Below are 144179 nucleotides of genomic sequence, written 5' to 3'. Positions count from 1 at the left end.
ACAGCGCTGAACTGACTCTGCGGCTGTGATCTACAACCATCGCACAGCGCTGAAATGACTTCCGCGGCTGTGGCCAGCGACCATCGTGCATTGCTGAACTGACTGCAGCTGTGATCTACAACCATCGCACAGTGTTGAACTGACTCTGCGGCTGTGGCCTGCGACCATCGCGCATCGCTGAACTGAATGCGGCTGTGATATACAACCATCGCACAGTGCTGTACTGACTCTGCGGCTGTGACCTACAACCATCGCATAGCGCTGAACTGACTCCGCACTGTGATCCACATCCATCGCACAGCACTGAACTGACTCCGACTGTGATCTACAACCATCGCACAGCGCTGAACTGACTCTGCAACTGTGATCTAAAGCCATCGCACAGCGCTGAACTGACTCCGCACTGTGATCTACAACCATCACACAGCGCTGAACTGACTCTGCGTGTGTGATCTACAACCATCGCACAGCGCTGAACTGACTCCATGGTCGTGGCCTGCGACTATCGCGCATCGGTAAACTGACTGCGGCTGTGATCTACAACGATCGCACAGCACTGAACTGACTCTGCAATGTGATCTACAACCATCGCACAGCGCTGAACTGACTCCACACTGTGATCTACAACCATCGCGCATCGCTGAACTGACTGCGGCTGTGATGTACAACCATCGCACAGTGCTGAACTAACTCCGCACTGTGATCTACAACCATCGTACAGCGCTGAACTGACTCCACACTGTGATCTACAACCATCGCACAGCGCTGATCTGACACTTCGACTGTGATCTACAACCATCGCACAGCGCTGAGCTGACTCTGCGGCTGTAATCTACAACCATCGCACAGCCTTGAACTGACTCTGCGGCTGTGGCCTGCGACCATCGCGCATCACTGAACTGAATGCGGCTGTGATCTACAACCATCGCACAGTGCTGTACTGACTCTGCGGCTGTGATCTACAACCATCGCACAGCGCTGAACTGGCTCCGACTGTGATCTACAACCATCGCACATCACTGAACTGACTGCAGCTGTGATGTACAACCATCGCAGAGCGCTGAACTGACTCCGCGGCTGTGGCCTGCGACCATCGCGCATCACTGAACTGTCTGCGGCTGTGATGTACAACCATCGCACAGTGCTGTACTGACTCTGCGGCTGTGATCTACAACCATCGCACAGCACTGAGCTGACTCTGCGGCTGTGATCTACAACCATCGCACAGCGCTGAACTGACTCCACACTATGATCTACAACCATCGCACAGCGCTGAACTGACTCTGCGACTGTGATCTACAACCATCGCACAGCACTGAGCTGACTCTGCGGCTGTGATCTACAACCATCGTACAGAGCTGAACTGACTTCGCACTGAGATCTACGACCATCGCAGAGCGCTGAATTGACTCTGCGGCTGTGATCTACAACCATCACAGAGCGCTGAACTGACTCCGCGGCTGTGGCCTGCGACCATCGCGCATCGCTGAACTGACTGCGGCTGTGATGTACAACCATCGCACAGTGCTGTACTGACTCTGCGGCTGTGATCTACAACCATCGCACAGCGCTGAACTGACTTCGCAGTGTCATCTACAACCATCGCACAGCGCTGAACTGACTCCACACTGTGAACTACTACCATCGCACAGAGCTGAACTGACTCTGCACTGTGATCTGTGACCATCGCACAGCGCTGAACTGACTCCACACTGTGATCTACGACCATCGCGCGTTGCTGAACTGACTGCAGCTGTGATCTACGACCATTGCTGAGCGCTAAATAGACTCTGCGACTTTGATCTACGACCATCGCACAGTGCTGAACTGACTCCACACTGTGATCTGCGACCATCAAACAGTGCTGAACTGACTCCGCACTGTGATCTACAACCATCGCACAGCGCTGAACTGACTCCGCACTGTAATCTACAAACATCGCACAGTGCTGATCTGACTCCGCACTGTGATCTACAACCATCGCACAACGCTGAAGTGATTCTCACTGTGATGTACGACAATCGCACAGCGCTGAACTGACTCCGCAGTGTGATCTACGACCTTTGCTCAGTGCTGAACAGACACCGCGGCTGTGATCTATGACCATCGCATAGTGCTGAACTGACTCCGCACTGTGATCTACGAGCATCGCACAGCGCTGAACTGACTACAAACTGTGACCCACATACATCGCACAGCGCTGAACTGACTCCGCACTGTGATCTATAACCATCGCACAGCGCTGGACTGACTCTGCGGCTGTGATCTACAAACATCGCAGAGCGCTGAACTGACTCCGCGGCTGTGGCCTGAGACGATCGCACATCGCTGAACTGACTGCGGCTGTGATCTACAAACATCGCACAGCGCTGAACTGACTCTGCGGCTGTGATCTACAACCATCGCACTGCGCTGAACAGAGTCCACTCTGTGATCTACAACCATCGCACAGCGCTGAACTGACTCCGCACTGTCATCTACAAACATCGCACAGCGCTGAACTGACTCCGCACTGTGATCTAAAAACAGCGCACAGCGCTGAACTGACCCTGCACTGTGATCTACAACCATCGCACAGCGCTGAACTGACTCTGCGGCTGTGATCTACAACCATCGCACAGCGCTGAAATGACTTCCGCGGCTGTGGCCAGCGACCATCGCGCATTGCTGAACTGACTGCAGCTGTGATCTACAACCATCGCACAGCGTTGAACTGACTCTGCGGCTGTGGGCTGCGACCATCGCGCATCGCTTAACTGAATGCGGCTGTGATCTACAACCATCGCACAGCGCTGAACTGACTCTGCGGCTGTGGCCTGTGAGCATTGCACAGCGCTGAACTGACTCTGCGGACGTGATCTACAACCATCGCACAGCGCTAAACTGACTCTGCGGCTGTGGCCTGCGAGCATCGCACAGCGCTGAACTGACTGCGGCTGTGATCTACAACTATCGCACAGCGCTGAACTGACCTCGCGGCTGTGATCTACAACCATCACACCGCGCTGAACTGACTCCACACTGTGAACTACTACCATCGCACAGAGCTGAACTGATCTCGCGGCAGTGATCTACAACCATCACACCGCGCTGAACTGACTCTGCGGCTGTTATCTACAACCATCGCACAGCGCTGAACTGACTCTGCGGCTGTGTACTACAACCATCGCACAGCGCTGAACTGAATCCGCACTGTGATCTACAACCATCGCACAGCGCTGAACTGACTCTGCGGCTGTTATCTACAACCATCGCACAGCGCTGAACTGACTCTGCGACAGTGATCTACAACCATCATACAACGCTGAACTGACTCCGCACTGTGATCTACAACCATTGCACAGCACTGAACTGATTCCACACTGTAATCTACAACCATTGAACAGCGCTGAACTGACTCCACATTGTGATCTACGACCAACACACAGCGCTGAACTGATTCAGTACTGTGATCTATGACTATCGCAGAGTGCTGAACTGACTCCGCACTGTGATCTGCGACCATCGCACACGGCTGAACTGACTCCGACTGTGATCTACAACCATCGCACAGCGCTGGACTGACTCTGCCGCTGTGATCTACAACCATCACAGAGCGCTGAAATGACTCTGCGGCTGTTACCTACAACCATCGCACAGCGCTGAACTGACTCCGCACTGAGATCTACAACCATCACGCAGCGCTGAACTGATTCTGCGACTGTGATCTACAACCATCGCACAGCGCTGAACTGACTCCACACTGTGATATACGACCATCAAACAGCGCTGAACTGACTCCGCACTGTGATCTACAACCATCGCACGGCGCTGAACTGACTCTGCAGTGTGATCTACAACCATCGCACAGCGCTGAACTGGCTCCACACTGTGAACTACAACCATCGCACAGTGCTGAACTGACTCCACACTGTGATCTATGACCATCGCACAGTGCTGAACTGACTCCACACCGTGATCTGCGACCATCGCACACGGCTGAACTGACTCCGCACTGTGATCTACAACCATCACACAGCGCTGAACTGACTGCACAATGTGATCTACGACCATCGCACAGCGCTGAACTGACTACACACAGTGATCTACATACTTTGCACAGCGCTGAACTGACTCCGCACTGTGATCTACGACCTTTGCTCAGTGCTGAACAGACACCGCGGCTGTGATCTATGACCATCGCACAGCGCTGAACTGACTCCGCACTGTGATCTACGAGCATCACACAGCGCTGAACTGACTACAAACTGTGACCCACATACATCGCACAGCGCTGAACTGACTCCGCACTGTGATCTACAACCATCGCACAGCGCTGGACTGACTCTGCGGCTGTGATCTACAAACATCGCAGAGCGCTGAACTGACTCCGCGGCTGTGGCCTGCGACGATCGCACTTCGCTGAACTGACTGCGGCTGTGATCTACAAACATCGCACAGCGCTGAACTGACTCTGCGGCTGTGATCTACAACCATCGCTCTGCGCTGAACAGAGTCCACTCTGTGATCTACAACCATCGCACAGCGCTAAACTGACTCCGCACTGTCATCTACAAACATCGCACAGCGCTGAACTGACTCCGCACTGTGATCTAAAACCAGCGCACAGCGCTGAACTGACCCTGCACTGTGATCTACAACCATCGCACAGCGCTGAACTGACTCTGCGGCTGTGATCTACAACCATCGCACAGCGCTGAAATGACTTCCGCGGCTGTGGCCAGCGACCATCGCGCATTGCTGAACTGACTGCAGCTGTGATCTACAACCATCGCACAGCGTTGAACTGACTCTGCGGCTGTGGCCTGCGACCATTGCGCATCGCTGAACAGAATGCGGCTGTGATCTACAACCATCGCACAGTGCTGTACTGACTCTGCGGCTGTGATCTACAACCATCGCACAGCGCTGAACTGACTCCGCACTGTGATCCACATCCATCGCACAGCGCTGAACTGACTCCGACTGTGATCTACAACCATCGCACAGCGCTGAACTGACTCTGCAACTGTGATCTACAACCATCACAGAGCGCTGAAATGACTCTGCGGCTGTTACCTACAACCATCGCACAGCGCTGAACTGACTCCGCACTGAGATCTACAACCATCACGCAGCGCTGAACTGATTCTGCGACTGTGATCTACAACCATCGCACAGCGCTGAACTGACTCCACACTGTGATATACGACCATCAAACAGCGCTGAACTGACTCCGCACTGTGATCTACAACCATCGCACGGCGCTGAACTGACTCTGCAGTGTGATCTACAACCATCGCACAGCGCTGAACTGGCTCCACACTGTGAACTACAACCATCGCACAGTGCTGAACTGACTCCACACTGTGATCTATGACCATCGCACAGTGCTGAACTGACTCCACACCGTGATCTGCGACCATCGCACACGGCTGAACTGACTCCGCACTGTGATCTACAACCATCACACAGCGCTGAACTGACTGCACAATGTGATCTACGACCATCGCACAGCGCTGAACTGACTACACACAGTGATCTACATACTTTGCACAGCGCTGAACTGACTCCGCACTGTGATCTACGACCTTTGCTCAGTGCTGAACAGACACCGCGGCTGTGATCTACGACCATCGCACAGCGCTGAACTGACTCCGCACTGTGATCTACGAGCATCACACTGCGCTGAACTGACTACAAACTGTGACCCACATACATCGCACAGCGCTGAACTGACTCCGCACTGTGATCTACAACCATCGCACAGCGCTGGACTGACTCTGCGGCTGTGATCTACAAACATCGCAGAGCGCTGAACTGACTCCGCGGCTGTGGCCTGCGACGATCGCACTTCGCTGAACTGACTGCGGCTGTGATCTACAAACATCGCACAGCGCTGAACTGACTCTGCGGCTGTGATCTACAACTATCGCTCTGCGCTGAACAAAGTCCACTCTGTGATCTACAACCATCGCACAGCGCTGAACTGACTCCGCACTGTGATCTAAAACCAGCGCACAGCGCTGAACTGACCCTGCACTGTGATCTACAACCATCGCACAGCGCTGAACTGACTCTGCGGCTGTGATCTACAACCATCGCACAGCGCTGAAATGACTTCCGCGGCTGTGGCCAGCGACCATCGCGCATTGCTGAACTGACTGCAGCTGTGATCTACAACCATCGCACAGCGTTGAACTGACTCTGCGGCTGTGGCCTGCGACCATCGCGCATCGCTGAACTGAATGCGGCTGTGATCTACAACCATCGCACAGTGCTGTACTGACTCTGCGGCTGTGATCTACAACCATTGCACAGCGCTGAACTGACTCCGCACTGTGATCCACATCCATCGCACAGCGCTGAACTGACTCCGACTGTGATCTACAACCATCGCACAGCGCTGAACTGACTCTGCAACTGTGATCTAAAGCCATCGCGCATCGCTGAACTGAATGCGGCTGTGATCTACAACCATCGCACAGTGCCGTACTGACTCTGCGGCTGTGACCTACAACCATCGCACAGCGCTGAACTGACTCCGCACTGTGATCCACATCCATCGCACAGCGCTGAACTGACTCCGACTGTGATCTACAACCATCGCACAGCGCTGAACTGACTCTGCAACTGTGATCTAAAGCCATCGCACAGCGCTGAACTGACTCTGCACTGTGATCTACAACCATCGCACAGTGCTGAACTGACTCTGCGTGTGTGATCTACAACCATCACACAGCGCTGAACTGACTCCATGGTCGTGGCCTGCAACTATCGCTCATCGCTAAACTGACTGCGGCTGTGATCTACAGCCATCGCACAGCACTGAACTGACTCTGCAATGTGATCTACAACCATCGCACAGCGCTGAACTGACTCCACACTGTGATCTACAACCATCGCGCATCGCTGAACTGACTGCGGCTGTGATGTACAACCATCGCACAGTGCTGAACTAACTCCGCACTGTGATCTACAACCATCGTACAGCGCTGAACTGACTCCACACTGTGATCTACAACCATCGCACAGCGCTGAACTGACTCCGACTGTGATCTACAACCATCGCACATCGCTGAACTGACTGCAGCTGTGATGTACAACCATCGCAGAGCGCTGAACTGACTCCGCGGCTGTGGCCTGCGACCATCGCGCATCACTGAACTGTCTGCGGCTGTGATGTACAACCATCGCACAGTGCTGTACTGACTCTGCGGCTGTGATCTACAACCATCGCACAGCGCTGAACTGACTCCGCACTGTGATCTACGAGCATCGCACAGCGCTGAACTGACTACAAACTGTGACCCACATACATCGCACAGCGCTGAACTGACTCCGCACTGTGATCTACAACCATTGCACAGCGCTGGACTGACTCTGCGGCTGTGATCTACAAACATCGCAGAGCGCTGAACTGACTCCGCGGCTGTGGCCTGCGACGATCGCACATCGCTGAACTGACTGCGGCTGTGATCTACAAACATCGCACAGCGCTGAACTGACCCTGCGGCTGTGATCTACAACCATCGCACTGCGCTGAACAGAGTCCACTTTGTGATCTACAACCATCGCACAGCGCTGAACGTACTCCGCACTGTCATCTACAAACATCCCACAGCGCTGAACTGACTCCGCACTGTGATCTAAAACCAGCGCACAGTGCTGAACTGACCCTGATCTGTGATCTACAACCATCGCACAGCGCTGAACTGACTCTGCGGCTGTGATCTACAACCATCGCACAGCGCTGAAATGACTTCCGCGGCTGTGGCCAGCGACCATCGTGCATTGCTGAACTGACTGCAGCTGTGATCTACAACCATCGCACAGTGTTGAACTGACTCTGCGGCTGTGGCCTGCGACCATCGCGCATCGCTGAACTGAATGCGGCTGTGATATACAACCATCGCACAGTGCTGTACTGACTCTGCGGCTGTGACCTACAACCATCGCATAGCGCTGAACTGACTCCGCACTGTGATCCACATCCATCGCACAGCACTGAACTGACTCCGACTGTGATCTACAACCATCGCACAGCGCTGAACTGACTCTGCAACTGTGATCTAAAGCCATCGCACAGCGCTGAACTGACTCCGCACTGTGATCTACAACCATCACACAGCGCTGAACTGACTCTGCGTGTGTGATCTACAACCATCGCACAGCGCTGAACTGACTCCATGGTCGTGGCCTGCGACTATCGCGCATCGCTAAACTGACTGCGGCTGTGATCTACAACCATCGCACAGCACTGAACTGACTCTGCAATGTGATCTACAACCATCGCACAGCGCTGAACTGACTCCACACTGTGATCTACAACCATCGCGCATCGCTGAACTGACTGCGGCTGTGATGTACAACCATCGCACAGTGCTGAACTAACTCCGCACTGTGATCTACAACCATCGTACAGCGCTGAACTGACTCCACACTGTGATCTACAACCATCGCACAGCGCTGATCTGACTCTTCGACTGTGATCTACAACCATCGCACAGCGCTGAGCTGACTCTGCGGCTGTAATCTACAACCATCGCACAACCTTGAACTGACTCTGCGGCTGTGGCCTGCGACCATCGCGCATCACTGAACTGAATGCGGCTGTGATCTACAACCATCGCACAGTGCTGTACTGACTCTGCGGCTGTGATCTACAACCATCGCACAGCGCTGAACTGGCTCCGACTGTGATCTACAACCATCGCACATCACTGAACTGACTGCAGCTGTGATGTACAACCATCGCAGAGCGCTGAACTGACTCCGCGGCTGTGGCCTGCGACCATCGCGCATCACTGAACTGTCTGCGGCTGTGATGTACAACCATCGCACAGTGCTGTACTGTCTCTGCGGCTGTGATCTACAACCATCGCACAGCACTGAGCTGACTCTGCGGCTGTGATCTACAACCATCGCACAGCGCTGAACTGACTCCACACTATGATCTACAACCATCGCACAGCGCTGAACTGACTCTGCGACTGTGATCTACAACCATCGCACAGCACTGAGCTGACTCTGCGGCTGTGATCTACAACCATCGTACAGAGCTGAACTGACTTCGCACTGAGATCTACGACCATCGCAGAGCGCTGAATTGACTCTGCGGCTGTGATCTACAACCATCACAGAGCGCTGAACTGACTCCGCGGCTGTGGCCTGCGACCATCGCGCATCGCTGAACTGACTGCGGCTGTGATGTACAACCATCGCACAGTGCTGTACTGACTCTGCGGCTGTGATCTACAACCATCGCACAGCGCTGAACTGACTTCGCAGTGTCATCTACAACCATCGCACAGCGCTGAACTGACTCCACACTGTGAACTACTACCATCGCACAGAGCTGAACTGACTCTGCACTGTGATCTGTGACCATCGCACAGCGCTGAACTGACTCCACACTGTGATCTACGACCATCGCGCGTTGCTGAACTGACTGCAGCTGTGATCTACGACCATTGCTGAGCGCTAAATAGACTCTGCGACTTTGATCTACGACCATCGCACAGTGCTGAACTGACTCCACACTGTGATCTGCGACCATCAAACAGTGCTGAACTGACTCCGCACTGTGATCTACAACCATCGCACAGCGCTGAACTGACTCCGCACTGTAATCTACAAACATCGCACAGTGCTGATCTGACTCCGCACTGTGATCTACAACCATCGCACAACGCTGAAGTGATTCTCACTGTGATGTACGACAATCGCACAGCGCTGAACTGACTCCGCAGTGTGATCTACGACCTTTGCTCAGTGCTGAACAGACACCGCGGCTGTGATCTATGACCATCGCATAGTGCTGAACTGACTCCGCACTGTGATCTACGAGCATCGCACAGCGCTGAACTGACTACAAACTGTGACCCACATACATCGCACAGCGCTGAACTGACTCCGCACTGTGATCTACAACCATCGCACAGCGCTGGACTGACTCTGCGGCTGTGATCTACAAACATCGCAGAGCGCTGAACTGACTCCGCGGCTGTGGCCTGAGACGATCGCACATCGCTGAACTGACTGCGGCTGTGATCTACAAACATCGCACAGCGCTGAACTGACTCTGCGGCTGTGATCTACAACCATCGCACTGCGCTGAACAGAGTCCACTCTGTGATCTACAACCATCGCACAGCGCTGAACTGACTCCGCACTGTCATCTACAAACATCGCACAGCGCTGAACTGACTCCGCACTGTGATCTAAAAACAGCGCACAGCGCTGAACTGACCCTGCACTGTGATCTACAACCATCGCACAGCGCTGAACTGACTCTGCGGCTGTGATCTACAACCATCGCACAGCGCTGAAATGACTTCCGCGGCTGTGGCCAGCGACCATCGCGCATTGCTGAACTGACTGCAGCTGTGATCTACAACCATCGCACAGCGTTGAACTGACTCTGCGGCTGTGGGCTGCGACCATCGCGCATCGCTTAACTGAATGCGGCTGTGATCTACAACCATCGCACAGCGCTGAACTGACTCTGCGGCTGTGGCCTGTGAGCATTGCACAGCGCTGAACTGACTCTGCGGACGTGATCTACAACCATCGCACAGCGCTAAACTGACTCTGCGGCTGTGGCCTGCGAGCATCGCACAGCGCTGAACTGACTGCGGCTGTGATCTACAACTATCGCACAGCGCTGAACTGACCTCGCGGCTGTGATCTACAACCATCACACCGCGCTGAACTGACTCCGCACTGTGAACTACTACCATCGCACAGAGCTGAACTGATCTCGCGGCAGTGATCTACAACCATCACACCGCGCTGAACTGACTCTGCGGCTGTTATCTACAACCATCGCACAGCGCTGAACTGACTCTGCGGCTGTGTACTACAACCATCGCACAGCGCTGAACTGAATCCGCACTGTGATCTACAACCATCGCACAGCGCTGAACTGATTCCGCACTGAGATCTACAACCATCGAACAGCGCTGAACTGACTCTGCGACTGTGATGTACGACGATCGCACAGCGCTGAACTGACTGCGGCTGTGATCTACAACCATCGCACAGCGCTGAACTGACTCTGCGGCTGTGTACTACAATCATCGCACAGCGCTGAACTGACTCCGCACTGTGATCTACAACCATCACACAGCGCTGAATTGACTCTGCGACTGTGATGTACGACGATCGCACAGCGCTGAACTGACTGCGGCTGTGATCTACAACCATCGCACAGCGCTGAACTGACTCTGCGGCTGTTATCTACAACCATCGCACAGCGCTGAACTGACTCTGCGACAGTGATCTACAACCATCATACAACGCTGAACTGACTCCGCACTGTGATCTACAACCATTGCACAGCACTGAACTGATTCCACACTGTAATCTACAACCATTGAACAGCGCTGAACTGACTCCACATTGTGATCTACGACCAACACACAGCGCTGAACTGATTCAGTACTGTGATCTATGACTATCGCAGAGTGCTGAACTGACTCCGCACTGTGATCTGCGACCATCGCACACGGCTGAACTGACTTCGCACTGTGATCTACAACCATCGCACAGCGCTGAACTGACTTCGCACTGTGATCTACAACCATCACACAGCGCTGAACTGACTCCACACTGTGATCTACAACTATCACACAGTGCTGAACTGACTCCGCACTGTGATCTACAACCAGCGCACGGCGCTGAACTGACTCCACACTGTGATCTACAACTATCACACAGTGCTGAACTGACTCCGCACTGTGATCTGCAACCATCGCATGGCGCTGAACTGACTCTGCACTGTCATCTACAACCATCGCACAGCGCTGAACTGACTCCGCACTGTGATCTAAAACCATCGCACAGCGCTGAACTGACTCCGCACTGTGATCTACAACCATCGCACAGCGCTGAAATGACTCTGCGACTGTGATCTACAACCATCGCACAGCGCTGAACTGACTTCTCGGCTGTGGCCTGCGAGCATCGCACAGCGCTGAACTGACTGCGGCTGTGATGTACAACTATAGCACAGCGCTGAACTGACTCTGCGGCTGTGATCTACAACCATTGCACAGCGCTGAACTGACTCCGCACTGTGATCTACAAACATCGCACAGCTCTGAACTGACTCCGCACTGTGATCTACAACCATCACACAGCGCTGAACTGACTCCGCACTGTGATCTACAACCATCCGACGGCGCTGAACTGACTCTGCGCTGTGATCTACAACCATCGCACAGCGCTGAACTGACTCCACACTGTGAACTACAACCATCGCACAGTGCTGAACTAACTCCACACTGTGATCTACGACCATCGCAGAGTGCTGAACTGACTCCGCACTGTGATCTACAACCATCGCACAGCGCTGAACTGACTCCGCACTGTGATCTACAACCATCACACAGCGCTGAACTGACTGCACAATGTGATCTACGGCCATCGCATAGCGCTGAACTGACTACACACTGTGACCCACATACATCGCACAGTGCTGAACTGACTCCGCACTGTGATCTACAACCATCGCAGAGCGCTGAACTGACTCTGCGGCTGTGATCTACAACGATTTCACAGTGCTGAACTGCCACCGCGGCTGTGGCCTGCGACCATCGCGCATCACTGAACTGACTGCGGCTCTGATCTACAACCATCGCACAGCGCTGAACTGACTCCGCACAGTGATCTACAACCATCGCACAGTGCTGATCTGACTCCGCACTGTGATTTATGACCATCGCACAGCGCTGAACTGACTCTGCGGCTGTGATCTACAACCATCGCAGAGCACTGAACTGACTCCGCGGCTGTGGCCTGCAACCATCGCGCATTGCTGAACTGACTGCGGCTGTGATGTACAACCATCGCACAGCGTTGAACTGACTCTGCGGATGTGATCTACAACCATCGCACGGCGCTGAACTGACTCCACACTGTGACCTACAACCATCACACAGTGCTGAACTGACTCCGCACTGTCATCTACAACCATCGCACAGCGCTGAACTGACTCCGCACTGTGATCTAAAACCATCGCACAGCGCTGAACTGACTCCGCACTGTGATCTACAGCCATCTCACAGCGCTGAACTGACTCTGCGACTGTGATCTACAAGCATTGCACAGCGCTGAACTGACTTCTCGGCTGTGGCCTGCGAGCATCGCACAGCGCTGAACTGACTGCGGCTGTGATCTACAACCATCGCACAGCGCTGAACTGACTCCACTCTGTGATCTGCGACCATCGCACAGCGCTGAACTGACTCCACACTGTGATCTACAACCATCGCACAGCGCTGAACTGATTCCACACCATGATCTACAACCACCGCAGAGTGCTGAACTAACTCCGCACTGTGATCTGCGACCACCGCACAGCGCTAAACTGACTCCGTACAGTGATCTACAAGCACCGCACAGCGCTGAACCGTCTTTGCGGCTGTGATCTACAACCATCACACAGCGCTGAAATGACTCTGCGGCTGTGATCTACAACCATCGCACAGCGGTGAACTGACTCCGCGGCTGTGGCCTGCGACCATCGCACATCACTGAACTGACTGCAGCTGTGATGTACAACCATCGCAGAGCGCTGAACTGACTCCGCGGCTGTGGCCTGCGACCATCGCGCATCACTGAACTGTCTGCGGCTGTGATGTACAACCATCGCACAGTGCTGTACTGTCTCTGCGGCTGTGATCTACAACCATCGCACAGCACTGAGCTGACTCTGCGGCTGTGATCTACAACCATCGCACAGCGCTGAACTGACTCCACACTATGATCTACAACCATCGCACAGCGCTGAACTGACTCTGCGACTGTGATCTACAACCATCGCACAGCACTGAGCTGACTCTGCGGCTGTGATCTACAACCATCGTACAGAGCTGAACTGACTTCGCACTGAGATCTACGACCATCGCAGAGCGCTGAATTGACTCTGCGGCTGTGATCTACAACCATCACAGAGCGCTGAACTGACTCCGCGGCTGTGGCCTGCGACCATCGCGCATCGCTGAACTGACTGCGGCTGTGATGTACAACCATCGCACAGTGCTGTACTGACTCTGCGGCTGTGATCTACAACCATCGCACAGCGCTGAACTGACTTCGCAGTGTCATCTACAACCATCGCACAGCGCTGAACTGACTCCACACTGTGAACTACTACCATCGCACAGAGCTGAACTGACTCTGCACTGTGATCTGTGACCATCGCACAGCGCTGAACTGACTCCACACTGTGATCTACGACCATCGCGCGTTGCTGAACTGACTGCAGCTGTGATCTACGACCATTGCTGAGCGCTAAATAGACTCTGCGACTTTGATCTACGACCATCGCACAGTGCTGAACTGACTCCACACTGTGATCTGCGACCATCAAACAGTGCTGAACTGACTCCGCACTGTGATCTACAACCATCGCACAGCGCTGAACTGACTCCGCACTGTAATCTACAAACATCGCACAGTGCTGATCTGACTCCGCACTGTGATCTACAACCATCGCACAACGCTGAAGTGATTCTCACTGTGATGTACGACAATCGCACAGCGCTGAACTGACTCCGCAGTGTGATCTACGACCTTTGCTCAGTGCTGAACAGACACCGCGGCTGTGATCTATGACCATCGCATAGTGCTGAACTGACTCCGCACTGTGATCTACGAGCATCGCACAGCGCTGAACTGACTACAAACTGTGACCCACATACATCGCACAGCGCTGAACTGACTCCGCACTGTGATCTACAACCATCGCACAGCGCTGGACTGACTCTGCGGCTGTGATCTACAAACATCGCAGAGCGCTGAACTGACTCCGCGGCTGTGGCCTGAGACGATCGCACATCGCTGAACTGACTGCGGCTGTGATCTACAAACATCGCACAGCGCTGAACTGACTCTGCGGCTGTGATCTACAACCATCGCACTGCGCTGAACAGAGTCCACTCTGTGATCTACAACCATCGCACAGCGCTGAACTGACTCCGCACTGTCATCTACAAACATCGCACAGCGCTGAACTGACTCCGCACTGTGATCTAAAAACAGCGCACAGCGCTGAACTGACCCTGCACTGTGATCTACAACCATCGCACAGCGCTGAACTGACTCTGCGGCTGTGATCTACAACCATCGCACAGCGCTGAAATGACTTCCGCGGCTGTGGCCAGCGACCATCGCGCATTGCTGAACTGACTGCAGCTGTGATCTACAACCATCGCACAGCGTTGAACTGACTCTGCGGCTGTGGGCTGCGACCATCGCGCATCGCTTAACTGAATGCGGCTGTGATCTACAACCATCGCACAGCGCTGAACTGACTCTGCGGCTGTGGCCTGTGAGCATTGCACAGCGCTGAACTGACTCTGCGGACGTGATCTACAACCATCGCACAGCGCTAAACTGACTCTGCGGCTGTGGCCTGCGAGCATCGCACAGCGCTGAACTGACTGCGGCTGTGATCTACAACTATCGCACAGCGCTGAACTGACCTCGCGGCTGTGATCTACAACCATCACACCGCGCTGAACTGACTCCGCACTGTGAACTACTACCATCGCACAGAGCTGAACTGATCTCGCGGCAGTGATCTACAACCATCACACCGCGCTGAACTGACTCTGCGGCTGTTATCTACAACCATCGCACAGCGCTGAACTGACTCTGCGGCTGTGTACTACAACCATCGCACAGCGCTGAACTGAATCCGCACTGTGATCTACAACCATCGCACAGCGCTGAACTGATTCCGCACTGAGATCTACAACCATCGAACAGCGCTGAACTGACTCTGCGACTGTGATGTACGACGATCGCACAGCGCTGAACTGACTGCGGCTGTGATCTACAACCATCGCACAGCGCTGAACTGACTCTGCGGCTGTGTACTACAATCATCGCACAGCGCTGAACTGACTCCGCACTGTGATCTACAACCATCACACAGCGCTGAATTGACTCTGCGACTGTGATGTACGACGATCGCACAGCGCTGAACTGACTGCGGCTGTGATCTACAACCATCGCACAGCGCTGAACTGACTCTGCGGCTGTTATCTACAACCATCGCACAGCGCTGAACTGACTCTGCGACAGTGATCTACAACCATCATACAACGCTGAACTGACTCCGCACTGTGATCTACAACCATTGCACAGCACTGAACGGATTCCACACTGTAATCTACAACCATTGAACAGCGCTGAACTGACTCCACATTGTGATCTACGACCAACACACAGCGCTGAACTGATTCAGTACTGTGATCTATGACTATCGCAGAGTGCTGAACTGACTCCGCACTGTGATCTGCGACCATCGCACACGGCTGAACTGACTTCGCACTGTGATCTACAACCATCGCACAGCGCTGAACTGACTTCGCACTGTGATCTACAACCATCACACAGCGCTGAACTGACTCCACACTGTGATCTACAACTATCACACAGTGCTGAACTGACTCCGCACTGTGATCTACAACCAGCGCACGGCGCTGAACTGACTCCACACTGTGATCTACAACTATCACACAGTGCTGAACTGACTCCGCACTGTGATCTGCAACCATCGCATGGCGCTGAACTGACTCTGCACTGTCATCTACAACCATCGCACAGCGCTGAACTGACTCCGCACTGTGATCTAAAACCATCGCACAGCGCTGAACTGACTCCGCACTGTGATCTACAACCATCGCACAGCGCTGAAATGACTCTGCGACTGTGATCTACAACCATCGCACAGCGCTGAACTGACTTCTCGGCTGTGGCCTGCGAGCATCGCACAGCGCTGAACTGACTGCGGCTGTGATGTACAACTATAGCACAGCGCTGAACTGACTCTGCGGCTGTGATCTACAACCATTGCACAGCGCTGAACTGACTCCGCACTGTGATCTACAAACATCGCACAGCTCTGAACTGACTCCGCACTGTGATCTACAACCATCACACAGCGCTGAACTGACTCCGCACTGTGATCTACAACCATCCGACGGCGCTGAACTGACTCTGCGCTGTGATCTACAACCATCGCACAGCGCTGAACTGACTCCACACTGTGAACTACAACCATCGCACAGTGCTGAACTAACTCCACACTGTGATCTACGACCATCGCAGAGTGCTGAACTGACTCCGCACTGTGATCTACAACCATCGCACAGCGCTGAACTGACTCCGCACTGTGATCTACAACCATCACACAGCGCTGAACTGACTGCACAATGTGATCTACGGCCATCGCATAGCGCTGAACTGACTACACACTGTGACCCACATACATCGCACAGTGCTGAACTGACTCCGCACTGTGATCTACAACCATCGCAGAGCGCTGAACTGACTCTGCGGCTGTGATCTACAACGATTTCACAGTGCTGAACTGCCACCGCGGCTGTGGCCTGCGACCATCGCGCATCACTGAACTGACTGCGGCTCTGATCTACAACCATCGCACAGCGCTGAACTGACTCCGCACAGTGATCTACAACCATCGCACAGTGCTGATCTGACTCCGCACTGTGATTTATGACCATCGCACAGCGCTGAACTGACTCTGCGGCTGTGATCTACAACCATCGCAGAGCACTGAACTGACTCCGCGGCTGTGGCCTGCAACCATCGCGCATTGCTGAACTGACTGCGGCTGTGATGTACAACCATCGCACAGCGTTGAACTGACTCTGCAGATGTGATCTACAACCATCGCACGGCGCTGAACTGACTCCACACTGTGACCTACAACCATCACACAGTGCTGAACTGACTCCGCACTGTGATCTGCGACCACCGCACAGCGCTAAACTGACTCCGTACAGTGATCTACAAGCACCGCACAGCGCTGAACCGTCTTTGCGGCTGTGATCTACAACCATCACACAGCGCTGAAATGACTCTGCGGCTGTGATCTACAACCATCGCACAGCGGTGAACTGACTCCGCGGCTGTGGCCTGCGACCATCGCACATCACTGAACTGACTGCAGCTGTGATGTACAACCATCGCAGAGCGCTGAACTGACTCCGCGGCTGTGGCCTGCGACCATCGCGCATCACTGAACTGTCTGCGGCTGTGATGTACAACCATCGCACAGTGCTGTACTGTCTCTGCGGCTGTGATCTACAACCATCGCACAGCACTGAGCTGACTCTGCGGCTGTGATCTACAACCATCGCACAGCGCTGAACTGACTCCACACTATGATCTACAACCATCGCACAGCGCTGAACTGACTCTGCGACTGTGATCTACAACCATCGCACAGCACTGAGCTGACTCTGCGGCTGTGATCTACAACCATCGTACAGAGCTGAACTGACTTCGCACTGAGATCTACGACCATCGCAGAGCGCTGAATTGACTCTGCGGCTGTGATCTACAACCATCACAGAGCGCTGAACTGACTCCGCGGCTGTGGCCTGCGACCATCGCGCATCGCTGAACTGACTGCGGCTGTGATGTACAACCATCGCACAGTGCTGTACTGACTCTGCGGCTGTGATCTACAACCATCGCACAGCGCTGAACTGACTTCGCAGTGTCATCTACAACCATCGCACAGCGCTGAACTGACTCCACACTGTGAACTACTACCATCGCACAGAGCTGAACTGACTCTGCACTGTGATCTGTGACCATCGCACAGCGCTGAACTGACTCCACACTGTGATCTACGACCATCGCGCGTTGCTGAACTGACTGCAGCTGTGATCTACGACCATTGCTGAGCGCTAAATAGACTCTGCGACTTTGATCTACGACCATCGCACAGTGCTGAACTGACTCCACACTGTGATCTGCGACCATCAAACAGTGCTGAACTGACTCCGCACTGTGATCTACAACCATCGCACAGCGCTGAACTGACTCCGCACTGTAATCTACAAACATCGCACAGTGCTGATCTGACTCCGCACTGTGATCTACAACCATCGCACAACGCTGAAGTGATTCTCACTGTGATGTACGACAATCGCACAGCGCTGAACTGACTCCGCAGTGTGATCTACGACCTTTGCTCAGTGCTGAACAGACACCGCGGCTGTGATCTATGACCATCGCATAGTGCTGAACTGACTCCGCACTGTGATCTACGAGCATCGCACAGCGCTGAACTGACTACAAACTGTGACCCACATACATCGCACAGCGCTGAACTGACTCCGCACTGTGATCTACAACCATCGCACAGCGCTGGACTGACTCTGCGGCTGTGATCTACAAACATCGCAGAGCGCTGAACTGACTCCGCGGCTGTGGCCTGAGACGATCGCACAACGCTGAACTGACTGCGGCTGTGATCTACAAACATCGCACAGCGCTGAACTGACTCTGCGGCTGTGATCTACAACCATCGCACTGCGCTGAACAGAGTCCACTCTGTGATCTACAACCATCGCACAGCGCTGAACTGACTCCGCACTGTCATCTACAAACATCGCACAGCGCTGAACTGACTCCGCACTGTGATCTAAAAACAGCGCACAGCGCTGAACTGACCCTGCACTGTGATCTACAACCATCGCACAGCGCTGAACTGACTCTGCGGCTGTGATCTACAACCATCGCACAGCGCTGAAATGACTTCCGCGGCTGTGGCCAGCGACCATCGCGCATTGCTGAACTGACTGCAGCTGTGATCTACAACCATCGCACAGCGTTGAACTGACTCTGCGGCTGTGGGCTGCGACCATCGCGCATCGCTTAACTGAATGCGGCTGTGATCTACAACCATCGCACAGCGCTGAACTGACTCTGCGGCTGTGGCCTGTGAGCATTGCACAGCGCTGAACTGACTCTGCGGACGTGATCTACAACCATCGCACAGCGCTAAACTGACTCTGCGGCTGTGGCCTGCGAGCATCGCACAGCGCTGAACTGACTGCGGCTGTGATCTACAACTATCGCACAGCGCTGAACTGACCTCGCGGCTGTGATCTACAACCATCACACCGCGCTGAACTGACTCCGCACTGTGAACTACTACCATCGCACAGAGCTGAACTGATCTCGCGGCAGTGATCTACAACCATCACACCGCGCTGAACTGACTCTGCGGCTGTTATCTACAACCATCGCACAGCGCTGAACTGACTCTGCGGCTGTGTACTACAACCATCGCACAGCGCTGAACTGAATCCGCACTGTGATCTACAACCATCGCACAGCGCTGAACTGATTCCGCACTGAGATCTACAACCATCGAACAGCGCTGAACTGACTCTGCGACTGTGATGTACGACGATCGCACAGCGCTGAACTGACTGCGGCTGTGATCTACAACCATCGCACAGCGCTGAACTGACTCTGCGGCTGTGTACTACAATCATCGCACAGCGCTGAACTGACTCCGCACTGTGATCTACAACCATCACACAGCGCTGAATTGACTCTGCGACTGTGATGTACGACGATCGCACAGCGCTGAACTGACTGCGGCTGTGATCTACAACCATCGCACAGCGCTGAACTGACTCTGCGGCTGTTATCTACAACCATCGCACAGCGCTGAACTGACTCTGCGACAGTGATCTACAACCATCATACAACGCTGAACTGACTCCGCACTGTGATCTACAACCATTGCACAGCACTGAACTGATTCCACACTGTAATCTACAACCATTGAACAGCGCTGAACTGACTCCACATTGTGATCTACGACCAACACACAGCGCTGAACTGATTCAGTACTGTGATCTATGACTATCGCAGAGTGCTGAACTGACTCCGCACTGTGATCTGCGACCATCGCACACGGCTGAACTGACTTCGCACTGTGATCTACAACCATCGCACAGCGCTGAACTGACTTCGCACTGTGATCTACAACCATCACACAGCGCTGAACAGACTCCACACTGTGATCTACAACTATCACACAGTGCTGAACTGACTCCGCACTGTGATCTACAACCAGCGCACGGCGCTGAACTGACTCCACACTGTGATCTACAACTATCACACAGTGCTGAACTGACTCCGCACTGTGATCTGCAACCATCGCATGGCGCTGAACTGACTCTGCACTGTCATCTACAACCATCGCACAGCGCTGAACTGACTCCGCACTGTGATCTAAAACCATCGCACAGCGCTGAACTGACTCCGCACTGTGATCTACAACCATCGCACAGCGCTGAAATGACTCTGCGACTGTGATCTACAACCATCGCACAGCGCTGAACTGACTTCTCGGCTGTGGCCTGCGAGCATCGCACAGCGCTGAACTGACTGCGGCTGTGATGTACAACTATAGCACAGCGCTGAACTGACTCTGCGGCTGTGATCTACAACCATTGCACAGCGCTGAACTGACTCCGCACTGTGATCTACAAACATCGCACAGCTCTGAACTGACTCCGCACTGTGATCTACAACCATCACACAGCGCTGAACTGACTCCGCACTGTGATCTACAACCATCCGACGGTGCTGAACTGACTCTGCGCTGTGATCTACAACCATCGCACAGCGCTGAACTGACTCCACACTGTGAACTACAACCATCGCACAGTGCTGAACTAACTCCACACTGTGATCTACGACCATCGCAGAGTGCTGAACTGACTCCGCACTGTGATCTACAACCATCGCACAGCGCTGAACTGACTCCGCACTGTGATCTACAACCATCACACAGCGCTGAACTGACTGCACAATGTGATCTACGGCCATCGCATAGCGCTGAACTGACTACACACTGTGACCCACATACATCGCACAGTGCTGAACTGACTCCGCACTGTGATCTACAACCATCGCAGAGCGCTGAACTGACTCTGCGGCTGTGATCTACAACGATTTCACAGTGCTGAACTGCCACCGCGGCTGTGGCCTGCGACCATCGCGCATCACTGAACTGACTGCGGCTCTGATCTACAACCATCGCACAGCGCTGAACTGACTCCGCACAGTGATCTACAACCATCGCACAGTGCTGATCTGACTCCGCACTGTGATTTATGACCATCGCACAGCGCTGAACTGACTCTGCGGCTGTGATCTACAACCATCGCAGAGCACTGAACTGACTCCGCGGCTGTGGCCTGCAACCATCGCGCATTGCTGAACTGACTGCGGCTGTGATGTACAACCATCGCACAGCGTTGAACTGACTCTGCGGATGTGATCTACAACCATCGCACGGCGCTGAACTGACTCCACACTGTGACCTACAACCATCACACAGTGCTGAACTGACTCCGCACTGTCATCTACAACCATCGCACAGCGCTGAACTGACTCCGCACTGTGATCTAAAACCATCGCACAGCGCTGAACTGACTCCGCACTGTGATCTACAGCCATCTCACAGCGCTGAACTGACTCTGCGACTGTGATCTACAAGCATTGCACAGCGCTGAACTGACTTCTCGGCTGTGGCCTGCGAGCATCGCACAGCGCTGAACTGACTGCGGCTGTGATCTACAACCATCGCACAGCGCTGAACTGACTCCACTCTGTGATCTGCGACCATCGCACAGCGCTGAACTGACTCCACACTGTGATCTACAACCATCGCACAGCGCTGAACTGATTCCACACCATGATCTACAACCACCGCAGAGTGCTGAACTAACTCCGCACTGTGATCTGCGACCACCGCACAGCGCTAAACTGACTCCGTACAGTGATCTACAAGCACCGCACAGCGCTGAACCGTCTTTGCGGCTGTGATCTACAACCATCACACAGCGCTGAAATGACTCTGCGGCTGTGATCTACAACCATCGCACAGCGGTGAACTGACTCCGCGGCTGTGGCCTGCGACCATCGCACATCACTGAACTGACTGCGGCTGTGATCTACAACCATCGCACAGCGCTGAACTGACTGTGCGGCTGTGATCTACAACCATCGCAGAGCGCTGAACTGAATACACACTGTGATCTACGACCATCGCTCAGCACTGAACTGACTTCGCACTGTGATTTACAACCATCACACAGCACTGTACTGACTCCGCACTGTGATCTACAACCATCACACAGCGCTGAACTGACTGCACAATGTGATCTACGACCATCGCAGAGCGCTGAACTGAATACACACTGTGATCTACAACCATCGCACAGCACGGAACTGACTCTGCGACTATGATCTACAACCATCGCACAGCGCTGAACTGACTACGCACTGTGATGTATGACCATTGTACACCGCTGAACTGACTCCGCACTGTGATTTACAACCATCGCACAGCGCTGAACTGACTACACACTGTGATCTACAACCATCGCACAGCGCTGAACTGACTCCACACTGTGAACTACGACCATCGCGCATTGCTGAATTGACTGCAGCTGTGATCTACGACCATTGCTGAGCGCTAAATAGACTCTGCGACTTTGATCTACGACCATCGCACAGTGCTGAACTGACTCCACACTGTGATCTGCGACCATCAAACAGTGCTGAACTGACTCCGCACTGTGATCTACAACCATCGCACAGCGCTGAACTGACTCCGCACTGTAATCTACAAACATCGCACAGTGCTGATCTGACTCCGCACTGTGATCTACAACCATCGCACAACGCTGAAGTGATTCTCACTGTGATGTACGACAATCGCACAGCGCTGAACTGACTCCGCACTGTGATCTACGACCTTTGCTCAGTGCTGAACAGACACCGCGGCTGTGATCTACGACCATCGCACAGCGCTGAGCTGACTCCGCACTGTGATCTACGAGCATCGCACAGCGCTGAACTGACTACAAACTGTGACCCACATACATCGCACAGCGCTGAACTGACTCCGCACTGTGATCTACAACCATCGCACAGCGCTGGACTGACTCCGCGGCTGTGGCCTGCGACGATCGCACATCGCTGAACTGACTGCGGCTGTGATCTACAAACATCGCACAGCGCTGAACTGACTCTGCGGCTGTGATCTACAACCATCGCACTGCGCTGAACAGAGTCCACTCTGTGATCTACAACCATCGCACAGCGCTGAACTGACTCCGCACTGTCATCTACAAACATCGCACAGCGCTGAACTGACTCCGCACTGTGATCTACAACCATCGCACAGCGCTGGACTGACTCTGCGGCTGTGATCTACAACCATCGCACAGCGCTGAAATGACTTCCGCGGCTGTGGCCAGCGACCATCGCGCATTGCTGAACTGACTGCAGCTGTGATCTACAAGCATCGCACAGCGTTGAACTGACTCTGCGGCTGTGGCCTGCGACCATCGCGCATCGCTGAACTGAATGCGGCTGTGATCTACAACCATCGCACAGTGCTGTACTGACTCTGCGGCTGTGATCTACAACCATCGCACAGCGCTGAACTGACTCCGCACTGTGATCCACATCCATCGCACAGCGCTGAACTGACTCCGACTGTGATCTACAACCATCGCACAGCGCTGAACTGACTCTGCAACTGTGATCTAAAGCCATCGCGCATCGCTGAACTGAATGTGGCTGTGATCTACAACCATCGCACAGTGCTGTACTGACTCTGCGGCTGTGACCTACAACCATCTCACAGCGATGAACTGACTCCGCACTGTGATCCACATCCATCGCACAGCGCTGAACTGACTCCGACTGTGATCTACAACCATCGCACAGCGCTGAACTGACTCTGCAACTGTGATCTAAAGCCATCGCACAGCGCTGAACTGACTCTGCACTGTGATCTACAACCATCGCACAGCGCTGAACTGACTCTGCGTGTGTGATCTACAACCATCGCACAGCGCTGAACTGACTCCATGGTCGTGGCCTGCGACTATCGCGCATCGCTAAACTGACTGCGGCTGTGATCTACAGCCATCGCACAGCACTGAACTGACTCTGCAATGTGATCTACAACCATCGCACAGCGCTGAACTGACTCCACACTGTGATCTACAACCATCGTACAGCGCTGAACTGACTCCACACTGTGATCTACAACCATCGCACAGCGCTGAACTGACTCTTCGACTGTGATCTACAACCATTGCACAGCGCTGAGCTGACTCTGCGGCTGTAATCTACAACCATCGCACAGCGTTGAACTGACTCTGCGGCTGTGGCCTGCGACCATCGCGCATCGCTGAACTGAATGCGGCTGTCATCTACAACCATCGCACAGTGCTGTACTGACTCTGCGGCTGTGATCTACAACCATCGCACAGCGCTGAACTGACTCCGACTGTGATCTACAACCATCGCGCATCGCTGAACTGACTGCAGCTGTGATGTACAACCATCGCAGAGCGCTGAACTGACTCCGCGGCTGTGGCCTGCGACCATCGCGCATCACTGAACTGTCTGCGGCTGTGATGTACAACCATCGCACAGTGCTGTACTGACTCTGCGGCTGTGATCTACAACCATCACACAGCGCTGAACTGACTCCACACTGTGATCTAGAACCATCGCACAGCGCTGAACTGACTCCACACTATGATCTACGACCATCGCAGAGCGCTGAACTGACTCTGCGGCTGTGATCTACAACCATCACAGAGCGCTGAACTGACTCCGCGGCTGTGGCCTGCGACCATCGCGCATCGCTGAACTGTCTGCGGCTGTGATGTACAACCATCGCACAGTGCTGTACTGACTCTGCGGCTGTGATCTACAACCATCGCACAGCGCTGAACTGGCTTCGCAGTGTCATCTACAACCATCGCACAGCGCTGAACTGACTCCGCACTGTGATCTACAACCATCGCGCAGAACTGAAATGACTCCGCACTGTGATCTACAACCATCGCACAGCGCTGAACTGACTCTGCGGCTGTGGCCTGCGACCATCGCACATCGCTAAACTGACTGTGGATGTGATCTACAACCATCGCACAGCGCTGAACTGACTCCACGACTGTGGCCTGCGACCATCGCGCATCGCTAAACTGACTGTGGCTGTGATCTACAACCATCGCACAGCACTGAACTGACTCTGCGGCTGTGATCTACAACCATCACAGAGCGCTGAACTGACTCCGCAATGTGATCTATGACCATCGCACAGCGCTGAACTGACTCCGCACTGTGATCTACGACCATCGCACAGCGCTGTACTGACTACACACTGTGATCTACATACATCGCACAGCACTGAACTGACTCCGCACTGTGATCTACAACCATCACACAGCGCTGAACTGACTCCACACTGTGATCTAGAACCATCGCACAGCGCTGAACTGACTCCACACTATGATCTACAACCATCGCACAGCGCTGAACTGACTCTGCGACTGTGATCTACAACCATCGTACAGAGCTGAACTGACATCGCACTGAGATCTTCGACCATCACAGAGCGCTGAACTGACTCTGCGGCTGCGATCTACAACCATCACAGAGCGCTGAACTGACTCCGCGGCTGTGGCCTGCGACCATCGCGCATCGCTGAACTGACTGCGACTGTGATCTGCAACCATCGCACAGCGCTGAACTGACTCTGCGTCTGTGATCTACAACCATCGCACAGCGCTGAACTGACTCCAGGGTCGTGGCCTGCGACTATCGCGCATCGCTAAACTGACTGCGGCTGTGATGTACAACCATTGCACAGCGCTGAACTGACTCCACACTGTGATCTACAACCATCGCGCATCGCTGAACTAACTGCGGCTGTGATGTACAACCATCGCACAGTGCTGTACTGACTCTGCGGCTGTGACCTACAACCATCGCACAGCGCTGAACTGACTCCACACTGTGATCCACATCCATCGCACAGTGCTGAACTGACTCCGACTGTGATCTACAACCATCGCACAGTGCTGAACTGACTCTGCAACTGTGATCTAAAGCCATCGCACAGCGCTGAACTGACTCCGCACTGTGATCTACAACCATCGCACAGCGCTGAACTGACTCTGCGTCTGTGATCTACAACCATCGCACAGCGCTGAACTGACTCCATGGTCGTGGCCTGCGACTATCGCGCATCGCTAAACTGACTGCGGCTGTGATCTACAACCATCGCACAGCACTGAACTGACTCTGCAATGTGATCTACAACCATCGCGCATCGCTGAACTGACTGTGGCTGTGATGTACAACCATCGCACAGTGCCGAACTAACTCCGCACTATGATCTGCGACCATCAAACAGTGCTGAACTGACTCCGCACTGTGATCTACAACCATCGCACAGCGCTGAACTGACTCCGCACTGTAATCTACAAACATCGCACAGTGCTGATCTGACTCTGCACTGTGATCTACAACCATCGCACAACGCTGAAGTGGTTCTCACTGTGATGTACGACAATCGCACAGCGCTGAACTGACTCCGCACTGTGATCTACGACCTTTGCTCAGTGCTGAACAGACACCGCGGCTGTGATCTACGACCATCGCACAGCGCTGAACTGACTCCGCACTGTGATCTACGAGCATCGCACAGCGCTGAACTGACTACAAACTGTGACCCACATACATCGCACAGCACTGAACTGACTCCGCACTGTGATCTACAACCATTGCACAGCGCTGGACTGACTCTGCGGCTGTGATCTACAAACATCGCAGAGCGCTGAACTGACTCCGCGGCTGTGGCCTGCGACGATCGCACATCGCTGAACTGACTGCGGCTGTGATCTACAAACATCGCACAGCGCTGAACTGACTCTGCGGCTGTGATCTACAACCATTGCACTGCGCTGAACAGAGTCCACACTGTGATCTACAACCATCGCACAGCGCTGAACTGACGCCGTGGCTGTCATCTATAAACATCGCACAGCGCTGAACTGACTCCGCACTGTGATCTAAAACCAGCGCACAGCGCTGAACTGACTCCGCACTGTGATCTACGACCACCGCACAGTGATGAAGTGACCCTGCACTGTGATCTACATACATCGCACAGCACTGAAATGACTACACACTGTGATCTACGACCATTGTACACCACTGTACTGACTCCGCACTGTGATCTACAACCATCGCACAGCGCTGAACTGACTCTGCGGCTGTGATCTACAACCATCGCACAGCGCTGAAATGACTTCCGCGGCTGTGGCCAGCGACCATCGCGCATTGCTGAACTGACTGCAGCTGTGATCTACAACCATCGCACAGCGTTGAACTGACTCTGCGGCTGTGGCCTGCGACCATCGCGCATCGCTGAACTGAATGCGGCTGTGATCTACAACCATCGCACAGTGCTGTACTGACTCTGCGGCTGTGACCTACAACCATCGCACAGCACTGAACTGACTCTGCACTGTGATCTACAACCATCACACAGCGCTGAACTGACTCCACACTGTGATCTAGAACCATCGCACAGCGCTGCACTGACTCCACACTATGATCTACAACCATCGCACAGCACTGAACTGACTCCGCACTGTGATCTACAACCATCACACAGCGCTGAACTGACTCCGCACTGTGATCTACAACCATCGCACAGCGCTGAACTGACTCCGCTCTGTGACCATCACACAGCGCTGAACTGACTCCGCACTGTGATCTACAACCATCGCACAGCGCTGAACTGACTCCGCACTGTGATCTATGACCATCGCACAGCGCTGAACTGACTCCATGGTCGTGGCCTGCGACTATCGCGCATCGCTAAACTGACTGCGGCTGTGATCTACAACCATTGCACAGCGCTGAACTGACTCTGCAGCTGTGATCTACAACCATCGCAGAGCGCTGAACTGACTCCGCAATGTGATCTACAACCATCGCACAGCGCTGAACTGACTCCAAACTGTGATCTACAACCATCTTACAGCGCTGAACTGACTCCACATTGTGATCTACAACCATCGCACAGCGCTGAACTGACTCTTTGACTGTGATCTACAACCATCACACAGCGCTGAGCTGACTCTGCGGCTGTAATCTACAACCATCGCACAGCGTTGAAATGACTCTGCGGCTGTGGCCTGCGACCATCGCGCATCGCTGAACTGAATGCGGCTGTGATCTACAACCATCACACAGTGCTGTACTGACTCTGCGGCTGTGATCTACAACCATCGCACAGCGCTGAACTGACTCCGCACTGTGATCCACATCCATCGCACAGCGCTGAACTGACTCCGACTGTGATCTACAACCATCGCACAGCGCTGAACTGACTCTGCAACTGTGATCTAAAGCCATCGCACAGCGCTGAACTGACTCCGCACTGTGATCTACAACCATCGCACAGCGCTGAACTGACTCTGCGTCTGTGATCTACAACCATCGCACAGCGCTGAACTGACTCCATGGTCGTGGCCTGCGACTATCGCGCATCGCTAAACTGACTGCGGCTGTGATCTACAACCATCGCACAGCACTGAAGTGACTCTGCAATGTGATCTACAACCATCGCACAGCGCTGAACTGACTCCACACTGTGATCTACAACCATCGCGCATCGCTGAACTGACTGCGGCTGTGATGTACAACCATCGCACAGTGCTGAACTGACTCCGCACTGTGATCTACAACCATCGTACAGCGCTGAACTGACTCCACACTGTGATCTACAACAATCGCACAGCGCTGAACTGACTCTTCGACTGTAATCTACAACCATCGCACAGCGTTGAACTGACTCTGCGGCTGTGGCCTGCGACGATCGTGCATCGCTGAACTGAATGCGGCTGTGATCTACAACCATCGCACAGTGCTTTACTGACTCTGCGGCTGTGATCTACAACCATCACCCAGCGCTGAACTGACTCCGCACTGTGATCCACATCCATCGCACGGCTCTGAACTGACTCCGACTTTGATCTACAACCATCGCACAGCGCTGAACTGACTCTGCAACTGTGATCTAAAGCCATCGCACAGCGCTGAACTGACTCCACACTGTGATCTACAACCATCGCACAGCGCTGAGCTGACTCTGCGGCTGTGATCTACAACCATCGCACAGCGCTGAACTGACTCCGCAGTGTCATCTACAACCATCGCACAGCGCTGAACTGACTGCACACTGTGATCTGCGACCATCGCACAGCGCTGTACTGACTACACACTATGATCTACGACCATCGCACAGCACTGAACTGACTCCGCACTGTGATCTACAACCATCACACAGCGCTGAACTGACTCCACACTGTGATCTACGACCACCGCACAGTGATGAAGTGACCCTGCACTGTGATCTACATACATCGCACAGCACTGAAATGACTACACACTGTGATCTACGACCATTGTACACCACTGTACTGACTCCGCACTGTGATCTACAACCATCGCACAGCGCTGAACTGACTCTGCGGCTCTGATCTACAACCATCGCACAGTGCTGAACTGACTCTGCGGCTGTGATCTACAACCATCGCACAGCGCTGAAATGACTTCCGCGGCTGTGGCCAGCGACCATCGCGCATTGCTGAACTGACTGCAGCTGTGATCTACAACCATCGCACAGCGTTGAACTGACTCTGCGGCTGTGGCCTGCGAACATCGCGCATCGCTGAACTGAATGCGGCTGTGATCTACAACCATCGCACAGTGCTGTACTGACTCTGCGGCTGTGACCTACAACCATCGCACAGCACTGAACTGACTCTGCACTGTGATCCACAACCATCACACAGCGCTGAACTGACTCCACACTGTGATCTAGAACCATCGCACAGCGCTGCACTGACTCCACACTATGATCTACAACCATCGCACAGCACTGAACTGACTCCGCACTGTGATCTACAACCATCACACAGCGCTGAACTGACTCCGCACTGTGATCTACAACCATCGCACAGCGCTGAACTGACTCCGCACTGTGATCTATGACCATCGCACAGCGCTGAACTGACTCCATGGTCGTGGCCTGCGACTATCGCGCATCGCTAAACTGACTGCGGCTGTGATCTACAACCATTGCACAGCGCTGAACTGACTCTGCAGCTGTGATCTACAACCATCGCAGAGCGCTGAACTGACTCCGCAATGTGATCTACAACCATCGCACAGCGCTGAACTGACTCCAAACTGTGATCTACAACCATCGCGCATCGCTGAACTGACTGCGGCTGTGATGTACAACCATCGCACAGTGCTGAACTGACGCCGCTCTGTGATCTACAACCATCTTACAGCGCTGAACTGACTCCACATTGTGATCTACAACCATCGCACAGCGCTGAACTGACTCTTTGACTGTGATCTACAACCATCACACAGCGCTGAGCTGACTCTGCGGCTGTAATCTACAACCATCGCACAGCGTTGAAATGACTCTGCGGCTGTGGCCTGCGACCATCGCGCATCGCTGAACTGAATGCGGCTGTGATCTACAACCATCACACAGTGCTGTACTGACTCTGCGGCTGTGATCTACAACCATCGCACAGCGCTGAACTGACTCCGCACTGTGATCCACATCCATCGCACAGCGCTGAACTGACTCCGACTGTGATCTACAACTATCGCACAGCGCTGAACTGACTCTGCAACTGTGATCTAAAGCCATCGCACAGCGCTGAACTGACTCCGCACTGTGATCTACAACCATCGCACAGCGCTGAACTGACTCCATGGTCGTGGCCTGCGACTATCGCGCATCGCTAAACTGACTGCGGCTGTGATCTACAACCATCGCACAGCACTGAAGTGACTCTGCAATGTGATCTACAACCATCGCACAGCGCTGAACTGACTCCACACTGTGATCTACAACCATCGCGCATCGCTGAACTGACTGCGGCTGTGATGTACAACCATCGCACAGTGCTGAACTGACTCCGCACTGTGATCTACAACCATCGTACAGCGCTGAACTGACTCCACACTGTGATCTACAACCATCGCACAGCGCTGAACTGACTCTTCGACTGTGATCTACAACCATCGCACAGCGCTGAGCTGACTCTGCGGCTGTAATCTACAACCATCGCACAGCGTTGAACTGACTCTGCTGCTGTGGCCTGCGACGATCGTGCATCGCTGAACTGAATGCGGCTGTGATCTACAACCATCGCACAGTGCTTTACTGACTCTGCGGCTGTGATCTACAACCAACACCCAGCGCTGAACTGACTCCGCACTGTGATCCACATCCATCGCACGGCGCTGAACTGACTCCGACTTTGATCTACAACCATAGCACAGCGCTGAACTGACTCTGCAACTGTGATCTAAAGCCATCGCACAGCGCTGAACTGACTCCACACTGTGATCTACAACCATTGCACAGCGCTGAGCTGACTCTGCGGCTGTGATCTACAACCATCGCACAGCGCTGAACTGACTCCGCAGTGTCATCTACAACCATCGCACAGCGCTGAACTGACTGCACACTGTGATCTGCGACCATCGCACAGCGCTGTACTGACTACACACTATGATCTACGACCATCGCACAGCACTGAACTGACTCCGCACTGTGATCTACAACCATCACACAGCGCTGAACTGACTCCACACTGTGATCTAGAACCATCGCACAGCGCTGAACTGACTCCGCTCTGTGACCATCACACAATGCTGAACTGACTCCGCACTGTGATCTACAACCATCGCACAGTGCTGAACTGACTCCGCACTGTGATCTATGACCATCGCACAGCGCTGAACTGACTCCATGGTCGTGGCCTGCGACTATCGCGCATCGCTAAACTGACTGCGGCTGTGATCTACAACCATTGCACAGCGCTGAACTGACTCTGCAGCTGTGATCTACAACCATCGCAGAGCGCTGAACTGACTCCGCAATGTGATCTACAACCATCGCACAGCGCTGAACTGACTCCAAACTGTGATCTACAACCATCGCGCATCGCTGAACTGACTGCGGCTGTGATGTACAACCATCGCACAGTGCTGAACTGACGCCGCTCTGTGATCTACAACCATCTTACAGCGCTGAACTGACTCCACACTGTGATCTACAACCATCGCACAGCGCTGAACTGACTCTTTGACTGTGATCTACAACCATCGCACAGCGCTGAGCTGACTCTGCGGCTGTAATCTACAACCATCGCACAGCGTTGAAATGACTCTGCGGCTGTGGCCTGCGACCATCGCGCATCGCTGAACTGACTCCGCACTGTGATCTACAACCATTGCACAGCGCTGAACTGACTCTGCACCTGTGATCTACAACCATCGCAGAGCGCTGAACTGACTCCGCAATGTGATCTACAACCATCGCACAGCGCTGAACTGACTCCACACTGTGATCTACAACCATCGCGCATCGCTGAACTGACTGCGGCTCTGATGTACAACCATCGCACAGTGCTGAACTGACGCCGCACTGTGATCTACAACCATCTTACAGCGCTGAACTGACTCCACACTGTGATCTACAACCATCGCACAGCGCTGAACTGACTATTTGACTGTGATCTACAACCATCGCACAGCGCTGAGCTGACTCTGCGGCTGTAATCTACAACCATCGCACAGCGTTGAAATGACTCTGCGGCTGTGGCCTGCGACCATCGCGCATCGCTGAACTGAATGCGGCTGTGATCTACAACCATCACACAGTGCTGTACTGACTCTGCGGCTGTGATCTACAACCATCGCACAGCGCTGAACTGACTCCGCACTGTGATCCACATCCATCGCACAGCGCTGAACTGACTCCGACTGTGATCTACAACCATCGCACAGCGCTGAACTGACTCTGGAACTGTGATCTAAAGCCATCGCACAGCGCTGAACTGACTCCGACTGTGATCTATAACCATCGCACAGCGCTGAACTGACTCTGCAACTGTGATCTAAAGCCATCGCACAGCGCTGAACTGACTCCGCACTGTGATCTACAACCATCGCACAGCGCTGAACTGACTCTGCGTCTGTGATCTACAACCATCGCACAGCGCTGAACTGACTCCATGGTCGTGGCCTGCGACTATCGCGCATCGCTAAACTGACTGCGGCTGTGATCTACAACCATCGCACAGCACTGAACTGACTCTGCAATGTGATCTACAACCATCGCACAGCGCTGAACTGACTCCACACTGTGATCTACAACCATCGCGCATCACTGAACTGACTGCGGCTGTGATGTACAACCATCGCACAGTGCTGAACTGACTCCGCACTGTGATCTACAACCATCGTACAGCGCTGAACTGACTCCACACTGTGATCTACAACCATCGCACAGCGCTGAACTGACTCTTCGACTGTGGTCTACAACCATCGCACAGCGCTGAGCTGACTCTGCGGCTGTAATCTACAACCATCGCACAGCGTTGAACTGAATCTGCAGCTGTGGCCTGCCACCATCGCGCATCGCTGAACTGAATGCGGCTGTGATCTACAACCATCGCACAGTGCTGTACTGACTCTGCGGCTGTGATCTACAGCCATCGCACAGCGCTGAACTGACTCCGCACTGTGATCCACATCCATCGCACAGCGCTGAACTGACTCCGACTTTGATCTACAACCATCGCACAGCGCTGAACTGACTCTGCAACTGTGATCTAAAGCCATCGCACAGCGCTGAACTGACTCCGCACTGTGATCTACAACCATTGCACGGCGCTGAATTGACTCTGCACTGTGATCTCCGACCATCGCAGAGTGCTGAACTGACTCTGCGGCTGCGATCTGCGACCATCGCAGAGCGCTGAACTGAGTCTGCGGCAGCGATCTAAAAGTATCGCACAGTGCTGAACTGACTGCACACTGTGATCTGTGACGATGGTACGGCGCTGAACTGACTCCGCACTGTGATCTAAAACTATCGCAAAGCCCTGAAATGACTCCGCACTGTGATCTACGACCATCGCACAGTGCTGAACTGACTACACAATGTGATCTACATACATCGCACAGCGCTGAACTGATTCCGCACTGTGATCTACAAACATTGCACAGCGCTGAACTGACTACACACTGTGATCTACGAACATCGCACAGCGCTGAACTGACTCCGCACTGTGATCTACAACCATCGCACAGCGCTTAACTGACTCCGCACTCTGATCTACGACCATCGCACGGCGCTGAACTGACTCCGGACTGTGATCTACAACGATCGCACAGCGCTGAACTGACCCTGCGTCTGTGATCTACAACCATCGCACAGCGCTGAACTGACTCCATGGTTTTGGCCTGCGAACATCGCGCATCGCGAAACTGACTGCGGCTGTGATTTACAACCATCGCACAGCGCTGAACTGACTCCGCACTGTGATCTACAACCATCGCAGAGCGCTGAACTGACTCCGCGACTGTGGCCTGCGTCCATCGCGCATCGCTGAACTGACTGCGGCTGTGATCTGCAACCATCACACAGCGCTGAACTGACTCCACACAGTGATCTCGAACCATCGCACAGCGCTGAACTGACTCCACACTATGATCTACAACCATCGCACAGCGCTGAACTGACTGTGCGACTGTGATCTACAACCATTGCACAGCGCTGAGCTGACTCTGCGGCTGTGATCTACAACCATCGTACAGAGCTGAACTGACATCGCACTGTGATCTACGACCATCGCAGAGCGCTGAACTGACTCTGCGGCTGCGATCTACATCCATCACAGAGCGCTGAACTGACTCCGCGGCTGTGATCTACAACCATCGCACAGCGCTGAACTGACTCCGCAGTGTCATCTACAACCATCGCACAGTGCTGAACTGACTCAGCACTGTGATCTACAACCATCGCACAGCACTGAAATGACTCCGAACTGGGATCTACAACCATCGCACAGCGCTGAACTGACTCTGCGGCTGTGGACTGCGACCATCGCGCATCGCTAAACTGACTGTGGCTGTGATCTACAACCATCGCACAGCGCTGAACTGACTCCACGGCTGTGGCCTGCGACCATCGTGCATCGCTAAACTGACTGTGGATGTGATCTACGACCATCGCACAGCGCTGAACTGACTCCGCACTGTGATCTACGACCATCACACAGCGCTGAACTGACTCCACACTGTGATCTAGAACCATCACACAGCGCTGAACTGACTCCACACTATGATCTACAACCATCGCACAGCGCTGAACTGACTCTGCGACTGTGATCTACAACCATCACACAGCGCTGAACTGACTCCACACTGTGATCTAGAACCATCACACAGCGCTGAACTGACTCCACACTATGATCTACAACCATCGCACAGCGCTGAACTGACTCTGCGACTGTGATCTACAACCATCGCACAGTACTGAGCTGACTCTGCGGCTGTGATCTACAACCATCGTACAGAGCTGAACTGACATCGCACTGTGATCTACGACCATCGCAGAGCGCTGAACTGACTCTGCGGCTGCGATCTACAACCATCACAGAACGCTGAACTGACTCGGCGGCTGTGGCCTGCGACCATCGCGCATCGCTGAACTGACTGCGTCTGTGATGTACAACCATCGCACAGTGCTGTACTGACTCTGCGGCTGTGATCTACAACCATCGCACAGCGCTGAACTGACTCCGCAGTGTCATCTACAACCATCGCACAGCGCTGAACTGACTGCACACTGTGATCTGCGACCATCGCACAGCGCTGTACTGACTACACACTATGATCTACAACCATCGCACAGCACTGAACTGACTCCGCACTGTGATCTACAACCATCACACAGCGCTGAACTGACTCCACACTGTGATCTACAACCATCACACAGCGCTGAACTGACTCCGCACTGTGATCTACAACCATTGCACACCGCTGAACTGACTCTGCAGTGTGATCTACAACCATCGCACAGCGCTGAACTGACTCCACACTGTGATCTACAACCATCGCACAGCGCTGAACTGACTCCGCTCTGTGACCATCGCACAGCACTGAACTGACTCCGCACTGTGATCTACAACCATCGCACAGCGCTGAACTGACTCCGCACTGTGATCTATGACCATCGCACAGCGCTGAGCTGACTCTGCGGCTGTGATCTACAACCATCACAGAGCGCTGAACTGACTCCGCAATGTGATCTACGACCATCGCACAGCGCTGAACTGACTCCGCACTGTGATCTACGACCATCACACAGCGCTGTACTGACTACACACTGTGATCTACATACATCGCACAGCACTGAACTGACTCCGCACTGTGATCTACAACCATCGCACAGCGCTGAACTGACTCTGCGACTGTGATCTACAACCATCGCACAGCGCTGAGCTGACTCTGCGGCTGTGATCTACAACCATCGTACAGAGCTGAACTGACATCGCACTGTGATCTACGACCATCGAGAGCGCTGAATTGACTCTGCGGCTGCGATCTAGAACCATCACAGAGCGCTGAACTGACTCCGCGGCTGTGGCCTGCGACCATCGCGCATCGCTGAACTGACTGCGGCTGTGATGCACAACCATCGCACAGTGCTGTACTGACTCTGCGGCTGTGATCTACAACCATCGCACAGCGCTGAACTGACTCCGCAGTGTCATCTACAACCATCGCACAGCGCTGAACTGACTACACACTGTGATCTACGAACATCGCACAGCGCTGAACTGACTCCGCACTGTGATCTACAACCATCGCACAGTGCTGAACTGACTACACAATGTGATCTACATACATCGCACAGCGCTGAACTGATTCCGCACTGTGATCTACAAACATTGCACAGCGCTGAACTGACTACACACTGTGATCTACGAACATCGCACAGCGCTGAACTGACTCCGCAGTGTCATCTACAACCATCGCACAGCGCTGAACTGACTGCACACTGTGATCTGCGACCATCGCACAGCGCTGTACTGACTACACACTATGATCTACAACTATCGCACAGCACTGAACTGACTCCGCACTGTGATCTACAACCATCACACAGCGCTGAACTGACTCCACACTGTGATCTACAACCATCACACAGCGCTGAACTGACTCCGCACTGTGATCTACAACCATTGCACACCGCTGAACTGACTCTGCAGTGTGATCTACAACCATCGCACAGCGCTGAACTGACTCCACACTGTGATCTACAACCATCGCACAGCGCTGAACTGACTCCGCTCTGTGACCATCACACAGCGCTGAACTGACTCCGCACTGTGATCTACAACCATCGCACAGCGCTGAACTGACTCCGCACTGTGATCTATGACCATCGCACAGCGCTGAGCTGACTCTGCGGCTGTGATCTACAACCATCACAGAGCGCTGAACTGACTCCGCAATGTGATCTACGACCATCGCACAGCGCTGAACTGACTGCACACTGTGATCTGCGACCATCGCACAGCGCTGTACTGACTACACACTATGATCTACAACCATCGCACAGCACTGAACTGACTCCGCACTGTGATCTACAACCATCACACAGCGCTGAACTGACTCCACACTGTGATCTACAACCATCACACAGCGCTGAACTGACTCCGCACTGTGATCTACAACCATTGCACACCGCTGAACTGACTCTGCAGTGTGATCTACAACCATCGCACAGCGCTGAACTGACTCCACACTGTGATCTACAACCATCGCACAGCGCTGAACTGACTCCGCTCTGTGACCATCACACAGCGCTGAACTGACTCCGCACTGTGATCTACAACCATCGCACAGCGCTGAACTGACTCCGCACTGTGATCTATGACCATCGCACAGCGCTGAGCTGACTCTGCGGCTGTGATCTACAACCATCACAGAGCGCTGAACTGACTCCGCAATGTGATCTACGACCATCGCACAGCGCTGAACTGACTCCGCACTGTGATCTACGACCATCACACAGCGCTGTACTGACTACACACTGTGATCTACATACATCGCACAGCACTGAACTGACTCTGCACTGTGATCTACAACCATCGCACAGCGCTGAACTGACTCTGCGACTGTGATCTACAACCATCGCACAGCGCTGAGCTGACTCTGCGGCTGTGATCTACAACCATCGTACAGAGCTGAACTGACATCGCACTGTGATCTACGACCATCGAGAGCGCTGAATTGACTCTGCGGCTGCGATCTAGAACCATCACAGAGCGCTGAACTGACTCCGCGGCTGTGGCCTGCGACCATCGCGCATCGCTGAACTGACTGCGGCTGTGATGCACAACCATCGCACAGTGCTGTACTGACTCTGCGGCTGTGATCTACAACCATCGCACAGCGCTGAACTGACTCCGCAGTGTCATCTACAACCATCGCACAGCGCTGAACTAACTACACACTGTGATCTACGAACATCGCACAGCGCTGAACTGACTCCGCACTGTGATCTACAACCATCGCACAGTGCTGAACTGACTACACAATGTGATCTACATACATCGCACAGCGCTGAACTGATTCCGCACTGTGATCTACAAACATTGCACAGCGCTGAACTGACTACACACTGTGATCTACGAACATCGCACAGCGCTGAACTGACTCCGCACTGTGATCTACAACCATCGCACAGCGCTGAACTGACTCCGCACTGTGATCTACAACCATCGCACAGCGCTGAACTGACTCCACACTGTGATCTACAACCATCGCACAGCGCTGAACTGACTCCGCTCTGTGACCATCACACAGCGCTGAACTGACTCCGCTCTGTGACCATCACACAGCACTGAACTAACTCCGCACTGTGATCTACAACCATCGCACAGCGCTGAACTGACTCCGCACTGTGATCTATGACCATCGCACAGCGCTGAGCTGACTCTGCGGCTGTGATCTACAACCATCACAGAGCGCTGAACTGACTCCGCAATGTGATCTACGACCATCGCACAGCGCTGAACTGACTCCGCACTGTGATCTACGACCATCACACAGCGCTGTACTGACTACACACTGTGATCTACATACATCGCACAGCACTGAACTGACTCCGCACTGTGATCTACAACCATCGCACAGCGCTGAACTGACTCTGCGACTGTGATCTACAACCATCGCACAGCGCTGAGCTGACTCTGCGGCTGTGATCTACAACCATCGTACAGAGCTGAACTGACATCGCACTGTGATCTACGACCATCGAGAGCGCTGAATTGACTCTGCGGCTGCGATCTAGAACCATCACAGAGCGCTGAACTGACTCCGCGGCTGTGGCCTGCGACCATCGCGCATCGCTGAACTGACTGCGGCTGTGATGCACAACCATCGCACAGTGCTGTACTGACTCTGCGGCTGTGATCTACAACCATCGCACAGCGCTGAACTGACTCCGCAGTGTCATCTACAACCATCGCACAGCGCTGAACTGACTACACACTGTGATCTACGAACATCGCACAGCGCTGAACTGACTCCGCACTGTGATCTACAACCATCGCACAGTGCTGAACTGACTACACAATGTGATCTACATACATCGCACAGCGCTGAACTGATTCCGCACTGTGATCTACAAACATTGCACAGCGCTGAACTGACTACACACTGTGATCTACGAACATCGCACAGCGCTGAACTGACTCCGCACTGTGATCTACAACCATCGCACAGCGCTGAACTGACTCCGCACTGTGATCTACAACCATCGCACAGCGCTGAACTGACTCCACACTGTGATCTACAACCATCGCACAGCGCTGAACTGACTCCGCTCTGTGACCATCACACAGCGCTGAACTGACTCCGCTCTGTGACCATCACACAGCACTGAACTAACTCCGCACTGTGATCTACAACCATCGCACAGCGCTGAACTGACTCCGCACTGTGATCTATGACCATCGCACAGCGCTGAGCTGACTCTGCGGCTGTGATCTACAACCATCACAGAGCGCTGAACTGACTCCGCAATGTGATCTACGACCATCGCACAGCGCTGAACTGACTCCGCACTGTGATCTACGACCATCACACAGCGCTGTACTGACTACACACTGTGATCTACATACATCGCACAGCACTGAACTGACTCCGCACTGTGATCTACAACCATCGCACAGCGCTGAACTGACTCTGCGACTGTGATCTACAACCATCGCACAGTGCTGTACTGACTCTGCGGCTGTGATCTACAACCATCGCACAGCGCTGAACTGACTCCGCAGTGTCATCTACAACCATCGCACAGCGCTGAACTGACTACACACTGTGATCTACGAACATCGCACAGCGCTGAACTGACTCCGCACTGTGATCTACAACCATCGCACAGTGCTGAACTGACTACACAATGTGATCTACATACATCGCACAGCGCTGAACTGATTCCGCACTGTGATCTACAAACATTGCACAGCGCTGAACTGACTACACACTGTGATCTACGAACATCGCACAGCGCTGAACTGACTCCGCACTGTGATCTACAACCATCGCACAGCGCTGAACTGACTCCGCACTGTGATCTACAACCATCGCACAGCGCTGAACTGACTCCGCACTCTGATCTACGACCATCGCACGGCGCTGAACTGACTCCGGACTGTGATCTACAACCATCGCACAGCGCTGAACTGACCCTGCGTCTGTGATCTACAACCATCGCACAGCGCTGAACTGACTCCATGGTTTTGGCCTGCGTCCATCGCGCATCGCTGAACTGACTGCAGCTGTGATCTGCAACCATCACACAGCGCTGAACTGACTCCACACAGTGATCTCGAACCATCGCACAGCGCTGAACTGACTCCACACTATGATCTACAACCATCGCACAGCGCTGAACTGACTGTGCGACTGTGATCTACAACCATCGCACAGCGCTGAGCTGACTCTGCGGCTGTGATCTACAACCATCGTACAGAGCTGAACTGACATCGCACTGTGATCTACGACCATCGCAGAGCGCTGAACTGACTCTGCGGCTGCGATCTACATCCATCACAGAGCGCTGAACTGACTCCGCGGCTGTGATCTACAACCATCGCACAGCGCTGAACTGACTCCGCAGTGTCATCTACAACCATCGCACAGTGCTGAACTGACTCAGCACTGTGATCTACAACCATCGCGCAGCACTGAAATGACTCCGAACTGGGATCTACAACCATCGCACAGCGCTGAACTGACTCTGCGGCTGTGGACTGCGACCATCGCGCATCGCTAAACTGACTGTGGCTGTGATCTACAACCATCGCACAGCGCTGAACTGACTCCACGGCTGTGGCCTGCGACCATCGCGCATCGCTAAACTGACTGTGGATGTGATCTACAACCATCACACAGCACTGAACAGACTCTGCGGCTGTGATCTACAACCATCACAGAGCGCTGAACTGACTCCGCAATGTGATCTACGACCATCGCACAGCGCTGAACTGACTCCGCACTGTGATCTACGACCATCACACAGCGCTGTACTGACTACACACTGTGATCTACATACATCGCACAGCACTGAACTGACTCCGCACTGTGATCTACAACCATCGCACAGCGCTGAACTGACTCTGCGACTGTGATCTACAACCATCGCACAGCGCTGAGCTGACTCTGCGGCTGTGATCTACAACCATCGTACAGAGCTGAACTGACATCGCACTGTGATCTACGACCATCGAGAGCGCTGAACTGACTCTGCGGCTGCGATCTAGAACCATCACAGAGCGCTGAACTGACTCCGCGGCTGTGGCCTGCGACCATCGCGCACCGCTGAACTGACTGCGGCTGTGATGCACAACCATCGCACAGTGCTGTACTGACTCTGCGGCTGTGATCTACAACCATCGCACAGCGCTGAACTGACTCCGCAGTGTCATCTACAACCATCGCACAGCGCTGAACTGACTACACACTGTGATCTACGAACATCGCACAGCGCTGAACTGACTCCGCACTGTGATCTACAACCATCGCACAGTGCTGAACTGACTACACAATGTGATCTACAACCATCGCACAGCGCTGAACTGACTCAGCAGTGTCATCTACAACCATCGCACAGCGCTGAACTGACTCCGCACTGTGAACTAAAACCATCGCACGGCGCTGAACTGACTCCACACTGTGATCTAGAACCATTGCACAGCGCTGAACTGACTCCGCGACTGTGGCCTGCGTCCATCGCGCATCGCTGAACTGACTGCGGCTGTGATCTACAACCATCGCACAGTGCTGAACTGACTCTGCGGCTGTGATCTACAACCATCGCACAGTGCTGAACTGACTCCGCACTGTGATCTACAGCCATTGCACGGCGCTGAATTGACTGTGCACTGTGATCTCCGACCATCGCACTGCGCTGAACTGACTCCGCACTGTGATCTACGACCATGACACAGCGTTGAACTGACTCTGCAGTGTGATCTACAACCAGTGCACGGCGCTGAACTGACTGCGGCTGTGTTCTACAACTATCGCACAGCGCTGAACTCACTCCGGACTGTGATCTATGACCATCGCACAGAGCTGAACTGACTCCGCACTGTGATCTACGACCATCGCACAGCGCTGAATTGACTCCGCACTGTGATCTACAACCATTGCACGGCGCCGAATTGACTCTGCACTGTGATCTCCGACCATCGCACAGCGCTGAACTGACTCCGCACTGTGATCTACGACCATCGTACAGAACTGAACTGAAATCACACTGTGATCTATGACCATCGCAGAACGCTGAACTGACTCTGCTGCTGCGATCTACGACCATCGCAGAGCGCTGAACTGACTCTGCGGCTGCGATCTAGAACTACCGCACGGCGCTGAACTGACTCCGCACTATGATCTACGACCATCGCATGGCGCTGAACTGACTTCGCACTGTGATCTGCGACCATCGCACAGCGCTGAACTGACTCCGCACTGTGATCTGCGACCATCGCACAGCGCTGAACTGACTCGGCAATGTGATCGATGACCATCGCACAGGGCTGAACTGACTCCCCACTGTGATCTACAACCATCGCACAGCGCTGAACTTACTCCGCACTGTGATCTACAACCATCGCAGAACGCTAAATGACTCGCACTGTGATGTACGACCATCGCACAGCGCTGAACTGACTCCGCGGCTGTGATCTACAACCATCGCACAGCGCTGAACTGAGTCCGCACTATGATCTACGACCATCGCACAGCGCTGAACTGACTCCGCACTGTGATCTACAACCATCGCACAGCGCTGAACTGAGTCCGCACTATGATCTACTACCATCGCACAGCGCTGAACTGACTCCGCACTGTGATCTATGAGCATCGCACAGCGCTGGACTGATTCCGCACTGTGATCTAGAACCATCGCACAGCGCTGAACTGACTCCGCACTGTGATCTGCGACCATCGCACAGCGCTGAACTGAATCCGCACTGTGTTCTGCGACCATCGCACAGCGCTGAACTGAATCCGCCATGTGATCGATGACCATCGCACAGCGCTGAACTGACTCCCCACTGTGATCTATGACCATCGCACAGCGCTGAACTGAATCCGCACTGTGATCTACAGCCATCGCACAGCGCTGAACTGACTCCGCACTGTGATCTACAACCATCGCACAGTGCTGATCTGACTCCGCACTGTGATCTACAACCTTCGCTCAACGCTGAACTGATTCCCACTGTGATGCACGACCATCGCACAGCGCTGAACTGACTCTGCGGCTGTGATCTACAACCATCGTACGGCGCTGAACTGACTCCGCACTATCATCTACGACCATCGCACAGCGCTGAACTGACTACACACTGTGATCTACGACCATCGCACAGCGCTGAACTTTCTACATACTGTGATCTACATACATCGCACAGTGCTGAACTGCCTACACACTGTGATCTACGGCCATCGCACAGCGCTGAACTGACTCTGCACTGTGATCTGCGACCATCGTATAGCGCTGAACTGACTCCGCTCTGTGACCATCACACAGCGCTGAACTGACTCCGCACTGTGATCTACAACCATCGCACAGCGCTGAACTGACTCCGCACTGTGATCTATGACCATCGCACAGCGCTGAACTGACTCTGAGGCTGTGATCTACAACCATCGCACAGCGCTGAACTGACTCCACACTGTGATCTGCAAGCATCGCACAGCGCTGAACTGACTCTGCGACTGTGATCTACAACCATCGCACAGCGCTGAACTGACTCTGCGGCTGTGATCTACAACCATCGCACAGCGCTGAACTGACTCCACACTGTGATCTACAACCATCGCACAGCGCTGAACTGACTCCGCACTGTGATCTACAACCATCGCACAGCGTCCAACTGACTCCGCGGCTGTGGCCTGCGACCATCGCGCATCGCTGAATTGACTGCGGCTTTGATCTACAACCATTGCACAGTGCTGAACTGACTCTGCAACTGTGATCTAAAGCCATCCACAGCGCTGAACTGACTCCACACTGTGATCTACGACCATCACACAGCACTGAACTGATTCCGCACTGTGATCTACAGCCATTGCATGGCGCTGAATTGACTGTGCACTGTGATCTACGACCATCGTACAGAGCTGAACTGACATCGCACTGTGATCTACGACCATCGAGAGCGCTGAACTGACTCTGCGGCTGCGATCTACAACCATCACAGAGTGCTGAACTGACTCCGCGGCTGTGGCCTGCGACCATCGCGCATCGCTGAACTGACTGCGGCTGTGATGCACAACCATCGCACAGTGCTGTACTGACTCTGCGGCTGTGATCTACAACCATCGCACAGCGCTGAACTGACTCCGCAGTGTCATCTACAACCATCGCACAGCGCTGAACTGACTCCGCATTGTGAACTAAAACCATCGCACGGCGCTGAACTGACTCCACACTGTGATCTAGAACCATTGCACAGCGCTGAACTGAGTCCGCGACTGTGGCCTGCGTCCATCGCGCATCGCTGAACTGACTGCGGCTGTGATCTACAACCATCGCACAGTGCTGAACTGACTCTGCGGCTGTGATCTACGACCATCACACAGCGCTGAACTGACTCCGCACTGTGATCTACAGCCATTGCACGGCGCTGAATTGACTGTGCACTGTGATCTCCGACCATCGCACTGCGCTGAACTGACTCCGCACTGTGATCTACGACCATCACACAGCGTTGAACTGACTCTGCAGTGTGATCTACAACCAGTGCACGGCGCTGAACTGACTGCGGCTGTGTTCTACAACTATCGCACAGCGCTGAACTCACTCCGGACTGTGATCTATGACCATCGCACAGAGCTGAACTGACTCCGCACTGTGATCTACGACCATCGCACAGCGCTGAACTGACTCCGCACTGTGATCTACAACCATTGCACGGCGCCGAATTGACTCTGCACTGTGATCTCCGACCATCGCACAGCGCTGAACTGACTCCGCACTGTGATCTACGACCATCGTACAGAGCTGAACTGAAATCGCACTGTGATCTACGACCATCGCAGAACGCTGAACTGACTCTGCGGCTGCGATCTACGACCATCGCAGAGCGCTGAACTGACTCTGCGGCTGCAATCTAGAACTACCGCACGGCGCTGAACTGACTCCGCACTATGATCTACGACCATCGCATGGCGCTGAACTGACTTCGCACTGTGATCTGCGACCATCGCACAGCGCTGAACTGACTCCGCACTGTGATCTGCGACCATCGCACAGCGCTGAACTGACTCGGCAATGTGATCGATGACCATCGCACAGGGCTGAACTGACTCCCCACTGTGATCTACAACCATCGCACAGCGCTGAACTTACTCTGCACTGTGATCTACAACCATCGCAGAGCGCTAAATGACTCGCACTGTGATGTACGACCATCGCACAGCGCTGAACTGAATCCGCACTGTGTTCTGCGACCATCGCAAAGCGCTGAACTGAATCCGCCATGTGATCGATGACCATCGCACAGCGCTGAACTGACTCCCCACTGTGATCTATGACCATCGCACAGCGCTGAACTGAATCCGCACTGTGATCTGCGTCCATCGCACAGCGCTGAACTGACTCCGCAATGTGATCGATGACCATCGCACAGGGCTGAACTGACTCCCGACTGTGATCTACAACCATCGCACAGCGCTGAACTTACTCCGCACTGTGATCTACAACCATCGCACAGCGCTGATCTGACTCCGCACTGTGATCTACAACCTTCGCTCAACGCTGAACTGATTCCCACTGTGATGCACGACCATCGCACAGCGCTGAACTGACTCTGCGGCTGTGATCTACAACCATCGTACGGCGCTGAACTGACTCCGCACTATCATCTACGACCATCGCACAGCGCTGAACTGACTACACACTGTGATCTACGACCATCGCACAGCGCTGAACTTTCTACATACTGTGATCTACATACATCGCACAGCGCTGAACTGCCTACACACTGTGATCTACGGCCATCGCACAGCGCTGAACTGACTCTGCACTGTGATCTGCGACCATCGTATAGCGCTGAACTGACTCCGCTCTGTGACCATCACACAGCGCTGAACTGACTCCGCACTGTGATCTACAACCATCGCACAGCGCTGAACTGACTCCGCACTGTGATCTATGACCATCGCACAGCGCTGAACTGACTCTGAGGCTGTGATCTACAATCATCGCACAGCGCTGAACTGACTCCACACTGTGATCTGCAAGCATCGCACAGCGCTGAACTGACTCTGCGACTGTGATCTACAACCATCGCACAGCGCTGAACTGACTCTGCAGCTGTGATCTACAACCATCGCACAGCGTTGAACTGACTCCACACTGTGATCTACAACCATCGCACAGCGCTGAACTGACTCCGCACTGTGATCTACAACCATCGCACAGCGTCCAACTGACTCCGCGGCTGTGGCCTGCGACCATCGCGCATCGCTGAATTGACTGCGGCTTTGATCTACAACCATTGCACAGTGCTGAACTGACTCTGCAACTGTGATCTAAAGCCATCCACAGCGCTGAACTGACTCCACACTGTGATCTATGACCATCACACAGCACTGAACTGACTCCGCACTGTGATCTACAACCATCGCACAGCGCTGAACTGACTCCGCACTGTGATCTATGACCATCGCACAGCGCTGAACTGACTCTGAGGCTGTGATCTACAATCATCGCACAGCGCTGAACTGACTCCACACTGTGATCTGCAAGCATCGCACAGCGCTGAACTGACTCTGCGACTGTGATCTACAACCATCGCACAGCGCTGAACTGACTCTGCAGCTGTGATCTACAACCATCGCACAGCGTTGAACTGACTCCACACTGTGATCTACAACCATCGCACAGCGCTGAACTGACTCCGCACTGTGATCTACAACCATCGCACAGCGTCCAACTGACTCCGCGGCTGTGGCCTGCGACCATCGCGCATCGCTGAATTGACTGCGGCTTTGATCTACAACCATTGCACAGTGCTGAACTGACTCTGCAACTGTGATCTAAAGCCATCCACAGCGCTGAACTGACTCCACACTGTGATCTACGACCATCACACAGCACTGAACTGACTCCGCACTGTGATCTACAGCCATTGCACGGCGCTGAATTGACTGTGCACTGTGATCTCCGACCATCGCACTGCGCTGAACTGACTCCGCACTGTGATCTACGACCATCACACAGCGTTGAACTGACTCTGCACTGTGATCTACAACCAGTGCACGGCGCTGAACTGACTGCGGCTGTTTTCTACAACTATCGCACAGCGCTGAACTCACTCCGGACTGTGATCTACGACCATCGCACAGCGCTGAACTGACTCCGCACTGTGATCTACGACCATCGCACAGCGCTGAACTGACTCCGCACTGTGATCTACAACCATTGCACGGCGCTGAATTGACTCTGCACTGTGATCTACGACCATCGCACAGCGCTGAACTGGCTCCGCACTGTGATCTACAACCATTGCACGGCGCTGAACTGACTCCGCACTGTGAACTACGACCATCGTACAGAGCTGAACTGACATCGCACTGTGATCTACGACCATCGCAGAGCGCTGAACTGACTCTGCGGCTGCGATCTACGACCATCGCAGAGCGCTGAACTGACTCTGCGGCTGCGATCTAAAACCATCGCACGGCACTGAACTGACTCCGCACTATGATCTACGACCATCGCACGGCACTGAACTGACTCCGCACTATGATCTACGACCATCGCACGGCGCTGAACTGACTTCGCACTGTGATCTGTGACCATCGCACAGCTCTGAACTGACTCCGCACTGTGATCTGCGACCATCGCACAGCGCTGAACTGACTCGGCAATGTGATCGATGACCATCGCACAGGGCTGAACTGACTCCCCACTGTGATCTACAACCATCGCACAGCGCTGAACTTACTCCGCACTGTGATCTACAACCATCGCAGAGCGCTAAATGACTCGCACTGTGATGTACGACCATCGCACAGCGCTGAACTGACTCCGCGGCTGTGATCTACAACCATCGCACAGGGCTGAACTGACTCCCCACTGTGATCTACAACCATCGCACAGCACTGAACTTACTCCGCACTGTGATCTACAATCATCGCAGAGCGCTAAATGACTCGCACTGTGATGTACGACCATCGCACAGCGCTGAACTGACTCCGCGGCTGTGATCTACAACCATCGCACAGCGCTGAACTGACTCCGCGCTGTGATCTACAACCATCGCACAGCGTTGAACTGACTCCACACTGTGATCTACAACCATCGCACAGCGCTGAACTGACTCCGCACTGTGATCTACAACCATCGCACAGCGTCCAACTGACTCCGCGGCTGTGGCCTGCGACCATCGCGCATCGCTGAATTGACTGCGGCTTTGATCTACAACCATTGCACAGTGCTGAACTGACTCTGCAACTGTGATCTAAAGCCATCCACAGCGCTGAACTGACTCCACACTGTGATCTACGACCATCACACAGCACTGAACTGACTCCGCACTGTGATCTACAACCATCGCACAGCGCTGAACTGACTCCGCACTGTGATCTATGACCATCGCACAGCGCTGAACTGACTCTGAGGCTGTGATCTACAATCATCGCACAGCGCTGAACTGACTCCACACTGTGATCTACAACCATCGCACAGTGCTGAACTGACTCTGCGGCTGTGATCTACGACCATCACACAGCGCTGAACTGACTCCGCACTGTGATCTACAGCCATTGCACGGCGCTGAATTGACTGTGCACTGTGATCTCCGACCATCGCACTGCGCTGAACTGACTCCGCACTGTGATCTACGACCATCACACAGCGTTGAACTGACTCTGCAGTGTGATCTACAACCAGTGCACGGCGCTGAACTGACTGCGGCTGTGTTCTACAACTATCGCACAGCGCTGAACTCACTCCGGACTGTGATCTATGACCATCGCACAGAGCTGAACTGACTCCGCACTGTGATCTACGACCATCGCACAGCGCTGAACTGACTCCGCACTGTGATCTACAACCATTGCACGGCGCCGAATTGACTCTGCACTGTGATCTCCGACCATCGCACAGCGCTGAACTGACTCCGCACTGTGATCTACGACCATCGTACAGAGCTGAACTGAAATCGCACTGTGATCTACGACCATCGCAGAACGCTGAACTGACTCTGCGGCTGCGATCTACGACCATCGCAGAGCGCTGAACTGACTCTGCGGCTGCAATCTAGAACTACCGCACGGCGCTGAACTGACTCCGCACTATGATCTACGACCATCGCATGGCGCTGAACTGACTTCGCACTGTGATCTGCGACCATCGCACAGCGCTGAACTGACTCCGCACTGTGATCTGCGACCATCGCACAGCGCTGAACTGACTCGGCAATGTGATCGATGACCATCGCACAGGGCTGAACTGACTCCCCACTGTGATCTACAACCATCGCACAGCGCTGAACTTACTCTGCACTGTGATCTACAACCATCGCAGAGCGCTAAATGACTCGCACTGTGATGTACGACCATCGCACAGCGCTGAACTGAATCCGCACTGTGTTCTGCGACCATCGCAAAGCGCTGAACTGAATCCGCCATGTGATCGATGACCATCGCACAGCGCTGAACTGACTCCCCACTGTGATCTATGACCATCGCACAGCGCTGAACTGAATCCGCACTGTGATCTGCGTCCATCGCACAGCGCTGAACTGACTCCGCAATGTGATCGATGACCATCGCACAGGGCTGAACTGACTCCCGACTGTGATCTACAACCATCGCACAGCGCTGAACTTACTCCGCACTGTGATCTACAACCATCGCACAGCGCTGATCTGACTCCGCACTGTGATCTACAACCTTCGCTCAACGCTGAACTGATTCCCACTGTGATGCACGACCATCGCACAGCGCTGAACTGACTCTGCGGCTGTGATCTACAACCATCGTACGGCGCTGAACTGACTCCGCACTATCATCTACGACCATCGCACAGCGCTGAACTGACTACACACTGTGATCTACGACCATCGCACAGCGCTGAACTTTCTACATACTGTGATCTACATACATCGCACAGCGCTGAACTGCCTACACACTGTGATCTACGGCCATCGCACAGCGCTGAACTGACTCTGCACTGTGATCTGCGACCATCGTATAGCGCTGAACTGACTCCGCTCTGTGACCATCACACAGCGCTGAACTGACTCCGCACTGTGATCTACAACCATCGCACAGCGCTGAACTGACTCCGCACTGTGATCTATGACCATCGCACAGCGCTGAACTGACTCTGAGGCTGTGATCTACAATCATCGCACAGCGCTGAACTGACTCCACACTGTGATCTGCAAGCATCGCACAGCGCTGAACTGACTCTGCGACTGTGATCTACAACCATCGCACAGCGCTGAACTGACTCTGCAGCTGTGATCTACAACCATCGCACAGCGTTGAACTGACTCCACACTGTGATCTACAACCATCGCACAGCGCTGAACTGACTCCGCACTGTGATCTACAACCATCGCACAGCGTCCAACTGACTCCGCGGCTGTGGCCTGCGACCATCGCGCATCGCTGAATTGACTGCGGCTTTGATCTACAACCATTGCACAGTGCTGAACTGACTCTGCAACTGTGATCTAAAGCCATCCACAGCGCTGAACTGACTCCACACTGTGATCTATGACCATCACACAGCACTGAACTGACTCCGCACTGTGATCTACAACCATCGCACAGCGCTGAACTGACTCCGCACTGTGATCTATGACCATCGCACAGCGCTGAACTGACTCTGAGGCTGTGATCTACAATCATCGCACAGCGCTGAACTGACTCCACACTGTGATCTGCAAGCATCGCACAGCGCTGAACTGACTCTGCGACTGTGATCTACAACCATCGCACAGCGCTGAACTGACTCTGCAGCTGTGATCTACAACCATCGCACAGCGTTGAACTGACTCCACACTGTGATCTACAACCATCGCACAGCGCTGAACTGACTCCGCACTGTGATCTACAACCATCGCACAGCGTCCAACTGACTCCGCGGCTGTGGCCTGCGACCATCGCGCATCGCTGAATTGACTGCGGCTTTGATCTACAACCATTGCACAGTGCTGAACTGACTCTGCAACTGTGATCTAAAGCCATCCACAGCGCTGAACTGACTCCACACTGTGATCTACGACCATCACACAGCACTGAACTGACTCCGCACTGTGATCTACAGCCATTGCACGGCGCTGAATTGACTGTGCACTGTGATCTCCGACCATCGCACTGCGCTGAACTGACTCCGCACTGTGATCTACGACCATCACACAGCGTTGAACTGACTCTGCACTGTGATCTACAACCAGTGCACGGCGCTGAACTGACTGCGGCTGTTTTCTACAACTATCGCACAGCGCTGAACTCACTCCGGACTGTGATCTACGACCATCGCACAGCGCTGAACTGACTCCGCACTGTGATCTACGACCATCGCACAGCGCTGAACTGACTCCGCACTGTGATCTACAACCATTGCACGGCGCTGAATTGACTCTGCACTGTGATCTACGACCATCGCACAGCGCTGAACTGGCTCCGCACTGTGATCTACAACCATTGCACGGCGCTGAACTGACTCCGCACTGTGAACTACGACCATCGTACAGAGCTGAACTGACATCGCACTGTGATCTACGACCATCGCAGAGCGCTGAACTGACTCTGCGGCTGCGATCTACGACCATCGCAGAGCGCTGAACTGACTCTGCGGCTGCGATCTAAAACCATCGCACGGCACTGAACTGACTCCGCACTATGATCTACGACCATCGCACGGCACTGAACTGACTCCGCACTATGATCTACGACCATCGCACGGCGCTGAACTGACTTCGCACTGTGATCTGTGACCATCGCACAGCTCTGAACTGACTCCGCACTGTGATCTGCGACCATCGCACAGCGCTGAACTGACTCGGCAATGTGATCGATGACCATCGCACAGGGCTGAACTGACTCCCCACTGTGATCTACAACCATCGCACAGCGCTGAACTTACTCCGCACTGTGATCTACAACCATCGCAGAGCGCTAAATGACTCGCACTGTGATGTACGACCATCGCACAGCGCTGAACTGACTCCGCGGCTGTGATCTACAACCATCGCACAGGGCTGAACTGACTCCCCACTGTGATCTACAACCATCGCACAGCACTGAACTTACTCCGCACTGTGATCTACAATCATCGCAGAGCGCTAAATGACTCGCACTGTGATGTACGACCATCGCACAGCGCTGAACTGACTCCGCGGCTGTGATCTACAACCATCGCACAGCGCTGAACTGACTCCGCGCTGTGATCTACAACCATCGCACAGCGTTGAACTGACTCCACACTGTGATCTACAACCATCGCACAGCGCTGAACTGACTCCGCACTGTGATCTACAACCATCGCACAGCGTCCAACTGACTCCGCGGCTGTGGCCTGCGACCATCGCGCATCGCTGAATTGACTGCGGCTTTGATCTACAACCATTGCACAGTGCTGAACTGACTCTGCAACTGTGATCTAAAGCCATCCACAGCGCTGAACTGACTCCACACTGTGATCTACGACCATCACACAGCACTGAACTGACTCCGCACTGTGATCTACAACCATCGCACAGCGCTGAACTGACTCCGCACTGTGATCTATGACCATCGCACAGCGCTGAACTGACTCTGAGGCTGTGATCTACAATCATCGCACAGCGCTGAACTGACTCCACACTGTGATCTGCAAGCATCGCACAGCGCTGAACTGACTCTGCGACTGTGATCTACAACCATCGCACAGCGCTGAACTGACTCTGCAGCTGTGATCTACAACCATCGCACAGCGTTGAACTGACTCCACACTGTGATCTACAACCATCGCACAGCGCTGAACTGACTCCGCACTGTGATCTACAACCATCGCACAGCGTCCAACTGACTCCGCGGCTGTGGCCTGCGACCATCGCGCATCGCTGAATTGACTGCGGCTTTGATCTACAACCATTGCACAGTGCTGAACTGACTCTGCAACTGTGATCTAAAGCCATCCACAGCGCTGAACTGACTCCACACTGTGATCTACGACCATCACACAGCACTGAACTGATTCCGCACTGTGATCTACAGCCATTGCACGGCGCTGAATTGACTGTGCACTGTGATCTCCGACCATCGCACTGCGCTGAACTGACTCCGCACTGTGATCTACGACCATCACACAGCGTTGAACTGACTCTGCACTGTGATCTACAACCAGTGCACGGCGCTGAACTGACTGCGGCTGTGTTCTACAACTATCGCACTGCGCTGAACTGACTCCGCACTGTGATCTACGACCATCACACAGCGTTGAACTGACTCTGCACTGTGATCTACAACCAGTGCACGGCGCTGAACTGACTGCGGCTGTTTTCTACAACTATCGCACAGCGCTGAACTCACTCCGGACTGTGATCTACGACCATCGCACAGCGCTGAACTGACTCCGCACTGTGATCTACAACCATTGCACGGCGCTGAATTGACTCTGCACTGTGATCTATGACCATCGCACAGAGCTGAACTGACTCCGCACTGTGAACTACGACCATCGTACAGAGCTGAACTGACATCGCACTGTGATCTACGACCATCGCACAGCGCTGAACTGACTCCGCACTGTGAACTACGACCATCGTACAGAGCTGAACTGACATCGCACTGTGATCTACGACCATCGCAGAGCGCTGAACTGACTCTGCGGCTGCGATCTACGACCATCGCAGAGCGCTGAACTGACTCTGCGGCTGCGATCTAAAACCATCGCACGGCACTGAACTGACTCCGCACTATGATCTACGACCATCGCACGGCGCTGAACTGACTTCGCACTGTGATCTGTGACCATCGCACAGCTCTGAACTGACTCCGCACTGTGATCTGCGACCATCGCACAGCGCTGAACTGACTCGGCAATGTGATCGATGACCATCGCACAGGGCTGAACTGACTCCCCACTGTGATCTACAACCATCGCACAGCGCTGAACTTACTCTGCACTGTGATCTACAACCATCGCAGAGCGCTAAATGACTCGCACTGTGATGTACGACCATCGCACAGCGCTGAACTGACTCCGCGGCTGTGATCTACAACCATCGCACAGGGCTGAACTGACTCCCCACTGTGATCTACAACCATCGCACAGCACTGAACTTACTCCGCACTGTGATCTACAATCATCGCAGAGCGCTAAATGACTCGCACTGTGATGTACGACCATCGCACAGCGCTGAACTGACTCCGCGGCTGTGATCTACAACCATCGCACAGCGCTGAACTGACTCCGCGCTGTGGCCTGCGACCATCGCGCATTGCTGAACTGACTGCGGCTGTGATCTACAACCATCGCACAGCGCTGAACTGACACCGCACTGTGATCTACTACCATCGCACAGCGCTGAACTGACTCCGCACTGTGATCTACGAGCATCGCACAGCGCTGAACTGACTCCGCACTGTGATCTGCGACCATCGCACAGCGCTGAACTGAATCCGCACTGTGTTCTGCGACCATCGCACAGCGCTGAACTGACTCCGCACTGTGATCGATGACCATCGCACAGCGCTGAACTGACTCCCCACTGTGATCTATGACCATCGCACAGCACTGAACTGACTCCCCACTGTGATCTATGACCATCGCACAGCGCTGAACTGAATCCGCACTGTGATCTGCGTCCATCGCACAGCGCTGAACTGACTCCGCAATGTGATCGATGACCATCGCACAGGGCTGAACTGACTCCCCACTGTGATCTACAACCATCACACAGCGCTGAACTTACTCCGCACTGTGATCTACAACCATCGCACAGCGCTGATCTGACTCCGCACTGTGATCTACAACCATCACACAGCGCTGAACTGACTCCGCACTGTGATCTACAACCATCGCACAGCGCTGATCTGACTCCGCACTGTGATCTACAACCATCACACAATGCTGAACTTTCTACATACTGTGATCTACATACATCACACAGCGCTGAACTGACTCCGCACTGTGATCTACAACCTTCGCTCAACGCTGAACTGATTCCCAGTGTGATGTACGACCATCGCATAGCGCTGAACTGACTCTGCGGCTGTGATCTACAACCATCGTACAGCGCTGAACTGACTCTGCACTATGATCTACGACCATCGCACAGCGCTGAACTGACTACACACTGTGATCTACGACCATCGCACAGCGCTGAACTTTCTACATACTGTGATCTACATACATCACACAGCGCTGAACTGACTCCGCACTGTGATCTAGAACCATTGCACAGCGCTGAACTGACTACACACTGTGATCTACGGCCATCGCACAGCGCTGAACTGACTCTGCACTGTGATCTGCGACCATTGTATAGCGCTGAACTGACTCCGCTCTGTGACCATCACACAGTGCTGAACTGACTCTGCACTGTGATCTACAACCATCGCACAGCGCTGAACTGACTACACACTGTGATCTACATACATCGCACAGCGCTGAACTGACTCCGCACTGTGATCGATGACCATCGCACAGCGCTGAACTGAATCCGCACTGTGATCTGCGACCATCGCACAGCGCTGAACTGACTACACACTGTGATCTACAACCATCGCACAGCGCTGAACTGACTCCCCACTGTGATCTACGACCATCGCACAACGCTGAACTGACTCCGCACTGTGATCTATGACCATCGCACAGCGCTGAACTGACTCTGAGGCTGTGGTCTACAACCATCGCACAGCGCTGAACTGACTCTGAGGCTGTGGTCTACAACCATCGCACAGCGCTGAACTGACTCCACACTGTGATCTGCAAGCATCGCACAGCACTGAACTGACTCTGCGGCTGTGATCTACGACCATCGCACAGCGCTGAACTGACTCCGCAATGTGATCGATGACCATCGCACAGGGCTGAACTGACTCCCCACTGTGATCTACAGCCATCGTACAGCACTGAACTTACTCCGCACTGTGATCTACAACCATCGCACAGCGCTGAACTGACTACACACTGTGATCTACATACATCGCACAGCGCTGAACTGACTCCGTACTGTGATCTACAACCATTGCACAGCGCTGAACTGACTCCGCACTGTGATCGATGACCATCGCACAGCACTGAACTGACTCCCCACTGTGATCTATGACCATCGCACAGCGCTGAACTGAATCCGCACTGTGATCTGCGACCATCGCACAGCGCTGAACTGACTCCGTGGCTGTGATCTGCGAACATCCTGCTCCTGGACCCACTTCACTTGTCTCAGTGGCTCTGAGGCTGTGGACTCAATTTCTGGGATCTGCGGTTAATGTTATTTGTTTATTTTTTTATTGTTGTACAAGGTATTCTTTTTTTCAAACACATGGGGCGTTTGATGGTCTTGTTTCTCAGGTTTTTATCTTTAAAGGGGTCCTATTGTGTTTCGTTGGTTTGTGGCTGCCTGCAAGGAGACAAATCTTACGGTTGTTTTGAGTATACTTGCTTAGATAATAAATGTACTTTGAACTTTGACATATAGTAGGGTACAGGTATAATGACGTTTGCTTGTAGCAGCATCTCAGGCACGTAGGTTCAGCCAAGCATCTTCTATGTTATAAGACTATAGAATAGATCTCTTTACAACAAGATAGACTTGACCTTTCCATCTTATGTCTGCGCTTTCTCAGTAACTGTATTTATTTTGCATTCAGTTGTTTATTGATGAAATTTTATACGTATAGCTAGAGTGCCTAAGACTTTTGCACAGTACTGTATTTGTCAATGTGCAGCGGAGAGTGAGTTTGTAAATCTGGTGGGTGCGAAGGACGTTGGGAATGGTGGAGGGCCGTGGGTAGGGCGTGGGACAGGTGGCAGAGAGGGAGTGCCAGGGCAAGAGGAAAGGGTGGTGTGGGTGTAGACACAGCTGGCCCTGAGACACCAGGCAGGGTCATTTAATTCCAAACAATCGATCATTACAAAATGTCTCTCTGGTGCTTCCTGCTCCCTCCCCTCTCCCTTCCCCTTTTCCCAACCATAATTCAGCAACTACTGCATAATTAGAGACAGGAAAAAGGCAAATCGAGATATGCGTGCTCAGAAAGGAAAACCGAGGTGAATCAATGTCAGGGCAAGAAGTGGTCCATGGCGTTTTGTACTGAAGTAGCCTTAAGGTCATGCCGGTTGGAGAAGAACCTGGCGGTTCAAGGGAAGCAGCTGTTCCTGAACTTGGTGGTGGGGGGCTTCAGGCTTCGGTACCTCCTGCAGACACCGGTCCTCCAGGTTCGGGAGTTCAGCTCAGGGCTGACGACCCTGACTGGTAAAACAAAACTGTTTCGGAAACAGCAATGAAGCATTCTTCTATAACTGAGTGTGACGGTATTCCTGAGTCTCCGCCCGGGACTTGTGTGACTGACAGAGGCGAAAACCCAGATGAAGCCCTGAACACCTCCAGAGGTGGAAGATCTTCGTTGCTGCCCTAAACTCCAGCATGCAAAACAGGCAAAAGAAAGAGAGAGAGAGATCCAGATTTCCAACATCTGTAGAATCTCTTGTGTAGTAATTTCAAAACCAGCTGTAAAGTAGCCCGTTGCCTGCAGGGACAACAATGTTATCTAGAAATCCATCTCCCATGTATTACCAGAGGAATCCAGCCAGTCAGGCGGCATCTATACAGGGGACTGGACAGTCGGCGTATTGGCCGAAGCTCTTCTTCAGGACCGATCAAAATTTCTTGAGCTCCTGTCCATTGCCTTTGCACTGTCAGTAATAAATTGGTTGTATTTAGTTTATTGCCCCTGGCATCAGATTTATGAATGGACAATGAACGACGAGATCAGTGAGAAATAGGCTCACGCCCTGACTCCAGCTTGTTGGCCTCCAGACAAAACACTCTGTCTCAAAATTCACCAAGCTCCCTCACAGACAGCAAGGTGCCAGATTCCTCAATCCTCCCAAGAAATCACCATTCCAATGTAAATTGCATGTTCCAATAACAGCAGAATAATTTTTGAAAGAAGAAGCAAAAGCAGTAGTTTGGTGGACTGCCTTTGGTTGTGTTGTTTGCTGGCCACCTTCTTCATGTGCAACTGTAGGAATTTGACAGAGTTGCATGCTGGATTTCCTCAAGCGTCTAAGAAGGCAAAGGCTTTGGCAAAGATGTTGCCTCATCTGCTGGGTGATTCCAGCATTTTCTCACTGATGCTGCTCGACCTGCTGAGTTCCTCCAACGATCATTTCTAACCCCATATTCCAGCTTCCACAGTCTTCCCTGTGGACCTGGGTGACTTCTTACTGTTCGTCCACAGAACAGTTTAATGTCATATCTGGTTTTCTTTCTTTTCAAGGTGGCCGGGGTTCTGTCGCGGTCTGTGACGTCCAGTTGCAGCTCGGACTGCTGTTCCTCGCGGACAGCGGGTTTGCACTCTCAGAACATGCGGAGCGGCCTGGCGTTTTGACGTCTCCAGCTGCACCCCTGAAGAGCGGCCCTGTGGACAAACCGATTCCTCGCCGATGTCGCCAACTGAAACATCGCGGGACAGTGAAACGTCAAGACAGCAGGTATCTGTCAGAGGCTGAGTCTCTCTCTCTCTCTCCCTCCCCTCTGGTCTGCTTGCATGGTGGGTGGGGGAGGAATGATGCTTTCTGCTCGAACGGGGGGAGGAGGGGTAGGATTGATGCTTTGCTGTTGCTTATGGGTGAGAAGGGGTGGGGGACTTTGGGGTTCTGACGTTTTCGGTAATTCATTCTTCGGATTTTGTCTGGTGGATGTCTGTGAAGAGTAGGAATTGCAGGGTGTATACTGTAAACATTCTCCGATATTAAATGCAACCACTGAAGCATTTTGATTTAATTTCAGGTTTGGTATCAACGCACATTGTGCTGGAGAAGTTCGGCGAGTTAAGGGAAGAAAGGAACCGCCGACGTTGCACCGGGATCACGAATGTTTGATTTTATTTTCTGTTTAGAATCCAGTTTGGGTTTTGGTTTAATCTGGTCCGTTTCGAGTTGGGGAGGCAGAGAGTCTTGTCCGGGATTTCTGCCGGCCGCGCTGGCAACTGCGTCACCCCGGACTGTGTCACGTGCTCGGCGCAGGGGATTCCCCCGCCTGGCGGCCAATCAGCGCGCGCGCCTCGGCTGGGAATTTCCAGCAAAGTATCAAAAAAAAGGAACTGAGCACGGTGGGGGAGACGCAGTGGCGAGCTGGGGAGACAGCGGCGGTATGAAGAGCAGAGAGCAGGAGCAGCTCCCGGGGCCCCCCTGCCCCTCAGGTGGGTGGCAGCCGAAATCCCGAGCCCCACACCCCGTCTGAGTGTCCCCGCTACATGTGCGTCCTTCACTCCCTGTGTGTGTGTCGCCCAGGGCTGCCCGTTTCCCTCCTTGTCATACGGTCACGCACCGACCTACCCCCCTCCCCAGCCTCCCGGCCCTCTCGCTCGATGTCGTGGTCACCCAACCACCTTCCGACGCGTCACTCGCCTGCCCAGCCCTTTACCCCTGACGACTGTAAGTGTGTCCAGTTATCGGTCACACCCCCCCCCCCCCACCGGGCCGCCTCCCAGTGTCAGTTCACCACCACCCACCTCCCGCCCGGGCCGCCTCCTAGTGTCAGATCATCTCCCCCCACCCTCCCCTCCAGCCTCCCAGTGTCAGATCATCTCCCCACCTCCTGGGCCGACTCCCGGTGTCAGTTCACCACCACCCACCTCCCACCCGGGCCGCCTCCCAGTGTCAGATCATCTCCCCCTCCCCTCCCGCCTCCCAGTGTCAGATCATCTCTTCTCCCCCTCCCGGGCCGCCTCCCAGTGTCAGATCATCTTCCCCCTCCCCTCCCCTCCCCTCCCCTCCCCTCCCCTCCCTGTATAGCTCATCTCCTTCTGCTCCTGGCCGTCTGCCCGTATCACCCGCGCCTCCTTTCCCAGTTTTCCGCCTTTATTCGTGCCCATCCCGCCTTCGCCCCTTGTTACAGTCTAGCCCCGTGACACCTCTCCCCTGCTGGTTTAAGCTCATCCCCGTCTGTCTGAATACATCCTACCAGCCTTCCTCGCGTCCTACCCTCTTTCCTCCTTGACTGTCTGCCTTTCTCTCTGTTCCTCCTGCGCCTGTGACTAACTGACAGTCTTCCCCCAAACTCTGTACCCGTATGGGGGTGAGAGAGGGAGCGGATGGGGGTCTGCCGCTTTCAAACCCCTGAAACAGGCCTTGTAACCTCAATGAGAAACGCAGAGTGCTTCATAACAGTGAGGCGTGGGACGGCATGGAAGGTGTTGCTGGGGATCTGCAGTGCTGGAGGCTTCCCTAACTCTAACAAAAACCAAAGTGGATGCTTGTATTTATAGATCTGAGAGCAGATAAATTTAAAGATGTGTGAGGCAAATTGTTTTGGGAGGGGTGTGGGCCTGAAATAGCTTGGAGTATTTTGTAGTATACATTCCAGTAAACAAATCCCCCCACCCCACCCCGTCCTCTATTCCCCACTCTGAGCTTTCATTTTTTTCTCAACTGCCTATTACTTCCCCCTGGGACCCCTCCTCCTTCCCCCTCTCCTATGGTCCACTCTCCTCTCCTATCAGACTCCTTCCTCTCCAGCCCTTTATTCTTCATGCCCACCTGGCTTCACCTTTCACCTTCAAGATAGCCTCCTTCCCCTCCACATCCCACTTTTTTTATTCTGGCATCTTCCCACTTCCTTTCCAGTCCTGAAGAAGGGTCTCTGTCCAAATCATCGACTGTTTATTCTTTTCTATAGTCGCTGCCTGACGTGCTGAGTTCCTCCGGCATTTTGTGTGTGTTACTCTGACTATCGACACTGTCTGACCTGCTGAGTTCCTCCAGCATTTTGTGTGTGTTACTCTGACCATCGACACTGTCTGACCCGCTGAGTTCCTCCAGCATTTTGTGTGTGTTGTTCTGACCTCAGACAATGTCTGACCTGCTGAGTTCCTCCAGCATTTTGTGTGTGTTACTCTGGCCATCGACACTGTCTGACCCGCTGAGTTCCTCCAGCATTTTGTGTGTGTTACTCTGACCATCGACACTGTCTGACCTGCTGAGTTCCTCCAGCATTTTGTGTGTGTTACTCTGACCATCGACACTGTCTGACCCGCTGAGTTCCTCCAGCATTTTGTGTGTGTTACTCTGACCATCGACACTGTCTGACCCGCTGAGTTCCTCCAGCATTTTGTGTGTGTTACTCTGACCATCGACACTGTCTGACCCGCTGAGTTCCTCCAGCATTTTGTGTGTGTTACTCTGACCATCGACACTGTCTGACCCGCTGAGTTCCTCCAGCATTTTGTGTGTGTTACTCTGACCATCGACACTGTCTGACCCGCTGAGTTCCTCCAGCATTTTGTGTGTGTTACTCTGACCATCGACACTGTCTGACCTGCTGAGTTCCTCCAGCATTTTGTGTGTGTTACTCTGACCATCGACACTGTCTGACCTGCTGAGTTCCTCCAGCATTTTGTGTGTGTTACTCTGACCATCGACACTGTCTGACCTGCTGAGTTCCTCCAGCATTTTGTGTGTGTTACTCTGACCATCGACACTGTCTGACCCGCTGAGTTCCTCCAGCAGTTTGTGTGTGTTGCTTGGGAGTATTCAATTCAGCATTCAGTTCTGTGTTCGGTTCTGGTTGTTTCATTATAGGAAGGATGTAGAAGCATTTAGAGAAGGTGCAGAGGAGACTTACCAGGATGCTGCTGGGATTGGAGGTCGTATCTTATGAGGATAGGTTGAATGAGCTGGGGCTTTTCTCTTTGGAGTGAATGAGGATGAGAAGTGACTTGATAAAGGTGCACCAGATGATAAGAAACACCGATCGAGTGGACAGCCAGAGACTTTTCCCCAGGGTGCAAATGGCTGATAGGAGGGGCATAATTTTAAGGTGACTGGAGAGAAGTATTGGGGGGGAAGGGGATGTCTACACGGAAAGGGGTGGGTGCATGGAATGCACTGCTGGGGTGCTGGTATTGCCAGATACATTAGGGATATTTAAGATAGGCACATGGATGACAGAAAAATGGAGGGGAGGGTTAGATTGATCTTGGAATAGGTTAAAAGGTTGGCACAACATTGTGGGCCGAAGGGCCTGTCCTGTGTTATGATGCCGACTGCATGCTGCCTGACCCGTTGAGTTCCTTCAGCTGCTCAAGCATCCCACATGTGGTATCGTGGCCATCCCAGATGTGATGGGCGAATGGCCTGCGCTCTGCTCTTGTAAATTCTACCTGAGGATTTTTGAGCGATGGCCACGCGCAGGCTCCCTCAGGGGAGGGGAGGAAGCTACCCGAGCCTGCCGTTGCCTTGGCAACCAATGTCTTCACAGTTTGAGTCATTTGATTTTGTCCAGGACAGCTGCTGCTCCTGAGCTGGGAGACCGGGAAAAGGCAGGAGGCAAAGGTTCCCCAGGATCTTACTGACGTTCTTCCGTCCTTTCCTGTCAGATTCTGTCTTTAGCCCCTTCCCCCTTCTACCTGTCAACTCCCAGCTTCTTACTTCACTCAGCCCCAGCCCACCCACCTTCCCTCTCTCTCCTGATGTCACCTGTCGCATGGCAGTTTGTACTCCGTCGCCACCCCAGCTTTTTATCCTGGCTTCCGCTCCCTTCCTTTCCAGTCCCGGTCCAAGTCCTCAGTATCTGCAGAAGCTCCCTCCTATCCTTCTGCATTAAGACTACAGCCATCGTCTGCTGTGAGCAAGTTGAACGTGAGGTGTGGTGTGATTACTGGATTGGGTCAGGCATTTCCTGTTCATGTTTAAACGGACCCAGGCATCACTCCTAGTCTCTGCTTCAGCTATGACTTGCCACTGTTGTTGATTGTAAGCCTTGCTGTCATGCAGGGCTTCATGTCCTGGGTTCTGTGGTAGGTGTCCATGGCATTAAAAAGGGTTGGGAGACCTGCCCTGACGGAGGGGCGTCACGGTGGCGTAGCGGTTAGGGAGCCCAGTGATCACCGATCGGGATTCTGATCCAGCCTTTGAGGAGTTTGGATGTTCTCCCGTGACCCCGTGGTGTGTGGGTTTCTTCCTGGTGTTGTGGGTTAGGGTTAGTAAGTCGTGGGCATGCTGTGTTGGTGCTGAAACTGTGGCGATACTTGTGGGCTGCCCTCAGGACAATCTTCGGACTGTGTTGGTTCTTGACACGAGCACTGTTTGGATGTATGTGCGGTGGGGCGGCACCGTATTATGGTGGCCAACACAACGCAGTACAGTGCTGGCATTGCCTGGAAAGAGTTTGTAAGTTCTCCCCATCACCACGTGGGTTTCTTCCCAATGTCCAAAGACCTACCAGTGGGTCGTTGTAAATTGTCCCACGATTAAGCTAGCGTTAAATCGGGGGGTTGCTGGGCAGCGTGGCTCGAAGGCCAAGAGTGTCTCACTGTCCTCACTGTGTCTCAGTAAATCAATTCAGCTGATCCGGAATCACTGTACCTGTTGATGAGTAGGTGGGTCAGTTGGATAGATCTAACCACATCAAGGCCTGTTTTTAAAAGTTGGTTTCTGTAATAAAATACTACAAGAGTGTAATTTGAATGCAATGCATGTGCAAGCCAATGCTGTCTTCTCACTGCTGCCATCAGGAAGAAGGTACAGGAACCTCAGGACCCACACCACAAGGTTCAGGAACAGTTATTACCCCTCGACTATCAGGCTCCTGAACCAGAGGGGATAACTTCACTCACCCTAAACAGTGTGCAAAAGGCAACAAGCTGTGCAAATATAAAAAGACAGAAATAATAATAATACGTAAATCCTGAGATTGATTTTCTTGCAGGCATACTCAATAAATCTACAATAGAATCAATGAACGACTGCTCCAACTCAGACGCTCAGCCAGTGTGCAGAAGACAAACTTCAGATACAAAAGGAAAGAAATAAAAATAAATAAGCAATGAATATCAAGAACATGAGCTGAACTGTCCTTGAAAGTGAGCCTTCAGGTTGTGGGTACGTTTCAATGGTGGGGTGAGTGAAGTTACCCACACTGGTTCAGGAGCCTGATGGTTGTGGGGTAATAACTGTTCCTGAACCTGGTGGTGTGGGACCTGAGGCTCATTGTGGTGAGTGAAGTTATCCACACTGGTTCAGGAGCCTGACGGTTGTGGGTAATAACTGTTCCTGAACCTGGTGGTGTGGGACCTGAGGCTCCTGTACCTTCTTCCTAGTGGCAGCAGCGAGACAGAGTATGGCCTGGGTGGTTGGGATCCTTGATGACAACACTCCATGTAGATGTGCTCAATGGAAGGGAGAGCTTTACCTGTGATGGACTGGGCCGTATCAACTATTTTGTAGCATTTTCTATTCAAGGGCATCGGTGTTTCCATACCAGGCTGTGATGCAGCCTGTCAATATACTCTCCACCACTCATCTATAGAAGTTTGTCAAACTTTTAGATGTGTAAATTCTCTGCATGCTCCTAAGGAAGTAGAGTCACTCCTGTGCATTCTGTGTAATTGCACTTAAGTGTTGGGTCAAGGTCAGGTCCTCTGAAATAATAACACAGAGGAATTTAAAGTTGCTGATTCTCTCTACCTCTGATCCTCTGAGGACTGACTCATGGACCTCTGGAATGATGTACAGGAATCTCAGGATTCACACCATCAGGTTCAGGAACAGTTATTATCTCTCAGCCACCAGGAGCCCAAGCCAGTGTAGATAACTTCACTCACCACAAAACTGAACTGTTCCCACAACCTACAGACTCACTTCAATGGACTCTTCATCTCGTGTTCTCCACATTTAATGCTTTTTTCATATTTTGCACAATTTGTTGTCTTTTGTACTTTGGATATTTGTCCATCTTGTGTGCAGTTTTTCTTTGATACTATCGTGTTCCTTTGTATTTACTGTGAATGCCTCAGGAAAATGAATCTCAGGTTTGTGTATAGTGACATATATGTGTACTCTGATAAATTTACTTTGAACTTCTGAGTTTTGAGCTGAGCAATGTCACTGGTACGTAATACAATCCGAAATAAAAACAAAGCACAGGAAGTAATCAGCAAGATTGAGAGGGAAACAGTGTTGATATTACAAACTTGATACACCAACACTGTTCTGTTCTTTCTGTCACTCCTTGAGCTACTCCTGTTAGTTCTGCTATGATTAGGATTTCCTATTGCTGTAAGAAAGAGGCATCAATCAGGTGGGCGGCGAGAGGCTTTTCCCCAGGGCAGAAATGGCTCATATGAGGGGGCACAAGGTGTTTAGAGGAAAGAATGGGGGGGGGGGATGTCAGAGTAGACTTTTTGTACTGAGCGTTTGGTGTGGAACACACTGCCGTAAATGTTGGTTGGAGGCAGATACATTCATAATCATAAGCATTATGTTCTGTGTTGTATGATGTGTGTGATTCTGGTCTATATGACCATGATTGTTCTGGGCAAATTTTTCGACAGAAATGGTTTGGTCTGCCATTGCCTTCGGGGCAATATCTTTACAAGATGGGTGACCCCGGCCATTATCAATACTCTTCAGAGATTGTCTGCCTAAGTGTCAGTGGTCACATAACCAGGACTTGTGATCTGCACCGGCGGCTGCTCATACGACCATCCACCACCTGCACCCTTGGCTTCACGTGACCCTGATCGGGGGGGGGGGGGGGGGGGGTGATAAGCAGGTGTTACACCTTGCCCGAATGTGACCTGCAGACTAGCGGAGGGAAGGAGCGCCTTACACCTCCTTTGGTAAAGATGCATCTTCACCCCGCCACCCAGCAGATACATTAGGGACATTTATGAGACTCTCAGCTCTTTGATCTCTATCTTCTTATCATCTTGTACACCACTATCAAGTCACTTCTCATCCTCCTTCACTCTAAAAGAAAGCCTCAGCTTGCTCTACCTGTCTTCACAAGACATGCTCTCTAATCCAAGCAACATCCTGGTAAGTCTCCTCTGCACCTTATCGAAAGCTTCCATATCCTTCTTATAATGAGGCGACCAGAACTGAACGCAGTACTCCAAGTGTGGGTTATGCAAAGTTTTATGCTCTATGACACTACCCCATGGCTCTTGAACTCAGTTCTCTGACTAATGAAGGCCAACACATCATGCACCTTCCTAACCACCCTGTCAACTTATACTGCAACTTTGTGGAGATCATAGATCCCTCTGATCCTCATCACTGCCAAGAATCCTCCCGTTGACCTCAGTACTTCAGCATCTTCTCTGTGTTGCTCTTGATTTCCAGCATCTGCCAAATCTCTTGCATCAAACCCTTATCCCGCTGGTTTTAAAAGTTAGCCTCTGTTATAAAGGCTAGAATTATTTGGTAAGCTTCACAAAGTGAGTGTATCACCAACACATTGAGAAAGACAAGGATAGAAGGAAACAAGGCCAAGGCCAATGTCTTCCTCTCCCTCTTGCGTATCGGCATTGGAGGGAAGCCAGGCGTGACAAGGCCCATCTCTCTGGCTGAACCTGTGGGGCAGTTTTGTGCAGGGTTTGCACATCTTGCCTGGGGGCTCTGGGCTTGTGTTGACCCTACTGCTGCTGGGTTTCCATGGGGATCTACCCAACATCTCACCACGTAGCACGCCTCACCTTGCAGTTAAAACTAATCAATAACTATTCCAAAGCACCGTGTGTCACATAATAAATAACCACCAGAGACACTTGTGTTCTGTCATAAGACCATAAGAAGGATGTCCCTTTAGAACGGAGATGAGGAGGAATTTCTTTAGCCAGGTGGTGGTGAATTCATTGCCACAGATGGTTGGCGAGGCTAAGCCATTGGGTATATTTAAGGCAGAGGTTGACAGGTTCTTGATTAGTCAGATGTTAAAGGTTGCGGAGAGAAGGCAGGAGAATGGGTTTCAGAGGGAAGATAAATCAGCCGTGATGGAATGGAGTGCAGACTCAAAAGGCTTGATAGTGCTCGTCTGTCTTGTTGACCAAAAGGTATTTCTGTGCATTCTGAGCATAACAGTGCAGATCAGGGACAGTCTTTCCACCCACGATGTTGTACCACACCAATAAGGTTTGGTACCACCTCACGTTTGAAAGGTTCTTAACTATTCGGGGTGTCAAAGGTTACAGGGGAAGGCAGGAGAATAGGTTTTGAGAAACATGATAAATCATCCAAGATGGAATGGTGGAACATCAATGGACTTAATGATTTAATTCTGCTAATATCACTAATGGCCTTATGGTCTAAGATGTAGAAACGGAATTGGGCCTTTTGGCACGTGGATGAAAGAAAAATGGGGGGGAGGTGGTGCAACATGTGAGTAACTGACATGAATTGCTGGAGGAACTCAGCAGGGCAGTCAGCATCTGTGGAGTGGAATAAGCAGTCAACAGGTCCAGAAGAAGAGCCTCAGCTCAAAACATCGACTGTCTATTCCTCTCCGTAGACGCTGCCTGACCTGCTGAGTTCCTCCAGCACTTTGTGTGTGATGCTCTGGATTGCCAGCACCTGCACAATCTCTGGGTTATGTGGGAGGGAAGAGCTGAATCGGGGGTTCCCAACCTTATACCGTGGACCCCATGTTGGGAACACCTGGGCGACTTAGATGTTGGAGTGGGTTAAAGGGTTGACACAACCTCACTAGCCGAAGGGCTTGTACGGTGCTGTACCCCGCTGTGTCCTGAGTTGGCTCTGCCATTCCACCTTGGCTGGGTTATTTTTCCCCTCACACCATTCTCCTATGTTCCCCTGTAATCCGTGACGTCCTTGCTTGCTAAACCTCTGCTTTAAACTTGCCCAGTCATCATCCCGTTCTGAGCTCAAGGGCTTTGAGGGGAGATCCTCCCTTCGGTAGGCGCATCAAAAGTTCAGGCGTGGACTTAACACTTTTGCCTGGGAGGCACCATATAGTTAAGCGACCACTGAGTTGGGTGTTGGGTGGAGATGCACCTCCATCAAAGGAGGAGTGAGGTGCTCCTTCCCTGCACTAGTCTGCAGGGCACCCCTAGGCAAGGCAAGGTGAAACACCTACCCAGCCCCTCCCGTCCCATCAGGCTCACATGAAGCCACGGGAGCAGGTGGTGGATGGTCGTTTGAGCAGCCTGAAAATATCGCAAGCCCTGGTTATGTGACCATTGACACCAGGCAGACAATCTCTGGAGGGTATTGATAATGGCTAGGGCCACCTGTCTTGTAAAGACACTGCCCAGAAGAAGGTAATGGCAAACCAGTTCTTCAGATAAATTTGCCAAGAACAATCATGGTCATGAGAAAACCAGGACGTAACACAGCACATAATGAATGAACCAAACTGGAGGCCAGGAGTTTATTTTCCCTGATGCCAATAATGGTGGTGCAGAGTGTAGTGGTTAGTGTAATGTCTTAGTGCCAGCGACCCCAGTTCAATTCCTGACGTTGTCTGTAAGGAGCTTGTATGCTCTCCCAGTGACCACGTGCACTCCCCCCAGGTGCTCCAGTCTCCCCATAATCCAAAGATACACTGGTTAGGGTGAGTGAGTTGTGGGCATGCTGTGTCGGTTCTGGAAGCATGCCAACACTTGCAGGCTGCCCCAAGGACGTCCTTGGACTGTGTTAGTCATTGACACAGACGGCACATTTCATTGGGTGTTTTGATTTTCCAATGTAAATGTAACAATGAAAGCAAACCTTTAGCATCTGGAATCCGCTGCCTCGTGTGTGGTGGCAGCTTTTAGTCAAGGCCTTCGAGAGGGACTAGGAAGATGGGAGAGTTGATCTGGAGTGCGTACAGCAGGATTGCCAGCTCAGGCTCAGTGTGACTATTGCAGTGTCATTCTGTGATTATTGTGAGCCCACATGAAAGGTGGGGAGAGTTGTGATTGTGGATGGTGTTGTGTCTAGAACAAGCTTGTTATCCTTGCCCCCTGTCTCTCAGTTTTTCGTTGTGGTCAGCCTCGGGCAGTCCCTCTCAACTCGGGTTAATTCCCGAGGGATAACATAACCCCTGTTATTTTTAGACTCTTGGGACCCTTTTAGAGCAAAGCATCATTGCTGCTGAAATGTGAGAGGGTGTTGCTAGCCACACCTCGTTCTTCTCCACTCCCTCTTCCTCACTGGTCACCAATCATACAGCATAGCACAGTGCAGCATTTTACAGGCCCTTTGACCCATTGAGTTGTATTGACCTTCTAAGCCATATCAATCAAATCCTTCCCTCACACATCACCTTCCATTTTTATATCATCCATGTGCTATGAGAATCTCCTGAATGTCCCTAATGTATCTACCTCCACCATCATCCTGAGCAGTGCGTTTCCTGCCTCTACCACTCTGTGTGTGTTGGGGGGTGGAGAGGGAGGGACGTATCTCTGACACTCCTTTATACTTCCTTCTAATCAGATTAAAATGACACCCCCACTTATTAGCTATTTCTGCCCTAGGGGAAAAATCTCTGGCGGTCCACTCTCTTTGTGCCTCTTGTATGATGCAGGTCTATCATCGCCTCTCATTCTCCTTCACTCCGAAGAAAACTCCTATCTCGCTCAACGCATCCTCATAAAGCATGCTCCCTAATCCAGACTACACCCTGTTAAAGCTTTCCAAGATATTGCTGACATATCATTCCCCTCTCGGCCTCTGGCGTGAAAGGAGTCCTGGTGAATATTGGGAACATTAAAGTCGTCCCCGACTCTGTTGCTTTTACGACTTTCCATAATCTGCCTACACCTGTTCCTCCGTCTCCTGTTGGCGTCTGGGAGATGTCCATCAGAGTGATTGCACCTTCCCTGCTGCCCAGCTCCACCTGCAGTGCCTCACTGGGCAAGCCTCCGGCGCGCCCTCCTTCAGTGCCATGCAGAAGGTCAAGAACCGATCCATGTGGCACTCCACAAGTTAAATACCTGTTTCCAGGTATCTGTTTTCATTTACTTTTCCCAAATTGAAGTGCACAATATCTGCATCTTAACCACTCTCCATTAATCCTGAAAGCATTGTCCCAGTATGTTGCACTGACCCTTTGTACCTTCTCCAAGACTGCTTTCACCCTTCCTCCCCACATAACCCTCCAGTTTTCTGTCATCTATCAGTCTATCGAATGTATCTGCCTGTCTGGGTTTTGAATGGATTCTAGATCAAGGTCACTTTGGGGACTTTACTATTGGCCGCATGATGGCGGGGGGAGGGGTGGAGATGAAGGAGCTTCTGCTGGTACAAGTAGGGGGAGAGTTGATGCTTTGCTGCTTGTGCATGGGAGGGGGAGAGGGTCTCTGGGGGCCTGATGTTCCTGTCATCCATTCTTTGGGGTTTCTTGTTTCGTGGATAGCTCTGAAGAGTAAGGATTTCAGTTTGTATACTGTCTAATTGGGACTATTTCCTCTCTATCTCCAGTCCTGGCAGCACGTTCCACCACTGCATGTGTGTGTGTGTGTGTGTGTGTGTGTATAATAAATGTTACTCTTCCACACAGTGTGCCTTATTTTGCACATCGGTTGTCTCTTGGTCTTTGTGTGTAGCTTTTCACAAATTGTATTGTATTTCTCTGTTCTACTGTGAATGAATCTCAAGGTAGTATATGGTGACATACACTTAGTGGCCACTTTATTAGGTACACCTATACACTTGCTTGTAAATGCAATATCTAATAAGCCAATAATGTGGCAGCAACTCAGTGCATAAAAGCATGCAGACATGGTCAAGAGGTTCAGTTGTTGTTCAAACCAAACATCAGAAAGGGGAAGAAATGTGATCTAAGTGATTTTGACCATGGAATAATTGTTGGTGCCAGACGGGGTGGTTTGAGTATCTCAGAAACTGCTGAACCCCTTGGAATTTTCATGCACAACCAGTCTCTAGAGTTTACAGAGAATGTTGTGATAAACAACAAAAAATCCAATGAGCAGCAGTTCTATGGGCAAACACTCTTTGTCAATGAAAGGTCAGTGGAGAATGTCCAAACTGGTGACAGTAACTCAAATAATCATGAGTTCCAACAGTGGTGTGCAGAAGAACATCTAATGATGTGCCCACTGAGTATATAGGAACTGATAATAAGTTTACTTGGAACTTTGAATGGACCTGTGTTATTTGTTGACATTGTGTGATTTCCCCCTAGCCACGGCGCTCTGACCTCCATATTACCAGGCCGATTTCCAAAATGAACTTTATGATCAGAGTCACCATATACAACCCTGAGATTCATTTTCCTGTGGGCACACTCAGCAAATTTATAGATTGGTAACTATAACCGGATCAATGAAAGATCAGCCAGTTTGCAGAAGACAACAAACTCTGCAAATGCAAATGTAACAATAAATAACAAGATAAAGAGTCCTTAAAGTAAGATCATTAGTTTCTGAGATACTCAAACCACCCCATCTGGCACCAACAATCATTTCATGGTCAAAGTCACTTGGATCATATTTCTTCCCCATTCTGATGTGTGAACAACAACTGAACCTCTTGACCATGTGTGCTAGCTTTTACACATTGGGTTGCTGCCACATGATTGGCTTATTAGATATTTGCATTTATTCAGGCCCTACTTCTATATACTACTAAAACTCTCATGCTCTGTCTGTTTGTCTGATTGTGACCTCCAATTAGTGCAAACGGTGCATTACAGCAGCACTTTTTTGGCTAAATTGAATTAAAATGCGCTAACTTACAGAATGCCGGCAAAGTTCAGGGTTATATATTCGTATAAAATTGCTCATTCGCCAAAATCAACTGGCTCCCTTTTAACCTGAGAGCCAATCCAACATCATAGAAATCGAGATGCGACAGCCTGACGCATGCGCACGGCCAGCCTCAGCAGCGACACCTACCGGAGCAAAAGGGATAATAAGAGATAATTAAATCTTATTGTAATGACGTACTTCAAGACAACTATAAAACCCTTTGCTGCAGTCAAAGGGCAGCGGTGACTATATTACGTCCATTTAGGAGAGCACCAACCACATCATCAAGAATAATCAGCATCCTTTGGTGTTACTGCTTCGTATCTTCTATCCAGCATTAGGGTTAAAAAAAAAATGGTCGGCCTAATAATGCCACGTGGAAAGGGAAGGGGGACATTATGGTCAAGCGATGACGCCAAACGTCGTCGGGAAGCGGCAAGGAGAGGGAGAGAACAAGAATCAGATTAGGCCAGGGCCGCACGACTCCAGGGTCAAAGAGTCAGGACAAAAAAAGATGAGAGAAGAAGAGACAGAGGAGGAGAGGCATGCGCATCTCCAGGATTAGAGACAAACAACAAACAGCAGAAGAGATGAAGAGATGGCGGATGAAAGGACTGCACGTCTCCAGAATGACAACAAGAGGCACAAGGGTGGCAGATAAACCAGAAATGATGCCATCAAAAGTGTCCTTCGTTAAATGAGGAGCAACTATATTTGCTTTGCTAAGCGTCGTTCTTCTTTAATAAACTGAGGTTTTCTACTTCAGTTTCCAAAGCAAAGCAATACCAGTAGCATTCAGGAAAATTTAATGTTCATTCTGGTCACATTGGATTGCATTACTCTTCTCTCAAAGGGTGCCCCAATGGGTCACCCCGTTGTCTAGTCAAGAATATAATTGACTGCTCAAACCTCAGGGCCACAATCACTCACAAACCCACCGCGACTTTAAGGAAGCTTGTCTCAAGGACCAAGATACTAGTGAAGACAGCCGACAAAAGTAATGTGGTGTACAGGTTCACCTGTGGAGACTGCAAGAAAAACTACATCGACTAGACAGGATGTAAACTCTGAACTTGTTTTCAGGAACACAAATTGGAGGTATGGAGACATGATCCACTGTCGCTGATCTCAGTACATGAAGACCGAGAAGGACACGACTTTAATGGGACACAGCAGAGGTTCTGACACAGGCAAACACGAAGCAGGCACAAGAATTTTTAGAAGCGTGTTCTCTACTGATAACTCCGTAAGCAAACATATCGAAATAGATGCCATCTATGAACCCCTTAGAACCAAAGAAATGTGAGCCAGTAAAATTCAAAGGTCAGCTGAAGGGGTAGCCAGTCAGGACCAAGGCAAGTGAACGGGGTCCTATATAAACATGAGCACTGCCAGAGGGAAACACCAACAATTGCACCCTAAGGATGTCACCTCAACTGGTGATGAAACGTCTGCAAGCTAATTGCCAAGCTCGGCAAACACTGTAAGGGTGAATTTCCAATGAGAAAGTAGCAGGCAGTGGTTCCATTCACTGTTTGTGTTCTAGTCTTCTTCCTGTGATTCCAGTTCGAAGGGTGAGTTAATGGGAAGGGTAAAGTGGGACATCTCGTTCCTCCGAGATGCAGTACAGAGCATCATAAGAAGTCATTCCTGCCTGTGGCCATCAAACTTTACAACTCTTCCCTTGGAGGGTCAGACACCCTGAGCCAATAGGCTGGTCCTGGACTTATTTCATAATTTACTGGCAGAATTTACATATTACTATTTAACTATTTATGGTTCTATTACTATTCTATTACTATTTATTATTTCCATGACTATTACTATTTACTAATAGTAATACTACTATTTCTATTTCTATTACTATTTATTATTTATGGTGCAACTGTAACGAAAACCAATTTCCCCCGGGATCAATAAAGTATGACTATGACTGTGACTAGTACTGAGAACATTGCAAAAAAAAATGGATGCTTGAGTTGCCATCAACTACTTGGGTCTATCACAGGGGTCCGCAGTCATCTCTATGCCATGGATCAATACCATTAACCCCTGCTCTAGAGATTTTCTCCCATCTCAGACTCCGATTCAGATTTGTTTCTCATATATACGTTGAAGCATTATGCCCCCCAACCCCCTCCCTCTCCATTTCCCAGCCCCTGTTCCCTCTCTCACCTTATGTCACCAATCAACTTCCCAGCTCTTTGCTTCATCCCCCACCCCGACATTCCAGGTTTCACCTATCACTAAGTGGATCTCTTTCCCCTCCCCCATCTTTTAAGTCTACTCCTCTTCTTTTTTTTTCTCCAGTCCTGCTGAATGGTTTTGGCCCGAAATGTCGACTGTATTCTTTTTCCATAGATGTTGCCTGACCTGCTGAGTTCCCCAGCATCTTGTGTGTGTTGCTTGGGATTTCCAGCATCTTCAGGATCTCTCGTGTTCTTGTCGAGCCATCTGCTCCCTTCCTTTCCAGTCCTGATGAAGGGACTTAGCTCAAAATGTCGACAGTTTATTCCTTTCGATAGCTGCTACCTGATCTGCTGAGTTCCTCCAGCATTTTGCGTGCGTTTCTCTGGATCTCCAGCATCTGCGGAACCTGTTGTGTTTATGTACAGCAAAATGAGTTGTTTTCACGCTTGCCCACCCATATTTTGTGCTCTTGCATCACCAAACCCAGAAGAGGCCACCGCTGGCCCTGGAGCCTCAGGCACGCAGACGTTCCGTCTCTAACTTTGGACTTTTCCTACATCTGTGTGATTCCACTGCTCCACATAATTGCTGAACATTGCATGAGCCTTTGCCTCCAACACTGCTTCAGGGAACGTGTTCCACAAACACCCTTTTTCTGCTCTCCTCTAAACCCCTTTCCCCTCTCTTTTAGCTGGGGAAAGCTTTGCATTCCTCCCAGTGTACAACCCTCATAATTACTTCCACCTCTATCCAGTATCCTTGGAAACCTGGCTGTGATTCTCCCACGATGCATTGCACTGACTTGCTCATCCCCTTACCATAACATGCCTTCCAGCCTTCACCATCCCCCCATTAAGTAATGAGAGAAAGAGAAAGATTAGCTTTATTTGTCAGATGCCTGAGGACTCCATTAGTCAGGGTCAATCAAGGATGTTGCGCCTAGTTGTCTAGATACACAGGTCAGGGCAGTACAATATGGAGAGCAAACTGTGGTCAATGTAGCAAGCTCCCTCCCTCCACTCATCTGCTGAATGCAAAGGAATGGCAGATACCGATGCAGTTTGGCACCAGTGCTGTCTCTGGAATTGTCAGTCGGTGTTGATTCAATGTAGGACTTGGGGACTCCAGCTCTGGATTTTTTCCTTGGGGCTTATTCCTGAAGCCTTCCCCATGTAGCTGCAAGGCAGCGGAAGTTTGAGATTAGAGTTTTCCTTCTCCTAGGTGAGCTGCCAACTACAGCTGATGAGCCCCATCTGCCTGAAGTGACTGGTTCTAAGGCACCAGTAACCCGCCTTTGCTCCTTCTCCTGTCACTAGAAACGGTTCTACTGGGCTTAGTAGCTAAGCTACACACGAAGGCCAGGAGCTGGACTTGGTTAGAAACACAGAAAACCTACAGCACAATACAGGCCCTTCGGCCCACAAAGCTGTGCCGAACATGTCCTTACCTGAGAAATTACCTAGGCTTACCCATTGCCCTCTATCTTTCTAAACTCCATGTACCTATCCAGGTGTCTCTTAAAAGACCCTATTGTATCTGCCTCCACCACCGTCGCCGGCAGCCCATTCCACGCACTCACCACTCTCTGCGTAAAAAACTTACCCCTGACGTCTCCTCTGTACCTGCTTCCAAGCACCTTAAAACTGTGCCCTCTTGTACTAGCCATTTCAGCCCTGGGGAAAAAGCCTCTGATTATTCACACGATCAATGTCTCTCATCATCTTATACACCTCTATCAGGTTAACTCTCATCCTCAATCACTCGAAGGAGAAAAGGCCGAGTTCACTCAACTTATTCTCATAAGACATGCTTTCCAATCCAGGCAACATCCTTGTAAATCTCCTCTGCACCTTTTCTATGGTTTCCACATCCTTCCTGTAGTGAGGTGACCAGAACTGAGCACAGTACTCCAAGTGGGGTCTGACCAGGGTCCTACTGTATACAGCTGCAACATTACTTCTTGGCTCCTAAACTCAATCCCACGATTGATGAAGGCCAATGCACGGTATGCCATCTTAACCACAGAGTCAATCTGCTCAGCAGCTTTGAGTGTCCTATGGCCTCGGACCCCAAGGTCCCTCCGATCCTCCACACTGCCAAGAGTCTTACCATTAATACTATATTCTGCCATCATATTTGACCTACCAAAATGAACCACCTCCCACTTCTCTGGGTTGAACTCCATCTGCCACTTCTCAGCCCAGTTTTGCATCCTATCAATGTCCCGCTGTAACCTCTGACAGCCCTCCACACTATCCACAACACCTCCAACCTTTGTGTCATCAGCAAATTTACTAACCCATCCCTCCACTTCCTCATCCAGGTCATTTATAAAAATCACAAAGAGTAGGGGTCCCAGAACAGATCCCTGAGGCACACCACTGGTCACCGACCTCCATGCAGAATATGACCCATCTACAACCACTCTTTGTCTTCTGTGGGTAAGCCAGTTCTGGATCCACAAAGCAAAGTGCCCTTGGATCCCATGCCTCCTTACTTTCTCAATAAGCCCTGCATGGGGTACCTTATCAAATGCTTGCTGAAATCCATATACACTACATCTACTGCTCTACCTTCATCAATGTGTTTAGTCACATCCTCAAAAAATTCAATCAAGCTCATAAGGCAAAGCCATGCTAACTGCTCCTAATCATACTATGTTTCTCCAAATGTTCATAAATCCTGCCTCTCAGAATCTTCTCCATCAACTTACCAACCACTGAAGTAAGACTCACTAGTCTATAATTTCCTGGACTATCTCTACTCCCTTTCTATAATAATGGAACAACATCTGCAACCCTCCAATCCTCTGGAACCTCTCCCGTCCCTATTGATGATACAAAGATCATCGACAGAGGCTCAGCAATCTCCTCCCTCACCTCCCACAGTATCCTGGGGTACATCTCGTCCAGTCCCAGTGACTTATCCAACTTGATGCTTTCCAAAAGCTCCAGCACATCCTCTTTCTTAATATCTTCATTCTCAAGAATTTCAGTCTGCTGTAAGTCATCCCTATAATCGCCAAGATCCTTTTCCAAAGTGAATACTGAAGCAAAGTACTCATTAAGTACCTCTCCTATCTCCTCCGGTTCCATACACACTTTTCCACTGTCACACTTGGTCCTGTTCTCTCACATCTTAACCTCTTGCTCTTCACATAACTGTAGAATGTCTTGGGGTTTTCCTTAATCCTGTCCGCCAAGGCCTTCTCATGGCCCCTTCTGGCTCTCCTAATTTCTTTTTTAAGCTCCTTCCTGCTAGCTTTATAATCTTCCAGATCTCTATCATTACCAAGTTTTTTGAACCTTTCATAAGCTCTTCTTTTCTCCTTGACCAGATTTACAGCAGCCTTTGTACACCACAGTTCCTGTACACTACCATCCTTTCCCTGTCTCATTGGAACAAACTTATGCAGAACTCCACACAAATATCCCCTGAACATTTGCCACATTTCTTCTGTACATTTCCCTGAGAACATCTGTTCCCAATTTATGGTTCCAAGTTCCTGCCTGATATCTTCATATTTCCCCTTACTCCAATTAAACACTTTCCTAACTTGTCTGTTCCTATCCCTCTCCAATGCTATGGTAAGGGAGACAGAATTATGATCACTATCTTCAAAATGCTCTCCCACCGAGAGATCTAACACCTGACCAGGTTCACTTCCCAATACCAAATCCTGTCCTCTTGTAGGCTTATCTACATATTGTGTCTGAAAACCTTCCTGAAGAAACCTAACAAACTCCACTCCATCAAAACCCCTTTCTCTAGGAAGATGTCAATCAATATTTGGGAAATTAATATCTCCCACCACAATGACCCTGTTACTTTTAAACCTTTCCAGAATCTGTCTCTCTATCTGCTCCTCGATGTCCCTGTTACCATTGGGAGGTCTATAAAAAACACCCAGTAGAGTTATTGACCCTTCCTGTTTGTTCCTAACTTCCATCCACAGAGACTCTGTAGACAATCCCTCCATGACTTCCTCCTTTTCTGCAGCCGTGACACTGTCTCTGATCAACAGTGCCATGCCCCCACCTCTTTTGCCTCCCTCCCTGTCCTTTCTGACACATCTGGAACCTACTTGTTAGGGGCTATTTGAGTCACACATTATTGGGAACATTTACTAGGTAGTGGGAGCTCGTCCCCGTTACCACTCCCGTCTATAACAACCTTAAAGAATCATGTACTTCAGAACACACAGTGAAATGTGTCATTTGTGTCAAGGACCAATACTGTCTGAGGGTGCGCTGGAGACAACCTGCAAGTGTTGCCATGTTTCCGGCACCAACAAAGTATGCCCACAGCTTACTAAACGTAATCTGTATGTCTTTGGAATGTGGGAGGAAACTGTAGCACTCGGAGGAAACCCACGTGGTCACAGTGAGAATGTACAAAACTAAATACAGACCAAGGTGGGTATTGAACCCACGTTGCTGGCGCTGTAAGGTGCTATGCTATGTGCCACCCCAAGTTTGTGCTGTTCGTCCCTGTCTACAGATCCTTGCCTGCTTTCATCCCCCTCTGGACCGCTGACCCTCTGGTAACACTGGGACCCAGATAGCTGAAGGGGTGCCAGTTCTGGACTCCCTTCGTGTTGAACGGCAATGCAGGCTGTACTTGATTAGGAGTTTGAGGAGATTTGGTATGTCACCAAAGACGCTTGCAAATTTTGACAGATATGCCGTGGAGAGCGTTCTAGCTGGCTGATTCACCGTCTGGTGAGGGAAGGGGGAGCGGGGGAGGCATTGCTCAGGATCACAAAAAGCTGCGGAAAGTTGTAAACTCTGTCAGCTCCATCATGGGTACTAGCCTCCCCGGTATCCAGGAGAAGCGATGCCTCAAAATGGCAGCATCCATCATTGAGGACCCCCGTCACCCAGGACGCCCTCTTCTCATTGCTACCATCAGGGAGGAGGTACAGCAGCCTGAAGCCACATACTGAACGATTCAGGAACAGCTTCTCTCCCTCTGCCATCTGATTCCTGAATGGATATTGAACACATGAATGATTATTATTTTTGCACTACTTACTTAATTTAAATTTTTTATATATTTACTGTAATTTATAGTTTCATTATTATATATTGCATTGTACTGCTGCTGCAAAGAACAAGTTTCACGACACGTGCCTGACTCTGACTGTGACAATGGGAGAGTAAATGTTTGAAAGTTCAGGGGACTGGGGGTGCAGAGGAAACTTCGTGGAGTACCGTGAACAGTTCTGGGCACACTTGCAGGAAGGATGCCACTGCATCCTTCAAACACCCAACATACGAATAAAACCTTGAAAAGAAAGGAAGGATGGGAGAAAAGAAAACTCTGGCACTGTCTTTCTTCCTATATCCCCAAAGGCGTGCAGGTTGGCGGCTTAACCGACTGCTGCAGGTTACCCCGGTGTGTGCATGAGGGGTAGAATCTGGCGGGAGCTGATGACGGTGGGGTGTGGGGGGTTGTAGCATTGTGGCGTGGCATAACACTACTAGAGCACCGGTGACCTGGGTTCAATTCCCACCGTGACCTCCTGTATTCGAAAGCGGTACAGATTAGGGTTAGTAAGTAAGTCATATGGAGTAATTCTGTTTGTTGCCATGCTGTATCTCTCTCTGACTGAGATTTATTGTAATATTTGAACATTTGTGTACAACTTTCAAAAGAGAAGTTTCTGGCTGTATCTTCATATTTCTCTTGATGTGGGATGGGAAGATTGGCGGGAGTGTTGGGTTAGTTGCATAAAGAGTAGGCATAGATCTGTTGGGGCAAATGGTCTCTGGCCTTGAAAACTTCCAGCAAAAACCCCGAGCACGAAGAGCGACTCGGGGTCGGGAATGCTGTTTGACGAGTCCAGCCACTGAAACAGGGAGGTGGGAAGGCATGTGACCGAGCCACCGAGAAGAGTGCCAAGCTCTCCAGGCAACCCCAGGAGCATTCAGCATGTCGATCATTTCCGGAATCCGGCTGAGGCTCTTGTGCCTGATTTGTTCTTCCTCCGGGAAGGTGGGGCTGGTTACACCCGTGCCAGGCACAGGAGTCAAAGTTCAAAGGTCCAATTTAATGTCAGAGAAATGTATACAATATACATCCTGAAATACTTTTTCTTTGATATATGTGCTTTGATAAATTTATTATCACCATATAAAACCCTGAGATTCATTTTCCTGCAGGCATTCTCAATAAATCCATAGCAGAATGATAACCCTAACAGAATCAATGGTTAATAACATGGAGAAATTTAAAGTTGCTGACCCTCTCCATCTCTGAGATGTGGCTCACAGACCTCTGGTCTGCTCCTCCTGAAGTCAATAATCAGCTCCTTGGTCTCGCTGACACTGAGTGAGAGTTTGTTGTCATGGACACCACTCAGCCAGATTTTCAATCTCCCTCCTGTGTGCTGATTCATCGCCAGCTTCGATCTGGCCCACGGCAGTGGTTTCATCAGCAGGCTTGAATGTGGCTTTGGATCTGTGCTTGGCCTGACAGTCAGAAGTGTGAAGTGAGCAGAGCAGGAGGCTGAGCACACAGCCTTGCAGTACACCCGTGCTGATGGAGATTGTAGATCCAGCCACGTGTTTCTGCAGATCCAAACCGACTGTGGTCTGCAAGTGAGGAAATCAAGGATTCCAATGCACGAGGAAGTATTGTTGACTAGTTTTGGAAGGACGATGGTACTGAATGCTGAACTGTGGTTGATAAAGAGCATCCTGGTGTTTGCATCTTTGCTCTCTAGATGTTCCAGGGTTGTGTGAAGAGCCAATGAGATAGCATCTGCTGTGGTAGGCAAATTGGAGCAGATCTGAGTCACTACTCAAACAGGAGTTGGTGTGTTTCATCACCAAGCTCTCAAAACACTTTGTCACTGTGGATGTGAATGTTACGGGTTGATGGTCAGTGAGGCAGGCCACCATGCTCTCCTTGGGTGCTCTTGTAGTTGAAGCCTGTGTAAAGCAGCTGGGCGCCTCAGTCTGTGGAAGCAAAGAGTTAAAAAATTGCAGTGAGCACCCCAGCGACTTGATCAGCACACAGGTCTTCAGTATTTGGCCAGGTATCCGTCTGGGCCGGATGCTTTTCGTGGGTTCACCCTCTGGAAGGTTGCTCGACGTCAGCCTCAGACTGAAATCACAGGATCATCCGTGGCTGTGGGAGTTCATGATGGTTTAACAGTCAAAGCGAGCATAGAAGGCATTGAGTTCATCGGGAATTGAAGACTTGTTACTGCCTGTGTCGCTTGATTTAACTTTATAAGAAATGATAGTATTCAAGCCCTGCCAGAACTATCGAGCATCCTTCATTGATTCAAGTTTAGTCCAAATAAAAGATCCTTGTCTGGTTGGCTGCCAGTGACTGGTGGTGTTCTGCAGGGGAGCTGTGTTGGGACCACTTCTTTCAATGCTGTATATCAGTGATTTAAATGATGGAATAGAGGCTTTGTTGCCATGTTTGCAGGTGATATGAAGATTGATGGAGGGGCAGGTAGTACTGAGGGAAACCATTAGGATGCAGAAGGACTTCAACAGATTAGGAGAATGGGCAAGAAAGTGGCAAATGAAATAAAATGTTGGAAAATGTATGGTCATGCACTTTAGTAGTAGAAATAAATATGCAGACTATTTTCTAAGCAGAGAGAAAATCCAAAAATCTGAGCTGCAAAGGGACTTGGGAGTCTTTATGTAGAACTCCCTAAAAGTTAACTTGCAGGCTGAGTCGGTGGTGAGGAAGGCAAATGCAATGTTAGTATTCATTTCAAGAGGTCTAGAATACAAGAGCAAGGATGTGATGCCGAGGTTTTATAAGACATTGGTGAGGCCTCATCTTGAGTATTGTGAACAGTTTTGTGCTCCTCATCTGAGAAAAGATGTGCTGGCATTGGAGAAGTTCCTGAGACGGTTCATGAGGATGATTCTGGGAGTGAAAGGGTTATCATACGAGGAACTTTTGATGGCTCTGAGTCTGTACTTGCTGGAATTCAGAAGGGTGGGGGGGGGATCTCACCGAAACTTTTTGAATGTTGAAAGGCCTAGGCAGAGTAGATGTGGAAAGAATGTTTCCCATGGTGGGAGAGTCTAGGACAAGAGGGCGCAGCCTCAGGATAGAGGGGCATCCATTTGAAACAGGGATGCGGAGAAATTTCTTTAGCCAGAGGGTGGTGAATTTGTGGAATTTGTTACCTCGGGCAGCTGTGGAGGCCAGGTCACTGGGTGTATTTAAGACAGAGATTGATAGGTTCTTGATTGGACATGGTTATGTGGAGAAGGCCGGGGAGTGGGGCTGAGGACAAAAAAATGGATCAGCCATATTGAATGGCAGAACAGACTCGATGGGCCAAATGGCCTAATTCTGCTCCTTTGTCTTATGGCTAGAATTGCCACTTTGCCTGTGAGATGGCTTTCTGGAAATTGGACCTGGACCCCTTGTAACTTTCTTGGTCACAGATGTGAGATCCAAGAGCACAATTAGAGCATACCTACACTTTATTGTCACCAAACAATTGATACTAGAACGTACAATCATCACAGCGATATTTGATTCTGTGCTTCCCACTCCCTGGACCACTGAGCCCATCGAGTCTGCTGCACCGTTGCATCATGTCTGATTTATTTTCCTTCTCAAGCCCCACTGTAACCTGTGATGCACTTACTAATCAAGAACCTATCAACCTCTGTTTTAAATATACCCAATCACTTGGCCTCCACAGCCATTTGTGGCCATAAATTTCATCCCTGGCTAAAGAAATTACTCCTCCTCATCTTCTACTCCCTCAAGTACTAGATTCCACCTCCCCCCCCAGCCCCGCCGGCCCCCACTGGTGGAAACATCTTCTCCGCATCAATTCCATTTAGCCATTTCAATATCTGATAGGGTTCAATGAGATCCCCCTCATTCCTCCAGTGAGTGCAATTGTTCCTGATACGCTGACCACTTCGTTCCTGAGATCACTCTCATGAACCACGTCAGTACCCTCTCCAATGCTAAATGTTCAAAACCAAGAGGCCGAAGTTTAAACCATTCTTCACAGTACCGAGTCGTGTTGTCTGGACAGGATGGTTGTGTTTTGCGGGATGCTGCTGTGCACTTCCTGACGACTCTTAGCTGAAAGGCATTTTTGGGCAGCCAACATGAGGTTTCCATTCATCGCCCACTCAGTCATATGGTGTGAGGGAAGGTCTTTCAGCCCACAGGACCAGTGCTAGCCTATTTCGCCAATCTTATTCTAATCTCCCCATGCCCTGGGGTGAGTAACACCCCGACCCCTGGGGAATCGGCAACACCCGTGGTGCCATGTGGGGAGCGTGCAGACTCCACGCAGAGAGTGCCATGCCAGTGGGGAAGCGGTCCTAACCACTCTGCCACTTGGGAGGGCAATCCTTGCTCGAAAATCATCCTGAACCAGGCTGTTCTGTCTCCTGATAAACTCAACAACACTAAACAGTCCCGACCCGGACTGACTTGCGTGTTCTTTAGAATTATGTAATGGGGAGAGGCCTGCTGCTCCCACTGAACGTACTTCCCACTGCTTCCCTTTTCTGTGAATTCTGCCTTTGCCACCTGGCCTAGCTCAACCACCAGGAAGGAAATGTCACTTGAAGGGAGGGTGGGGAGGAAACCGGGGAATTATCGGTAGTAATTTCGGGCAGCAGTTGTGTTGGAGGAATGAGAGGGGGCGGGCCAGTGCGGTGGAAACTGACCCCTTGCTGACGTTGTCCGCGGACTGCAATTCCTTCCCTGGTTTCACTTCCTGTCGTAGACAAAGTTTAAAATGCGGACGGCATCCTGGTCGGATCAGTGTACACTGACCTGCCACGTGGGATGGTCTAGTATGACTGGCAGGCTTCTCCAGTGAAGAGCCAAGTTGTCACTTGTACCTGCTTGAGGCCCGAGTACAGCGACAGGTCTGTTTTGGGTGAGTTTCTCTTTTGGTTGGCTTGAGTGGTTCTCTGATCTTGGCAATCCATCGCTGCACACGTCAGTGAGCTGATCACTTGTAGAGTGCTCGCTGAATGCTGGACCTTTATATACTTATCAATCAGCCGATTGGTTGTGATTACAGAAACTCAGCTGTGACATAGGGTCGGGGTCTCGTTGCTGATTGGTTGCGTGGTGAACTCCGTGCGTTGGCTGGAATTTTGCCCGCATTGGCTTATAAATGGGATCGAAGTCTACGTGCCTGTTTGTAGAATTGTTTGCAGAAAGCCATGCTTCTTGCATGCCATGTGTTTCCTATTTAAAACTCTGGATGCTGACATCTCAGTTGGTGGAAGGGTTCATTGTTTCAGGTGCGATGGTGGAATAGAAGACAGGTTGTAAACACGAGATTCTGCAGATGCTGGAAACCCAGAGTAACGCACTCAAAATACGGAAGGAAACCTGCAGGTCAGGCCGCATCCATAAAGGGGAATAACCGGTCAACAGTTTTAGCTGGATGTTTTTGGTGATGTACTGGCATCTGCACCAACTTCGGGTTCGAACCTGGCTGGCGCCTTTGTGCTCTCCATCTGTGCTGCGTTGAGTGGCGAGCTAGACACTCTACCTCATGTATCAGACAAATTCTCAAGAGATGGTAAGCTTGCTGCCCGATGTGCCAAGTGCAGGGAGGAACTTTGGGCCAAGACCTTTCATCAGAACGTGACCTATAATTTTCACTCCGTTCTGCTTTCTCTCCTCCAGCCACTGCCTGACCCATTGAGTGTTAGCAGCATTTTCTGCTTTGGTTTAGTCAAGTCTGGTATGGTTTGTCCATCAACAGTTCATCTGCTGGAGCTTTTGATGGCTCTGGGCCTGTACTCTGCGGAGCTCAGAAAGATGAGTGGAGGATCTGATTGGATTCAGAAAGGGCTGGATAGAGTGGATGAGGAGGGGACGTCTTCATTAATAGAAGAGTCCAGAATCTGAGGGCACAACCTCAGAAAAGAAGTGAATCTGTGGAACGTGTTGCCACTGAGGCAGAGTCAATGGGGATGGACGTAACACACCCAAAATGCTGGGGGAGCTCAGCAGGTCAGTCGACATCAGTGGAAATGCATAGACACTTGCCGTTTTGTGACGAGACCCTTCATCAGGACTGGAAAGGAAGGGGGAAGACGCCAAAATAGAACACAGAAATCTACAGCACATTACAGGCCCTTCGACCCACGATGTTGTGCTGACCATGTAACCTCCTCTGGAAAATGCCTAGAATTTCCCTAGTGCATAGCCCTCTATTTTATTAAGCTCCATGTTCCTATGTAAGTGTCTTTATTGTATCTGCTTCTACCACCCTCGCTGTCAGTGCGTTCCACGCATCCACCACTCTGTGAAAACCTTATCTCTGACATTCCCCTGTATCTACTTCCAAGTATCTTAAACCTGTGTCCTTTTGTGGCAGCCGTTTCTTCCCGGGGGAAAAGCCTCTGGCTATCTAAACGATCAATGCCTCTCATCAGCTTATACACCTCTATCAGGTCACCTCTCATCTTCCGTCACTCCAAGGAGAAAAGGCCAAGTTCACTCAACCTATTCTCATAAGGCACAGGATGTAGGAGAGGGAAGGAGGCTGGCTGGAAGGTGAGGGGTGAAGCCAAGTGGGTGGGAAAGGTAAAGGGCCGGAGAGGAAAGAGTCTGATAGGAGCGGAGAGTGAACCAGAGGAGAAAGGGAAGGGGGGACCTGGGGGAGGTGATAGGCAGGTAAAAGGCCAGAGTGGGGAATAGAGGAAGAGGGGAGAGGAAGGGATTTTCTTTTTATTGGAAGGAGAAATCGATATTCATGCCATCAGTTCAGAAGCTACCCAGATGGAATATAAGGTGTTGCTCCTCCGCCCTGAGGGTGGCCTCACCTTGGCCAAAGAGGAGGCCATGGAGCCACATGTCTGAACAGAAATGGGAATTAAAATGCTTGACTACTGGGAAGTCCCACTTGTGGCAGATGGAAGGAAGTGTTCGGCGAAGCGGTCCCCCAGTTTACAACGGGTCTCACCAATGTAGAGGAGGCCACCTTGGGAGCACCGGGCACTCTAGACGACCCCAGGGGAGTGAGGGTTTGACTTGTTAGAGGTGCGTAGGACAATGAGAGAGATTGATCGAGTGGGCAGCCAATGTTTTTCCCAGGGCAGAAATGGTTAATATGAGAGGGGCATAATTTCAAGTTGATTGAGAATAGAGGGGGGATGTCAGAGGTAGTTCTTTTTGCACAACGAGGTGAGTGTGCAGCACGCTGCTAGGGGTGGTAGTAGGGATGGATACATTAGGGACACTTAAGAGACTTAAGTGATAGAAAATGGAGGGGTTGTGAGGGAGGGAAGAGTTGGATTGCTCTTAGAATTGGTTAAAAGGTCGGCACAACATGGTGGACTGAAGGGCCGGGCCTGTCCCGTTCTACGTTCTGTCACATGGGGTTGAAGCCTGTAAATGCCTGCAAGAAAATGAATCTCGATGTAGTGTATAGTAATATATACTTCTACATGTGCGATTTGTTTTTTTCGTTGTCTGATGGTCTCAATATCTAGGGGCTTTTCTTTAAACGAGCTCTGTGATGTTTCTTTGTTTTGCAGCTGTCTGCAAGAAGAGAAATCTTAAAGTTGCGCATTGTACTTTGAACTTGAAAAATGTCAGTCGTGAGTGAATTGAGCCCAATGGCCGGATTCTTCTCCTGTATCTTGTGGTCTGATGGGGTCTCAGCAGGTCGGGCAGCCCCTGTGGAGGCAAACAGGCGTTCGGTATTTCAGCTCAAGAGCCTACATCACGATTCCAGCAGATGACCAGAAACTTTGGCCATCTCTCTGCCTCCATAGATGCTGCTCAACCCCCTGAATTCCCCTCTACGTTACCACACTGACCATGTCCTGTGACTGCTACTTTCAGGGGCCAGAGTCCATGCGCAGGAATCTCTGCAGGTTAACTTGCAGGTTGAACCTGCGGTGAGGAAGTTAAATGCGATGTTCACATTCATTTCAAGAGGTCTAGAATATAAAAGGACGGATGTAATGTTGAGACTTTATAAAGCACTGGTGAGGCCTCACTTGGAGTATTGTCAGCAGGTTTGGGCACCTTATCTTAGAAAGGATGTGCTGACGCTGGAGAGGGTTCAAAGGAGGTTTACAAAAATGATTCCAGGATTGAACGGCTTGTCATATGAAGAGCGTTTGATGGCTCTGGGCCAATGCTCATTAGAATTCAGAAGAATGAGAGGTGACTTAATTGAAACCTATTGAACGTTGAAAGGCCTTGATAGAGTGGACGTGGAGAGGATGTTGCCAATGGTGAGAAAGTCTAAGACACAGCCTCCGAATAGAAGGCAACAGGCAGCATTTTGTCTGTTGCTTGGGTTTCCAGCATCTGCAAATTTCCTCTTTTTTTTATGCTCAGAATAGAAGGGTGTCCTTTTAGAATGGAGATGAGGAGGAATTTCTTTGGCCAGAGAGATGAATCTGGGATTTGTTGCCACAGGCGGCACTGGAGGCCAAAACATATGGTATATTTAAGGCAGAGGTTGTTAGATTCTTGATTTTAGTCGGGGCTTGAAGAGATTATGGGGAGAAGGCAGCAGACATTGACTGAGAGGAAAATGGATCAGCCATGATGAAATGGCAGAGCAGACTTGATGGGCCAAATTGTCTAATTCTGCTCCTATGTCTTATGGTCTGGTTACTGAGATACAGCGTGGAAAAGGCCCTGCGCTGCCCAGCAAACACCTGATTTAACCCTAACCTAATCACGGGACAATTTACAATACCTGCCACTCAGTAAATCTTTGGACTGTAGAAGGAAACCGGAGCACTTAGTCACGGGGAGAACGTAAAACTCCTTACAGGCAGCAGTGGGAATTGAACCCAGGTCCCCCGTACTGTAAACCATTGTGCTAACCACTACACTACAGTGCCGCCCTTGATGAGGACGGCATCTGGAAAATTGAAGGGAGACATTTGTGAAACTTTGCATTTCTCTCTTGACTGGGTAATCCAGTATAGGTTGGATCAGTCGCTCTGGGCACAGAGGGTAGAGCCGCCAGCTTGCAGTTCCAGGGACCCGTGTTCGATCCTGACCACCGGCGCTGTCTGTGTGGAGTTCAAAGGTGCAATTTAATGTCAGGGAAATATATACCATGTACATCCTGAAATGCTTTTTCTTCACAACCATCCATGAAAACAGAGGAGTGCCCCAAAGAATGAACGACAGATAAATGTTAGAACCCCAAAGTCCCACTCCCCAGCTCCCCTCCCTCCCACGTGTAAGCAGCAGCGAGCAACAATCCCCCCTCCCCCCACTGGCAAAAAAAAGCATTGGCACTCACCACTGAGTACTCAAGCATGAGCAAAGCAACAGCAAAGACACAGACTTGCAGTTACCCCAAAGACTTCGTATTTCACCTGCTATACGACATATCACAGGCTCTCTCTCTCCCCCTAATAAGGGAGAAGGAAGTGTCACTGTTTTCCTGGCAAGCAGGGAGACATAACAAACAACTCGCTCGTTTACGATGTTAAAAGTCCATTACGTTGCTTTTTTCAAGCTCTGTGCCTGAAGATCTCGGAGATCCCGGGTCTCCAGGCACACAGCTATAGATACTTTGACTCCCCCGACAACACACGGGTCTCCTGCCGTGACACCAACCCTCGATCCGCCCGTCTCCAGAGCCCCGAGATCCTAGGCTTCCAAATACGAGCAGGACCCTTGGGCCAAGCCCCTGGGGTGCCGAACAACAACGGCCGGTTGTGAAACCCCGAGAGTGGGTCCCATTCCCACAAAGAACCAAAGTCAACATGTATCTCCAGGTCAGGGTCTTCAAAACAACCCTGAAAGGGGAAAATAAAGATACTAAAGATGCAAATCGAGCTGTTTCTGACGAAGCAAGCAAAGGAGTCGCCGTTTAGCACCGTCATTACTCTGCTCCACATCCAGAAAGTTTGCATGTTCTCCCCATGAACGTGTGCATTTTCTTCAATAACCCAGAGGCTTGTGGATTGGTAGGTTGCTGTTGTGAATTACCACAAGTGTGTCGATGAGGGGTAGAATGTGGAGGTGGAGGGAAGAGACTCGACTGGAATATGGTGGAATAAAATGGATTTAGTGTTAAATAGATGCTCGATAAGTAGGCCAAAGGGCACGTTTCTAGCTGCACTATTGAATTGGCTCTCGATGTTAGTGAGACGCAAGGCTGTTTAGGCCTGAGAGTCGAAGTCTCTAGTTTGGCTTATCCAGAGGCTGGAGGTCCAATCCGAGTGTCTGGGGCCAAGGGATGGAGGTTGGAAGGCTGGAAGCAGCTTGCTCTGGGTTTGGAGGCCTGCCTGCCTGCCTGGGTGGGTGGATGGGTTTATTCCAGGTGCTCCAGTGTCCTCTCACACTATAAGGACATACTGGTCAGTAGGTGCTCATTGCTCCCATCGGGAGAAGATACAGGAACCTGAAGAGAGATGCTCAGTGATTCAGGAACAGCTTCTTCCCCTCTGCCATCCGATTTCTGAATGGACATTGAACCCATGAACTCTACCTCACTACTTTTTATTTCTATTTTTGCACTACTTATTTAATTTAACTTTTTTAATATGTTATGTTTTGTAACTTCAAAACGTTAAACAAATTGAAACAAAGACATGGGAGTCTGAAATGCGGGCCTGACTTTGATTTTACTTTAAGCAAGGCGTGCACATATCACGTGAAGTGTACAATTCATGTATTCATTGCTGTTCCTCTCTGCGCCTTATAGCACATTGGGTGACAACCTTGCCGTTATTTTAGCATTTTGTCTGTTTTTTGTCTTATGAGATCGAGTTGCTAGTTTAATACTCAATCCAGCTAGGATTGAAAGTGTCCAGGTAACTGGCCGGATTAGAACCCAGGATCACTTGCCTCGAAGTCTGGTGCTGATGCCACTGCACAATCGGCCGGATATATATACGTACTTGCACAAACAAGGAAGCTCAGTTAACCAGTATATATAAAAAATGACTCAAATATTATTGAAATATTAAATACACAACTATATATTCCTGTAATTTACAATTTTTATTATGCCTCATAATAACAAATTTGGCGACATATGCCGGTGATACTAAACCTTGTTCTGATTCTGTCATTGGCTGTAATTGGGAGGTGTACTATGTTGGGCTGGAAGAGCCTGTTACCCTGCTACATCTCTAAGTAAAATAAAAATTGGGCTTAATTGTTACTTCTGGCACATTTTAGTTATGAGGAGACTGATGGGACGAAACTCTAAATTAACTTATTTTGGTTTTATTTTATTCCCCTCAGGTCCCGGTCCGTATCTCCAAGCAGATCAGAATTTCGGTGAGTAGGTTCTCATCTGAAAGAATTCCTCATCCGATTGGGAAGAGACCCATGGAAGGTACAGATAATTAAACCAGTGCTGAGGCTCAGACTGGGAAAACCTTGTATTCTGTCCTCTTTGACTAGCTCCTTCAGCACACGGCTGAAGCTGTCTTCCCGACTCGAGTCTAAGGGTCACCACTCAGGTTTATTCATTATTCACATGTATGTCAATGGTTACAGTGAATCTCATCATTTGCATTAATAAACCATACTGCCCGTTACACCGCTGGCGTTTAGGGCAGGAATGAAGGTCCCCCATCTCTGGCGGTGTTCGTGGCTTCTTTCATCGTGTCAGCAGCTTCCCCTCGGTTTTCACGACTGTCAGTCATGCAAGTCCCAGATAGAGACTCAGGAATACTGTCCCACTGAGATTTAGAAGGATTCTTCATTGCTGTTTCCATAACAGTCTTGTTTTACGAGCCGGGGTTGTTGGCCCTGGGCTGAACCCCCAAACCTGGAGGGCTGGTGAGCCACTCTTAGTCTGGCCTCTACCCTTTGACCAGTTTGGCATGGGTGACCCGACCAAGAGTCAAAACACAAGGCCCTGACTCCAGCCAACATTGCTCTCCAGATCACTGAGGCACTGAAGCCTCCAAACCCAACGACAAGGTTGTGATCCTCTTGGAGGACTAACAAACCAAACCTTAATGTGTCGCTGCACATTCCGGTGCCAATACACCATGCAGGACAACAAAATAACAACAGCAACAACAAGAGCAGCAGTGGCCAAACAGGTCCCTCCCCCCAACCCCACCCATGCACACACAAGTTCAGGCCTTTTAACCCCAGTACTGGCTGCCACTGGACCTCTGACCACCAGTCCCCAGACATCTGACCTCCAACCCCCCAATCCCTCGCCCGGAGACTCACAGGGTTTGACTTTATAAATACAGGTCAATTTTCTTTCATTCAAGCTGTTTGGGCCAGGTATTCAGACTCATTTAATTAGCACGTGCACATGGGGAGGCGCGGTGTCATAGCACAACACTTTGCAGTACCAGGGACCCAGGTTCAATTCCTGCCGCTGTCTGTCAGGAGCTTGTACATTCTCCCCGTGACCGCGTGGGTTTCCTCCGGGTGCTCTGGTTTCCTCCCACAGTCCGAAGTCGTTCTACTTGGTCATTGTAAATGATCCCATGATTGGGCTAGGATTAAATCTGGGGATTGCTGGTGGGCAATTCTCATGGGGCCAGAAGGGCCTGTTCCACAGCGTATCTCAAAAAATAAATAAAATACTAACATTTTAGAAATGCGCCATTTCCATTTGTGACCGACGCACTCAAGAATGTGTTGGGGGCAGCCCACATTCTGACACCAACCAGCATAGCATGCCCACAACGTTCACAATCAACTAGAAAACCGAACAAACACTTGGTCTGCCTGAGCTAAATGCAGCTGTTTCTTTTCCCTTCGCAGATCTGAATATTTTAAATGAATATATCCTGAAGGACCTGGAGGAGGGGAGGGAGTTTCCAACCTCGCTGCCGTGCGACTATAGCAACGCACAGATCGGAGAGATCCGGAACCAGCTGATGGACACCGTGCCCGGGTGGGGTTGTTCGTCCGCCAATCTCCTGGCCATGGGTATGGACGGCCCTCAGCTGGTCGCCCGGGGCACAGGCTCGCCCCGGCTGGCTCCTAGGGCCGCCCGGACCGCCCAGCTGGGCAGCAGGGGTGCGGGCAACCCGGCCTCGGCAGCCAGGAGTGGGGCCGGCTCATCCGAGGCCAAGCACAGAGCAGCAGGGAGGGCGACCAGGAGCTCCGCGTCCTCGCGGCCCGCTCCCAGGTGCCTGCCTCTGCAGGGCCCGGGGGGCCTGCCCGACGGGGAGGAGCCCAAGCTGGTCATCATAGAGCAGCCGAAGCAGCGGGGAATGAGGTTCCGCTACGAGTGTGAGGGTCGGTCGGCAGGGAGCATCCCCGGGGAGAGTACGACAGAACTCAACAAGACCCTCCCCACCATCCAGGTGAGTGCAGTACCCACTCTGTTAGGTGTGGAGGGGAGGGAGACAGGGCAGAGGGTGTCGCTGTAGAACTGTAGAACGGAGATGAGGAGGAATTTCTTTATCCAGAGGGTGCTGAATCTGTGGAATTCATTGCCACAGAGATGCTGTGGAGGCCAAGTCATTGGGTCTATTTAAAGTGGAAGTTGATGAGTCAGGAAGTCAAAGCTTATGAGAAGACAGCAGGAGAGTCGGACATGATTGAATCCCGGAGCAGACTCACTTTACTGAATGGCCTAATTCTGCTCCTGTGTCATAGTCTACGGTCTAACATAACTCTGGAATAGGCCCTTCAGCCTGTAATGTGACTCCTGTGTGCAATGCCCAGTTAAACCTAACTTATTGTATCTGTACATGGTGCAAATCCCTCTATTCCATACACGTTCTGATCATCTTTTAAAAACCACTGTTGTATCTACTTCGAACACCAACCTGGTACAAACACTGACCGCTTTTTTAAAATCCTGAACATCAATGTAAAGCTCTCCCTCTTACAAATAAACTCTTCTCAGGCTTTCAGATGGGCACAGGTATCAATTACAACTAATTGTTTTTGATGACAGGCTCTGCCATCTTCTTCAGGGATGTTGCCTGGGCATGTCTAGTCCGGTGGTATTTGCACCCCTGTCATCCATCCCTTCTGATTGGTTAGACCTCATCCAATCAGGTTTCCAGTCTCCCACCTTGCTTACAATCGAATTCCAGGTCTTAGTTAGAGTGAGACCTTCATCTTTGTTGAATTTCTTTTCCGTTAGCCTGGCTTCTCTATTTTTCCACGGTTTCTGGAAGAATTATTAGGATCCTAAAGAAATACCATATTTATACCATCCACAAACCCATAAGAAAGCTCAAATCACAGCTTATGCAGGTCAAAGTTGACCTGGGACTCGGGTTGGCAGACACTTACAGGATTCCCTGTGAATGCACAGCAAGGCATATTGGCCAGGTGGGACACACAGTGGAAAGGTGCATCGAGGAGCACAGGACGTGTACCTGTTTGGTTTACCCAGAGAGATCGGGTGGTAACAGAGCACTGCATTCACAATGGCCATAGGATTGACTTCACCAGCAGAAAGCTACTGTGCTGTGCCAATGGCTTTTGGGACCACCTGGAACAGAAAGCCATTGAAATAAAACTCGAGGAAAAGGATTTTAACAAAGGCTAAGGTCTCAGAGGGGAAGACGCTGTTCCAAAAAGGTTAGGAGTGTGTCTTCGGGCTCCCTGATGGTAGGAATGAGAAGAGGGCCTGTCCTGGCTGGTGGGGGTTCTGAATGATGGATGCCGTGTTTCTTTTTTGAGCCGTTACTCTTTGAAGATGTCATGGATGGTGGCCAGGCTACTTCCAGTGATGGAGCTAGCTGAGTTTACAACTCTGAGGCTTTTTACAGACAGCAGTGGGATTCAAAAGAAGCTCGCTCGTGCTGTAAAAGAATCGGGGCCGCAACCGGGGGCCATATTAGTAACTAGCACAAAACACACGAGGAACTCAGCAGGTCGAGCAGCGGCAATGGAAATGAACAAACTACTGACGTTTTGAGCTGAGACCATGATAGTGTAGCAGTCAGCATGACACTTTCCAGCACCAGCGATCAGCAACTGGAGTTCAGTTTTCTGTAAGAAGTTCATTCAATTCATTATGTCATTAGTAAATATAGAACCATACAGCCAGAAACAGGCCATTCGGCCCACAATGTTATGCTAGATCAACTAAAAAGCAAATCAAAAACACCAAATACTAATCCCTCCTCCCTACACCGTCCATATCCCTCCATCTTCCTTGCATCCATGTTCCTATTCAAATGTCTCTTAAAAACCTCTAATGTATTTGCCTCTACCACCAGACCAGGCAACGCATCCACCACTCTCTGAGTAAAAAAACTTACCCCTCACATCCCCCTTGAACCTACCCCCCCCCCCCACCTTCAACGCATGCTCTCTGGTATTAGATGTTTCTAACCTGGGAAACAGATACTCTCTGTCCACTTGATCTCTGCCTCTCATAATCTTGTAAATCTCTATCAGATCTCCCCTCAGCCTCCAACACTCCAGAGAAAACAACCCAAGTTTGTCCAGCCTCTTGTGACAGCACATGCCCTCTAAACCAGGCAGCATCCTGGTAAACCTCTTCTGCACCCTCTCCAAAGCCTCAACACCCTTCCTACAGCAGAGCAACCAGAACAGTATACAAAACTCTAGATTTGGCCCGACCAGAGTTCTATAAAGTTGCAACCTAACCTTTTGACTTTTGAACTTAATGCCTCGACTAATACAAGCAAGCATTCCAGGAGCTGCCTTAACATCCTTTAAGGAGTTGTATTCTTCCTGTGACCAGAGTCACAGAGGCATACACGAGAGAAACATACTGAGTCTATGTCACCCATTTACGGTCTCTCTGAGGTCCTCTGTTGGTTAGGGTCAAAGTTCAAAACGAATTTATTATCTGAGAACCTGTTCCTGAATTGGTGAGTGTGTGCCTTCAGGCTCCTGTACCTCCTTCCTGATGGTAACGATGAGAGCAAAGTATCACCTGGGTGATGGGAGAGGGGGTCCTTAATGACGGACATGGCCTTTTGAAGATGTCCTCGCTGCTGGGGAGGCTCGTGCCCGTGATAGAGCTGACCGAGTTGACAGTGTTTTTCCGATCTCCAGCAGCAGGAATTGAACCCTCATCCCTGGCATGGTACAATGGTCATGTTAAAAGGGCCACAACGTCTGTGGGAAAACTTCAATTGAAGTGACGTGGGATTGGCTCTCACAGGGGGACCGGTTGAAGCGAACAGTGGGGTTGCTTGTTGGGTTCTGTGCTGGTCTGCTGAGTGCTATGTTGGTGCCGGAGCGCACGGTGCCAGTCGTGGATGCCCCCAGCACACCCTTGTGCAACTGGAGTATTTCACTGTGTTTCGGTGTACTCGTCATAAACTGGAAAAGAGCGTGGGGAAGAAGGAATTGAGTGTTATTCTGATGCATTTGGATGGGAAAAGATCCAGACGTTGGTGAGTTGGGCTGAATGGACTCTTGTATAGCCACTATACAGAGGTGGCATTGTAACATAGTAGTTAGCACAATGGTTTACAGTACTGTACCAGCAAACCGGGTTCAATTCCCGTCACTGCCTGTACATTTTCCCTGTGACCACGTGGGTTTCCTCTGGGTGCTCTGGTTTCCTCCCATAGTCCAAAGACATAGCGGTTGGTAGATTAATTGGTCATTGTAAATTGTCCCGTGATTAAGCTAGGACTAAATTGGGAATTGCTGGTTGCTGCAACTCAAACTGGGGGCTGAAAAGGCCCCCTCTGCGTTGTATCTCAATAGATAAACGATGGGTGTCGGGGTGGATATGTGTCTCTACCAAGGGAGGTGTAAAGCACTCCTTCCCTCTGCTGGCCTGCAGATCACCCTTGGACAAGGTGTAGCACCTGCTTAGCCCCTAATCAGGGTCACGTGAAGCCATGGGACCAGGTGGTGGATGGTCGTATGAGCAGCTGATGCAGATCACAAGCCCTGGTTATGCGACCACTGACGCCAGGCAGAGTATTGATAATGGCTGAGGTCACCCATTTTGTAAGGACTCTGCCCAGAATAAGGAAATAGCAAACCACTTCTGTAGAAAAATTTGCCAAGAACAATCATGGTCGTGAGACCATGTTTGTCCACCATATAGGACACTGCACATCATGATGTCATACGGCATGGCACAGAATGATGATGTCATATGACATGGCACATCATGATGTCATACAGCATGGCACATCATGATGATGACGGCTCCTAACCACTGCCTCTACTTGCTCTTGCCCATCCTTTTTCAGAATATCTCCGACTGGTGTCTACAGACATCTGAGGATTCGCATACAGAATATACTACTCGATTTGAATCACAGAAAAGTACAGCACGGAAACAGGCATTTTGGCCCTTCTAGTCCATTTAAACTGCCTACTCCTATTGACCTGTACCAGGATAGTAGCCTTCCAATATCCTGACCATCCATGTACCTATCCAAAGTTCTCTTAATTGTTGAAATCAAGCTTGAATGCACCACTTGTGCTGACAGTCAATTCCACACTATTTCCACCCTGTAAGTGAAGGTTTCCCTCGTTTCCTTAAACCTTTCACCTTTAACCAATAACCTCTAGTTGTCATCCCACCCAACATCAGTGGAAAAAACCTGCTTGCTTTTACCCTATCTACACCCCACAATTTTGTATACCTCTGTCAAAACTTCTCTCAGTCTTCTATGCTCCAAGGAATAAAGTCCTAACCTACTCAATCTTTCCTTAAAACTCAGGTCCTCTAGTCCCGGAAACGTTCTTAGAAATTTTCTCTGTACTCTTTCAAACTTATTTACATTTTTTCTGTAGGTAGGTGACTAAAACTGCACACAGTCCTCCAAATCTGGCCTCACCAGCGTCTTGTACAACTTCAACATGACATTCCGTCTCCTGTAGTCAATATTTTGATTTACAAAGACCAAAGTGCTTGGTGATTGTATGATCGTATTAGTTCGCTACCGGCAATGAAAATATGGGAGGAACACAAGGAGTTTGTACGTTCTCCCCATGGCCGTGTGGATTTCCTCTGGGTGCTCTGGTTTCCTCCCACAGTCTAGAGACTGTGGTTCAAGGGTTAATTTGTCAGTGTAACTTGTCCTGTCATTTGGCTAGGAACAAATCTGGATATTGCTGGATGGTGCAGCTTGTTGGGCCAAAAGGGCCTATTCTGCACTGTATCTCAATAAATAAAAATAAATTAAAATGACAGAAGTAGATCTGTAGGGATTCTCAGAAAAAAAACTGAGTGTAGGATTTCTGCGAGATTTGTAGAATCGTCAGCACAGAAGCAGGCCATCTCATCCATGCCGATGGTGATATCTGTCTGTGAGAATCTGTGTGTCTCCACCTCTCGGAGCGAGAGGGCATAGTTCACTGTGTAAAGGAGCAGGTTTCTCCACACCAGAATGTGGAAGTGGTGTGTATGTAGATCGAGCTGTTAGCAGAAGTGGTAGAGGGAGGATACAATTTTTTAAAAAGGGTTATTTGTAGAAGTACATGCATGAGGAAGGTTTTAGACCAACATCAGAAAAATGGGCCTAGCAAATTAGACATCTTGTTTGCTGTGGATGATTTGGGCATAAGGGGCATGTTTGTCTGCCGTGTTTATCATCTCCTCCTCCTTCTTGGGCCTATGGAGCACAGACCATTGATGACCTCCCACCTCCTTCATCCAAAGACGATGGTATGTTTGCAGTTGATCAATGTTTCTGTAATCCATTGTATGCAGTATCAGCCTACACAGCTTCACCGGAGCCCTATCGGCCTGCCTTGCCCGTTCCCAACCATGGGAACGTAAGGTTACACTTTGAGTCACTCCATCCCAGTTCAAAGTCAATTTTATTGGAGTACATAGATGCCACCACATACAACCCTGAGATCATTTTTGTCCAACAGCATTTAATGTCGTGTTTGTATCTGCCTCTGCCTTTTGCAGCTCGTTGCATATACCCAACGATCTCGTGCGTGCGTGTGTGTGTGTGTTTCTGTGTATGTCTGTGTGTGTGTAAGTAAAACATATCCCACAGATCTCGGTTGAATTTCTGTCCCCTCATCTTCACTCTGAATCCTCTTGTTTTTATTGTCCCACACCTTTGGGGGAAAAGGACTAACTTTACACCCTTTCTGTACTCCTCATAGTTTTCTCAGTCTCTATCAGGTCACCCCTACGTTCAGGTGGAAGAAACCATCTTTCCTCAGAAGCAGAGCCCCTGTTCCAGCTGTGTAGCAGCTCGTTCAACAGGTGTCAAGAGTTCCAAGTTCAATTCCACCTTTGAGGAGTTTGTACGTTCACTTTGTGACCATATGGCTTTCCTTTCAGTCCAAAGATATACGGGTTAGTAGTTCAATTGGCCATTATAAACTGTCCCGTGATTGGGCTAGGGGTAAATTGGTGGGTTGTTGGCGGCCTGGCTTGAAAGGCTGGATGGGCCAATTCCACACTACCTCTAAATAAATAAAAACCTTTGTCTATCCGCAATGCCCCAAAGTTGACAGGGCTGAACGATGAGCTTGGAGTTTCGTGCACACTGGACTAAGGACAGTGGATGGGTTTTATTCTGTGATAATCTGGCAGGATGTGCTTTGGGTTGTAGGTAGAATGGTAGCACAGGGATTAACGTCCTGCTCTCGAGAGCGGGCTGTAAGATCAGGGTACCGCAGCCGTGCGGCCGCGCGGTAAGTGAAATACTCCCACGCTCATAGCCTTTGTTGCTGCACAGCTGGAATTTTCTCTTGTATAGATATCTGTTTATTTATTGTGATACAGCACAAATAGGCTCTTCCGGCCCTTTGAGCCACACGACAGGGCAACCCCCAATTTAACCCTGCCCTAATCACGGGACAATTTACAATGATCAATGAATCTACCGACTGGTAAGCCTTTGAACTGTGGGAGGAAACCAGCGCACCCAGAGGGAGCCCACACGGGGGGAGTGTACAAACTCCTTGCAAGCAGCAATGGGAATTGAACCTGGGTCGTCTGCACAGTGAAGCAATGTGCTAAGCACTATGCTACTGTGCCAGCCGTCATATGTTAACATAAAGGGCTGTGCAGCTTTCAGGCCAAGGGAACATTGCCCACCGCTGTCTGTAAGGAGCTTGTATGTTCTCCCTGTAACCGTGCGTGTTTCTCCGGGTGCTCCAGTTTCCTCCCATGTTCCAAAGGTGTACATGTTAGGGTTTAGTAAGTCATGGACACACTACGTTGTGATTGGAAATGTGGCGACACTGGCAGACTGCCCCCAGCACATCTTCAGACTGCGTTGTTGTTGATGCAACATGATACATTTCCCTGTGTGTTTCGATGTTTCAATATCCATGTAACAAATAAAGTAGATCTTTAAATATCTCACAGCTATGGACGTGTAAGTTGCTCGGACTTCAGGTGGTCATCTGCTCTCCACTGCAGCGATAAACCGACACGCCCAGTACTCGCTGGAGAAGCACTCTTGTCAAAGCCGACTTCGGCGCTGAAATAATTCTTGTGGGAAGAGTTTTGTGCTGGCTTTATTTGGAGAGGAATGCTTGGAGGGGATTTTATTCGGGAGTTTGAGGCATTGCCTTGGGTGGATTCCCATAGTTTTCTTGCAATTTCTGCAGATTCTTGCAGTTCCCACAACAAGGGAGTTTTTGAGGGGTTTTTCCACCGCACCTGTCAGTATTTACATATCATTGGAATGTGATACCTGACTTTCTGCAGCATCTCTCCTGGAGTTGCTGAAGAATCTTTCACAAGCACAGTTACTGTTGTGTTGTGGCAACTGTAGTATCCGGGTTGTGCGGAGTAAACTCCCACCAAGTATCAACAAAAGAATTGATCAGATTGAGTTTTAGTCGTGCTGGTTGTGACGTCAATATTGGACCCTGGGAACCAAGGAGAAGCTGCTTTTCTTTGGAAAAGGATTCCAACCCAATGGCATGAACTTTGATTTCTCAAACTTAATGGTCATTATAACCCCAACCACCCACCCCAGTTCTCTCTTCCTCCATTCCCCATTCTGTCTGTGGTAACAAGTTCCACAGATTCATCACCCTGTGGCTGAATTCCTCCTCAATATTTCAATTTAATATCAGATAATGTATAACGTATACAACCTGGAATTCATACTCTCCACAGACATCCTCAAAACGGCAAAAAAAACCCAAAGAATAAATGACAGAAAAAATGTAAGGAGCCCAAAGATCCCACACCCCACCCCATGCACATGCAGTATCAACCCTCCCTCTCCCCCACTTGTTCTAGTATGAAGCATCAGCATTCCCACCACCCACCACGCCACCACAGCAAAGCCCCAAAGGGAGACCATGGCGTACAGCTCATCAAAAACTAACTGTTCACTTTAACATTTCAACATCCCACAGGCACTTTTTCTCACTAACAAAGGAGAGACAGACATCGCTGCATCTACAGTGAAAGGAGAGTAAACAGCTTCGTCCTCAATTCTAAAAAGATGTCCTTTTATTCTGAGGTTTAGACTCCCCAATGAGTGGAAGCATCCTCTCCATGTCCACATTTTTCTAGACTTTCAGTATTTGGTGTGTTTCAATGAGATCTTGCCCCTCCCCACCCCCATCTTTCTGAAGACTACATCATACGCCCCTGTGTTAAGACTGTCTGTCTTGTGATCGTTGTGAACCTTTGCTGGACCCTCTCTGGAGTCTTTAAGGAGAGGAGGTGTACAGAAGTTGGTCAGTCACAGAAATGTCACTGCCTGAGGACGCGATCTTAACAGTTTTGTGTGTAAACTCTTACTGCTGACTTTTGAACCTGCGATCACTTCTGAGTTGGATGCCACTGAGAACAGCCACACCAAACCCCTTGGGGGAGTGGACAGGTCTCGCTCTTTCCAAGTTGGCAAGGTTTTGTGGGTTTGGTTCCCACTCCGGCAATACGGGCTCAGCGGTCCCGGCTGTTACAGACAGTGGAGCCCTGAGGGAGCGCTGCCGCACCAGGGATGCATTCTTTCGATTGAGCCCCTGTGTGTTTCCTCAAGTGGATGTTAAGGAACAAATTTCATCTCCATTGTCCTTCCAATATTTATCCATTGACCAATGTCAGAAAATGGGACAAGTGTGGGTTTCAGGTTCCTGAACCTGGTGATGTGAGTCCTGAGACTCCTTTGCCTCCTTCCTGATGGCAGCAGCGAGAAGAGAGCGTGTCCTGGGTGGTAGAGATCCCTGATGGTGGATGCTGCTTTCCTGCGACAGCATTTTAAGCAGATGTGCTCAGTGGTGGGGAGGTATTTACCTGTGATGGACTGGGCCCCATTCACTATTTTTTCTTGTAGGATCTTCCACTTCTGTAGAGGCTTGTCAAAGTTTTAGATGTCACACCGAATCTTTGCGAACTCCTAAGGAAGTAGAAGTGCTACTGTGCTTTCTTTGTAATTACACTTGCGTGCAGGTCTTCTCAAGTAATAACTCTGAGGAATTTGAAGTTGCTAACCGTCTCCCTCTGGTTCTCTTCTCCTGAAGTCAATAATCAGCTCCTTGGTCTTGTTGTCACGCATTCCGACGCCAACATGGCATACTCACGATGTTCAGCAGAGCAGCACACTCAGCAAAAACAAAACAGCGGCAGTGCAGGCTCTTCCCCGTCCCCCCCATTCTTCCCACAACCAGACAGGCTGCCTCTGGGCCTCCAGTCCTTGTCCCTGGGGTGTCAGACATGTAGACTTCAGCTCAGGACACCGATCGTGGGTTTGACCTACGGGCCTTGACTTATAGGCATGCATGGACCCCGAATCCTGGGCCTCCAGTCCTTGTCCCTGGATTCTTGGACTCGCAGACTTTGTCCCAGGATGCCAGTTGTGGAATTGACCTACGGGCTCACACGGGACCCCTAATCACTGTAAATTGTACTGTAATTGGGTTAGGGGCTGCTGTGGTAATGTGGCTCGTAGGGCTGGCAGTGTCTACTCTCTTGTACCAATAAATGTATAGAATAATAACCGTAACACAGTTAATGAACAACCGCTCAACTAGGATTTTGGCCAGCATGCAGAAGACAACAAGCTGTGCCAATACAAAAAGTTGAAACAACAATAATTATAAATAAGCAATGGATATTGAGAACATGAGATGGACAGTCTTTAAATGTGAGTCCATTAATTATGGGAACATTTCGATGAGGGGGCAAGTAAAGTTATCCCCTTTGGTTCAAGAGCCTGATAGCTTATGAGCCAAAATTCCAGCCCACAATGCAGGAAGTTTGCCAGGCGAAACGGCTATGTCACTCCAGCTACACATTTTCCAAGTTTTTTTTCCAACACTATGATATATTTATTGGTTTTTATGTCCGCACTGTACCGTTACCACAAAACAACAAATTTCATGACAGTGCATCTGCTTGAGTTGGATCTTGAGGTCAGCTCTAAAAAAAATGGCCGTTGGTGATCGGTGTCTTCTTCTCCCCCTCCTCCCCCCCCCCCCATCCAGATCCAGAACTGGCAAGGTGAAGTCAAGGTGATCATCTCGCTGGTAACCAAGGATGAGCCCTACAAGCCCCACCCACACAGCCTGGTGGGGAAGGACTGTCAGAACGGCATCTGTGAAGTGACCGTCAGCCCCAAGTGCAATATGAAAGCCAGGTGAGAAAGGGACCTGGGTTCTGCAGGGCGGAGGCTGATATCTGTTCTTCCTGACTCCGACCGCCCCATGACTGGTGGCCTGCTTGTATAGTGGGTTGTTCACCATGGCAACGCACTGTACACTCAGTGGCCACTTTACTAGTATCTTTGTACACCAGCTCGTTAATGCAAATGTCCAATCAGCCAATCATGTGGCAGCAACTCAGTGCATAAAAGCACGCGGACATGGTCAAGAGGTTCGGTTGTTGTTCAGGCCAAATATCAGAAAATGGGAAAAAAATATCTAACCTTGAAATGATTGTTGGTGTCTGATGGGGTGGTTGAGTGTCTCAGAAACTGCTGATTTCTGGGGATTTTCATGCATAGCAGCCTCTAGAGTTTACAGAGGATGGTGCAAGAAATAAAAATCAGTGGGTGAAAACACCTTGTTAATGAGAGTGGTCAGCGGAGAATGGCCAGACAGGAACTCAAACACCACGTGTTAAAACAGCGGTGTGCAGAAGAGCTTCTCTGAACACACAAATTGTTGAAACTTGAAGCGGATGGGCTAAGCAGCAGAAGACCACGAACATACACTCCGTGGCTACTTTGTTAGGTACAGGAGGTAGCTAATAAAATGGCTACAGAGTGTATAGTATACGTTTCATTTAGTTTCTGGGAACAAGTGCCAGGGTTTTATTGAGGTAAATGACGAAGGGTCTCGGCCTGAAACGTCGACTGCACCTCTTCCTACAGATGCTGCCTGGCCTGCTGCGTTCACCAGCAACTTTGATGTGTGTTGCTTGAACATAATAGGCTGTTCATGGAAAGACTTAGAAAAGTATATCACTGAACCAGGTCCTTCGGCCCATCTAGTCTGTGCTGAACTATTTAAACAACCTACTCCCATTGACCTGCACCCGGACAATAGCCCTCCATACCCCTACCATCCGTATACCTATCCAAACTTCTCTTAAATGTTGAAATGGAGCTCACATGCACCACTTGTGATGGCAGCTTATTCCACACTCTCACCACCCTCTGAGTGAAGAAGTTTCCCCTCATATTCCCCATAAACTCTTCACCTTTCGTCCTTAACCCATGACCTCTGGTTGTAATCCCGTGCAACCTTACTGGAAAAAGCCTGACTTCCTTTGGCAAACACCAGAGATTCTGCAGGTGCTTGAAGTCTTGAGCAACACACCCAAACTTGGGCATCTATGGAGGGGAATAAACAGTTGAATTGTCAGGCAAAGACACTTCATCAGGACAGGGAGGGAACAAAATGAAGCCACGTTAAGAATGTGGGAGGAGGGAAGGACTACGTTGGCAGGTGAGAGCACGTGAGAAGGAAGGTGGGTGGGTGAGGCGGGGGATGAAGTGAGCAGCTGGGAGGGGATTGCTGGAAGAGGGCAAGGAGGAGGGATTTGATGGAGGAGAGTGGCCAGTGGGAGAAAGGGAAGGAGGAGGGAAACCAGAGGGAGGTGATAGGCAGCTGAACAGAAGAGAAGGGGTGAGAGAGGATCCAGAATGGAGACTGGAGAAGATTAGATTAGCTTTCTTTGTCATTTGCACCTCAGAACATTGAAGCATACAGTGAAATGAATCATTTCCATCAATGACCAACAGTCTGAGGATGAGCTGGGGGCAGCCCACAAGTGTCGCCACTCTTCAGGCGCCAACATAGCATTCCCAGAACTTACTAACCGGACCCATGAGTGTGGGAGGAAATGGAGCACCTGGAGGAGATCTGTGTGATCAATGGGAGGACCTGCAAACTCCTTCCAGTCAGTGGCCGCATTGAATCGTGATTGTTGGTGCTGTAAAGCCTTCTGAGAGAGAGTAGGGGAGACTGATTACACTGGACAACAAATTTTTTTGGAAGTGTTGCTTCCTCTGAATTTTTTTTTATGTTTATGAAAAACTGCTTGAAGCTGAACACAAAAATAATTTCAGACTACTTGTATCACATAGGAATTCGGAAAAACAAGAAACTAAATATAATGCGTTTAATTACATAACAGTGCTGATGCTTGTCAAAAGTTCAACTCAGCTAAAGATGTTTTGTTGATGATTTTCATTTGTACTCAGTGTCTGAGGCTTCTCGCTCAAGTGTCCAACAATAATCAGCCAGCTTTGATGGATTCCAGTTGCCCTGATACAGTTTCTCCATGACCGCAATGTCCTGGTGAAACCTCTCACCATGCTCGTCACTGACAGTGCCAAGATTTGCAGGGAAGAAGTCTAAATGGGAATGCAGAAAATGAATCTTTAGTGACATGTTGTATTTAATGGTTTCAGCTTGCAATGTGGGCAACATTTTAATAGACTTGAATTATGAATTGAAATAACAAATGTATGTGATTTTTTTTTTTAATGGTGCATGATGGGGAAATTTCATGGTGATTTTCATGATCAGCAGCCCAAGATCCATATGATACAACCAAAAGTATTTAAGAAGCAAAATCTTTGTTGTCCATTGTTACCAGAGGTCAGAGGAATTGATGTTCGTGCCATCCAGCTGCAGGCTTCTCTGGTGTTGCTCCTCTTACTGATTGGTCATTTGTTTATTTGTGTCGCGTGTAATGAGGAACAGAGGAAAAAAACGTTTCATAAACACGAGAAATCTTGTAGATGCTGGAAATCCAGAGCAGCACACACAAAATGTTGGACGAACTCAGCAGGTCAGGCAGCACCTATGGAAATGAATAGGTGGTCGCTGTTTTGGGCCAAGACCCTTCATCGGGACTGGAAAGGGAGGAGGGAGGCCCCAGAATAAAAAGATGGGGGGAAGGAGATGGAGGCTGGCTGGAAGGTGATAGGTGAAGCTAGGTGGGTGGGAAAGGTCGAGGGCTGGAGAAGAAGGAATTTGATAGTAGAATCACTGCTCCCCATCTATAATTTCTTCGGCTCTTCAAGTTTTCGAGCACATTTTGACTCAGACTTGCCCTTTTGCCAATCACCTGTCCAGCTCTTGGCTCCATCCCTCCCCCTCCTGTCTTCTCCCATCATTTTGGATCTCCCCCTCTCCTTCCCACTTTCAAATCTCTTACTAGCTCTTCCTTCAGTTAGTCCTGATGAAGAGTCTTGACCCGAAACGTCGACTGTACCTCTTCCTATAGATGCTGCCTGGCCTGCTGTGTTCACCAGCAACTTTGATGTATGTTGCTTGATAGGGGAGTGGACAATAGGAGAAAAGGAGGGGGGGAGGGGACCTCTGGGGGAAGTAATCGGGAGGCGAGAAGAAGTAAAAGGTCAGAGTAGGGAATAGAGGAAAAGAGGAGGGGGAGTTTTTTTTACTGGAAGGAGAAATCGATATTCATGCCATCATGTTGGAGGCTGCCCAGGCGGAATACAAAGTGTTGCTAATTGGCATAGTGTCAAGAAGTTTAGAGAGCTAAGTGTGTATCTCAAGGATTGACGTGGGAGAAGTGGGTTTGAATTTGTGGTAAACTGGCACCAGTATTGGGGAAGGACGGAGCTGTACCAATGGGACAGGCTCCACCGTAACCGTGATGGGACCTGGATCCTGGCGAACCGCATAACTCGGGCTATGGATAGAGTTTTAAACTAAATAGCAGGGGAGTGGGTTCAGCAGATCGGAGAAGTATGGATAAAGTAAAAGAGAAAAGTGTGGATAAAGATAAACGCAAAAGTTAAAGAAGAGAAAAGCAAGGGTGGAGTGGAGAAAAGTCAAGTGCAAATAGACAAAGGCTACTAGATTCTAAAAGCACAATGAGTGTAAGAGCACTTTATCTGAACGCCCATAGTATTCAAAACAAGGTCAGTGAACTCATGGTACAAATCAGTACAAGGGCTATGATTTAGTGGCCATTACAGAAACGTGTTTGCAGGGTGGAGAGGATTGGGAATTAAATATCCAAGGATATCAGGTGATACAGAAGGATAGGCAGGAAAGTAAGGGAGGTGGGGTGGCACTCTTAGTTAAGGATGAGGTCAGGGCGATAGTGAGAGATGATATAAGATCTAAGGAGCAGAACGTTGAATCCATCTGGTAATGCAGCCAGTTAGAATAATAGCCAATAATATTAAAGAGGATACCAAAAGTTAGATATCAGCCCACTGGAAAATGATGCCAGAGAGGTAGTAATGAGGGACAAGGAAATGGCGGATGAACTGCATAAGTATTTTGCACCAGTCTTCACAATGCAAGCCACTAACAGTATGCTGGAAGTTCAAGGGTGTTAGGGGGGCATAAGTGTGGGAACTTGCCATTACTACGAAATTACTCGGTTCTAGGGAAACTGAAAGATTTGAAGGTAGGATGCTGTCCATGGTACATCTGTAGAAATTTGCAAGAGATTTTGGTGACATACCAAATCTCCTCAAACTCCTAATGAAATATAGCTGCTGTCATGCACTCTTTTGTAATTACGCCAGGCCTAGGTTAGATTTAAACTTGAAACTGCTCACCCTTTCCACTTCTGATCCTTCCATGAGGACTGCTGTGTGTTCCCTTGACATCCCTTTCCTGAAGTCCAGAATCAATTCCTTGGTCTTACTGACATTGAGTGCAAGGTTGTTTTGCAACACCACTCAACCAGCTGATCAGTCTCATTCCTGTACACCTCAGTAAGTCTGATATGTACAGAATCAGGGAAAAAAACTGCAGAAGGTTTTAAACTCAGCCAGGCCCATCATAGTCACTAGTCTCCACAACATCCAGGACATCGAGGGCATCTTCAAAAGGTGATGCCTGAAAAAGATGGCATCCATCATTAAGGACCCCCATCATGTCTTGTTCTTATTGTTACCGTCAGGGAGGAGGTCCAGAAGCCTGAAGACACACACTCAATGATTCAGGAACAGCCTCTTCCCCTTTGCCGTCAGATCTGTGAACAGTCCGTGAACTCTATCTTGCTGTTTTGCTTTCCTTTTACACATTTTTTATATATATTTGACTGTAATTTTTATGTATTGCACTGTACTGCTGCCACAAAACCTCAAATTTCGCAACCTCTGTCAGTGATTATGAATCTGCTTCTGATTATAAACCCTCAACAGTAGATCAGGTGCTTCCAATGCAGCCGGTGAGACCCATCATAAATGGGGGGATTGCTTTGTCAAGCTCCTCCACTACATCCAACAGAGGTGGGATTTCCCGATGGTCAAACACTTTAATACCAATTCCCTTTCCCGTTCCAATGTGTCTGTCCAAGGCTGCCTCCCGTGCCAAGGTGAGGCTACCCTCAGAGTGGACCAGCAACGCCTTGTATTCCGTCTGGGTAGCCTCCGACCTGATGACATGAATAACCATTTCTCCTTACGGTAAGAAAATTCCCCCGCCCTTCCTTCCACTCGTCCTCTGGCTCTTATCTCTCCCCACCTGCCTATCAGCTCCCCCTGCGTCTCCTCCTTCCCTTTCTCCAATGGTCCACTCTCCGCTCCTGTCAGATTGCTTCCTCTCCAGCCCTTTACCTTTCCCACCCACCTGGCTTCACCTATCACCTTCCAGCTTGTTATTCTGTAGTCTTCCCCTACCTTTTCAGTCCCAAAGAAGGTGCTAGGCCCGAAATGTTGACTCGTTATTCATTTCTATAGATGCTGCCTGACCTGCTGAGTTCCTCCAGCATTGTGCTTGTGTTGCAGTGCATCATTTTTTGTATACTAGTCCTGCTTCCTTATTCTCCGCTCAAGAAGCAGATCCCAGTCTGTCGTATATTGTGAAGCCATGCCCTGAGAGGATAAAGATAATTAATAAATGCTGGCACTGTGGAGAGTTTCAGAGATGGATGTTTGTTTATTGAGTTACAGTGTGGAGTAGGCCCTTCACACTCTGTCAACCAGCAACCCCTCGATTTAACCCTGGCCTAATCATGGGACAATTTACAATGACCAGTCAGCCTCATTACTGGTAGGTCATCGGACTGTGGGAAGAAACTGGAGCACCGGGAGGAATCCCACACAGTCACGGGGAGACTGTACTAACCCCTTACAGGCAGCGACGGGAATTGAGCCTGGGTCACTTGTACTGTACAGTGTTGTGCCACTCTGCCCCCTTTTCTTCTACACACAGAGAGTGGGTGCATGAATGCTCTGCCAGGACCGGTGGTCGAGGCAGGTACATTAGGGACGTTCGAGGGACTCTTAGAAAGGCAGAGGGATGATAGAAAAGTGGAGGGTTATGAAGGAGGGAAGGGTTAGTTGATCTTGCAGTAGGTTAAAAGGTCAGTACAACATCATGGACCAAAGGGTCTGTATTGTGCTGTACTGTTCTATGTTTGAACAGCAGTTCCCACACGATGTAAATGAATCCTTTCTTTCCTCAATTCCAGCTTCGCTAACCTTGGCATTCAGTGCGTGAAGAAAAAAGAAGTCACAAAGGCCATCGAGCATCGGCTGAAACTTGGGATCGACCCTTTCAATGGTAAGGTGGTGTTTGGAGCAGTAAGGCTGTGCTGCGCGTTCCCGGGCCGAGTTAAAAGGTTGAGAAGCTGTTTCTTAGCAAAGGTAGCAGCCGGATCTTTTTCTTAAGAATGTGAAAGTGAGGGCAATCTGCTCATTCAAAGTGAAATACTTCAGAATTTCTGAATGAAGAGAATGCAATCAATTCAATAAGAGACGTGGTTCATATTTCAGGTTGGTAAACCCACAGATTGTCTCCTTTGAGGAGGGTCTTTCTCTCTCTCTCCACCATCACTCTCTCTCCCCACTACTCTCTCCCCCTCCCTATCTCTGCCACCACTCTATACCCCTCCTCCCTCTCTCTGCCACTGCTCTCTCTCCACCCCACCCCGCTGCCACACTCTCTGTCACAGCAGGGACTGGAAATGCGATCCTGTGCTAGGTTTAAACACGAGATTCTGCAGCTGCTGAAAATCCGAGGAATACACACAGCGTACTGTAGAAACTCAGCAGGTCAGGCAGCGTCTATGAAGGGGAATAACAGCTGCAGTTCCGATCCGAGATCCTTCATCAGGACTTGGTAGGTTTGTGAAAGGTGTGGTTAAGCCAGTAAATTGAACCACTCTTGTCCTTCCAAGACACTGAATCAGCCTTGATGGACCAAAAGATAGAGGAGCAGAATTAGGCCATTTGGCCCATCAAGTCTGCTCCACCATTCCACCATGGCTGATTTATTTTCCTACTCAACCCCATTCTCCTGCCTTTTCCCTATAACCTTTCATGCCCTATCAACCTCCACTTTAAATAGACCCAATGACCTGGCCTCCACAGCATCCGTAGTAATGAATTCCACAGATTCATCACCCTCTGGCTAAAGAAACTCCTCATCTCCATTCTAAATGGACATCTCTCTATTTTGAGGTTGTGTCCTCTGGTCGTAGACTCCTCCACTATCTTCCTCACATCCACTCTGTTGAGGCCTTTCAATATCCATTCGGTGTCAATGAGATTCCCCCTCTGAACAGGGCCAGAGTCATCAAACATTCCTCATTCATTCCCAGAATCATCCTCGTGAACAATCTCTGCACCCCCTCCAATGCCAGAACATATTTTCTTAGATAAGGAGCCCAAAGCTTCTCACACTACTCCATGCAGTCTGACCAATGCTTCAGTATTACATCCTTGCTTTTGTATTCTAGTCCTCTCAAAACAAATGTTGACATCGCATTTGTCTTCCTCAACGCGGACTCAACCTGCGAGTTAACCTTCTGGGAATCTTGCATGAGAGCTCCCAAGTTCCTTTGTACCAATATTTCAGAATTTTCTCCCCACTTAGAAGAGTCAACATCTTTATTCCTTCTACCAAAGGACCAGGGTATGTATCCCAGCAGGGGTGGCGTGTGAATGAAACCTATCGAATGGTGGATGGCCTTCATAGAGTGGATGTGGAGAGGACGTTATCCATTGTAGGAAAGTCTAAGCCTAGAGGACGCAGCCTCAGAATAGAGGGGTGTCCTTTTAGAACGGAGATGAAGAATTTCTTTAGCCAGAGAGTGGTTTATCTGTGGAATACTTTGCTACAGGCAGCTGTGGAGGCCAAGTCATTATGTATATTTAAGGCTGAGGTTGATAAGATTCTTGATTGGTCTGGGCATGAAGGAATACAGGGAGAAAGCAGGAGATTAGGACTAAGGGGAAAATTGGATTAGCCATGATGAAATGGCAGAGCAGACTCAATGGGCCAAATGGCTTAATTTTGCTGCTATATCCTATGGCGTATCTAGTGAAATTGGTTGTCTGCGGTAGCAGTACAATACAACGCATATTTTTTTTAAAAAACCATAAATTGTAAGAAAGTGTACAGCAGACGAGTGCATTCTGCAGATATGAAACCCTGAGCCACAGTATACCACCATCAGAGAGACTGGACACCTTAAGCAACAGATGAAATGGCAATAGTAAGAATTCTGCATTTCTGACAAGTGTTTCACAGGAATCAGATTCCTGGGGATTTTCCAATTTTTTTTTTGTCATCTCCCTCTATGCATCTGAAGCTTGATTTTATATAAAACAAAGCATGCAAATACTCTTGTGCTTTGGAACCAGGTGGCTGCACTTGTTTTCGGTTTCTAACGGTTTCTGTTGCCATGTGACAAAGATAGAGAGTTAAATTTAACGGCTCCGAGACCACAAAGCCTCTCCAATAGGCCGTGGCTCCGAGCCAAAGCCCCCAGGAACACCATGGCGAGAGCAGGGCGCACACAAACAGGAAATTCCTCTGCAACAAGTTGCAGACGATTTGCTGCCTGTCCTCACCGGATAGTCAAGTCTCACCTCTGCTGGGAGAAAAATCCCCACAAGAAATGACTGGTCAAACCACTGCAGAGCCTCAACTCCCCACCCCCCCACCCCCCCCCCAGTCTGTCTCCAGACCTCACCCCCCAGTCTCCCCCCAGGCCTCATTCCCTCACCTCACCCCCCAGTCTGTCTCCAGACCTCACCCCCCACCCCCCAGTCTCCCTCCAGACCTCACTCCCCACCCCCCCAGTCTCCCTCCAGACCTCACTCCCTCACCTCACCCCCCAGTCTGTCTCCAGACCTCACCCCCCACCCCCCAGTCTCCCCCCAGGCCTCACTCCCTCACCTCACCCCCCAGTCTCCCTCCAGACCTCACCCCCCACCCCCCCAATCTCCCTCCAGACCCCCTCCAGACCTCACTCCCCACCCCCCCAGTCTCCCTCCAGACCTCACTCCCCACCCCTCCGGTCTCTCTCCAGACCTCACCCCCCACCCCCCCAGTCTCCCTCCAGACCTCACCCCCCACCCCCCCAGTCTCCCTCCAGACCTCACTCCCCACCCCTCCAGTCTCTCTCCAGACCTCACTCCCCACCCCCCCAGTCTCCCTCCAGACCTCACTCCCTCACCTCACCCCCCAGTCTCCCTCCAGACCACACTCCCCACCCCCCAGTCTCCCTCCAGACCTCACACCCCACTCCCCCAGTCTCCCTCCAGACCTCACCCCCCACCCACCAGTCTCCCTCCAGACCTCACTCCCCAGCCCCCAGTCTCTCTCCAGACCTCACCCCCCACCCCCCCAGTCTCTCTCCAAGCCTCACTCCCCACCCCCCCAGTCTCCCTCCAGACCTCACTCCCTCACCTCACCCCCCCAGTCTCCCTCCAGACCTCACTCCCTCACCTCACCCCCCCAGTCTCCCTCCAGACCACACCCCCCACCCCCCCAGTCTCAACCAGACCTCACACCCCACACCCCCAGTCTCCCTCCAGACCTCACTCCCCACCCCCCAGTCTCTCTCCAGACCTCACCCCCCACCCCCCCAGTCTCTCTCCAAGCCTCACCCCCACCTCCCCAGTCTTCCTCCAGACCTCACTCCCTCACCTCACCCCCCAGTCTCCCTCCAGACCTCACTCCCCACCCCCCAGTCTCTCTCCAGACCTCACCCCCCACCCCCCCAGTCTCTCTCCAAGCCTCACCCCCACCTTCCCAGTCTTCCTCCAGACCTCACTCCCCAGTCTGTCTCCAGACCTCACCCCCCACCCCCCAGTCTCCCTCCAGACCTCACTCCCCACCCCCCCAGTCTCCCTCCAGACCTCACTCCCCACCCCCCCAGTCTCCCTCCAGACCTCACTCCCCACCCCCCAGTCTCTCTCCAGACCTCACTCCCCACCCCCCAGTCTCTCTCCAGACCTCACTCCCCACCCCCCAGTCTCTCTCCAGACCTCACCCCCACCCCCCCAGTCTCTCTCCAAGCCTCACCCCCCACCTCCCCAGTCTTCCTCCAGACCTCACTCCCCAGTCTGTCTCCAGACCTCACCCCCCACCCCCCCAGTCTCCCTCCAGACCTCACTCCCCACCCCCCCAGTGTCTCTCCAGACCTCACTCCCCAGTCTCCCTCCAGACCTCACTCCCTTACCTCACCCCCCAGTCTCCCTCCAGACCTCACTCCCCACCCCGCCAGTCTCCCTCCAGACCTCACTCCCTCACCTCAACCCCCAGTCTCGCTCCAGACCTCACTCCCCACCCACCCAGTCTCCCTCCAGACCTCACCCCCCCACCCCCCCAGTCTCTCTCCAGACCACTCCCCACCCCCCCAGTCTCCCTCCAGACCTCACTCCCTCACCTCACCCCTAATCTCTCTCCAGACCTCACTCCCCATCCCCCCAGTCTCCCTCCAGACCTCACTCCCTCACCTCACCCCCCAGTCTCGCTCCAGACCTCACTCCCTCACCTCCCCCCGTCTCCCTCCAAACCTCACACCCCACCCCCCCAGTCTCTCTCCAGACCTCACTCCCCACTCCCACGGTCTCTCTCCACACCTCACTTCCCACCCCTCAGTCTCTCTCCAGACCTCACTCCCCACCCCCCCAGTCTCCCTCCAGACCTCACTCCCTCACCTCACCCCCCGTCTCCCTCCAGACCTCACTCCCCACCCCCCAGTCTCCCTCCAGACCTCACCCCCCACCCCCCAGTCTCCCTCCAGACGTCACTCCCCACCACCCAGTCTCCCTCCAGACCTCACCCCCCACCCCCCAGTCTCCCTCCAGACCTCACTCCCTCACCCCACCCCCCCAGTCTCTCTCCAGACCTCACCCCCCACCCCCCCAGTCTCTCTCCAGACCTCACTCCCCACCCCCCAGTCTCCCTCCAGACCTCACCCCCTCACCTCACCACCCAGTCTCCCTCCAGACCTCACTCCCAACCCCCCAGTCTCTCTCCAGACCTCACTCCCCACCCCCCCGTCTCCCTCCAGACCTCACCCCCTCACCTCACCCCCAAGTCTCTCTCCAGACCTCACCCCATCCCCCAGTCTCCCTCCAGACCTCACTGCCTCACCTCACCCCCCTAGTCTCCCTCCAGACCTCACTCCCCACCCCCCCAGTCTCCCTCCAGACCTCACCCTCCACCCCTCCAGTCTCCCTCCAGACCTCACCCTCCACCCCTACAGTCTCTCTCCAGACCTCACTCCCCACCACCCCAGTCTCCCTCCAGACCACCCCCCCACCCCCCCAGTCTCCCTCCAGACCTCACTCCCTCACCTCACCCCCAGTCTCCCTCCAGACCACACCCCCACCCCCCCAGTCTCAACCAGACCTCACCCCCCACCCCCCCAGTCTCCCTCCAGACCTCACTCCCTCACCTCACCCCCCCAGTCTCCCTCCAGACCACCCCCCACCCCCCCAGTCTGTCTCCAGACCTCACCCCCCCAGTCTCTCCAAGCCTCGCCCCCCACCTCCCCAGTCTTCCTCCAGACCTCACTCCCCAGTCTGTCTCCAGACCTCACCCCCCACCCCCCAGTCTCCCTCCAGACCTCACTCCCCACCCCCCAGTCTCCCTCCAGACCTCACTCCCCACCCCCCAGTCTCCCTCCAGACCTCACTCCCCACCCCCCAGTCTCTCTCCAGACCTCACTCCCCACTCCCCAGTCTCTCTCCAGATGTCACTCCCCACCCCCCCAGTCTCCCTCCAGACCTCACTCCCTTACCTCACCCCCCAGTCTCTCTCCAGAACTCACTCCACACCCCCCCAGTCTCCCTCCAGACCTCACTCCCTCACCTCACCCCCCAGTCTCGCTCCAGACCTCACTCCCCACCCACCCAGTCTCGCTCCAGACCTCACTCCCTCACCTCCCCGTCTCCCTCCAAATCTCACACCCCACCCCCCGTCTCTCTCCAGACTTCACTCCCCACTCCCCCAATCTCTCTCCAGACCTCAACCCCCACCCCCACAGTCTCTCTCCAGACCTCACCCCCCACCCCCACAGTCTCTCTCCAGACCTCACTCCCCACCCCCCCAGTCTCCCTCCAGACATCACTCCCCACCCCCAAGTCTCCCTCCAGACGTCACTCCCCACCCCCCAGTCTCCCTCCAGACCTCACCCCCACCCCCCCAGTCTCCCTCCAGACCTCACTCCCTCACCTCACCCCCCCAGTCTGTCTCCAGACACCCCCCACCCCCCAGTCTCTCTCCAGACCTCACTCCCCACCCCCGTCTCTCTCCATCCCTCACTCCCTCACCTCACCCCCCAGTCTCCCTCCAGACCTCACTCCCAACCCCCCAGTCTCCCTCCAGACCTCACTCCCTCACCTCACCCCCCAGTCTCCCTCCAGACCTCACCCCCCACCCCCCAGTCTCCCTCCAGACCTCACTCCCCACCCCCCAGTCTCTCTCCAGACCTCACTCCCCACCCCCCCAGTATCTCTCCAGACCTCACTCCCCATCCCCCCAGTCTCCCTCCAGACCTCACTCCCTCACCTCACCCCCCAGTCTCTCTCCAGACCTCATCCCCCACCGACAGTCTCTCTCCAGACCTCACTTCCCACCCCCCCAGTCTCCCTCCAGACCTCACTCCCCATCCCCCAGTCTCTCTCCAGACCTCACTCCCCACTCCCCCAGTCTCCCTCCAGACCTCACCCCTCACCCCCCCAGTCTCTCTCCAGACCTCACTCCCTCACCTCACCCCCCAGTTTCCCTCCAGACCTCACCCCCCACCCCACAGTCTCTTTCCAGACCTCACTCCCCACCCCCCTAGTCTGTCTCCAGACCTCACTCCCTCACCTCACACCCCAGTCTGTCTCCAGACCTCACCACCCACCCCCCCCAGTCTCCCTCCAGACCTCACTCCCCACTCCCCCAGTCTCCCTCCAGACCTCACTCCCCACTCCCCCAGTCTCCCTCCAGACCTCACTCCCCACTCCCCCAGTCTCCCTCCAGACCTCACCCCTCACCCCCCCAGTCTCTCTCCAGACCTCACTCCCTCACCTCACCCCCCAGTTTCCCTCCAGACCTCACCCCCCACCCCACAGTCTCTTTCCAGACCTCACTCCCCACCCCCCTAGTCTGTCTCCAGACCTCACTCCCTCACCTCACACCCCAGTCTGTCTCCAGACCTCACCCTCCACCCTCCCAGTCTCCCTCCAGACCTCACTCCCTCACCTCCCCCCAGTCTCTCTCCAGACCTCACCCCCCCAGTCTCCCTCCAGACCTCACTCCCTCACCTCACCTCACCTCCAGTCTCCCTCCAGACCTCACCCCCACCCCCCCAGTCTCCCTCCAGACCTCACCCCCCACCCCCCAGTCTCCCTCCAGACCTCAGCCCCAACCCCCCCAGTCTCTCTCCAGACCTCACCCCTCAGTCTCTCTTCAGACCTCACTCCCCACCCCCCCAGTCTCTCTCCAGACCTCACTCCCCACCCCCCCAGTCTCCATCCAGACCTCACTACCTCACTTCCCCCCCAGTCTGTCTCCAGACCTCACCGCCCACCCCCCAGTCTCCCTCCAGACCTCACTACCTCACCTCACCTCCCAGTCTCTCACCAGACCTCACTCCACTTTCCCCATCCCCCAAGTCTCCCTCCAGACCTCACTCCCTCACCTCCCCCCCACCTCCCCCCAGTCTCCCTCCAGACCTCACTCCCTCACCTCCCCCCCACCTCCCCCCAGTCTCCCTCCAGACCTTACTCCCTCACCTTCCCCACCCCCCCAGTCTCCCTCCAGATCTCACTCCCTCACCTTCCCCACCCCCCAGTCTCAACCAGACCTCACTCCCTCACCTTCCCCACCCCCCAGTCTCAACCAGACCTCACTCCCTCACCTTCCCCACCCCCCCAGTCTCCCTCCAGACCTCACTCCCCACCCCAAAGTCTCTCTCCAGACCTCACTCCCTCACCTCCCCCCCACCTCCCCCCAGTCTCCCTCCAGATCTCACTCCCTCACCTTCCCCACCCCCCAGTCTCAACCAGACCTCACTCCCTCACCTTCCCCACCCCCCAGTCTCAACCAGACCTCACTCCCTCACCTTCCCCACCCCCCCAGTCTCCCTCCAGACCTCACTCCCCACCCCAAAGTCTCTCTCCAGACCTCACTCCCTCACCTCCCCCCCACCTCCCCCCAGTCTCCCTCCAGATCTCACTCCCTCACCTTCCCCACCCCCCAGTCTCAACCAGACCTCACTCCCTCACCTTCCCCACCCCCCAGTCTCAACCAGACCTCACTCCCTCACCTTCCCCACCCCCCAGTCTCAACCAGACCTCACTCCCTCACCTTCCCCACCCCCCAGTCTCAACCAGACCTCACTCCCTCACCTTCCCCACCCCCCCAGTCTCCCTCCAGACCTCACTCCCGACCCCAAAGTCTCTCTCCAGACCTCACTCCCCACCCCCCGTCTCTCTCCAGACCTCACTCCCTACCCCCCCAGTCTCCCTCCAGATCTCACTCCCTCACCTTCCCCACCCCCAGTCTCCCTCCAGACCTCACTCCCTCACGTCACCCCCCCGTCTCTCTCCAGACCTCACTCCCCACCCCCCCGTCTCTCTCCAGACCTCACTCCCCACCCCCCCAGTCTCTCTCCAGACCTCAATCCCTCACCTTCGCCATCCCCCAAGTCTCCCTCCAGACCTCACTGCCTCACCTCCCCCCCCCGTGTCTCCATCTTGCCCTCGCTCCCTCTCCCCCCACCCCCCCCAGAGTCTCTCCCCCCACCTCCCCCCAGAGCCTCTCTCTGGATCTTGCTCCCTCGCCACCCCCCAGCCTCCCTCCATCGTGCTCCCTCCCCCACCAGTCTCTCTCCGAACCTCGCTCCCTCTCCCCCTCCCCCAGTCTCTCTCTGGATCTCCCCCAAGCCCTATCTCTCACCAGATCTCCCCCCTCCCCAACTGTGTGTCTCTCTCAGAAATTCCAGGAGGTCAACAGTTTCTGAGATACTCAAACCACCCCATCTGGTACCAGCAATCATTCCATGGTGAAACTTAGATCACATTTCTTCCCCATTCTGATGTTTGGGCTGAAGCCGTTGGCCATGTTGACATGCTCTCATGTATTGAGTTGCTACCATGTGACTGGCTGATTAGATATTTGCATTATCAAGCAGGTAGAGCTATTAACATGTCTAATCTGGGAACAGCTATGGAGCAGAGCTTGAGGCTGAAGAGGGAGGCAAGAGGCTGCAGGTAACTGCAGTGTCAGGCAGGACGTTGGAGACATTAAAGGTCTCCACCCAAAGCTTGACTGTGCACTTCCCTGATGAGTTCCTGCAATGCTTTTGTGTGTTGCCAGAGTGCTGGAGAACATGTTTCTGAGCTACAAAGTGGTATAACAACCTTTCTGTGATTTGTTGCTCAGACTTCCTGCACTCTGTCTGTGCTAAAGTGAAACTAGAAAGATAGCCAACTGTACTCAAAGCAAGAAAGTTCCCCTCAGCGGAAGTGCTAATGTCTGTTTAGAAACCAGTGACTTAAAATGAGTCACAGCACAATGCAAGCCCTGGTACCAGAGATAGCATCTCAGGAACATCTCAGTTTGTGGGGCAAGGTGGGGATATGGGGAAGTCCCACACACTCCATCACTTCAGCCCACTTGTTTTGCCCCTGATGTCTTGGGTGGGTACTGTTCTACACCACTCCATCATGGCTGATGTATGCTTCCCCTCAACCCCATTCTCCTGCCTTCTCCCCATAACCTTTGATGCCCTGACTAATCAAGAGCCCATCAATCTCCACTTAAAATAAACCCAAAGACTTGGCCTCCACAGCCATCTGTGGCAACAAATTCTACAGATTTACCACCCTCCGGCTAAAGAAATTCCTCCTCATCCCTGTTCTAAAGGAATGTCCTTGTATTCTCTAGTGCTAGATTCCCACTCTACAGGAAACGTCCTCTCCATGTCCACTCTATCTACCTGTACATCTGTCTCATTCAGTATTTGAGAGATTTCAATAAGATCCCCCGCCCCCATTTTTTTTTCTCACCTCCAGTGACTACAGGCCCAGAGCCATCAAATGCTCCTCATTCACTAACCCTGTCATTCCTGAGACCGCTCTCAGGAATGTCCATTATCTACAATATGCTTGCCTTGGTCATTTGGGAGTCAGGAAGTTATGCTGTAACCTTATAGAACACTATAAAAAGCGGCAGGTGGTTGAGTAATTAGCAGAATGCTTTACAGTACCAGTGACCCGGGTTCAATTCCCAAAGGTGCCTGTAAGGAGTTTGTACGTTCTCTCCATTACTGCGTGGGTTTCCTCCACAGTCCAAAGACATACCAGTTGGTAGGTTAACTGGTCATATAAATTGTCCTGTGATTAAACTCGGATTAAACTGCGGGATTGTTGAGGGCACCGATCAACTTCCCAGCTCTTTTCTACACCCCTCCCCCCTCACTGTTTCACCCCCTCCCCCTCACTGTTTCACCCCCTCCCCCTCACAGTTTCTTCTCCTCCCCCCTACAGTTTCTCTCCCCTCAGTTTCACCCCTCCCCCTCCCTTTCTCCTATCACCTACCACCTTGTACTTCTTCCTTGCCTGTCCCCACCTTCTTGCTCTGACTGCTCACCTTCCTTTCCAGTCCTGATGAAAGTTCTCGGCCCAAAGCATCGACTGTTTGCTCTTTTCTGTAGATGCTGCCTGGCCCGCCAAGTCCCTGCAGCATTGTGTGCGTTGCTTGGATTGCTGGGCAACGCGGCTCAAATGGCCGGAGGGGCCAGTTCTGTGCCGTATCTCAACAAATAAATATGTAAACAAACACCCGGCTGGCTGCCTCTGGAGTTGTGGTTGCCCCCCCCCCCCATTGGAAGAAGGACGTGGAGCCTGTGGTTCAGAAGGGGTGCATTGGACACGTGAAGGAGAGGCAGAGCAAGCTAGTGTTTTCTCTGGAGCAGAAGAGGCTGAAGGGAGGCCCAATAGAAATTTTCACTCTGAAAGGCATGGTTGGAGCAGACAGGATTGAGTGCCTAATAGTGGGAGTGAGAATATGCAATGGAGATGAGACTGTAACAAATGGGAACAGAATTAGTCCTTTAGTCCCATCATCTGCTCCGCTATTCCATCATCATTCGTTTGTTACGCGCCATGTTGCAGGGTGGTGGGCTGGAGATGTGACCCTACCAAACGGTAGGTGTAAGGTGCTCCTTTCCTCTGCTGGCCGGCAGGTCACCCTTGGGCAATGTGTAGCAGGGTCATATGAAGTCATGGGAGATGGTCGTATGAGCAGCTGGTGCAGATCACAAGTACTGGTAATGCGACCACTGACACCAGACAGACAATCTCTGAAGAGTATTGATAATGGCTGGGGACACTGCCCAGAAAAAGGCAATGGCAAACCATTTCTGTAGAAAATTTTGCCAAGAGCCAGAGCTCGGAACTGACCCCAGGTCAGTGAGCAGTGAGACAGTACCACAGACTGCTCTGTGTCATCACGTAAAGACCAGACACACCACTTCATCTTGTGATGTCAAGTGAGCCACTGGGACAGCCTCCCCTTCCTTTTAGTGGTCCTTATCAGACCAGGGGTTCCCACCTTGGGATCCACAGCCTCTTGGTTAATGGTAGGTGTTGGGAACCCTTGTATTAGACCCCCCCCCCACTTAGATTCCAGCTTTGTAGCTCAGCAGCCTCACCTCCATGGACTCTGTCCGCTCTTGATGCACATTGGCTTGGTGCGGCACTGCTCTGCACTCTACAAAATAAACTGCTGAGTTGTAGACACAGCTCAGCACATCACAGATCCACCCTCCCAACCTTAAACTCCGTCTACGCTTCCTGTTGCCTCGGTAAAGCAGCCAACAAAGTCAAAGACCCCGCCCACCCAGGACACTCTCTCTCCTCTCCTCTCCCATCAGGCAGAAGCTGCAGAAGTCTGAAAGCATGTCCCACCAGGCTCAAGGACAACGATGTTGTCCAGGAGGCACGTGGTCATCTCTCCCAGCATGTTTGATGCATGCTACATCTGAACACGATTAAGTCAGGCTGCTGTCGTTGACTGCTTGAATGCAGCTGCATCCAGTCCTGGTCTGGTTCAGAATGCTGTCGCTTGCTTCCACTGCTCGCATGATTTGTGTTTTTTTTCTTTCTCTGCAGATTGGATGTCTGTCTTTTATTTTAATTGGGTTCTTTCGGTTTTCTTGTTTTGTGGCTGCCTGTAAGCAGACAAACCTCAAGGTTGTTTATTCATACATTCTTTGATAATGTATTTTGAACCTATTCATGTAGATTAAATCATTACACAGTACATTAAGGTAGAATCATCATCATTACTTGCCGCGTCACGTGACATGGGTGATCGTGGTCTTTCCATGACCATGATTGTTCTTGGCTAATTTTTCTACAGAAGTGGTTTGCCATTGCCTTCTTCTGGACAGCGTCTTTACAAGATGGTTGACCCCAGCCATTAGCAATACTCTTCAGAGATTGTCTGTCCGGTGTCAGTGGGGGCATAACCAGGTGATATGCACCATCTGCTCCCATGGCTTCATGTGACCCTGACTGGGGTGGGGGGGGGTGGGGGTTGCAAAAGCAGGTGCTACACCTTACCTAAGGGTGACCTGCAGGCTAGCAGAGAGAAGGAGCACCTTGCACCTCCGTTGGTGGAGAAGCATCTCCACCCCACCATCCCATGAGGTAGTATAATGTAACGTAGTATAGAATAGAGTGTAACAGCTACAGAGAAAGTGCAGTGTAGGTAGAGAATAAGGTGTAAAATCAAACAATCTATGTAGATTGAGGTTAAGAGTCAATCTTATAATGCTAGGGGATCTTCAGTAGTCGTCTAACAGCAGTGTCGGAGCCGTCCTTGAGCCTGGTGGGACGTGCTTTCAGCCTTTTGTGACTTCTGCCTTGTGGGACGGGAGAAGAGACATTGTCCAAGGTGGCTGGGCTCCTCGATTACGTTGCCTGCTTTATTGAGGCAGCGAAGACTATAGACCATGGAGAGGAAACAGATTTCTGTAGCATTTCGAGCTATGTCCTCAACTCTGTCGTTTTTCTGTGTTCTGGCCCTGGTGGAGATGCCCACGTGCCAGTTTCCACACATGGGAGTTCTGAATGTCTTTGTTTTCCCCCGACAGCTGGTGACTCCCTAAACTACCTGGAAGACATCGACATGAATGTGGTCCGCCTCTGCTTCCAGGCCTTCATCCAGGAGCCGTACTTTGCCCTGACGCCTGTCCTCTCCGAGCCCATTTACGACAAGAGTAGGTCCTTGCAGCCTCTCATTCTCGTTCTCGGTGTTGGTCCCGGGGTCAATTCACAGCCCAGTCCCTCCTGGCACCAATAACTGCACTCGCTCCCTCCACCCTTCATGAAGTCCCTCCCTCTGCATCCCCACTCCCTCAGTCCTTTCCCCACCACCCTCCCTGCCCCTCGGCGCAGCCCTGTACTCTATCTGTCCCACCCCCCCACTACCCTCTCTCCCGCCACACTTTCTGCCCTCCCTCCCTCACACTACCTCTCCCTCTCTGCCCTCCCTCCCTCTCCCCCACACACAACTCCCCTCTCTCTCCCTCCCCACCCTCACACCCTCTAAGCTCTATCACTCCCTCCCTCTCTCTGCACTCGTGCCCCCCTCCACCCCCACCAAGCAATGACTGTTGCTTGTTTGCGCACTCAGATTTTCGGTGGGTAGGGGGTTGGCTGAATGTGCCCGTCTCGTCTCATCTCATCTCATCGCCTCGCCTGCTCTTGTTACAGAAGCCACCAACACATCTGAACTGCGAATCTGTCGCCTGAACAAAGACAGCGGGGTGTGCTCGGGAGGAGAAGAGCTGTTCCTTCTCTGCGACAAGGTGCAGAAAGGTACGTCCTGTTATTCCTGTCCTGGTGTCCCAATTACTGCTGTAGGTACACCCCTTGAAGCCATCTCCGAACTGCACAAGTCTACGTCTACCTCAGCACCAGAATACCACCAGCAGATCTGGGTCTGCACTGAATGTCATCCTTGGTGCCACGGCCCTGCGTGTGGCCTCGATTAAAAAGCTGAAATGAGTGGGAAGGGATTGTCTACTCGGGGTTATGATGTGGAGTCATTAGCTGTGTGGCTTAGCTACCTGGCCTTACAGACCCGTTTCTGCTGACAGGAGAAGGGGCAAAGGTGGGTTACTGGCACCTTAAAACTAGTCACTCCAGGCAGATGGGGCTCGTTAGCCATGTTTGGTGGCTCAGCTAGGAGAAGAAAATCTCTGATCTCAAACCTCTGCTATACCCACTCATGAGGAAAGGCTTCAGGAATAAGTCCCAAGGAGGAAATCTGGTGCTGGAGTCCCTGAGGCAGTCCTACATTGAGTTCAACACTGGCAGCACCTGGTGCCAAACTGTACCGGTCTCTGCCGATCCTTTGGGTTCATCAGATGTGTGGAGAGTGGGAGTTTGCTGCACGGGCAACAGCTTGCTCACCATATTGTACCACCCTGGCTTGTGTATCTAGTCAGCTGGGACGCAACGTCCATGGTCAATCCTGGCCGATGGAGGCCTAAACAACATCATCTTCTAAACTGATTTGTGTCTTTTTGTGTTAATGTCCTGTTTCTGTGTGCTTTATTTCTCTCTTCAATGTCAAAGTCATGTTTATTTACATATGCACAGGTCCAGTGAGAAACTCACAGCGCAGAGCTCCAGGCACTCGGCGGCCATTTTAGTAGCATGCTGCTGGAGCCCATTCACTTCGAAATTTGACATATCATGTGTTCAGAGATGCTCTTCTGCACACCACTGTTGTATCTGTGTTATTGTCACCTTCCTGTCAGCTTGAACCAGTCTGGCCATTCTCCTCTCACCTCTCATTAACACGGCTGTTGAATATTCAATATATTTCCTCATTCAACTTCGATGTTTTCTTCCATATTTTAATTCCTCTATGGCCAACACTGAGAACATAAAACCCATTGACAGGATGTTTTCATCCACAGAACTGCTGTTCACTGGGTGTTTTTTCTTGTTTTTCACACCATTCTTTGTAAACTCTGGAGGCTGTTGTGCATGAAAACTCCAGGAGATCAGCAGTTTCTGAGATCCTCAAACCACCCCAGCTGGCATGGTCATCTAGCCATTCCACAGTCAAAGTCACTTGGATCACATTTCTTCCTCATTCTGATATTTGCTCTGAACAACAATTGAATCTCTTGACCCTGCCTTACTAATCAAAATCCTATCAACCACCTCTTTAAATACACCCAATGACTCTGCCTCCACTGCCAGCTGTGGAATGAATTCCACAGATTTACCACCCTCTGGCTAAAGAAATTTCTCCTCACCTGTTCTGAAGGGATCTCCTTATCTTCTGAGGCTGTGCTCTTGGGTTCTGGACTTGCCCATTATAGGAAACATCCAGTCATGCTGGTTCCTTGCAGAGCAAAACCAGACACACAACTCCTGTGTCTCTTTAACATGACAAGTCATTAGTAATGGTGTCAGTGGTTACGGGGAGAAGGCAGGGGAATGGGGTTGAGAGGGATAATAAGTCACTCATGAAATGGCAGAGCAGACTTGATGGGTTGAATGGCCTAATTCTGCTCCAATGTATTATAGAAAATCTCTGCTCCTTCCATAGAAGACATTGCGGTCATCTTCTCCGCAAACAACTGGGAAGCAAGGGGCGTCTTTTCCCAAACCGATGTTCACCGGCAAATAGCCATAGTCTTCAAAACCCCGCCTTACTGCGACATTGACATTCAGCAGCCCGTTAGCGTGAACCTCCGTCTCTTCCGCCCATCTGACAGGGAATACAGCGATCCGTTCGAGTTCCGCTACATCCCCAAGGAAATCGGTAAGGTCCATGAATAGCCCTGGGGTTTAAATGCAGCAGCTCTTGCGGCTGTTGTGACAGTCACCGGATGGTTTCATAAGGGCTGGTGCTTGCTGTTTTTGGTTGGTGTTGCCATCCTGAAGGGAAAACAAAATCTGGAAAAGTTGGAAGTGCATATGGAATTGGTTTATTATTGTCATGTGTACCAAGATAGAGTGAAGAGCTTGTCTTGCATACTGTTGATACAGATCGAATCATTACACAGTGCATTGAAGTAGAACCAGGTCAAACAAATACTAAAGCGTACCAGCTCCAGAGACAGTGCAGAATAGGTAAACGATAAGTGCAAGATCCTAACGAGGTCGAACCCATCTCATTATACTGGGGTGAACTGTAGGACACTGAGGAGTGTGGTAGAACAGAGGGATCTGAGAATACAGATCCATGATACGTTGAAAGTGGCGTCACAAGTAGATAGGGTTGTAAAATAAAAGCTTTTGGCACATTGGCCTTCATAAATAAAGGTATTGGGTACAAGAGATGGATGTTATGTTGAAGTTGTATAAGATGATGGTGAGGCCTAATTTGGAGTATTGTGTACAGTTCTGGTCACCTACCTGCAGGAAAGATGTAAATACGGTTGAAAGAGTACAGAGAAGATCTACCAGGATATTACTTGGACTGGAGGACCTGAGTTACAAGGAAAGATTGAATGGGTTAGAACTTTATTCTCTAGAACGTAGAAGACTGAGGGGAGATTTGATAGAAGTATATGAAATTATGAGGGGTATAGATTGGGTAAATGCAAACAAACTTTTTCCACTGAGGGATAGCTGGGACTACAACCAGAGGTCATCGGTTAAAGGTGAAAGGTTTAATGGGAATATGAGGGAAACTTCACTCAGAGTTGTGAGAGTGTGGAAGGAGCTGTCAGCAGAAGTGGTCTATGCAAGCTTGATTTCAACATTTCAGAGTAGTTTGGGTTAGGGTATGAAGGGCAGATCAATAGGAGTAAGCAGTTTAAACGGTGCTGTACTTTTCTATGGCTCTGTGACTAGGGAACTCTTTGTACCAATGAGTTGGGAGCTGTCCTTGAGTACATGCTTTTAGGCTTCTGTGTCTTCTGCCTGATGGGAGAGGGGAGCGGAGAGAGTGTTCAGGGTGTATGGAGTCTTTGAGTATGTCGACTGCTTTAGTGGATGGTAGGACCCTGGAGTGTGTTGTACAACAGAAAGACCAAACAGCACAAGTTTATGGAAAGTGGCATTCCAGGTTGACAGGGTGGTGTTGAAGGTAGCTGACCCGCTACCCTTCATCAGTCAGGCCTTTGGGGCATGGAAGTTGGGATGTGATGTTGCAGTTGTAGACAGTAAAACCACATTTGGAATGCTGTGTTCAGTTTTCGGCATCAGGCACAAAGTGCTGGAGGAACACGGCAAGTCATGCAGCATCTCTGGAGAGGAATGGGGAAGAGTCTTGGCTTGAAATGATGACTGTTTATTCCCCTCCATAGATGCCGCCTGACTTGCTGAATTCCTCTAGCATTTTGTGCATGTCGCTCAAGGTTTTCAGCATCTGCAGAATCTCTTCTGTTGCGTTTTGGTCACCCTGCTGCAGGAAAGGTGCCATTAAACTGTGAAGAGATTTCCAAGGATGTTGCTGGGCTCCAGGGACTGAGAGAGTTTGGGCAAGTTGGGACTTCTTTTATTCGGACATGAGACACTTGTCAGACCATAAGATGTAGGAGCAGAATTGGGCCATTTGGCCCATCGAGTTTGCTCCAGCATTTCATCATGGCTGATCCATTTTCCTTTCAGCCGCAGTCTCCTGCCTTCTCCCTGTATCCCTTCATGCCCTGACTGATCAAGAATCTGTCAACCAGTTAAAGACTCCACAGCTACCTGTGGCAACGAATTCCACAGATTTGCCATTCCCTGGCTAAAGAAATTCCTCCTGCTCTCCGTTCTAAAGGGACGTCTCTCTGTTCTGAGGCTGGGTCCTCTGGGCTCGGATTCTCCCACTATAGGAAGCATCCTCTCCACATCCACTCTATCGAGGCCTTTCGGCATTTGATAGATCTCAATGAGATTCCCCCTCGTGTTGGGAGGGGGCATAGAGTTTTTCTCCCTTAAGCATAGAATCAGGAACGAGAGGGGCGAATGCTTCAGGTAAGGATGGAGGAATTTAATAGGAACCCAAGGAGCAACTTTTCCACCCACAGTACAACTAATGAAACATGAAATAAGCTACCAGAGGAGGTGGTTGCAACGGGTATGTTAGTGACATGGATAGGAAATATTAAGAGCCAATCGCAGGCAGATGGGATCATAAAGGTGATGCTTCTGCCCAGTGCCTCTGCCCTGCCGTCCGGCTACGCACGTCTCTTAGAGACTTGCACCAATAAACAGGGTCTGTTTGATCCATTCTCAACAGTTCTTTAAGCAATGAGAACAAGTTTAAAGGTTGCAATGCCTTCCGTGGGTGAATATCCTTGTCACATTTAAGTACCAGCGACCTGGGTTACAATTCCTGGTGTTGCCTTCATGGAGTTTGCACGTCCTCCCTGTCACTGCGTGGGTTTCCCCGGGCACCCTGGTTTCCTCCCACAGTCCAAAGATCTGTAGGTTACCTGGTCATTGTAAGTTGTCCCGTGATGCGGCTGGGGTTAAATTGGGAGGGATCGCTGGACGCTGCAGCTGAAAGGGCCAGAGGGCCCTATTCCATGCTTTGTCTCAGTAAAATAATAGTTTCTGTTCACCCACAAGGCTATTTTTGACTGGTTAGACGGTGTTCAGTTCACAGTCTTCGGAAGCAGGATGCACAGGAGGCAGCACAGACTCTGCAGTAGACTTGCAGGATTTGGACTGTTAAGATGATAGAGGTATTTCTGGGTTGGGATGGTGTACATTTTGGAAGGTGGAGACATGGTCAACGCTGCTTGGGATTGGTGTGTGTGTGTGTGTGTACTCTCAGCTGATCCCTGACGACTTTTGTTTGCCCATGACAGATTACTATGGCATTCAATCCAAGTGGAAAAGGAAGGTCAAGTTCCCGCCGATCAGCACTTTCATAGGTAACTTTGGTCACGATTCTGATTTGTACATTTCTCCGGGTACGCCAGAGCGTATGGTCAAATACATTGTTTGTGTTAACAACTGGAACGTAGGACAGGTTCAAGACCCACAGAGTGAGTCAGACGACATGGATTGTGAATGGACACATTAATATTATAAATAATTTTATAAATAATATAATTTTATAACTAATTTTATTTCCTGCGGAGCATGAAGAAAGCTCACCTCTGTCCTAGGATACTGATGGACTTTTGCTGCTGTACCATTGAGAGCATACTCACCAACTGCATCTCAGTGTGGTATGGCAATTGTCCCGTATCGGACCACAAAGCACTCCAGCGTGTGGTGAAAACTGCCCAGCGGATTATCAGCACCCAATTGCCCACCATTGAGAACATCTACCATAAACGCTGCCTGGGCAGGGCGAAAAGCATTATCAGGGATGCATCTCACCCTAACCATGGACTTTTTACTCTATTTGTGTGCTGTAGCACTTACTTTTTATTCACAGTTATTTTGTAAATAACACTATTCTTTGCATTTCTAGTTAGATGCTAACTGCATTTCATTGGCTTTGTATCTGTACTCGGCACAATGACAATAAAGTTGAATCTAATCTAATCTAAATAAACAAAATAGTTAAACACAAAACCGGGCATCTAGCAAAACAGGATTTTGTCTAAACTAGCCTAAAGCACATTTAGTTACCTTTTAACTTAATGTGTACTGGGTTAAATCTCCCCAGTTTATAAGATTGAGGAACTGAGCATGCTATGAATGAATATTCTACTACGCAAACACTGGGTTGGGGGGGCACCTACGTCTGCAATGGTCCTTTAGCACTGGTCACCACTCCAGCCTGAAGCAGGAAAGAGAACGAGCCTCCCACGCGCGCTATTATACCCCCCATGTGCCCAGAATTGGGCACTGGTGCCGTGGCATACAAGCCAGCCAATGGGAAAGAACAACCAAAATGTTTAAATGGGCCAGTCGATGACAGACACAGTGGAAGCGGTATGTGACCAGCATATAAGCCGAACCCCCCAGCAACCAACACGGCCTAAGGAAGTGCTGGGGGCAGCTGCAAGAGTCAACATAGCCTGTCCACAATGTTCAGCAGAACAACACAAGCAAACACAACTTTAAATCAAGTTGCTTTCCTCCCTCCCTCCTATAAAATAGCCAGATTCAAGTAGCACGACACCTGCTCCTAAGAGGTTTCTAGAACAATACTGAAACAACTGTACCATAATTACTGGAAAATTGAAAGAATAAACTGAAAGAAAAAGAACAATTCTACATCCCAATCTGACAACATGTTCAAGACAGAGTGAAGAGAATTGAGGGATATGAGATTCGTGCAGGAACATGGTGCTGAGGAGAAGGAGCAGAATTAGGCCATTTGGCCCTTCGAGTCTGCTCTGCCATTTCATCCTGGCTGACTTGTTATCCCTCTCAACCCCATTCTCCCGCCTTTTTCCCTGTAACCTTTGATGCCCCGACTAATCAAGAATCTATCAACCTCTGCTTTAAATACACTCAATAACGGTTTCATGGTCATCTGTAACAATGGATTCCACGGATTCGCCACCTCTGGATAAGGAAGTTCCTCATGATCTCTTTTCTAAAGGGGTATCGTTGTATTCTGAGGCTGTGCCCCCTGTTCCTAGATTCCCCCACCACTGGGAACATGCCCTCCATATCCACTCTATCTAGGCCTTTCAATACTCCCTAGATTTCAATGAGATTCTCCCACCCACACCACCCCAACATGCTTTGAAACTCCAGCAACTATGGGTCCAGAGAAGAGAAGAGCTGTGGCCTTTGCTAATAACAGGCCAAGTGCCAGATCTGCTCTGACCCGTAATCCCCCACCAAATGGGAAGCTTGGGGAAAAAAACTTGTTGACATAGGAGTTGGAGATGCAATGAACATTGGGTTGAAGATGTAGGGGTGAAAGATGTCTACTGAGGGATGGCAGAGAAATCACCTGAAAAGTAAACCCTGCTCTTCCTTCTGGACTTTTTTTGGACAGGTGCTAATGCGGCTTTGGCAGATGCAACGACGGGACCGAAAAATTCTGTAAAGTATCGAGGTAATTTCTGAATTCAGTGATGCTGCGGGTCACAGTGTTTATGGGGCTAACGTTGGAAAAAATTCAGGAAGTGATCATGATTCTTCAGTCAGTTAATGTGGTGTGGAGGCACTTAGAATATAAAACATTACGTTACAACATATTACAGGCCCTTCAGCCAACATTGTCCCACTCTTTTACCCTACTCTGAGATCAACCTAACTCTTCCCTCCCACATTTACCCCAAGTTTTCTATCATCCATGTGCCTATCTAAGGTTCTTAAATGTCCCTAGTGCATCTGCCTTTACCACCACCCCTGGCAGGGTGTTCCACACACCCACCACTCCTGTATAAAGAACTTGGCTCTGACATTTCCTCCACCTAACCTGTATTTTCCTCCAATCACCTTAAAATTATGCCCACTTGGATAGTCCTAGGAAAAAGTCTCTGGCCATCCACTCGATCTTTGCCTCTTATCATCTTGTACACCTCTATCAAGCCACATCTCATCCTTCTTCACTCCAAAGAGAAAGAGCCTAGCTCACTCAACCTACCCTCATAAGACATGCTGTCTGATCCAGGCAGCTTCCTGGTGAATCTCCACTGCAGCCTCTCTAAAACTTCCACATCCTTCCTCTAATGAGGCGACCAGAACTGAACACAATACTCCAAGTGAGGTCGAACTAGAGTTTTATAGAACTACAACATTACTTCCAACGAGAAAAGCAAATCTTGTTTTTTTTTAAAAATACGCTGTCCAATAATGAATGTTCCTCTTCCTCCTGGATCTGCGTTACCTGTCAACATCAGAATGTTTCCTTAAGCCGTACTGTTCTGACCTCCTTATTACAAGAGCTTCCAAAGTGTATCACATCACACTTCTCCAGATTGAAATCCATTTGCCCCTTCTCAGCCCAGCTCCTCATCCTATCAATGTCCCATTGTAAATCTTCTGTGATTCCTCCATCTCACCGGCTGACAGTGTTGTCAGTTTGTGTTGGTCTGACCCATGCCTCCATCTCACTGGCTAAAATTGCAGTCAGTATCTCAAGTCCAACCCATGCCTTCACCTTACTGGTTGACAGTGCCATCTGTATCTCAGGTCCCACTCCAGCCATCAGCTCACTGGCTGACAGTGCAGTCAGCATCACCTACATCCCACCCCTCCGTACAGCTTATTGGCTGACATTGCAGTTAGTATCTTAAGTCCAAGTTATTGGCTTGGGCGAAGGTATTAATGATTACTGTCCTGGTTCCTGATAGATTCCATTTTGACTAGGCCAGGGTCAGTTAAGCAAAGGATTAATAATTGAGGTGCACAGATGATTGAAATACAGACAGGAGAAAGTAGGGTATTAGTGATGCACAAAATCTTCGGAGGAACTCAGCAGCATCTGTGGAGAGAAATGGACAGTTGGCATTCTCGGTCGTCTAGAATGAAGGGTAGTGTCATAGAACACGATGTCACAGCAAAAGGCCCTTCGGTCCATCTATTCCATGCTGAACAATTAACCTGTTTAGTCTCATCATCGTTCACCTGAACCATAGCCTTCCGTACAGCACAGGTAGAGGAGTAGTGGCTGGTATGAAGAGGTGAGGTGGAGGGGTGCAGCAAGAGCTGGGAGATGATGGGTGGATCCAGGTGGCAAGCAGTGACAGACAGATGGAGGAGGGAGTGGGAGTAGCAACAGAGGCTGGGAGGTGACCTCCATTCTTCACCGTAGAAGACACTAGCAGTGTGTCGGATGTTGAAGGGTGTGAGGGAAGAGAAGTGAATGCAGTTACTATTACAAGGGAGAAGGCGTTCAAAAAACTGAACTGGTACGTAAATCACCCAGACCAGATGAACTGCACCTTAGGGTTCTGAAAGAGGTAGCAATAGAGATTGTGGAGACATTAGCAATGATCTTTCAAAATCATTGGACTCTGGCCTGGTGCTAGAGGACTGGAAAATTGTAAATGTCACTCCACTCTTTAAGAAAGAAGGTGGCAGCAGAAAGGAAATTATAGACCAGTTAGCCTGACCTCAGTGGTTGGGAAGATGTTGGAGTCAATTGTTAAGGATGAGGTTATGGAGTACTTGGTGACACAGGACAAGAATGGACAAAGTCAACATGGTTTTCTTAAAGGAAAATCTTGCCTGAAGAACCTGTTGGGATTCTTTGAGGAGTTTACAATTGAGATAAATGAGGGAATGCAGTGGATGTTGTATATTTGGATTTTCAGAAGGCCTTTGACAAGGTGCCACACATGAGGCCACTTATCAAGTTAAGAGCCCGTGGTATTACAGGAAAGTTACTAGCATGGTTAGACCATTGGCTGATTGGTAGGAGGCAGTGAGTGGGAATAAAAGGATCTTTTCTGGTTTGCTGCCAGTAAATAGAGATGTTCTGCAGGAGTCAGTGTTGGGACCATTTCTTTTTATGTTATATATCAATTATTTAGATGATGGATTTGTGGCCTGGTTTGCAGATGAAACAAAGATTGGTGGAGGGGCAGGTAGTGTTGAGGAAACAATTAGGCTGTAGAAGGACTTAGGCAGATTAGGAGATTAGGCAAGAAAGTGGCAAATGAAATACAATGTTGGAAAATGCATGGTCTTGCACTTTGGTAGTAGAAATAAACGTGCGGACTAATTTCTAAATGGGGAAAAAAATCCAAAAATCTGAAGTGCAAAGGGACTTGAGAATCCTTGTGCAGAACACCCTGAATGTTAACTTGCAGGCTGAGTCGGTGGTGAGGAAGACAATTGCAATGTTGGCATTCATTTCAAGAGGTCTAGAATACGTGAGCTGGGATGTGATGCTGAGGCTTTAGAAGGCACTGGTGACACCTCACCTTGAGTATTGTGAACAGTTTGGGGCTCCTCATCTAAGAAAAGATGTGCTAGCATGGGGGGGGGGGGTTTGCGTGTTCAGAGGAGGTTCACAAGGATGATTCTGGGAATGAAAGGGTTATCATACGAGGAATGTTTGATGGCTCTGGGTCTGTACTCGATGGAATTTAGAAGGATGAGGGGGATCTCATTGAAAATTTTCAATGTTGAAAGGCTTAGTCAGAGTAGTAGAAAGGATGTTTCCCATGGTGGGGGAGTCTAGGACAAGAGGGCACAGCCTCGGGATAGAGGGGCGTCCATTTAAGACAGAGATGCGGAGAAATTTCTTTAGCCAGAGTGGTGAATTTGTGGAATTTGTTACCACTGGTAGCTGTGGAACCAGGTCTTTGGGTGTATTTAAGGCAGAGCTTGATAGGTTCTTGATTGGAAATGGCATTAAAGGTTACTGGGAGAAGGCCAGGGAGTGGGGCTGAGGAGGGGGCAAAAGGATCCGCCATGATTGAATGACGTGATTGAGGTGGAGCAGACTCGATGGGCAAAATGGCCTAATTCTACTCCCATGTCTTATGATCTTGCATCATTGGTCTTGAAAATCCTGAATGTATGTCTTGATACCTAACTAGCTTTTTAACTTCACTAGCTGAGGAAGACGAGAAGCTTGCAGACCTGAACCACATAAACAAGTCGTGGGACTACCCCAACCAGGGATTTCCTGCCTTCTGTTCTGACCTCATGACCATGGAGCTGCCTAACGAGATGTATGGTGTGGGCTGCAAGAAAGAGGAGCCCTTGGACTGGACGAGCAGCCATTTCCAGAGCCAAATGGCAGGGCTTGCACACCACGCAGAGGACGAGGTCTATCACCCTCCCTTCAGTAACAGCCGGGTGCAGGCTGATCTGGACGTGGGTACCTGCAGCGACGTGGGCTACTTCAACAACTATAGGTTTGAGGAGTTTGCTAACGACGACGCGCTGCCCAGTGTACTGGCCAGCAGCATAACGATGCCCAGTGACCAAGCAGGCACCAAAGGCTGAGAGGGCGTGCGGTAGATGGATGGATTACTGGGTGGGGGAAAGAGGGTGTTTTAGTTGGCTTTTGAACAGGGTGCTGGGGGGGTGGGGAATGCAAGGGAGGGGGGAGACTCATTATCTGCACCCATTCTAAAGGTGTTGCTCCAGCTTGCCCCTTGTGTTAGTACTGAGTCTGAACCTACCTCCAGCCACTGGATCTCGTGGTCATCAGGTCTATTGTTGGCCTAGGGGACCCAGCGAATGTACGAGTAACTGCGGAGTTTGTATTCCTTTATTTTTCTTGGCACTCTGCACATTGCCACCTCCCCAACCCTACCCCTGGAGATACATAAACTCGAAACAGTGAAGCGAAGTAGGGAAACAATTAATTCCAAGCTCTTGACCGGCCAGTCACCTGCTGAGTTCCTCCAGCATTTTTTGTCTGTTACTCTGGATTTACAGAACATCAACTACTTAAGACATAGCAGTTGTCCTCAGAGGCTCCCTCGTCCAGGGATACCCAGCCTGGGACAGGCGGGAGCATCATCCAAGAGGTTTAACTAGCACCTCTTCCCGAATACTTTGCTGAGATCAGATTCAAATTTCTTTATTGCACATACTGTACATCGAAACATACAGTAAAATGTGTCGTTTGGATGACCAACACAGCCTAACTGTGGATGTCATACTGGTACCAATCTCGCATCCCCACAATGCTCACCAGAGCAAAGCAACCAACCAGCCCACAGCAGTAAAACAAGCCCCTTTCGTCTCTCCCACCATCACACACAGTGTAGAACGATCCCCACGTAGAATGCTCTCAAAGACTGAGAGGCATTTAATAGATTGAAACGCAAGAGATTCTGCAGTTGCTGGAAATCCAGAGCAACACACACAAAATACAGGAAGGACTCAGCAGGTCAAGCAGCATCTGTGGAGAGGAAGAGATAGTCGACATTTCAGGCCACGACCCTGGAATGAAGGGTCTCAGCCTGAAACATTACCAGATTCTTCCTCTCCATAGATGCTGCCTGACCCGCTGAGTTGAAGAGCTCTGGACATTGACCTGAAAGCATCTGGGAACAAACACCCCTGAAGTATGTTTCAACACTTGTTCAACTAGAGTGTGGGTCTTGATCACGTGTTGCAAATTTGTCGACATGTTTTGGTTTTGAAAACGTAACTTTACTAACTAAAGTTTAAAAGAAAAAAATGTTTCTAAATTATTTATTTAGCAATACAGTGCAGAGTAGGGTCTTTCGGACCTTTGAGCTATGTCGTCTCAGACCAAATCACAGGACAATTTCCAATGACCAGTTAACTATGTCTTTGGACTGTAGGAGGGAACCATAGCACCCGTGAGTAGGGCATAGAGATGGCGCCAGAATTGAGCTCCGAACTCCAGAATGCCACAAGCTGTATTGGCGTTGCGCTAACTGCTAGGCTGCGGTGGTGCCCACCATTTGTTTTGAGACCTGGTTGTATTGTCAAGGGACGTTCGTGTGCACAGAGTTTAATTGGCTAGATTGGTATAGTCTCTTGGCTATTGGATGAAGAGGTAGCCTTGCTGTCCTTATTGTTCAGGGTCTTCCTGACATTATCTGTGTCTCTGTGTCGCTCTCCCGATTATCAAGTCCAGCCAGGCTGGGAAGCTTGCTTGTTTTTTCTGTTTATTGTGAAGTCTCTGCCTCTTTGGCCTAATTTCCAGTCAATTCTTGCATCCTGCTTATTATCCAAGCTTTTCTCTCCCTCCAGCCACGTTAAATCACTTTAAACAATAACTCATTGGCTGGGGCACAGACCACTACAGCTGAAAGCACCACGGCCTTTGTCCACTTCAGCAGAGTGAGGCCTTGAACTCTTCACTCCTGGCCTGTAGCCTTGGCATATCTGTAGCACCTCTACCTCACAGTTCAGTCTTTCTGCTCGTGTATTGATGTGTGGCTGACCCTTATCAGAGATGAGTTGTGAGGAACGCAATGTTTTAGAATCTATAACATTACAGCACTGTACAGGCCCTTTGGCTTACAATATGCTGACTCTTTAAGCTACTCCAAGATCAACCTAACCCTTCCCTCCTACATAACATACAACATTACAGCACAGTACAGGCTCTTCCGCCCACAATGATGTTTGACCTTTTAACCTACTCTAAGATCAAGCTTAACCTGTCCTTACTAACTGGTTTGTTCATTATGTGCCATGTCGTATGACCTAGGCCATCATAAGAACATAAGGAATAGGAGCAGGAGCCGGCCATCTGGCCCGTCGAGCCTGCTCCACCATTCAATACAATCATGGCTGGACACATCTCCACCTACCTGCCTTTTCCCCACAACCCTTAATTCCCCTACTATGCAAAAATCTATCCAGCCTTCTCTTAAGTATATTTACTGAGCTAGCCTCCACTGCTTCATTGGGCAGAAAATCCCACAGACTCACCACTCTCTGGGAAAGGCAGTTCCTCCTCATCTCCATCCTAAATCGACTCCCCCAAATCTTGAGGATATGTCCCCTAGTTCTAGTCTCACCTACCAGTGGAAACAACTTTCCTGCCTCTATCTTATCTATCCCTTTCATAATATTAATGTTTCTATAAGATCTCCTCTCATCCTTCTGAATTCCAGCAAGTACAGTCCGAGGCAACTCCACCTCTCCTCGTAGACTAACCCCCATATCTCTGGAATCAACCTGGTGAACCTCCTCTGCACCGCTTCCAAAGCCAGTATATCTTTCTTCAAGTATGGAGACCAGAACTGCACACAGTACCCCCAGATGTGGCCTCACCAGTACCCTGTACAGTTGCAACATAACCTCCCTGCTCTTAAATTCAATCCCTCTAGCAATGAAGGCCATCATTCCATTTCCCTTCTTTCCATGACTGTGATTGTCCTTGGAAAATTTTTCTACAGAAGAGGTTTGCCATTGCCTTCTTCAAGGCAATGTCTTTACAAGACAGGTCACCCCAACCATTATCAGTACTCTTCAGAGATTGTCTGCCTGGTGTCAGTGGTCACATAACCAGGACTTGTGATTTTTATAAATGACCTAGATGAGGAAGTGGAGGGATGGGTTAGTAAGTTTGCTGATGACACAGAAGTTGGAGGTGTTGTGGGTAGTGTGGAGGGCTGTCAGAGGTTACAGCCGACACTGATAGGATGCAAAACTGGACTGAGAAGTGGCAGATGGAGTTCAACCCAGATAAGTGAGAAGTGGTTTATTTTAGTAGGTCAAATATGATGGCAGAATATAGTATTAATGGTAAGACTCTTGTCAGTGTGGAGGATCAGAGGGATCTTGGGGTCTGAGTCCATAGGACACTCAAAGCTGCTACGCAGGTTGATTCTGTGGTTAAAAGGGTGTATGGTGTATTGGCCTTCATCAATCGTGGAATTGAATTTAGGAGCCGAGAGGTAATGTTGCAGCTATATAGGACCCTGGTCAGACCCCACTTAGAGTACTGTGCTCAATTCTGGTTGCCTCACTACAGGAAGGACGTGGAAACCATAGAAACGGTGCAGAGGAGATTTACAAGGATGTTGCCTGGATTGGGGAACATGCCTGGAGTGATGGAGGATGAGAGGTGACCTGAAAGAGGTGTATAAGATGATGAGAGGCATTGATTGTGTGGATAGTCAGAGGCTTTATCCCAAGGCTGAAATGGTTGCCACAAGAGGACACAGGTTTAAGGTGCTTGGAAGTAGGTACAGAGGAGACGTCAGGGGTAAGTTTTTTTACGCAGAGAGTGGTGAGTGCGTGGAATGGGCTGCCGGCAACGGTGGTGGAGGCAGATACGATAGGGTCTTTTAAGAGACATTTAGATAGGTACATGGAGCTTAGAAAAATAGAGGGCTATGGGTAAGCCCAGTAATTTCTAAGGTAGGGACATGTTCGGCACAGCTTTGTGGGCCGAAGAGCCTGTATTGTGTTGTAGGTTTTCTATGTTCCTGTGTTTCTATATGCACCAGCTGCTCGTATAACCATCCACCGCCTGCTGCCAGGAATTTGCGTGACCCTGATTGGGGGGGGAGGGTGGGTGAGGGAGGGAGGGAGAGGGGCTAAGCGGATTCAACACCTTGCCCAAGGGAGACCTGCAAGCCAGCAGAGGGAAGGAACACCTTACACCTCCTTTGGGAGAGATGATCTCCACTCTGCCACTCATTCTACTACATTACCCTCCATCATTCATATACCTGTCTAATAGACTCATCAACATCTTTAATATACCTATCTCTCCCATCACCCCTAGCAAGGTGTTCCACGCACCCAATGTAATTTAAAAAAACAATAGCTATCTCTGACATCCTCCAATCATCTTAAATTCATGCCCCATTTTATTAGCCATTTCCACTCTGGGAAGAAGTCATTGGCTATCTACTCAATCTCAGAATCTTATCGTCTTGTACACCTATGCCTCTCATCATTTTGTATATGTTTTGAACTTTAATGTCCGAAATGGCTCTGTCTTTATAAATTAGAAAAATGCAACTGAAAGGGTACGTTTGCGGCTTTATAAAGCACTGGTGAGGCCTCACTTGGAGTACTGTGAGCAGTTTTGGTCCCCTTATCTAGGAAAGGATGTGCTGACATTGGAGAAGGTCAAAAGAGGCTCACAAAAATGATTCCGGGATTGAAAGGCCTATCATATGAAGAGCGTTTGAGGGCTCTCGGCCTGTATTCACAGGAATTCAGAAGAATGAAGGCGGATCTCATTGAAACCTATCAAATGTTGAAAGGCCTCAATAGTGTGGTTTGTGGAGAAGCAGTTTCCTATGACGAGAGACTCTAAGATCAGAGGACACAGCCTCAGAATAGAGGAGTGTCCATTTAGAACAGAGGTGAGGAGGAACTTCTTTAGCCAGAGGGTGGTGAATCTATGGAATTTGTTGCTACTGGTGGCTGTGGAGGTTATGTGTATGTAAGGCAGAGATTGATAGATTCATGATTGGTCAGGGCATGAAGGGATATGGGGAGAAGGCAGGAGATTGGGGCTGAGAGGGAAATGGATCCGCCATGACGAAATGGCGGAGCAGAGTCAATGGACAAAATGGCCTAATTCTATATCTCGTGGTCTAAGCTGTGTGTGGCTCAGGAGGTTGACCTTTTACAACTAATTGCCTTCAGAAAGTGATGATCACAATGGATCTCCACTGGTACACTGGAGGGAAAGGTTTGGAGCTAATGCTAAGATTAAGGTGTTATTGGTATCTCCTGAAAGACCAATGATAGGTGCCTTCTGTCTCTCACAAAGTTCATGGAATTGTACAATGTGGAAACAGCCCTTCAGCCCATCTGATCCAGACCAGCCAAGCTGGTCTCATGTGTCAGCCTTTGGCCCATAATTTTCTAAAGCTGTCTGGCTGTATGTTAAAAGTTGTTGGGTGCCACAGTAGTGTGGTGGTTAGCACAATGCTATTACAGCTCGGGACATCAGAGTTAGCAGTTCAACACCGGTGTCCTCTGTGAGAAGTTTGTATGTTCTTCCTGTGACTGCATTCTCTGGTTTCCTCCCACAGTCCAAAGACGTACCAGTTGGTAGGTTAATTAGTCAGTGTAATTTGTCCTGTGATTAGGCTGGGGTTAAGTCATAGGGTTGCCTGATGATGACGCTCATTGGGTTAGAAGGGCCCGTCCCATGCTGTATCTCTAAATAAATAAATACAAATTATTGTACCTACCTCAACCACTTCCTTTGGGTGGTTCCTTCCACATACACATCACAATTTATGTGTTTTAAAAGAATTGTTTCATTTTAGAGATACAATGGGGGGAACAGGCCCTTGGAGCCACACGTGACCAACTAGTCTACCAACTGGTGCGCCCTCAGATTGTGGGAGGAGACTGGAGCACCGGGTAGAAACCCGTGTGGTTACAGGGCAAACGTACAAACTGCTCGCAGACAGCAGTGGGAATTGAATTGCACTGTAATAGTATTATGTTAACTGTTATGCCTCCATACCGCCCCAACTTAATAGGAGCTTGACTTGCTCACTGCCTGTTATGCTGCTGGCATTTAGGGCAGCAAAGAAGCTGGAGGACTGATGGAGCACTCTTAGTCTGGCCTCTACCCTTTGACCTGTTCGGCATGGGTGACCCTACCAAGAGCCAAAGCAAAAAGCCCAAACTCCAGCCGACACAGCTCTCCAGGTCATTGAGGCACGCGAGCCTCCGAACCCCCAGACAAGGGTGTGGTCCTCTGGGAGGAGTGGGAGCCTGAGTTTTCTCTCAAATCTCCCTCAGTTTAAACCTACATCCTCTCATTCTTGATTTCTCCAACCCTGGGGAAAAGACTGAGTGCATCCACCCTGCCTATACCACTCATGATATTATACACCTCTGTAAGCTGTCCTACGCTCCAAGGAATTAAGCCCTTGCCTGGTCAGCTTCTCACTGTAGGTAATCCTACAGACAGTCCAACATTCTTATGTATGCTCATTCAGGGTGCAAGGGGTGTGTGTAGAGCAGGGGTTCCCAGCCTGGGGTCCACAGACTTCTTGCTTAATGGTATTGGTCCATGGCACAAACCCTGAGTGTGGAGTAACCATTTGTTGTTGAAACCAGTGTTTACTTGTTGAATCCTACCGAAGGCAGGGAGCTGTTACAGGATATGGTCCCTGATCTCTGGATGTTACCGGACTAAGAAACCAGTGACTATCGAGTTGACTTGTAAAGAGCTGAAGAGGAACTGAGAGTCATCAAAGATGTGAAGGTCCTGTTGGTTTCCCCTCCTTTCCCTGTCCTGGTGGGGCTTTGTTTCCTCAGACAATTGCAGACTAGGCATCCTTCCCGCCAGCTTAATCTGGCTCTCTTAATCTGAGGGCATTGCTCCTTCTGAGGTGGTGATGGTGGAAGGAGCGGAATGTTTTAGTGTTCCGATCAAGCAGTCTTTCATCCCCAGAACCCAACACAAACCAACAGCAAGAGTTCCTGGAACACAGGCCCCAGACCAGGCCTGGGCCTTCTTCCATTCCGCTGCCCACCACCATTATTTTTGAATGCCTCCACTCTGTGCCTCTGTGTCCTTCTTTGTCCATTCATCTCCCTCAAATCCTTTTTCTAATTATAATCTGCTGGTTATCAGCAGTGCTCGTCTCTCCAACACTGGGAGTGTGTCTTCAGCTGTCTTGACCTCAGCACGCCGGCCCCCCATCCAAAACTTCAGCCCGCACCCTCCCCCACTTCTTGGTAAAATCACAACTGACGACCTGACCACCTCTCTCTGTCTCCTTGTGTGACTGGGTGTTTAACATTGTTTGACAACACACAAGTGGGATTTTAAAAGAAGCGGTGAAGAATATTAGCCGGTGCAGTTGACCATCTGGACTGTGGATGAGGTAAACCAGACTTCAGTACCATGCCAAAGTGGGCAGGGGTGAGAAGATGTTGTAAATATCAGTGTAGCAAACTTGGCTGTAAGTCTCAGTTATGAAGAAGTTCTTTGTATATACTGTATGTACTGTAAATAATTTAACTTAAATTTTGATTGGAAATGTAGAAGACAACAGCTGTCTGTAATTTTTTTTAGCACCTTGCAACAGAATGTGAAACATTTACAATAAAAATAAGACTGATTCTTTATTACAGAAGATGTATTGAGTTTTAATTCCAGAGTGAGGCCATTTGGCCCATTGAGCTTATGCTAGCTCTCAGCTCAGTTTCTTTCCTTCACCAACTTTTCTCAAAAGCCAATTCTTCCCACGTCGGCATGAACTCCCCTGAAGTTTCTACCCCTCACCTACACACTTTAATGTGCATGTACTTTGAACTTTGATCTCATTCTGGTTCTGCCCCCTTCCTTTCCAGTTCTGAGGAAAGGTCTCAGCCTAAAACGTCAACTGATTTTTTCCCTTCTTAGATGCTGCCCGACCTGCTGAGTTCCTCCAGCACTTTCTGTTTGTTGTAATATAACGATGGCAAGACAATCAGTTTGACACTCTGGGTGAATGTACTGCAGATTAACTGTAAAAGCATACGTAAGCACACCAGCTCGCTTAAAGTAAAAAAATGAAATAAGGTTCACATCTCTTGGCTCCCTTGCTTTCATTTCATGTAACCATATAACAATTACAGCATGGAAACAGGCCATCTCGGCCTTTTTAATCCGTGCCGTACTCTTACTCTCACCTAGTCCCACCGACCTGCACTCAGCCCATAACCCTGCATCCCTTTCCTGTCCTTATATCTATCCAATTTAACTTTAAATGACAACATCAAACCTGCCTCAACCACTTCTGCTGGAAGCTCATTCCACACAGCTACCACTCTCTGAGTAAAGAAGTTCCCCCTCATGTTACCCCTAAATTTTTGCCCTTTAACTCTCAACTCATGTCCTCTTGTTTGAATCTCCCCCACTCTCAATGGAAAAAGCCTATCCACGTCAACTCTATCTATCCCCCTCATAATTTTAAATACCTCTATCAAGTCCCCCCTCAACCTTCTACGCTCCAAAGAATAAAGAGCCAACTTGTTCAACCTTTCTCTGTAACTTAGGTGATAAAACCCAGGTAACATTTTAGTAGTTCAATGTTTCAATTAGTTCAATGTTTTGGATTACAAAAACATGACACCTCTCACCCCTTCTCCTCCCTGACCCCACCCTCAAAGTTCAAAGTAAAATTTATTATCAGAGTACATGCAAGTCACCACATAAATTCTTTTTTTGTGGGCATACTTAGCAAATCTATAGAGCAGTAACTATAAACTGTAAACATCACGAACTATGAACTGTAAATAAACCCTGCAAATGCAGATATAAATAAATAGCAATAAATAACGAACATGAAATAACAATATAACAGAGTCCTTAAATTAGATTAGATTAGATTATGAGAACACTTAGTCCTCTTTTATTGTCATTTAGAAATGCATACATGCATTAAGAAATGATACAATGTTTCTCTGGAGTGATATCACAGAAAACAGGACAAACCAAAGACTAACACTGACAGAACCACATCATTATAACATATAGTTACAGCAGTGCAAAGCAATACCATAATTTGATGAAGAACAAACCATGGGCATGGTTAAAAAAAGTCTCAAAGTCCCCAAGTCGATTGACTCCCGAGTCCCCGATAGCAGGCAGCAAAAGGGAGAAACTCCCTGCCATAAACCTCCAGGCACCGTCAACTTGCCGATACCTTGGAAGCAGCCGGCCCCAGCCGACCCTGAGTCCATCCGTCCGAAAACTCCGAGCCTCCCGAGAGCCATCCTCTGCCGAGTGCCTTCGATCTCTCCCTGGCTGCTCAAACAAGCAAAGCCGAGGATTCGGGGCCTTCTGCTCCGGAGATTCTGGACCACACAGTGGCAGCGAAGCGGGCATTTCAGAAGTTTTCCAGATGTTCCTCCATACTCTCACATCTGTCTCCATCAAATCAGAATTGTGCATGGTACCATACTTGACAGATTACAGATATCATCACCGGAGAGGCCACGCACGCTGCCCTCGCGCCATCTTCTCCTCCTCCAATGAGCATAGCTATCTCCTTGTGTTCATGATCCGGCCATCGCCTTCCTCTGATTATCACCTGGAAGATTGTCCACCTTCCCTCCTCTCCCCACCTTATTGTGGCTTCCGCCCCCTTCCTTCCCAGATCTGCTTAAGAGTCACGAACTGGAACATCGACCGTTTATTCCCCTTCAAAAATGTTGCCTGACATGCTGAGTTCCTCCGTCACTTATTGTGCTGCTCTAGTCAGCCTACATGGTGCGTCTAGGTCCACGCAGTGTGTCCTGACCTGTAATCTCTTAATTTAGCTGAGTCTGTCTTCCACTGAGCTACGGCTAACACAATGGTACAAATCTCAGATGCTTCGCAGAGTGATAACAGTTCCATGAAGGGCTGAGTTGTGCAATGTAATATTCTTATTCTCT

General features: G+C 50.6%; 1 protein-coding gene across 4 annotated transcripts; it reads left to right on the top strand.

The window, feature by feature from the left end:
* The first annotated feature begins 60362 nt into the window (after positions 1-60362).
* LOC140206216 (transcription factor RelB-like) lies at positions 60363-134396 on the top strand. Of its 4 annotated transcripts, none has more exons than XM_072274538.1 (12): positions 60444-60516; positions 88936-89044; positions 91222-91257; positions 92716-93263; positions 103288-103439; positions 109715-109806; positions 122639-122764; positions 123261-123365; positions 125116-125331; positions 128318-128383; positions 130420-130479; positions 133936-134396. In XM_072274538.1, exons 4-12 carry the CDS (start codon positions 92832-92834, stop codon positions 134328-134330), a joined length of 1644 nt encoding a protein of 547 aa, XP_072130639.1. In that variant the 5' UTR covers positions 60444-60516; positions 88936-89044; positions 91222-91257; positions 92716-92831; the 3' UTR covers positions 134331-134396. The 4 variants fall into 4 exon arrangements, with proteins under 4 accessions (XP_072130636.1, XP_072130639.1, XP_072130637.1 ...); XM_072274536.1 differs by having other exon boundaries at positions 91222-91315; XM_072274537.1 differs by having other exon boundaries at positions 60457-60516; positions 88941-89044; positions 91222-91315.
* Positions 134397-144179: the final 9783 nt, after the last annotated feature.

The sequence above is a fragment of the Mobula birostris genome, chromosome 12 (genome assembly GCF_030028105.1).
Source record: "Mobula birostris isolate sMobBir1 chromosome 12, sMobBir1.hap1, whole genome shotgun sequence".
In the NCBI taxonomy this organism is placed as follows: domain Eukaryota; kingdom Metazoa; phylum Chordata; class Chondrichthyes; order Myliobatiformes; family Myliobatidae; genus Mobula; species Mobula birostris.
This window is presented reverse-complemented; position numbering and strand designations above follow the sequence as displayed.

Excerpts from the sequence above, each read along its gene's own strand:
- LOC140206216 (XM_072274535.1), top strand. The coding sequence starts at position 60,468 with ATGAAGAGCAGAGAGCAGGAGCAGCTCCCGGGGCCCCCCTGCCCCTCA. Across the intron at positions 103,440-109,714 it reads AAGTGCAATATGAAAGCCAG|CTTCGCTAACCTTGGCATTC; the intron begins GTGAGAAAGGGA and ends CCTCAATTCCAG. Across the intron at positions 130,480-133,935 it reads AAATTCTGTAAAGTATCGAG|CTGAGGAAGACGAGAAGCTT; the intron begins GTAATTTCTGAA and ends TAACTTCACTAG.